This window comes from Ruditapes philippinarum, unplaced genomic scaffold (assembly GCF_026571515.1).
Source record: "Ruditapes philippinarum isolate M1 unplaced genomic scaffold, ASM2657151v2 ctg3791_1_1_1_1, whole genome shotgun sequence".
In the NCBI taxonomy this organism is placed as follows: domain Eukaryota; kingdom Metazoa; phylum Mollusca; class Bivalvia; order Venerida; family Veneridae; genus Ruditapes; species Ruditapes philippinarum.
Window position 1 is genome coordinate 64,343 of NW_026866471.1, and position 122,834 is coordinate 187,176.

Sequence of the window (122,834 nt, forward strand, 5' to 3'; positions counted from 1 at the left end):
TCCTTCGGGATGGTGATGTTTGTGTCGGTAGTTTTCAATCCGGATCACGGCAGTAACCACATTGAATTTACCAGAGCACAGTTCAGCCACCGAATCGTTCCTGGGCAGGCTGTCAAGCAGTTTACCAGTTCTAGTTGCCCTCACTTTCGCAAGGAACTGAAACTTTAGTACATAGCAGAGCAGTGGTACAGTGCGAATAATCGTAGAAACTATTTCATGATCAATCACAACAAAAGTGACCTGCCCCGTCCGGGAATAAAACACGTGTTGCCCGATTCACAGTCCAACGCTCTACCTATTGAGCTAACCGGAAGACTTTGTCTTTCGGGATCATTGATTGCAAAACTTTTATAGTTGAGGATTGGATACTACTTAGTCGGTACTAAGAGACTTGAGATATGGTGTCTCATGAACAGACCCCATCAAACTGAGTTTGAATTATCAACTATGCCATGTTTAATTGCTCTCAAAGGATCTTCTCTTTTCCTGATTTTTACAATCATAATGTCAATGACATGTTAGTTTACTTATTTACTTTATATTGTTACTAGAGGGATTTTATGTTAAAGTCTCTCTCCTATTTCACAACCGGAAGCTATACGTTGCATTAAATAGCACTTACCGCACCTAGATGATATCCTTAACATGAATAATCAAATTTGATCAAGTGAAAAATCTTAAATATATCTAAGTGAACGTAAACAAGGCTATCGCTATCATAAATTACGTTAAAAATATTTTACAAAGTCCTGTCGTCGTAATTCAGATATATATAAAATTTAATTGTACTAAGTCTTCAAAAAACCTTTTACGTCTAGGTATAAGCAGGCCTGATTTATGTGGAAATGACAGCTTATCTGTGGCATGCAGGCTTCATAACCTCTGATCCCCTTTCAAAGTTCCATGTTATTTAGTTCCGCTCATTGTTTTCTTGTTTAGGGCACACACATTCTTGTACTTTGGGACCATACGCTGTTTTTTATGGAATGACACTTACGTGTTCCATGATAATCACATTATAACCGCGTCTGCGGTTGTTTCTAAATCCAAAAGTTCACCGTAACCATGATTAAATGTTGAATTCTGCTTAATTCGGTGCTAGGGGGCGTGTACTGTAGTTTGCACTTGACAGTGCCGTTCGTGAACAGGCTCAATCAAACCGAGCCTGCAACATTTTCGTTTTTGACGTTTTGTGCGTTCTTAATTGTTTTAATTTCGTCTTCTGTCTTGGTAAGTGATGTTCTTAATTGTTGCTCTGCCTTCCTTTAAGGCATCGAGTACTTTGGTTATGGTAATTAGGTTGTACCTTAATTGTACACATTTACACGATCATGTATGTATTTTATTTATTTCGTCTAATGTAACCATAACAATTGTTAGAATTTTACTTGGCGGGGTTTTATTTTATTTACACTGTTTCGTCATATAGGAACATACCGGTAGTGGTAATTGCAAGTTACCTACCATCCACACCCTCTAGCACCGGCTTAAGCAGAATTCTCAATTTTACATAAACTGGTACACTTTTAAAAGAAGTGAAGACATGTCCACAGATGTATTCATACGAAAGTGATCATGGTATCTTCAATGTAAAATGTTCGTGCAATTTCACGACATACATCATATTGTCCACAAGAAATAGAGAACAATGGGCGAAACTAAATAAAATGGATTTATATAACGGGATCATAGGTCAAAATATAATCTTTAAAAGCAGGTAACATATCCAAAGGCTTATTATACACTATTTATCCAAAGGGTTATTATACATTATTTAAAGCAGCACACCTCCAGATTCATCCTAATTTTCATGAAAATTTTAAAAATGTATTTAAAGGTAAAATATTGTGAAATGGACAAAGAAAGTACTTGACGAATTAAAATCGGCACTTAAATTCCATATGCATAAATAGCCCCTATTGCGTTAGTAACGCAGTAGAAGTATAGTGATAAATACTATAAAATACAAAATAAATTGCACATAAGATATAAATTATCACTTGAATCTTTAATTTGTTTACTTTTCTCAAAGTTTTATCATGGTTTTTCCAAGTTTAATTTTCTTGAAATATTTTGGGTCATCTGGAGGCATGCAGCTTTAAAAAGAAATACTAGAACCACACAACTCGAAAAAGGTCAAATAGAAAAGATTAAAATAGCACAAACACAATTATAATGCCAAGAACGATTTTCATATAAACATTATGTTTTATCCGACTACTATGCATGTTCATGAAACTGAAGGTCAACAGAGTAATGATCTATGTAGATAAAATATCAAACATTTTTAAATTGACTATTTTGTCAATTTGAGAAACTTTAAAAAAATAAATTACATTTCATTTGACATAAAAAGGTGTGTAACATATAAATAAATGAGCAGAGGTTGTTTTGCATACATTGTACTTTTCAATTCCTTAGGTGAACTTACAACAAAATCATGCTTATTAAATTGGTAACACATTTTTGAACAGATTTTTAGATCTGACAGGATACCTGTAATAGTATCACACTTTGAAAATCACTTTATGTTTATTAACTTACGTAAATATTGTCATTCAATATAATCAGTAAAATCGAGGGGTCAGAGTTTCTTTAGATTTTTATTCATAGTGGGTGGGGTACGATTTGAACAATAATTCATTAAATAACCAGAAGAAACTTGTCATATTCCTGGTTTATTATGTTAATCAGTTACATGGACTGCACTAAAGAAGCTATAATTTGACAGAAACACAAAATTTGGGGAAATAATTGATGTAGAACAAATAAGTACCAGTTACAACCTTACACTGAAAAACTATTTTAATGTACCGCCTCTCATTTTATATGTCTTACTGCATAATTACAAAGAAGATTTCTTAAGATATGATATGAATGCATTAAAGCATTACTCTCATGAATACATTACAATAGTGGAATAACACAATAAGTAATAAATATTTCTCTGTTTAAGCTAAGACAAGAGTATCATAGCAAAAACCCATATGTTTAGCATTATTTTGCTAAATTACGTATAAAACAAGCAATTATCATAGTATTGCAAGCAATCCATAAGTCCCCTACCGGTAAGAGCCCAAGCAACATTCTGAAGGGCCATTGGCCATTCACATATGTTCCTATTTTAAGTAAATTTGTTGGAAAAATTCTTTAAAAGTGATCACAGGAAACAGTTTTTATGTACAGACAGACGGACTGAAGGACACTCTAAAGTTATTTTTCAAACATCCCTGTTATCAAAATATAACATTTTTAAAATCCTATCATGATTGAAGAAGTTGGAGTAAAAATTACCAATTTCTCTAAAAAAAAGGTCCAAGTTCAAAAGGGGCATTATTCTGGAAATAGTCTTGCTGGAGTATTGAACACTCACAAATGTTGAGTGATAATAAGAAACATTTATATGAAGTTTGAAGTAGATACATTCAGAAAAAGAAGTTATTAAAAAAAAAACAATGTTTTTTTTCATGAAAATTTTAAGTTCAAGGGAGGTAATTCTGATAAATTTTGTGCTAGAGTTGTAAACCTTGTCACATATGATGTGGTTGATGACAAGCAACTTATATTTAAAGTTTGAAGAAAATACCTTAAGAAATAAAGAACTTATAGTGAAAAAACTTAAAAACTAGAATCAGAAATCTTGAAATTCAGTCTATTTGTTGCCATAGCAACCAGAATTTTCAACATAGAAAGATAAGAAAAGGATGTGCATAATTGCCATACTGCCATCTATCCATATATCAAGTTTCATAAAAATATTTTCAGTACTTTTTGCGATATCGCGGGATCCAGGTTATGTGTAAAATTTGCCATATTTTCAGTCTATTTGTTGCCATAGCAACCAGAATTTTCAACATAGGAAGAAAAGAAAAAGACGTGCATAATCTCCATACTGCCATCTATCCATATATCAAGTTTCATAAAAATATTTTCAGTACTTTTTGCGTTATCGCGGGATCCAGGTTATGTGTAAAATTTGCCATATTTTCAGTCTATTTGTTGCCATAGCAACCAGAATTTTCAACATAGGAAGAAAAGAAAAAGACGTGCATAATCTCCATACTGCCATCTATCCATATATCAAGTTTCATTAAAATATTTTCAGTACTTTTTGCGTTATCACGGGATCCAGTTTTGTGGACGGACGGACTGACGGACGGACAGACGGACGGACGGACAGACGGACGGAGGGTAAACCTAAAGTCCCCTCCGGTAAACCGGTAGGGGACTAAAAAGCAAAAAGCAATCTGTTTTCTCAAATAAAATTAAATCTCTTCGTATAAAACGCTTTAAATGATATCTTCCTTTCAAAAATTTCACTTGAAATACAAAAGCGGAAACAAATATGAGCAAATATTAATATTCTAGATTATTTAGGGATTTGGCGGCCATCTTTGACGCCATCTTGGATTTTTAAGCTACGCATCGGACTTGGACCAAATGAATATTCATTCCGGAAACTACAGACCAAGACGAACAATTTGGTATATAAAACTTGCTGTTGGCTGACATAGACCACTTCGGTGTCATTTTACCCTATGAATTTGCAGCACTAAAAGGGCCTTCGAATTGCAACTAGCTCAGCTTAACAAGTTCAGACAGTTTATTTAAAGAAAAAAGGTTGGGTTTCATTGTCCGACAAGAGACACATGCAAAAAAGTAATTTTGGTATATAAATAAAGCCGTGGGGTATTATCGAAATTTTAATCTGAAATCTTTCCTTGAAGCAGACAATTCAGATTACGGTAATATGACACGCCTGCTTGAAATACATGTATATGCTAATTCTAATAACTTCAAATATTTAACTTCTGAAAATTTATACGACCATCCCTCGTACACTCATACTCCTACCGTAAACACCAGTCTGCTTTTGAAAATTTACTGAAATAAAATTCTAAACCGCCTCAAGTTCCTGTTTTTTTTAACTGGTGAAAACTTTTCACATGTCCATCGTACAAGAATACGTAAGGCTAATAAATGAAGTGACAAAGTCTAGATTTATTTCATAATCACCACAGAGCTTTATAGCTGTTAGTCTCTGATAACCACTTATGTGATAAAAAGTTGACGATTTTTTTATCAACAAATCCAACAATTATTCAATACCAGTCCATATTATCCAATAAGTGTGAAAAAACAACAACAGGATATCTTTTTGGGGCATGTTCAATAACAAAATGAACACTTATATTATATCAGATGAAATTCAATTTAACCCAATTTGAAATTAATATATGTACAGACCATAACCAGACAGCATTTTGTGCAGTTGTCGCCAGCAGATTAAAGGTTATACATGTACAGAAAGATAAGTTGAGCCACTCCCAGTCAGTTAAAAAAGGAACTAGCAAGTACTGATGTTTCATGAATGACCATGTTGTGATTCCTCCTCCCCAAATATACCTCGCTCCATTCCATGATCTTGGCTGAGAGGCAGACCGTTACACCAGACAAAAGCTCCTCTTACTCTTTTATATTTAAACAAAATACATGTACAACCAGAGCAATCTATACTGCTTCAGCAGATAACTGTTGTCAGTCATTAAAATACAAAAGCTACTTCTAGTCTAATGAGACGGGCAAGAATCGGTTTATTTAACCTTTATACAGCAGCACAAAGTGATGCTACATACCAAATAGTTTAGCTCTTGAGTACTGAAGTTTCCAAGAACAAGATTTTTAAAATATGTTTGCTTCTAATGCTATACTAACTAAATCACTCCCAAGGTGAGACATTTTTGGTTGCAGGGGCATGATTTATATAATTTTTGTGGAGGTCCATAAGGCAATTCTACATGCAAAATATCACTTTGTGCTCAGGTGAGCTAAATAATAACAAAATATGTGGTCACATATGAACTTCAATAATTTATTTTATTGTATTATACAAAACTGTTAATTAAAGAATATTATTAAATAGCAGGTATTCAAAATATATCTGAAGTAGCACATCTAAAACATATAAAAAAAGTCAATAAATAGCAAATTTAATTATTTACCAAAACATATTGCAAGATATTTCATCAGTGTTTGTTTGTGGGTTAAAGTTCTACTGAGCCATATGTATCATTGTTAATTATTAGAACTCAAAGATACTTTATAACAGTATTCAATAGCTAACAGTGGAAATGTGAACGGGAAATTTCCAGTCACACAATGCATTATTTAAATGGTATGACAACTTTCAAGTTTCAGTGCTTGAGGATGACCTCAACATTATAAGAACTGACTGACCAATTTTGATCCTTAATTTAGGATGACCTCAACATTATAGGAACTGACTGACCAATTTTGATCCTTAATTTATCTTTTACTGTTTGACTGTATTTATCTTACTTGTATTTAATTTACTTCAGTTAGTTTCTTGTTAATCTTTCAATATAAAACAATCATATTACAGGAAGTAATTCATGTATATATAGTTTTCCATGATAAAACATAATGACAAATTCAGTAGAATTATTGTAAGACAAACTGAAACTGGTCATATAACAAGATATGAGAGAAAATACTTCATGAACTAAATGTCAAGACCATGTCATCCAAACCTATCAAAAAGATGCTACAGTATTATTACATTTTATTTAACCTATTTTGTCACTAAAGTAACATACAACAAATCAGACATTCTTTCTTTTTCCTGATTTTTTTTACTTGCACACTAATTTGAGTCATAATTTAAACACTTCAGAACAAAAAATGTTGTTAACATAAAACTCTTTCATGGTATAATTTATCAATATAACAGCACTTTAGAACTTTGAAATGTTCTCCTTGATTACAGCAAATAAACATTAGGACAAGGTACAGATGGATGATATTTCTCTAGTGTATTTGGAAATGTTTAGTCTTTATCCTTATCTTCCTTCAGCGTAACTGTTCTGTTAAACACAATCTGAAAATAGCAACAATTGCCAATCTATAAATTATAACATAAAACTTGCAAATTTAATAATGTCTACCTATAAATAATAAAATAAAACTTGCAAATTTTATTTGTGCATGTTGAATATATTTGTAATCTTACTCCCATAATTTTATTAATTGTTAAAGCGTATTATAGTTAATCAATTAAAACAAGAGTGTCATAATGGCCCTGGATCACTCACCTGAGATACGTTGCTAGAAAAGGTTAAAACATTTATTTTTCAAGTTTTGAGGTATCTTTTTTAACAATCTGCACTATATTTAAAATATTTGTAGATTTCTACTACAAAATGCTTCATGACAAATATCTAAACTCTTGGCATTGTAATTTTTATATAAGACGATTAAATTGTATGTGTTTTACTATGTAAGCCTAAATCAACTAAATGAACCACTGGGCAAGAAACAAATGTTGGACTTATATACCTTTTTAGAGGACAACAAGGTGATTATATATGCCAAATATCTAATCTCTCAGCTTTGTACTTTCAGAGAAGAAGATTTTCAAGACATTTTTACTATATAAGTCCTTCAAAAGTATGTGACCCCCCCAGGGTGGAGTCATTTATGACCACATGGCTACATCTTGGCACCTGCAGCATGATTTAAATAACTTTTGAAGAGGATGTTATATGCCAAACATCTAAATTATGGGCATTGTACTTTCAGAGAAGATCTTTAAAGATTTCATTTATAATTACTATTCTTAGTTCCTGTGACCTACTAATGAATCAGACTGGAACCATTTTTATTACTTTTGTAGAGGACCATCTAAGTTTCATTCTCTTGAAACTTAGGAGATGTGTGTAACGACATACAAACTAACACAATGCCATCACAAAAGCTCACCTCTCAGCACTTTGTGCTCTGAGCACTCTGTGCTCATGTGACCTAAAAATATGTTGTTGTATTTTTTTGACATTCAATATGACTTGTTCTAGAGATCTGGTTCTTGTACTCTCTTTTTGAAAAAAAGACACCTACCTTACTTGGTGTTGTGTCAGAATCTACACTAAAGAAACCAATTCTTTCAAACTGGAACTTGTCCAGGAACTTTGCACCTTTCACTGAACTATCTACGTAAGCATTTGGTATAACCTGCAGAGAGTCCTGCAAAAATAACACAATTTTAAGATAACATAAATGATAACAATTCACAGGTAAGTTTTTTCCCCCATAAAATCTATCAATATGTCCTTACCAAATGTATGTTGATAGAATTCGCACTAGTCCCATAAAACAGTGCAAGCATGTCTAATTTTCATTTTCTTTTTTATTTATTCATATTTACAAGAAAATATCTAGGTACAAACTCTGTACACATAGATAATATTAATCCTTGAAGTTTGAATAGTTAAAATGCAAAGGAAATATTCAGAAACTTACTCTGTTGACATCATTTAAAAACCCACCAGGAACTTCACTTGGGTCTTCTGGACTTTTATGGAAAAACCTGAACGAAAGAATACAATATAATCAAAATGGGCACAGTCATAACAAGGTATAGATAATTATGACAACAGCAAGTATAGACTGTTGACACATTTCATTAATGTATGTGCACTTGCACTAAGGAAACTCATAGGTAAACTGCAATAAGGAAACTCATAGGTAAACTGCAGTAAGAAAACTCATAGGTAAACTGCACTAAGGAAACTCATAGGTAAACTGCAGTAAGGAAACTCATAGGTAAACTGCACTAAAACTCATAGGTAAACTGCAGTAAGAAAACTCATAGGTAAACTGCAGTAAGAAAACTCATAGGTAAACTGCAGTAAGAAAACTCATAGGTAAACTGCAGTAAGAAAACTCATAGGTAAACTGCAGTAAGGAAACTCATAGGTAAACTGCAGTAAGGAAACTCATAGGTAAACTGCACTAAAACTCATAGGTAAACTGCAGTAAGAAAACTCATAGGTAAACTGCAATAAGGAAACTCATAGGTAAACTGCAGTAAGGAAACTCATAGGTAAACTGCACTAAAACTCATAGAAAAACTGCACTAAGAAACTCATAGGTAAACTGCAATAAGGAAACTCATAGGTAAACTGCAGTAAGAAAACTCATAGGTAAACTGCACTAAGGAAACTCATAGGTAAACTGCAGTAAGGAAACTCATAGGTAAACTGCACTAAAACTCATAGGTAAACTGCAGTAAGAAAACTCATAGGTAAACTGCAATAAGGAAACTCATAGGTAAACTGCAGTAAGGAAACTCATAGGTAAACTGCACTAAAACTCATAGAAAAACTGCACTAAGAAACTCATAGGTAAACTGCAATAAGGAAACTCATAGGTAAACTGCAGTAAGAAAACTCATAGGTAAACTGCACTAAGGAAACTCATAGGTAAACTGCAGTAAGGAAACTCATAGGTAAACTGCACTAAAACTCATAGGTAAACTGCAGTAAGAAAACTCATAGGTAAACTGCAATAAGGAAACTCATAGGTAAACTGCAGTAAGGAAACTCATAGGTAAACTGCACTAAAACTCATAGAAAAACTGCACTAAGAAACTCATAGGTAAACTGCAATAAGGAAACTCATAGGTAAACTGCACTAAAACTCATAGAAAAACTGCACTAAGAAACTCATAGGGAAACTGTATTAAGAAAACTCATGGGAAACCTGCAAAAGGCAGCAAACTCTATAGACTATAACTGAGATTCCTTCCTATGGTTAAATGATTGATTTAATCACCTTACATAACATGTAGACATCATTTTATGTTTATTACGAATAACTCCCATTTTTTTGTTTTGATATGCTTTAATAGAAGCAGAATTTCCTCTAATGGTAATTTATCTACATGTCTATTAATTATGTTCAGTCATTTAAAATTATTCACGAGTAAACCATTTGAAACCATTTTACTTGACCAATTTAAACTTAGCTATACTAAATACTTGTAATTAAACAAATAAAATGTATATATCCTTATTTAATATTCCTTTAGAAAATAATTAAGCAGAAAATTTTGTATTATCTTTGAAACACTTACAATCTATCATAGAGTCGGACTTCACAAACTTGTGGATTACAAACCCATTGTATAAAACCTTTTGGTTTCTTCTCGGAAGACTTTAAACATTTTACCAGCACCTCTGATATATTGCCACTGTTATCCTGTAACAATGATAGGTAGAAATTGTTTTCTTAAATATTGCATAAAAGTTAAACATAAAACTGATAGCAGCTAGTAGCATCATTCAGATATCTCAATAGCTAGTGTTGAACTGTAAATCAGGCGATTTGGGTTCGATCCCAGACATTGCAGGTCACTTTCGTTGTAACTGATCATTAAATCCTTTCTATATTCAATGGCACTGCACCTCTGCTCTGGCATGTAAAGAATTATCAGTTCCTTGCGAAAGTGAAGGCAACTAGTACTGGTAAACTGCTAGACAGCCTGCCTAGGAGTAGGAATGATGCGCTGGTCAATTCAATGAAGCTTACTGCCATGATCCAAAGAGAAAACTACCAACAAAACCACCTATAGCAGCTGGTGTATATATTGTAACTCTGAACTCCTTCTGTTTTATTATCTTTTCAGTTATAAATGATAGAATGATATAAGTTAGTGGTTCCTCTGAATAGGATTCAAAACATCCTGTCATGTTCAGATGAAATCTGATCAGGGACAAAGTGATCCCTATACAGAATACACAATAAGATATAAAACAATAAACATCAATTAATACTTACTTTCTAATTAATACCTTATACCTGTATCAATCATTTTGAAATTTGAGCCACGCCATGACAAAACCAACATGGTGGGTTTGCGACCAGCATGGATCCAGACCAGCCTGCGCATCCGGGCAGTCTGATCAGGATCCATGCTGTTTGTTATCAGTTTCTCTACTTGTAATAGGGTTAGTAAGCAAACAGCATGGATCCTGATCAGACTGCACGGTTTCGCAGGCTGGTCTGGATCCATGCTGGTCACAAACCCATTATGTTGGTTTTGTCATGACGCGGCTCAATTATTAATTTCTGTTAAAGCATATGAAATATTGAGTAACATACTTTATTAATAATATCATCTTAAAGATTGAAAACAGACAAACCTTTTTCAGAGATTCCACTTCTATTACATATCCTGAATGTCTTAAACCTACTGGCTGATCTACAGCAAAACGTTTATAGTTCTTATCTGTTTTCTGTAACAAATATATGATATATTTAGTATATAGCTTTACTTCTTAAAACATAAAAAATTAAAATTCTTACACATATTAAGTGAAGCTCTTAAAATAGCAAAATCGCCAAAGGGTGCTCCGAATTATATAAGAAATCAATTTTGAGAGTGGAAAGCAATGCAATACTTTTAACTTAAGATCAATTTGCACAATTACAATGATGATTTTGGAAAATCAGGGTGAGGGAATGATCTGAAAATTTTCACACAAATTATTTGTCCAGACCTATATCAAATAGTACATAAATCTCTGAAAAATATTTCCTATCTCATTATGTCAAAAAAACTTGGTGGAGTCCCTTTAACTAACTGTCACATAACTATTTCCAGCTTTATTTGTGGAAGAAGACCTAAGTGTCACACATTGCATCATTTTAACAAGGCATCTGAGAGGAAATCACTAACTCAGCTAGATAGCTAGCTGACATGAAAGAATCCTAGCAGGAGCATCACAGGCCTCTGATAATTATCCTATAATTATACCATAATTAAATTCTATATGTCTTTTAATAAGATAGGTTATAAATACATACATATGACACGTAAGACATCTATGTATACTTACTTCTCTAAAGTCAGATCTTTCTATATATAACGTTTTAGCAAATGGTATTTTATGTGAACCTTTTGATTCATCGGCAGGAAAATCTGGCACAGTTATCTCCCCTGAGTGATCAGCTGGGAAGTTGGTAATGGTCACTTTAAGAGGATCTAATACTGCCATACATCTGAGAGGAAATAGACAATAGAGAGGATATATATATATATGGCTACATGTAATGCTTTCGTCAACAATTTTTCTTTTATTTTGACATGGTTTTGAAACAGCATGCCTCCAGATTCATGCTAATTTTCATCAACATTTTGAAAATGTATTTAATAGTTAGATATTGTGAAGTGAACAAAGAAAGTAATTTACACATTGCACATGGCACTTAAATAAAAGTAAATTACCAAAATATTGTCAAAATATGTAAAAATAGCTCTTACTGCCTAAGTCATGCAGTAAGTATGGTGATAAATACTGCAAAATCAGTCATTAATTGCACATAACATTAAAATTATTATCAAATCATTAATCTTTTTACTTTCCATAAAATCTCAGTTAAATTTTATCAAGTTTTATTTTCTTTAACTATTTTGGCTCATCTGGAGGCATGCAGCTTTAAGGCACATAGGTAATTACAGTCATTGGATTATATGGTGATCTTCAAGCTCAATATGTGAAGATAGTCTACAAGTACTCCTTAGTGTACTATAACAAGAACAAGTTGGTTTTCATGTAGAATTACAAACTTGTTGTAAACCTTTCTCACAAATCTAATGCCTAAAACTAACCTTATGAAGATCATTTAAGTAAAAACTAGAAATGTGTCCATAGGACACAGATGCCCCCACACGCCACTGTTCTGTCAATCTTATGACTCTAGGTCAAATATTTTTTGGACTACATGTGCCACAAGTTGAAAACTAAAAATCAACAAAGGGCCATAATTCTGTAAAATTTGGTCGCAGCGAAAATTCCTTCCTTTACTACCATCTTCACCTTAAAGTTGTTCATCCCTGGAAGTTTAAGCAAAATCTGCCATGTGGTTTAAGAGGAGTTGCGTTCACAAAATTTCTACATAGTATATAGTGAAAAAATCAACAAAGGGCCTTAATTCTGTTAAATTTGGTCGCAGCAAAAATTCCTTCCTTTACTACCATCTACACATTAAGGTTGTTCATCCCTGTAAGTTTAAGCAAAATCTGCCATGCGGTTTAAGAGAAGTTGCGTTCACAAAATTTCTACATAGTATATAGTGAAAAAATCAACTAAGGGCCATAATTCTGTTAAATTTGGTCGCAGCAAAAATTCCTTCCTTTACTACCATCTACACATTAAGGTTGTTCATCCCTGTAGGTTTAAGGGAAATCTGCCATGCGGTTTAAGAGGAGTTGCGTTCACAAAATTTCTACATAGTATCTAGTGAAAAAATCAACAAAGGGCCATAATTCTGTTAAATTTGATCACAGCGAAAATTCCTTCCTTTACTACCATCTACACATTAAGGTTGTTTATCCCTGTAAGTTTAAGCAAAATCTGCCATCCGGTTTAAGAGGAGTTGCGTTCACAAAATTTCTACATAGTATCTAGTGAAAAAATCAACAAAGGGCCATAATTCTGTTAAATTTGATCACAGCGAAAATTCCTTCCTTTACTACCATCTACACATTAAGGTTGTTTATCCCTGTAAGTTTAAGCAAAATCTGCCATCCGGTTTAAGAGGAGTTGCGTTCACAAGATTTCGGGACGTACGGACGGACGGACTGACGGACGGACAAGTGCAACGCTATATGCTCCCACATTGTGGGGGCATAAAAATATTTTTTTAACAGTCATTCTTATTATGATATTTATTTATGTATTATACAGAGTATAATAAAATACACGCATGTAAAAAATATCAGCAGTATAACTGGTATTTCATTTTCTATTTGTTTCAGCTATTTTTCTGCACAACTGTTCACCTTCACAGTGCTCAATATATTTTACATATATATATATTCCATCATATATATTTGAGTCAGAAAAAAACAACAACATATTATATCAGATAATACAGTGATCAGGGTATATTTAAACCAGAAAAACACACACGTTTTCTCTGGAATTATGTTATGAAACACAATTGAGTCATCACAAATGATACTGATTTTATCTCACAACAGTTTCATTTCTAAAATTCTGAATAAAATTACATACAAACCTTGGCGCCTTAATGTTGAGCACATCTCTTACACAAGCTTCCAGCATGATGGGATCTATTACCGTCTGAGCCATGGTCACGCCAACCTTGGCACAGAACAGATTTATCGCCTCTGGAGGAAATCCTCTCCTTCTTAATGCTGTTAGAGTGAACAGTCTAGGGTCATCCCAATCACTACAATTTATATGAAGCAAAATATCAAATAATGTTTTAGTTGTTATACAGGATCAGACTTTGTATTGTACAAGAGGACACCTAAATAGTATTGTACAAGAGGACACCTAAATAGTATTGTACAAGAGGACACCTAAATAGTATTGTACAAGAGAACACTTTAATAGTACTGTACAAGAGGACACTTTAATGTAAAAGAGAACACCCAAACAGTATTCAATAGCCAAGGTTCTATGGTACCAATAATATCAAAAGGAACATTTATGTACTTCGCCATCTTAGACCATAATACATATGTCAGGATTATGACCATATACCTAATTGTCTTCATTAGGTTAACCTTATGTAAAACATCTGCCTGACAAAACAAAAATGTTTGTGTGCAATGTCATATTGAAACTTTACATGCCACAAAGTGTGAAAAATGTGCAGCATGACCTGGACCAAGATTTGAAACTCTGATTTTGTCCTGTTGATGAAAATATACTCTAGATAGTGTGTTTTGCTGCTTTATTTTACATAATGACATATAATGATCACATAATTGACAGAAAACATTATATCTTACCGTACACATCCCTCTGTGATAAGCTTGCCAATTTTTCGTTTTGATACTACCGTATAGTTGAGATTTAACCTGCCATATTCCCACTGTACAGGACAATATAGACCTAATACATTACATAGCCAGTAGTATGAGGAGCGTCTGAAAGGAGAAATAATGACATCATGTTTTCATAAATCAGTAAATCACAAGAAAACACGTGAAAGAAGCTTACATAATAAATTCTTGTATAAATTTGTTAAGGGGAAGTATTTATATATTATTTAAATCCCAGCAATTATTTTTTTATTCCTTTTAAACTCTTTTATCTATTTACAAATCTTTTATCCTATTACAACTCTTTTATATCTGTACAGTCTTAATTGTTTTCTTTTTTTCAAATATGTTGTTCACCATAGCTGCAAAGAAAATGTTAAGTCTTTCCAAAAAGCCATTAAAGATATTTCAGCATACAAACATGAATTTAATGAGTTTACAATCTCAACAGTATTACAAGGTCAAGGTTTAATATCAAAGATTATCTTTCTTTTTTAACTAAAATTTTTGCTTACCTGGACTGAAATTCTTTGGTACACAAGGAGTGTGATATGTTTTCTATAGAATCACATAAACAATGTGTGAAGTCATATGTCGGATATATGCACCTGCAAATATGTACACATATATCTAAATGAAAGAAATGGTACATAGGTCATATTAAAATTATAATACATGGTAGCAAGTAAACGTTACCTTCAGTCAATTTTCTGAATTTGGTTGGTTCCAATTAAATATATTAAGATGATTAAGTAACTCTTTTTAAGTAATAAACCTGTCTTTATTCTAAGAGTAAGACCTTAGTGAGTTTCCTTTTATTGCATCAGTTTGAAGTATGCACTTCAATATAACCACTGACTCTGTATTTGCCACCTGGAAATCACATCAAAATTTATTACTCCTAATTGGACATATAACTAAAATTATCACACTCTACAAAAGGGCTTTCCTATCTTTTATTATTATCTTTCTTTAAATTTATTTATCATCAATTTCATAGAATTCAAGATCACAACATCTAACTTTGCCAGCTTGTGTAACAAATTATCACAGATCGCAATGAACTGTAGTCTAACCTTGCTTTATGCTTGCAATGAAAACCAGCTATAGTGTTAGATAATACACAGGTTAAACAGGAATCATTACTGGATCAACAATACAATCTCTCATTGCCATCAGGTCTATTTACCACAGAGAACATAATTGAGCCGCGTCATGACAAAACCAACATAGTGCGTTTGCGACCAGCATGGATCCAGACCGGCCTGCGCATCAGCGCAGTCTGATCAGGATCCTTGCTGTTCGCTATCAGTTTCTCTACTTGTAATAAGGGTTGCTAAGCAAGCATGGATCCTGATCAAACTACGCGAATGCGCAGGCTGGTCTGGATCCATGCTGATAGCAAACGCACTATGTTGGTTTTGACATGACGCGGCTCATATCTATTCCAAGAATTGTTTCATTCATTATATAATAAATTATATATCTCAGTTTAAACAAGACAACATACCATTTGTCACCTGTCCTATGATGAGGGGCAAACTTGATTCTGTATGCAACTGGGTCTTTTTTCCCTTCCTCTAGGGTTGTTTTCATTCTTAAAGTTGCATCTCCTTCTTGAATCTTTCCATTCTTCATGTCCTATTGGTTCATATAACATACAGAGATGGTATATGAAAATATGTAGTTAACATGCACTAATGCTTTTCAATTTTAAAGGAATTCCACTGAGATGCACATGCCAAAATACATGAATTTCTTACATAGATCTGCTTGGGCACATAAAGCAGGAAGATATGTAAATGATAATTAAAAAATATACTCAAAAAAGGTTTAAAATTATCATTTGTGCTATTTCAGCCCTATTTGAGTGAAAAGAGTGTTTTGGATCATTTTTTCACATAAAGAATAATTATTCTGGAAAAACAGCCTGAGCTAATGAGATGAAATTTTGCACCCATGTTATTGGTTTAGACCTACATCAAACTGAACGTTAAATCTCGAAAAATTATTTCCAGTTCCATCATGTCAAAAACCTCAATGGAGTCCCTCAAATAGCTCTGACAAATAGCTACAGATTTACTTTTTTACCTTATTTGTGGCACAAAAACATAGAAAATGAAACATGAAGAAGATATGACCATAAAAAATGCATTTAATTTAATAACAAAGTAAAATGTGAAGTGACAAAAAGATGTATGTACGGAGAATATAATTCTTTATTCATTTACAAAAATCACTTACCTCAAATAACTGAAGAGATTCCTCCATTGGCCGGTCCCTCCATGGTGAATCCGGGGGATTGAACCCTTTAATATCCTCTGATCTCATGTGACACACATAGGCATGTCCACGCATGATCAGCCTCACAGCATACTCATAAAGCTTGTCAAAATTGTCAGAGGCATGAGTTACCTTCCATGGTTTGTAACCTGGTATAAAGTCAAATCACTTCACATGTAATTATTAAAAATTGAGCTGTCAGACGGACAGGGTGCTTAACTATTCTCATTGCTTGATAGTAAAAACTGTAGGAATTTTTAAGTTAATGAAGTGTTATAATTCTGTTAGAATCAATTTAAGAGCTATATGCCTTACACAGTGATCTATTTTGCTCCCAAATAAGTATGTGAGGTTTTAACCCATTCCCATTCAGGAGTTTTGAGAGATTTCCGACTTGCATGCAAAAACCTAAGTGTAAAAGGGACGATGACACTGATGTGAGGGTGAGTACAATTGCTCTCCGTTGAGCTCCAATACATAACACATTCATATATAATCTGTCTTTTCCAGCAAGACATTAAATCCAACAATAAAACATTCAAATGTTACATTTAATAAATATTAATCTAAAACATTATCAACATTTCTTAACTATTACATAAAACATCATACTTTCAACACTAACTTGCATGCTGCTTTATTTTGTATACTGGATTGCCCTGCTTTGAATCTGTTGCTGTCCGCTTAAAGTAAATAATTTTGAAAACAAAATCCTACAATTGGTCAACAAACAGTACAGACCCTGACTGTATGTATGTGCAAGCTAGCCTGGCACTATACTGGTGGCATGGACAAAGTGTTTATGTCACTAGCATACATATTGTATTTATCTTACAAATAAATTATAGCTTACCAAGCCATTCAACCATCTCTCTTATTGCTGTGAAGAATTTTTCCTCCTCTTTTTCAGGATTGGTATCATCATATCTGAGATAACATTTACCTCCATTTGCCTGACAAAATAAATACAATATCTGAAACTCCCACGCGTAATTCATAAATGCTTAATTTCTACCAAACTTAAAATAACTACCATGCTTCTGGAACATCTTAAATGTACTTTATTCATTCCTGGAAAATTATACTTTGTTCGTTCTTGGAAAATCATACTTTATCAATTCCTGAAAAATTACCTATCATATAATATCATCATTCTGACTACTCTTGGACAGACAGACATAATCTTGAACAAGTTTAAAATTTTTTTACTCAACCATTTCAGGATTGAGGACTTATCAAACCTCATGCTCACTGGCATTGCACTAGGTGTCCATTTTAACAGATTTTGAAACCAAACTGTAAGTATGCAATTTTTAAACAATATCTTTTCATTGGTGGAGTATAATCTCATGCATATAATTTTCATTAAAATGCTGGTACTTTGTGAAGATAATATGTAACTTATAATTACCCTAGCATATCCGAAGTTAAAGTTTATAGCTTTAGCATGACCAATATGTAAAATACCATTTGGTTCTGGAGGAAATCTGGAGTACACCTGAAATAGATAAAGTTATGTCAATTTATCCAATTATTTTATGTAATGTATATTTTAATGTTTTATATGAGTACCAGTATAGTCATATGTACATGTATGTTTGTATAAATGGTTTATCCTGAATCTCTTAAGCACTTTTCTTTCCTTTTACTTTAAAACTATTGTTACACTCTCACATCACTTGGACTATGTCTATCTGATGTTCATTAAGCATTACAAGTGAAAGTAGGTGTAGTTGAAATAGAATAAATTGCAATTGACAAATAGCTAAAACTTTTAATAATTTTTATATGAAAAAAAATATCAGAGGAATTGACAGACAAATAATTATGATCCCCTATTAATGTGGAGAAAGACTGGGGTGTGACATAATAAATCTAAATAATGGTGTGCTCTAAAAATTTAGTATTTAACTTAACACATAACCTCTTTCCATCTAAATGCTAAGATCAATCAGCTCTTTGACACACAAAAACAACAAGCATTGTATAGTGAAATTACATACCTTACCACCAGTTGCTTTTAAATGTTCCTTCATCAACTCCATAGTTTGGTCTGTGATAACATAACCAGCAGTCTTGTAATTTTCACCTAAATAAATTGTAAATCTTGCAAACTTGAACAAATAATAAATATGTCATAAACACCTTCACAATCATAAACATCTTCACATTCATAAAATCAACTGTCATAAACACCTTCACTACCAATATCACCTTCACATTTAATAACACATTCATTAACACCTTCGCAGTCATAAACACCTTCAGTCATGAACTTACACTTTTACATTCATGAACAGTTTCAGTCATAAAAACCTTCAGTCATAAACTTACACTTTGAAATTCATAAACAGTTTCACAGTCATAAACACATTCAATCACAAACTTACACATTTACATTCATAAACACCTGTTATAAACAGTTGAAGTATTATGAGAAAGAAAGTATAATTCTATCATTAATGTATATTACCTGGTTTGTGAAATTTCAGAGCTTCACCCATGACCTCTGTAAAACTTTTCACTTCTCCATCCTGGCCTAGAACTGTAAAATAATATTATAAAACTCCTGTAAAATTTTATTAAACACAAAAAAGAATCCTTTCAATACAAAACAGGGTATAATGGGAAAGACAAATACAATATCAATGATTTAAGATTTACCTATATTTTTTTTTCTTAAAACTGATAGAAATCATCACAAATCGTTAATGTTGTTTTCTAAATAATTCCAATATGTTCGTTCTAATTAAAACAAGCAATTATCATAGTATTGCAGGCAATCCATAAGTCCACTACCAGTTAGAACCAGCAACATTCTGAAGGGACATTGGCCATTCACTAATGTTTCAATTTTTCTCTATTTTAAGTAAATTTGTTGGATAAGTTCTTTAAAAGTGATCACAGAAAACAGTTTTTTTTGAAAAGACAGGCTGACAGACTGAAGGACACTCTAAAGTTAATATTTGAAACATCTCTGTTACCAAAATATAACATTTTTAAAAGCAAAATTCTTAAAGAGGAGATAAGTCTTGAAATAAAGATGCAATTTCATAAAAAATTTCAGCTCTTTTTTACTAATCACAAATATTGTTATATTTGCCATGTTTTAAGCCTATTTGTTGCCATGGCAACCAATTTTTTTCAAAATAGGTAGAAAAGATAAACCATGCATAATCGCCAGACTGCCATCTACCCATATGTCAAGTTTCATAAAAATATTTCCAGTACTTTTTGAGTTATCACTGGATTCAGTTTATATGTAAAATTTGCCATATTTTCAACATAGGAAGAAAAGAAAAAAACGTGCATAATCTCCAGACTGCCATCTACCCATATTTCAAGTTTCATAAAAATATTTCCAGTACTTTTTGCATTATCACTGGATCCAGTTTTGTTGACGGACGGACTGACAGACAGATGGACGGACGTTCTCACAGGACAGTAATTATGTGGTCACTCTATTTATTGTTCACTCTATTGTTCTTTTTAGCCACACAAAAGAAAAAAGCCACATAAAAGCATTACAGAATGAATGACATCAAAGAGAAAGAACAGTTACCTATTGTCCCTCTAGCCACATAATTACTCTCCTGTAAGTGCGTCAGACGGACAAGGGTAAACCTAAAGTCCCCTTCGGTAAACCGGTAGGGGACTAGTAACATGTTATTTCAATGCATACACTTAACTTAGCAATTTGAATGCTGTATTTTATAAATTACCAGTTACAGAAGGCAATTTTTACTATTTCAATCATTTCTCACAAAGTATATATTTTTATGTTGAAAGGCTAATGTGTATTTTTTAAGCTTATGGTAAACTTACAATTATCAACAGAAGGTGACTCTTTGATCTGTTCCTTCTTCTTTATATTCTCCTTATCCTTGGGAGGTTTGCCAGCCTAAAATAGGGAATAATTTAATTCCCTTATGAACCATTTTTATACAACAAGTAGTAACATTTTATATCAACATTTTATTACAAGCTCCTTGAGAAAGAAAGCATTTTAAATTTTAATATAATTGTAAAATAATGAACAATATGTACATGTATGACAGAGAAATATAGAAATAGAAGGTCATGAATCTTTTTTCAGAGATATACATGTATTTATAACTTCCTGTCATTTTCTTTTACTTTATTTTTATGTTTTGTAGGCATACATGGGTATACTAAAGAATGCCCAATATTTCTGGACTTCAATATAAAATTGTAAGAGAAATTTAAACGTAAGTCATACCTTTTGTTTCACTGGTTTCTCCAAATCCTCTGCAGTTTTTGGGCCAAGTAAGTCCAACACCTGATATATAAATGCATTATTTGAGCTGCGCCATGACAAAACAAACATAATGGGTTTGCGACCGGCATGGATCCAGATCAGCCTGCGCGTCCGCGCAGTCTGATTATGGTCCATGCTCTTCGCTTACAAACCCTTTTACAAGTGGAGAAACTGATAACGAACAGCATGGATCGCGGATGCACAGGTTAGTCTGGATCCATGCTGGTCACAAACGCACAATGTTGGTTTTGTCATGGCATGGCTCAAATTTCAAATTTAAAAGTGTTAGAATCAAATGACACTACCCAAGCTTGTATAACAGGAGAGGGCAAAATTTGAACACAGGGGCACAATTAATGTCAACATTCATAGTAACACACAAGACAATGCAATATTTTAACTTTTATTAAGGACCAGGTAAGAATCAATCTAAAATATAGTTTGTGTGACATTGTTTATAGAAATAGAGGATCACAAAAAAACAGAAATAAGCATTAAGTGATCATCAAGCTCACATGCAAATAAAATACACCAGACAATACAATACATACTCATATGTTGCAAAGTTACTACAAGTCATTGCTGAAATCACTCCTTTACTAATTTAACAAAAAATAACAAACAACCATTTGTCATGAAGGTATCAAAATTTCAACCGAACTTTATAATTTATATTTTTATATAGGAATTAATCTTACTGATCCTTGTGTTTTTTAATTATCAGTGTAAAATTATCATGAATAGTATGAATATTTTACCTGCATGTCAACTTCATGTTTGATGGCCTTCCCATCAGCCCATTTCAACTTGCTCCGAGCTTCACCTGTTATACAGAATATACTGTCTTTAACTCTACATCATCAATTATTATGGATATTGTATTAACCATTTCATGAAAATGTTTTATTAAGTGATAATGCATAGCTATCATTTCTCTAGGAATTAGATGATAAAATAATAATATTATTTTTAGCTATAATTTTAACCTCTAGATATTTCAGGAAATATGTCACCGCATCATCTTCAAACCTGCAAGTGATGTAGAATTTTACCATGTGAGGAATCTATACAGCAAGTTTGAGAAATATAGTTATATTTAGATTCCCTTTAGTCCCTGAAATAATACACAGACCTGCATTCCTGGTCTGTCTTCCTTTACTTACGCAAGGCCAAAAACTAGCCGTATGACTTGATACTCATTGACTTTGTGAGATAACTGTTAGTATAGTTACTTTAGATACAAGATAATTACCCATTATAACGCCCATGTTATATTTGTATCTCTGAGCTTGTAGCCCGGCCTTGTGTTTCCCTATCACATCCTCTACAGCAGCTTCCACCTGATCTGGTGTTATAACCACACCTACACCACATTCCTGCTCAAACGCTGACCAATCAATGGGCTCCAATGGAAAATGTTTGAAGTAATCAAAAGCAGCTGAAAAAAAATTTCTTAAGATGTACAAATAACTGTCCTGCTTCAAAATGATTTGAGCCGCGTCATGACAAAACCAACATTGTGCGTTTGCCAACAGCATGGATCCAGACCAGCATGCGCATCCACACAATCTGATCAGGATCCATGCTGTTTGCCTACAAACCTTATTACAAGTAGAGAAACTGAAAGCCAACAGCATGGATCCTGATCAGACTGCGCGAATGCTCAGGCTGGTCTGGAGCCATGCTGGTCGCAAACGCACTATGTTAGTTTTGTCATGACGCGGCTCATTTGTTGTTTTATCAGCAGTTGAATACTAAATAATTTGTAATAAACATGTCCATACATTTTCATGAGAAAACTGATATAAACTTAATGCACTTACAGAGCATAGGGATGATGAAGAACATAATCTGTTTCAGATATTTAATAAGAATGATAACAAAAAGTTTATTGAGTATTTTTTTTACCAATAACCTACTACAGCAGACACACGCATACATCCTGTCAGTTATGCTAAACATTAAACTAACATTACAGTTTATATTACACAATGTGCTTCATGTAAAAGCTATCAACAGACCTACCATTTAACTGGTTTTCGGAAGTTATCTTTTTTGTTGCAATATAGTCAACAATTTGTCTCTGGTATTTACGTGTTTTCAATTTGGTTGCTACATGATAGAGTAGTTTACCAACATCTTTATCTGTCTTCAAGTCCTCAGATACATTGCCAACCTGAAACAAAATAACGATAGACCTATGATAAACAAAACAAAATTGTAGCATATTAATTTTTGTTATTTTATCGGTGGTTTTGTATTTGGTATCTTATAGTAAGCTTAGAGTTTTTTATTACTTTTTTTCAGGGTTGTAGCAGGGGTCCAGGGGTAGAGTCGGGTGGCCAAGCACTGATACTGTCACATTAGTCATATAAATATAACGCCTTCTTTAGATATATTTGCTTCTGGGCAAAGCAATGTCATATTGAAATTGCTCAAAAACACATAGCATGTTCCGCAAGAAAATCTGGCAGAATGAAAAAACAAATAAGACAGCATATATATATTTATTAACTTTGACCTTATAATTTATGAACAAAAGTAAAAAATAAATATCTTTTTAACAAAATAAGTAAACTGTCACATCCTAAAAATCATGATTAAATCCCCTTATTTAATTAAATTCCTTATACAGCAGATAAACAAATGGCTGTTAAACAGTGCGCTAATTGATTGGCTTATTTAAATGCAAGCGTTTAAATGAGTCAAATGTTTCAAACAAAACATTTTCTTAACCAGTATGGCCAACTTCAACGTTTTACGGGTAAGTCATAGGCCAGGATCATAAAGCGGGCTCAGGCTTTGGCTTGCCCGGCTATAGACTACATGTGTATATTTAGAAGGAAATCAAATAAAAACAATTAAAGAATATATAGAATTCTATACCTATCAATGAAATTTTCAGTGTCAGTTCTAGTTGGGCACAGCGATTTTCGATGAAATTCAATGATAACATGCAGGGTATTCCAATAACGAAACAATTACAACTTATCGGATTAAGAACAGTGTTCAATCTAGAGTGCGCCACTGTGCCAATGACCCCCTGAAAGGACTGCCGGCACAAAACAAATTCAACTGTGGGCCCGACGAGTCGGACGAATGCATTGAGACCATCCGGGATGCCATTGTGCAGAACAGGAAAAGACTCGGGCCAAGGACTAAACCCTGTGGGACGCTGGATTCTACAGATACTGTATCTGAGGTTACCCCTTCCAAGACTACAGATTGGGATCGGTTGCTTAGGAAAGCCTGAATTCACAGGTTGGTCTTGCCTCTGATGATGTAGTGCTCCAGTGGGAAAAGAGGCTGAGGCATATCTTGTAGAGGGCCTTGGCGAAGTCCATGATAAGAACATCAGTCTGTTTGCCATTTTCCATGTTATATCATTTGTGAATTCAAGAAGTTGTATTTTACAGGATCTGCCCTTCCTGAAGCTGTGTTGGAGAGGATAAAGAATCTTGTGTTTTTCGGCATGGTTCATGATGTGGCTGGTGACAATGTGCTCTAGAAGCTTGCAGCAGATGCAGGTGAGGGAGATAGGGCAATCATTTCTGGTTTGTATCTGCTACCTTTCTTGTAGCCTTGGGAGACATTGGCTTTCCAGTCATTAGGGATGGTGCTACATGTATTTTCTAGTGATAGAGTGAAGATGGTGGTGACTATGGGAGCGATGTCAGTTGCCAATTCTTTCAGGATGCAAGGGCTTATGGTGCCGGGTCCTCCAGCTTTATGCGGGTTCAGTGCGAGAAGGAGTTTGGTGATTCCATGAGTGGTTATGGATATCTCAGGGGCTACAGTATGGGTTGACTGTGGATTGACGTAGTGTCCCTTCTTGAAGTCATGAGCAATGACAGTGAGACAGTGATATTGTCGGTGAAAACAGATTGAAACTGCCGGTTTAGTACTTTCGCTTTTGACTTTGGATAGGAGTGGAGTTGTCCATGTTCTTTTAGCCCAGTGATTGTTTGTCTTTCTTCTTGTGTTTAATTTTTTGTTAATGAATGAGCATGATATTAAACGAAAGTTTGAGAAACTTTGAATAAAGCTTGAAAGGTAAGACAATAGACATGTTTTGATTTTTTTAAGATATTAAGCGTTTATGTTCAATGACTATTACACGTTGGGCTTGACCGACACAAACTACGTGTATAACATGCACATAACGTCTGATCTATCCCAGAGTCATTAGTTTCGACACACTTAAGAATTAACTAGGGCTGGGAACGAATAAGGAATTTGATGTTTGAATATTTGTTTTCCATATTGGAATATTTGTTTTTTATAACATTTGTTCCAATATTTTTCTTTGACGTATACATATCCGAAATTGATTGCGTCAAATACTATACTACTTTAATATGCTCATATGCTTGTAATAATCGACGATTAAAAATACCTTTATTACTACGTCAAAGTTTTTTTTATTTTATATATTGTAAATTGACATATATGTTTACAATTTGAAATAAATTCATAATTTGATTTCCTTTTGTTCAGTTAATCCTATTTGTCTTATTAACGGACAATCTCCTACGCAGTGATCTCCCCTTATCAGTGCACAGAGATCTGTAAAGGGAGGTAATCACTGTGAGTAGTTTAAGTAACGGGATGTAACTCACGTGACTTGATTGACAGTAATATGAATCATCGTAGCATCTTAGCCCAAATAATTATATTGAAACTTAACTTGTAATAAATATTTTTTTATTTATTTATAACTTTAAATAAGGTTTAAAATATTCTTAAAATAAGTTTAGCTATAACGCCGTAAATATCACACGGAGTGTAAATATCTACGGAATAAATATATTCTGACGTTTATAGACACTTCCCATGCTTTTAAAACGGCCGATTAATGTGTGCCGATTTATTCTTCTTCACAAAATTTAAGACAATTATTGATTAATCGGAAAAATTATAACACAGAAAACAATAATAAGATAATTAAAATCGGAAAAAAATACATTCTAAACTATTAAAAAGGTAAATTGCAAACTGTGAAATGGGTGCCCTTTTGATCAACTAGACCCAAAAGTTTTCACAGTTAATTGGCGATAATCGCTGACATGCATCATACAAACATGTGAGCACCGGGTCAAGTAAAGGTCAATGGTTTAATTTACGATCTAATTGAAATTTGAAAGTAATACAAAAAATACACTTTTTTTTCCAATATTCGTATTCGTTTTTCAATGTTTGAATATTCGGTAGTGTTTCGAATATTCGAATATAATTCCCGGCCCTAGAATTAATGCATCATTTTTGAAATAATAGAGGAACTTATAAACTTTTTATTTAAATGGCATTTATATAAAATTCAATACTTTTTACCTAGTTTTGCATGTGTACTGGCTTATAAACAATAATTTTTATCATTTTGACAAGGCTTTTTTTTTTTTTTTTTTAATGCGTTTATTTAAGGTCGCCGCCGGAAACCCATATGGGCGACCGTACACTCAAGTCGGGCCATCCAAAAGTGTCCCGCTGAGATTTTTTCGTTGATTTTTTTCCAGCTTTATTGGTGGAGGAAGACCCCAGGTGCCCCTCCGGGCATTATTTCAGGCACAAGCGGGCACCTGGGTAGAACCACCGACCTTCTGTAAGCCAGCTGGATGGCTTCCTCACATGAAAGAATTCGACCCGAGTGAGGATCGAACCTACAGCGGTGAGGGACCTGTGATCTCAAGTCAGCGACCTTAACCACTCGGCCACGGAGGCCCCTTGTTGACAAGGCTGCATAGAGGCAGCCATATTTGTTTACCCTCATATGAAATGATGCCTTTTGATTGGCTGGTTATTTCAAGATCATTTCACTGTATTGGCGAGTGTACAGTCATTCTATGTTTTTGAGGTGCACACAATAAATGAATTGGATAAAACTAAAGCATATAAAATACATTTCAACATATAACTATTCTTTATTTTTATGTCAAAAGGATATCAAATATCAAAAATATTTTTGCACATCAAAAACAAAATACTTAGTGCCTGTCAAAACAATGAGGACAAAAAAATATATCACCCCTCTTGACAACTCTAACACTAGTGCAGTACATAAGATGCACCCAGTGTCCACACTTGCTACACTCTATCCACTTAACAAATGCAAGGGATAAATATTTGTGTACTTCATCTGGAGTTAACTTGTTACATACACAGTTATGTACTCAGAATCACTGTCCTCATGTCTGATTAATGTTGGCTTGCTAGACTTGGTTACACCATAGGTACTAGGCTTTGGCTCTGATGAAGCTGAAACTGTCGTCTTAGTTTTGTTGTTGTCATGCTGCTGGATGGCACAAATATTAAATGCTGTCTTCTGTGATGGGCTTTCCACTAACAACTGTACAGCGGCGTTTTTTGGTGGGTGGTTTCTTGGCACTAACTAAAGCCTCCTTAGATGCAAAGAACTCTGTAGAACATTTGGGAACTGACTGTGAAACTTCTAGAACAGCTGTTGTGGGTATCTCTTCTTGCTGAAGTGGTTCAGATGGCTTGAAATTTGAAGCATCTACAATATTAGGATTGAAGGGATAAATGCCCGCTTTCTTGAAAGATGATCGTAAGTTTTCTGGAGACAGTGCTTTCAAGTATGCAGAACTACCAAGTGCACAGATGTTGTATCTTGATATGCTCTGTCCACAGTTGTCCCCCATGAACTTATGGCTCACCTTGTTGTAAATGCGTTCGAAGGGACCAAAGCAACCAATGTCCAATGGTTGTAAGACATGGCTTGTATGTGCAGGAAGTATGAATAAAATGAGATTCTTAGACTTTGCCCAGTTGATCAAACTAATATTAATGTGTGATATATGTCCATCATACAGAATTAAAATTGGATTGTCTGTGGAGCATTCAGGTAGATACTTGAGCAAGTGATCTGAAAGGTACTTCCGAAACACAACACTGTTGCTCAAGCCAGATTTTGTGACATCACCATTAGCTCCTGGACAACCACCCTGAAGAAGTTCCTGCCTCATGCGTGATCCAGGAAATACAAAAAATGGCGGTACACTATTCCCAAGGGCATTTCCACAACCGATCATTGTCACAGTTTGCATTGATTCTGATGTTACAGCTACTGGTTTCAATGCCACTCCAGTCACTACTGCAGGAGGATTATGAGATGTTGACAGACCTTTCTCGTCAACATTGTAGATTCTCTCAGGTTTATCTGTCAAGTTGTACTTAACAAGAATGGATCTTAACTCTTTGTAGTAACTAGAGACACATTCTACAGTGGTTGCCTTTGCCCTCTGATTCTGTAAGCCACAAGGTTTTATAATCTTAAGCTCCGGCCACCGTGACATAAAGTTGGTGTACCAATGAAAAGACAATGGATGATCACGGTCCCTTTTGTTCAGACAAGCTGCATATTCAGAGGCCATGTCTACCACTTCAGAACGACTGTATCCATATCCACACAAGGCCAAGAATTTCAAGTGTTCTACAAAATTAACCTCTTCATCTTGGGTGAACATGGGAGATGGTCCTGATTTTGTGGCTTCTGGGTTCACCCGACCACTAAGCTTGTGCCTTAGAGATGCCTCTGGAAGGTTAAATTCCCTGGCCGTTGTCTTAATTGGTGCCCCAGTCTCTTTAATCTTTTGTATTGCCATGGTCATAGATGTTGGTGAATAACACCTGTATTTGGTCTTGGTACTCTAGAAAAGAAAGAAAAATAATAAGTCACACATTCACATACTGTTTCTCAAAATAATTAAATAACTTTATAAATCATCAATTAGTGCCAATCAAAATTCAAGTAACCTGCAGAAATGATATAAGGTGTACACCTTACACAACAGTGAAAAAATAGTATGCTATACAAAATTTTGGTCACATGACAGTCACCTGATCTTGCAAATTCGACGAGCCAATCAGATGACAAACCTTTGAATTTTCCCACAGTTGCATTTACAAAATTCAGGCTTCCATAAACTTCGAAAAAATATGCATTAGTGAAAACGCATAAAATGCATGTGTTATAAAAATTATGTGTTATATAAACTTGAAAAAGGAAAATAATTCTCACAAAAAATGATAGTAACCAAATATTTTTCTTTCTGTTTAGGTCATATTATGCTCAAAAAACAAAGTTTAAATTAAATGTAATGTCTTTATTATGATTCTTTATGATCTTTATAAGCCTGATCAGGCATTTTTACCCACAGACACTTGGAGCTTAAAACGTCCAATATGTACAAATACGCTCTGCTTTTCAGTTTGGGAACCAACATATAATCGGATGGCTTCGACCATAGCCGACTGGTTCCCATCTTCAAAGCGCAGCGCATTTTGCACACGGCAAAGCTGGGGCCATGTTTGAATTTATCAAAAGATTTTGAAAATGGAGTAAAACGGTGATAATATTGATGTTTATTTCCGCTGTTGCGTTGTTTATATTACCGTTGAAGTTTAAGATTGACCATCATCTTGAAGAATTATATCTTCTGTGTCGATGTACCAAAGGATTTGTCGATGTATAGTGGAACCCCATTGTATCGTGCTATTCATTGTATCGATCTATTTACAAATCTTTAGATTTTTTGCAAAATACGTCACCTACTGATTGTTAACATTTACAACAGTGTCACGAAAATCTTTCGCATTTATTTTTGTGCAGTAAAATGATCAAAAACATGTTTCCAGTACCGTAAGACGTTGTAGATAATAAATAGACTTATAAATAATGTGTTCTTATTAAAAGTACATTTGCTGTCTGTTAAAAGTTCCTAAATTTATGCTGACATTTTAAAACAGACATCTTTGATTCTAATTGACTGAAATATCTAACATAAAGATGGTTAAGGCTTCCCAAACTTTGGCTAACTGAGTGATTCTCACAATGCATCGATATAATGGCGTGACCTAATTAATCAACCAGTTTGACATGTCTGTAAATATCCGTATATTCCAAAGCTAAAAACTATATATCAGTGATGTTTGCCATGTAAAAATTATGGCAAAAGGATCAAAATAAATGATACAAAATAAATATTTAGGGACATTTGAATTTTTTAAATGCAGTTGTGATTTATGGGTTAATAGATCGATACAACGGGGTTCCAGGCTACCAAAGGATTATGTGAAAATATTGGAAATGGAATAAAATACATGGTGATATTGACGGTAGGTGTGAGAATGTTTTGCGGCGAACATTTCTATCTTGTGTATTCTTATAGACATTGAAATATGAATTTTTTTATAAAACGGCTTATATTAAATTTTTTTATATATATATGATCAGTACATGTGCTGGGATTGACAAATATATATTTTATTTGGATTTTAAAGACGTTTTAAGCTCCAAACCCAAAGTGTCTGTGTTTTTACCAGCCTGCAAAAGTAATAAAATCTTACCTTACAATCTCTTACTTTCAACATTATTTAAATGAGCGTAGTAAAATGCTACTTGCAGTTCAGTGAGAAGTATGATGTCAGCGGAATGTCGCTTATAGCATTACGATAACAAAACCAAAATGGCGTCGAAATAGATGAGCGTCAAAACATATCATCGGACGATATATAATTTGGACTTCTGCCACCTGTGCCTAGTAATCGACAGCTACGGGCTTCAAATCCCGACCAATGCCTGAGGGTTTTCAGTTTTACAACATAATCAACGAACAAATGGTCAATATGACGATTCCTAGTTCTCGCTGTCATAATACACACGTGTTGCATCATTTGATGTTTCAGTCCCAAAAAAATATGACATTTCATAAACAAATCGATATTTTAAAAATAATTATACCTGTTCTATAGCACTCTTTAAATTTTGAGTTACTAATTCATTTTTTAAAGTTTCTTTCGCTTTCTGTTCGCTCAAACCGGTTCCAACGAAAAGTGAAACGACTGAGTCAGCCATCTTGATTGGAAGACAACCTAATTTCCAATATCCGGAATCAAAAACGACACCGTGCTTTATACCGTACAAAGCAATATGATGCAATTATTTGAAATAGCATATTCTCACATGATTTCTCTTTTGAACATTATAGGGGCATAATTTGCCATCATTTAATCACTTAATTCTACCTGATAATAATGTGGTTAACGCGGTAACATATGTAGTTCGTTAATTTTAACAATTTCAATGTATGACCCACCCACCCACCTTTTCACGTGCACTATAAGGAACTGTAAAATTGGCCAAATGGGTCGGTTATTTGCGTTAAAGGACACCTGTATGCAGAATTCAAACAAAATTTACCGTGCTCACACCGTATTACCGGCGCCAGTGATGCCGATGACAGAAAACTTAATTAACTGATTATTACAGGTAGGTATATGATTAACCTGATTGGCATATATATACTTATATATGTATAACTCAAATAAGCTATGAACTTACTGTCCATTGACTACAGCAGTGTCTTACAAATTCTATCAGATATTCTTGGACTCGTTTCTACACTGTTAAATGGGTTAAGTGACAGCTTCGGAAAAATCCGTTTAATAAAATATCTCAACAAAGGGATTTCGCGTTACACAAATGAAGTGTAAATAACGCATTTGATTGGCATTTTTAATTGACGTCGCATGCATTCGAAGACAAAACTCACCCAAAACAAAGCACTATAACAGTAGGTTTACTTAGTGTTTACTTAAAAGAGCATGTTCAATGAAATATCATATGAATTTATTGCTTTAATTAATGAAAATCTTTGCCATATTTACATAAATGGAAGATAAAAAGTAATTCGAGTTCAATAAATTTCAGTATTTTAGCAGACATCAACAGACTTTGAAAGAAACTTGATATTTTCTGACAAGAATACATGCACATGCGTAAAGAAGCAAATACAATGTATGTCTCTATTTCGTATCATATCATATGGAATTCGGTGTGTTGCCCGCAGTTATCATTAAAAGAAATTTACGTTACTATAATTAACGTTTCAAAATATCAATAAATGTATTAAAACTGTTTATAGTAAACAAATCTGTTTTTTATGAGTAAAATCTTTATATATATACTTATGCCTTCATTATCTTCAATGTTTATAAATTGTATATGGGAGGTCAATAGTTTTTCTTGATGTTGCCTTAAATTGATATTAATATCTTCTTTCAATGACATGCACTGATAAGTGAAAAGATAAACAACACTTTAACAGCGAAATCTGATTTAAAATCTAAAGTTTGAAGGGTTGAAGTTTTTAACTGGTGATAAACAATCCGCATTTAATACTGTATTTATTTAACACAGGAATGATATTTTCAATGACAGAAAAACAAGGTTTATAGAAAGGCACTAATTTCGTTACTGGTGTTGAAGTATATCACCTATCAGGGATCGGCGTCATTTGTAAATCGACTACTGGTACCGGAGATCAATTTCATTATTTAACATGTCTGCACGAATTGAGTGTTATGTATAAAATATATGTATTTCTTACGTGAATACGGTATAATCACCCCTAGAATATGTTGCTTGTATATTTTTTTTATTTGCCTTTTGACATTTTTTCTGTGATATGCAAGCCGCAAAATTAAAAAAAAACATTGTCTATATTTTCTTCCACTTCCATTGTTTTCTCATATAGTGCGCACATATTCATAAAAACTTTATTTGGTGATCATTAAGCTTGTTCATGGACGATACTGGATGTGCAAGATACCGTCCACTGTAGCAGAATTCAACATTACACATAAAACTTCTGTCAAGTTCGATAGATTTGATTCACTGAATTTTAAATCTCACGATACTGTCAAAACACTCTAATCTGCTCATGTACCGGTTCCAACTCAAATGTGAGGATATGCATGTTCTGTAAAAGACTCTCGAATCACATGAACTTTGCTGTGATTAAAGCTTCCGAGGGATCACACTTTATCCAGTTTTTAAGCTACATGGTTTTTGAGTCCGTTATAAAAGACCCCCTTATCACAGGAACACATCTACTAGCTTAGCTACATAATTTTTCAATAGAATAGCATCTTATCCTTAAATAAGCTTTAATATTACGGTAAATTTAAGCAAACCTGCTGACTTACAACTTTATAATTAATGACCAATCAGCAGTGCTTTCGAGCAAAAGCTGTAAAACTACATTGCTTCATCTTAGAATGTTACGAGGAGTGTACGAATATTAATGTACAGAACGTTGTATTGTTCAATATTGTGTGAGAAAAAATCAACAAAGAAAATGAAGGCTATCGAGTAGATAGACATATTAATTAGCTTTACATACTGCATTCAATTTAAAGCCGTGTTTATAGCTCGCTATATATTGTCTATACTCGTAAACTGTGATACGAATTATATAAAAATAATAATTACATAAAAATTATATTAAAAATCGTTACCTACTTGGCATAGGGTGTAAAGCCAAAATGAAACGTCGTTTTCATCAACTATTCCTAATGAGTTGAAATGTTGGTTAATTTCGACTAAAGATGCACCACATCATGCCCGCCGGCCTAAAACAGCAACATTTGTCAATATGCATGGTTGCTAATGTGAAAGAAATAGTTAAAACCGATGCAAGAAACACCACTAGACAAATAGCTAGTATCGCTTGCATCTCATTAGGATCAGCGTGATTTGAAGATGAGAAAGAATGTGCTATACAGATAAGCAGAAAAAGGCTCGTGTGCAATACGCCTTGTTTTTTTTGTTTTTTTTTTTTGTTTTTTTTTTTTTTGTTTTTTTTTTTTTTGCAAATTACAATGCACTGTCTTTTGGAAATGCCGTCACTGGTGACGAAGAATTGGCCAAAAGAAAAACACCAAAAAAAATTAAGATTTCGGCTTCAAAGTCTGGTAAAAGACCATGTATTGCAAAAAGGACCATCAGTACACAGAAGGTAATGTATGCCATTTTCTTTACAAGTGATGGTCCGCCATTCAGATTGCTATTCCTTGATTTTACAAGACAAAAGTTCTTCGAAAACTAAACAAATACTTTCAAAAACGATGACCCGCAAACGGTAAGGCCAATGTCAGATTACTGCATGACATTTTAAGCGTCATCGCACAAGGCGTCTATAGTGCAAAATATGATAAACAAGATCGCGTTCAATGAACGCAACCACACACGACTCAGCAACAAGAACCAGTGGCAAGGAGCCCGGGAGGACCCCAAACAAAAAATGGACAGCGCGAGACAGAGCACGGACAGGCTAAACACTAAAATGATACATAATAACTGATAAGAAAATCAAAGAAAAACAAATAAATGATTTAATAATAGGCCCACAAAGTGAAATGGAATAGGGGAATTAAGGGGATAGGAGATTCGGGGAAGGGGGCGGGGGGGAAATAAAACCAGGGACAAAGGGGAAATTCTCACCATAGACGAGAAAACAATAAGGGACACAAACAAAATATACTATCTGAAGCAGAAAAAGTTGTGCTACTGCATCCTCCGTATTCGCCTGACCGCGCCCCTTGTGACTCCTTCAAAATTACCTTTCAGGCCGAAAATTTCTTCAGCACAAATACTTAGAGTCTGCAATATTCCAGTCCTTCATCGTATACCTAAAAGACTATGACAATGCCAGGATTGGACAAGGGGACTGGAACTTTGTATATTAAATTTTGTTGCAGGTGATTACCTTGATGGAACAAAAACAGTCAGTGAAACCTATGAAGAACTAAATTGTACGTGCTTAAATGCATTCATATTTGAATGTAAAATTTTAGAATGTTATAATGGCGGCATGGCCGATTGGTTAACGCGTCGGACTAGACTAAGTATTCTATGTTTTCCGCGTGGGTTCAACCTCAAGTCGTAGTTTCCTTGAGCAAGAAACTTTACTCTTTGCTTAGTACTGGTTGGTTCGAGGAACGGAACTTGAATAAACTTATTTCTTCCAACACAAATGAACTAAAACAAATTCGTATAAACTAATTCTTAGAATGAAACCTTACCATGGCTTTCGAAAAAGACAACGTAATGCCCTCAGCAACCGTAATATCCATATTATTTTGTGGACAAAATCACGGATTTATATTACATAAATATAAATCCGTGACAAAATATAATTTAGATAACTCAAACTTGGAAAAAATTTATGAAGTTTTTAAGAAAAGTAATAAAATATAAAGATTTAAGTAATAATTTATATGTTGTGTGCGATTATTATAAGGACTGATTTTTCAATATTTATCACCATATTTCTATTTTTGCATGTTTTTTTTTACATCTTTTCCGTAATTTACTTGAATTATAAGTGCCGTTTGCAATGTTTAATTACTTTTTTGTTCACTTCACAATATTTTAGTTTTAAATACATTTTCAAAATTTTCATGAAAATGAGCATGCATATACGTTGCTTTAACCTAACTGGGTGCATTATGATTATGACTACAAAATGTAATTCTGGTAGGCACTTTGCCAAAGGGAACTCCAAAACCAACGCCCCGTCCGTACTTTGCCCTTGTGATTTGGTGTCTTGTTGGTCTCCTTTAATTGCTGATTGTCCTGTTGTGCTGGGTTTTATTGGGGGGGGGGGGGGGGGGTATTACATGTTCATTAAATCAAATTATACAAGTTTAAATAACAAAAATTATCAAAGGCATCTAATAAGTTCTTCAATTATTATAATTACAAAAAAAGGTAATCTTTTAATCTAACGTTCGATATCAAAATGTAACAAGTTAATATTTTTGTCAAAATAAAGGGAGGTAATAATGTGTTTATGTTTGTCTATAACTATAAATAGAAGAGAAAGCAGATCAAAGCAACAGCATGGATGAAAACAGGTAGAAATTGCTTGTTCGGGAATCAATCAATTTTTCAGACGTTGCATTGTTTTATTACATGGTACAAATTATAGAATAATGTTGTTATTGGTACGAATTATTGAAGGACGAAAAAGTGCAACCGCATCCGGTCAATTTAATTGAAGAAGTATATAATTTTTCAACAATGGGTGGTTCTCAGAGCACTCGCCAAATTGTTATAGATAACCAACCAAATGCTGTTGTTGTAAGAACATTGAATCTTATTGTAAACCATAGAAAATTAAGTCGAAACTGCTTTAATTCAAGGTCGTGTTATAAAATGATGGGTGGGGTAAAATTTATGGAAACATGCACGCGACTAAAATCGTAGGTGTTCGGCGCGTTGATTGGTCACTACCCCGGCAACCCCCCCTCCCACCTCACCCACTCTACAGCCCTCCTACCTCTCAAAACCATGTAAAATATAGTATTTTTCATTTGAAACATGTTTTCATATTTGGTTTATGCTTTTTATTCAATTACCTTCATTTCCCACAAAAAATAAAAAATTGATACATATATATTTAGTAAAGGTATGCAACTCGCCGCTCATTTTTCAGCACTCATCTTAATATGAACTCCATAACTTCAACATTTTTTCACCAATTTTCAATATCTTGGTACCAAATGGCAGGGAATTGATTACTCTTAAAGGAAATAAAGCTGTCATTACGATCAATTCAAGTTATCCAAAGATGTGTAATCTCAAATTCACCGCAAGTGTAACTCGACAGTGATCTGACCGCTGGGTTTTCTTCAAAATTACCCGACTAAACGGCAGTTTATTCGAAATGAATGAATATTTCATTGTATTGTGCATATAAATATGATCAAATTATATTATTATTTGTAATAACTGTTCAATCAAAACATCTTATAAAACTATAACAAACCTTTTTTCCTATATGTTAAATTCCAAATTATAATGCAAGTAATAGTTCTACAGAGTGCTCTCCTCTTAATTTATTGTACGGAGAATTTTCATTGGTCTAAGGTTTTCACACGACCAATGAAAATACTCCATACGAATGCTTCCGTTTATACATGTGTACTTTCATTTTGGATTGGAGAATTTGGCATATCGGAAAAAAGGTTTGTTATAGTTTTATAAGATGTTTTGATTGAACAGTTATTACAAATAATAATATAATTTGATCATATTTATATGCGCAATACAATGAAATATTCATTCATTTCGAATAAACTGCCGTTTAGTCGGGTAATTTTGAAGAAAACCCAGCGGTCAGATCACTGTCGAGTTACACTTGCGGTGACTTTGAGATTACACATCTTCTGATAACTTGAAATGATCGTAATGACAGCTTTATTTCCTTTAAGAGTAATCAATTCCCTGCCATTTGGTACCAAGATATTGAAAATTGGTGAAAAAATGTTGAAGTTATGGAGTTCATATTAAGATGAGTGCTGAAAATTGAGCGGCGAGTTGCATACCTTTACTAAATATATATGTATCAATTTTTTATTTTTTGTAGGAAATGAAGGTTATTGAATTAAAAGCATAAACCAAATATTAAAACATGTTTCAAATGAAAAATACTGTATTTTACATGGTTTTGAGAGGTAGGAGGGCTGTAGAGTGGGGGTGAGGGGTGGGGTGCGGGGGTAGTGACCAATCATCGCGCCGAACACCTATGACTAAAATTAATTAATTTTCGTTAAAGTAAAATACATTTTGCATGAAACATTTTCATTTAGTTTTTGTCGAAAGTGACACATTTAATTTTTAGCCACGATCTGTTACAATTATATAGATCTATATATTCATTTCTATTATACGGGAACCAGACATAATTTTCGTTCCACAGACACTTCACTCCTCAAATTTTGAACCATATTCGGTATTTAGTCATACCCAATTTTGAAGACACTTCACCCCTCAAGACATTTACCACAAAGACACTTCACCCCCCAAAATCAACCAATTTTTTTCATAAGGTTATTAATTCAACAAAAATAAAGTTCATTGAACGCCACCTTTCCTTGCTGATCTTGTTTATCATATTTTATATGTTTATTCTAATATTGTTTAGTAACTTTTCATTAATTTTTGCAGTTAACATGTTTGCATGAACTGTCTGTAAATCTTCTATGACATAATTATGTATCAGCTAGTTGGTAGTCCAAATTGGGCAAGCCTTACTTGCCAAGAAGCAAAAATACTTCAAAGTGATGTTGTATTTATAGGACTTGCATTTCTATGCTGAATCAAACAGTGGATCAGATTAAAAATGGAAGTATTAGGATACTTTTTAGCTAGACTATACAAAGTATCTACACACCCTGCTGTCCACATAATGATTTCTGGTTTAATTAAGTCTTTTTTACAGTAAAATATCTTTAAGTATATTTCTTTGTCTTAATTACTTAAATGATGTACTTCAAACCAAATTGATTTCCTTATTTGAATTTCATACCTTCATATCTTACAACATGTACAAAGTATTTATACCTGGAGGTCTGCCTGGAAAGCCCTATATGACTTTTACAGTTTTGGTGCCACAAATCAATATTTGGTTGGACTATGTACATAAAAAATGTATCTTTTGTGGTCCACTTATTTTTAATTGAATTAGTAGTCTCTTTGGTCGATGTTTCTTGTGCTTAATGCCACCCCATCCTTCAGTAGTTCTGTTGCGCTTTTCATATTAAACATTTATCTTAGCCAGTTTATTTATAGACCAATGTCATTCATATTTGGTGGGTAGATACTATGGATAGAAATACTCTTACTTTTGGTGAAGGTTTGGGTCAAAGTCACCAGTGCTGAATAAATTTTAACACTTTTGCTCATACAGTTTTTATTTCTAAGAGTTTTTGTTTATCATTGTTTTGTTGTGTTTTTTTTAGATTTCTGAAGATGTTGAAAGAAGATTGCTTGGTCAACCAGAAAGGAACACTTCAGGAGGTATTATCTATGAGGAATATAAAATCTAACAGGGATGAAATTTTTACTTTTAGCACTTGAAACAAATGTTACTTTATCTAGCATCATCTTATAAATTATGCAAGCTATTTAAATGAAACTCAACAATGCTTTTGATGTCAAAGCTTTATGCCTCCAGATGAACCAACATATTTTAAGGAAATCAAATTTGAGAAAAATGTACAAATATAAGAAAATTAAAAATACTCCATTTTAATTTACATGTTATGTGTGAATAATGTCTGATTTAAAGTGATTTTGCAGAATTGGTCACCATATTTCTACTGCATAACTAACTCAGTTAGGGCTATTTTTGCGTATTCTGACATGGTTAAGTTAATTTTCTTGAATTGTATGTGCCATTAAATGTAATATTTATACATGTATTATTTTTTTGTTCACTTCATAATACATTTCTTTTAAATACATTTTTAAAATTTTCATAAAAAATTAGTATGAATCTAGACACAGGTGCTCGTCCAGTCTTGGTGCCCATTAAAAAAAATGAAGTTTTTAAAAAAAAAAATTTGAAAAAAAATTTTGAAAAAAAAAAAAACATCAAAATTACTAGATTCTATTTTGGGTTGAGTGTAAGAAAAAAAAAATTTGAAAAAAAAAATTTTTTTCCTATATACCATTACTACGAAAAGGTCACCTAGTCGCCGTAACGCTACGGAGCTTTACTAGGACACACTGTGGAACAATCACAATGTCGAGTTCTGTAGCAAAACAAGCTATTTTGCTACTCTTTACACATCATGCATTTAGAAAATTGTTTACATTCTTCATCTACCTTACATACAATCTTAAATAATTTACATTTTAACTCCGACACTCCAATTTGTTAAAATCTTGCAAAATTCCGTTGATGGTCGGCCATTTTGTCAAAACCGAAAGTACAAAACATACATCGTACTGTTTCGCTCTCCTGGTTTCCTACGACTACGTGCGAGGAACAGTAGACAACGGTAACCATCAATTTATTGGTTACTGTTGTCTATTGTTCAGCGAACGTAGTCATAGGGGACCAGAACAGCGAAACAGTACGGTGTATGTTTTGTACTTTCGATTTCGACAAAATGGCCGACAATCACTGTTGTTTTGCAAAATTTTAACAAATTGGAGTGTCCGAGTTAAAATGTAAGTTATTCAAGATTGTATGTAAGGTACAATAATAATGTTAACAATTTTCTAAATGCACAATGTGTAAAGAGTAGCAAAATAGCTTTTATTGTTACAGAACTTGACATTGTGGTTGTTCCACAGTGTGTCCTAGTAAAGCTCCGTAGCGTTACGGCGACTAGGTGACCTTTTCGTAGTAAAAGTAAATAGGAAAAAAAATATTTTTTTTCAAATTTTTTTTTTCTTACACTCAACCCAAAATAGTAATTTTGATGGTTTTTTTTTTTTCAAATTTTTTTTTTTCAAATTTTTTTTTTTAAAACTTCATTTTTTTATATGGGCACCAAGACTGGACGAGCACCTGTGAATCTAGAGGCATGCTTGAAAAATGAAGCATGCTGTGTTCTGGACAGAAAGACAGCTCTTGTTTCAACTTCCTCAAGTTTTTGTGTGTAGAGTATGCAGATGATAATTCAAGTTTAATAACCTAAAGAGCTATTACATTTATAGCTTGTAATGGTATAAACCTGAAATAATTGCTTTTCAAGGTGCAGTTCAACATAAAGGGTATTTTTCTGAAAGCTATATTTTTAGAGTGCTGTCCCTTTTTAACTAAGAATTTATGTCACAATTTCACAATTACTTATTTAGTAGAATGATTTCAAAACTGTCAAAGGTATAATTAGAAAATAGATATACTTGTCTATCATAACAAGGTACAGCTAAAAGACAAGGGACATTATTCTGAAAGCTATGTTTTTTGAGTTTGCCCCTTCTTAACTTATAATATTATTTTTGTATTTTGTATTCCAGAAAGCCAAGAACTGACTCAAGAACAAATTGATGCCATCAAACACCAAATAGAAAAAGAATACAGGCAAAGAATAACAAAGGCTGTAAGAACTTTACTTTCAGCTTACATTGTACATTGTACATTTATCTATTTATTAAAAAACAAAACAAACAAGAAAAAAACCACTTGAAATTAGGGTGGTGCTCTTGGGTACCTTCATACATATATTTCTGGAAGTTTTCTTAGAAATAAAAGGACACTGACTGCCACATCTTTCCTTTAAAGACAAATATCTGTCAAAGTTAAGTCATTGATCAAAAGCAATAACATTTAGGTCAGTCTGCCATGTTTGTAGGCGGTGCTACTTATGCAAATTAACACATGTTCAGATTGTGATATCTGTGGGTATGCCATTCCAGTGGGGAGTATCATATATAATTTACATTTATTTTCATTTATAAATAAAATTATCTTTTATTTTTTTTAAGTTAAGTACGGAGTAAATGTTAATGACTTGTATTATATATCAAGTTAAAATAGATTATTTTGAGATCACTTGAAAACATTTAATGGGAAGAAAGTAAATTGTCCAAACAGAGCAACTGGGAACAGTTCTGTTTCTCTTTGCTACTTTTAGTTCTAAATATTTAAAACTGTGAGATAAAATATTTAAATTTTTCAGATATAATATTTCGAAGTTATATTTGTAAGAATTTACAGTAGTATGTAATTGAATGATAAGGCTGAATTGAACATATTGAAAATTTTGAAGTGTATATTAAAAAAAAAAAGATATTTTTATCCATTTGAAGGAAAAAATGCTTAATTAAAGAAAACTTGATTTATCAGTCAATGTTCACTGTAGTAAAAAGTCATAAACTAGCAATGAAAGTTCAGTCAGTTATGCTGATGTTGAAACAAGTCTTTTTTTTCTTCGCTTCAGAGTTCAGAAACACACAGGATAAAAGCAGCAGAGTTTGAACGTGCTATACGAGAGGTAGAAGCGAAATTTATGTAAGTATTCTTAGTAGGAGAACATGTTAATGGTTTCTGGGGGGGGGGGGGGCATGTCTGTGGCTAACTGGTAAAGATCCTTGACTTCAACCCTTTTTCCTCTTACCATTGTGATTCACTATTCAAATCCCGACAGGGACTCACTTTGGATTCTTTGATGTGAGGAAGGTAGTTTATGGAACGTTGATGGTTCTACTGAGTTGCCCGTTTCAAATGGGCCTGAAAAAATATACAGAAAGGCACTTGGTCTTCCTCCACCAGTCAAGGTGCAAAATTGCCATATGATCTTAACATTTTGTAACCCCCAAAAATATAATGTTAATGGTTTGAAAATCAGTATATGTTCAATGATAAGCTGTCTGTTGTTTGTAACTGTGTATGCTAATGAAGGTTAAGTGCTGAGACTCTACAAGGTTCTGTGTTTCTACTTGTGTGTATGCTGTGCCTGTAATAAAACATGTAAGGGCACCTAAGGTCTTTTTCAACCAAAAGCAAGAAAGTTGCAATATATGAATTTACAGTGTCTGATCTGATGGGGGGGAGAGGTGACCTAGTGGTTGAGGTGTCTGCCTCTCAACCCAGGGATTGTAGGTACATACAAGCCCTACTCTGTTCACAACCATGTATCTTCATATTAGACCAGTACTAGCTGATTCTGCTGAATGGAAAGCGATTAATATAAGTTGCAAGAACTTGTTTTGCAATTAAGCTTAAAATTTTATAAATAAAAACCAATAATCTGATGAATAAACAATGATCATAGAATTTCATCTGTCTGTTAGTATTTTATGTAATTTAATTTGAAAGTGTTGATACATATTTCTCTTACATCGCAACTATCTTTATATCATGAAAAACAAAATAAAACAACTTTGTCACTTACTGAAGCCATTTAAATTTGCTTTTCCTTAGAATTTTATGAAATCTGTTAATACAAGCTAGAACTAATTTATTTAACATGGCTTCAATTTGTCACAATTTGTGAACTTTTAATCTTAATATGTGACATAGTGACATTTTCATTTGTTTGGTGAAAAGCTACGAAGAAAAGATATTGTAATGTACATATAGGGACATGTGGCCTTATATAAGGACATGTGGCCATAAAAGAGTGCATTGATTGATAACAGCAGATTTGAATTTAAAATGAACTCGTGAACTTTCCCGGCAGTCTAACATCTGTTTATCTGACCACGTATCATACAGGTTAAATGAGATAGAATCTTGTCATATTGTTTTATTATCTCTATTAAAAAAAATCTTTACCATACACAGACTGTGACACTGTTAATGTTGCTTTCATTGTTTTACATATCAATTTTACATGTACTTTACTTGATGCAGTCATTTAAATACATGAGTCAGCACATTAAATTATTTTATATTATTTCTGTAGTAAAAAAAATAACGAAAAAAAGACTGGCGTGTTGCTATAAATTTTTATTTTTGTGACCACTTGAATATTATGAAGAACCATTTGAATTATATTAATTATGTTATTTTGAAGAATGTATATTTCTACATCTACATGTATATAATAATGTAAGTGGGATCAGTTTAAAGATGTTATTAATATGTTATCATAGGTGTAAAATTTATGAATTCTGAGGTAGATTATGTAAATTGCAATTTGCTTTCTATTTAAATTTGTACTTTCCACTTGGCAAGGCTGAGTCAAATTGACTTATTGATTTCTGTACAACAACTTCCATGACCTTTGACTGTGAGCTTTTTCTCCTACATACAGTTGATTTGACTTGCATGTGGGCCAACAGAATGCTGATGTTTCTATCCAGAATGAAGTTCAAGTCATAAAGAACTATTTTAATAGCTAGGCAACTGCCCTTTAATCTAATTTTTATATTCTCATTTAGAGTTAAGCACCAGAAAATGATAAACAGTTATCTTTATACATGTATATTAAATTTGCAGCATGTGCATGCTTAATATGTCAAGTTTAATGTACTTTGTCCAAATGACAAGGACTGTCCAATGTTTTCTTGTTTTTTTGTTTGGACATCTTTGTGTCAGATATTAAATGGCGTAGAAAGCCTTTAGATACAAATATTTTGATGGCATTTTGATGATTCCTGTTTGCCTATGTTATTTTAGATTCACGGGATAGATCTATAAGTTTACTTTTAAAGCTACATTTCTCCAGATAAAATATAAAAAACAAATCAATTTTAAGAAAAATAATGTGACAAATTTGAAAAAATGTAATAATATTTATGTTATGTATTGAATGTTTTTGGGGGTTTTTTGTGTGTGTGTGTTTTTTTTTTGTAAGAAATGCCTGAATTGATCACAATATTTCTACCACATCCTGTAACTAATAGAGTAATAGCTTGTTTTCTGTGCACATTTTTGACACATACATGAGTTCTTTTGTTATAACGGGTACCTTAAACAATCTCAATAATCTTCAACAATAGTTATAGTTTTTTGAAGACTTCCTAAATTTACAAGTAAATCAAGAGGAGAGAACACATGTCAAATATGAGGGTGGTTTGTAACTGGTTTGTTCAAGGATCTTCCTAAATTTTAATGAAAATACACAAAAATATGGAGGCATGCTGCTTTAGAAATAATGATAATAATCTATTTGATTGTAACAACACCTAATTCCCATGATAAGCCAACAGAATGTCATTTATGTTAGAAATAGAATTTTGAATAGACTGGTTTAAATGTTCTATGATATTTTTTTTGTTATTTCAGAAAACAAAGTGGTGGACCAGTCTGCCAGGATCTTCAACAGGAAGTGTATGAATGCTATCAAAATAACATGAAACAACCACTTAATTGTTCTAGACAAGTTAAAGCATTTACAGAGGCAGTACAAAAAGCTAGAGAGGTAATTCCTTTTGTAACATTTATCTCTTTAGGTTAATTCAAAACTCATTCTAAATATAGTATGAAATCTGATGAAAATCAGTATACCAGTTTGCAAAATTAATGTGTATATTATTTATTCATGTATAAACAGTTAAACTTTGGTAGTACTACCATTGCTTTAAAGTGCTCAACTTTTAAGTTGCATAGAAGTGAGTGTGATTGTCCTCAAAACTCCAAAAAGAACATAAGAAAAAATGAATTCCAAGCAGCATCTGTTCAATAAATGACTTTTTCCGATATTATTTATGTAATATCTTTTTGTGTTGTTGGTTATGCTATCAAAAAGGTATTTATTTTCAAAAATAAAAAAAATAAAAATTCCTAAATATTTCCAAAAAGAAAAATATGACCAATTCAACAAAATGATGCACTTGTTAAGAATTGTCTAGACATATTTTTCTTTTGTCCAAATATTTGAACTAATGTAGAACAAATTTGCAGATGTTTTACAAGTTCCAATGATCGAAGGTGGACTGTATGTAAAATGAATAATAAGGGATAACATAGTTAAGAAATTTGCTGAATAAAATAAAATAACAAGTTTTCACAGTGGAATGAGTAATATGCCAGTATAGATATTTAATAAGAATAAGATGAAGATGGAATTGAAAAGATACTGAACATAAAATAAAACTACTAGTGAAGATAAAGTTACACAGGATGTGATACTGATTTTATCTTACTGATAAATTTCAGTATAAGATATTTTATATAAATGTACAGATGTAGTGGTTTACATGCAGTGTGTGATATTGATTATATCTTACTGATGAAATACAACATCTCATTAATCTGCATAAGGTAAAGAGATATAAAATAGATATATGATGTAACAGCATAGGTGTACCAATGCAGTATGTATGTCTGTCACTTCAAACAAATTCGTTCAGCTGCTGTATTTATTTGAGAAATTAATTTTATCTTTGTAATACAATCTATGCTAATATGTTTCTGTATTTCTCATTTACAGAATGCCATTATGACAAAGCAGACGTGACACTGAGACATCCATCATTAACGTGTGTGTGCAGACATTTTATAAAATACTTGATTGTAACTTGATACTTCTCAACTTGTGCATTATTTGTTATATTAAAATTACATGAAACAACCCCAACTGTTTTCCTCTTTCTGTAAATGTTATTGACATAATATCTTTGAGATGATAAAAGTTGTTTTTATGTATCATGGCTTGAAGAAATGAAGCTGTTCATTGTGAAAGTGTTGAGCTTACCGGATTATTTTCCTGCTTGTTTATTCCTGTTAGCTCCCCTTTGACACAAAGTTCTCAGCAGATATGAGCTTTTGTGAAATCATAACCATTGTGTAGATTTTTATCAAACAGGAATGATCCCGAGATGATCCTCAACAAAAATAAAACAAAAACATTAATTTCTCAAAGCATGTAAATTAAAACTCGAATCTTGAATCTGTTTAATTTTTCTTAAAATATTAGCTCATTTTTCTCAAATTTGATTTTCTATAAATATTTTGACTTCTCTTGAAGAAAAAACAAACAAGAATGACCTATCTTATCTTTTACATGTAATTAAATTGGCATTGGTCAGTTTTCTAATGATTCTGTATATGAATTATGATTAAAGACGAAGTACATTTTAAATTTCACTATTTATGTGGAATATGACATTGTGATTGGTTTAGACAAACATACAATGACATATGTAAAGCTTATCAAATACCATAAATCATTATAAATGATAGCTTGTTTTGCTACATGTATCTGTCATGTCCTATGTATGAAATAATTAACGAGTAATACCTTGCAGGTATTATTTGACTTTATTTCTAGCAAAATTACTATTGTTGAACAGCAGAGATGTGAAGATATTGATATAAGAGACATGAAAATAATGACATTTTGCTATAGTGATGTCAGTTTGGTATTGTAAGTTTAGATAATTGGCTAATTTCACTTATCAAGAAAAAGCTGTGAACAACAAATGAGTAATAAGATGTGAAAAATACTATTTGATGACTCTCAGTTTTGTTGTTCCATACAAACAATAATAAGACCAATTGTAACAATTCATTAATAACCAGTGCATCCATAGCGCCAACAGATTTAAGTTACTGACAGTATCTTTAACTATCTAACTTCAACTTTACCTTTAAATGACATAAACTCGAAAACAAATATGTATTCAAATCAAATTAAGATGACGCTGCAAGATTTTAATTGACAGGGATTTTTTTGGCTAATTTTATAGCCGTATTGGGTCATATTCCCAATTGAAAATAGTATATATTTTCCAAATCCACAGGAAAATATTCCCAAATAAATGTTACTAAATAAAAATATTGAATAAAATTTCTAAAATCTTTGAAAATAAGGGCTCCTTCACTGTAATAGTGCTTAAATGTTTGAAGATGCCATCCTAGACAGTAATTGTTTGCATCCATTTAAAATTAATCACTGTTAAATTTCAGTCATTGCATTTTTTCCCCAATTTTTAACAAAACACCGCAGAAATTCCCAATTCCATGGGTATGGGTCATGCTCCCAAAATCCTTAAAAAAATCCCTGATAGATGATACAAATCACCAAACGGAATGCAAAATAAATTTAATGTTATTTACCTGACATGTTTTTTGTCAGCTTTTTGCCCCTCTCCCCTCTTTTTGAAGCCTCAAACGGTGAAAAAATGCCCTATTTATACCCTGAAAAGCTTTTTACTCGATATCAATCCATATAGAAGTTGAAGCACTTTGAAATTCGTTTTGATGGAAAAAAACAATGCAAAAATAGTGATTTTTGGCAATTTTGAGACGTCCCCCCATTGCCATGGTAACAGGAAATTTAAGATTGGGCATGCTGTTACAGAGGCTATGGTCCAGTCAACATTTGTGCCAAGTTTCATCAGTATTGAAGCATTTTTCGTAGTTTCATAGCAGTTTGAACTAAAAATGTAACAGGAGGCTTTTCAATGAAAACGGCCATTTTTTACAATATGCTCATGCAGTAAAAGGTTAATAATATAAATGGAAGAATGGCAATTATACCTGTTGGAGTTACATGTATATGATAGGCTAAAAATAGAATACAAAGGCCCGTTACCATATTTGTATACTACTTAAACATGGGTACGGAATGCCGGTGCTTGGAAAGGCATCTGAAGTTTTCCTCCACCAGTAAAGCTGGAAAGTAGACATAATTATGACCTCTCTGTGTTGGTGTGATGTGATGTAAAACCCAACCAAAAAAACCAAACTTGGTGACATGCATTCAGTTGGTACTACAGATGCATTGAATTTTGAAGAAAGAAAAAAATATTCAAGTGACAGATCCAAACAGAGTAAAAAATGTTATTTTTTACTTTTTTAAACTTTTTCATTGTATAATAATTAGTGATGTGTATTTGATTTTCTTTCAACTGAACATAATCATATTTGACTAACTAAGCTTCATGTTATAAGGACTGACTAGTTTTTGGTACGGAACTTGGCACTTTTACAAGTGTTGCAGGAAGGGGTATGTGCAAAATGTTTGTATCTCATTTTTGAATTGCATTTCCGGAACATTTACGTAAAAGGAATAATTATTATAAAATGACCGTTACCTATGGAGAACTTTATTATTTAATGACAGAGATAGAGATGTCACAAGAAAACAAATAACGACATTTTACAATATATGATTTTATTGAGCTTCAAATATGTGATGACATGACATTTATTTATACTACTGAAAATAAGTAAGGTTTAAATTAGTAAAGGTATTTCCAAAGAGCCCTAAAATAATATTCTTAATGAATAAAAACAAACGTATTCTTAACATTAATATTGATTTAACTGAATCAATTTGCATAGTGATTCTCTATTAATATTGGTATCAATAAATCAATAAAATATTACACAATTATCAAATAATTAATTTTCATTAAAAAAGAATTCTTTTTGCAAGTGATATCATAGTTCATAGTACAAATACAGAATTTATTAACTATTAAGATGTACTATCCAGAGTTGTAAAATTTTAAGATTCCCTCATAATATAATACAAAAAAAAGAAAGAAACAACAGTAATGTAACAACTTAACAAGATAAGCTCTAGTACAGAAGTAAGAACACCTGACACCATACAGTTACAAGGTCTGTACTCCTGGTTTTTTATGCTTTATCAATAATGTTCATGATGCTAAACATAACTCATTTATTCTCGTATGATACGTCTGCTTACGTAAACCAAAATCCGATTGAGCCAGAATGTTTTATAGATTAAGTCTTTGCTTGTAGAAAAAGGTTAAACATTTCTAAATGAGACAGAAACAAAATGACTTTTATTTATTTAAAAGCAAAATATAACACTACTGCATGAGTTAAAATCAATTATGTCTTGTATTTTATGCACAGAGTTGAAATCAGAGATGGCATGAAAAATCAAACTGTCACTGTGGAATGCTGGGACGTCAATAACTACATCCTGTTAATATCAAATGAAGAAATTCTAAATTTGTCTAATGCTTTAACCCTCTGAATTTGCATGCTTTGAATTTTGAATGGTCCATTCAAAGAATCAGGGATTTTAGTGTCAAAATGCAGAAAAAAATGAGCTACCAACAGTTAAACAGCTGATAAGACTGCACGGCAGCGCAGGCTGGCCTGGCTCTTTACAGGTGGAAAAGGCTTATCACCCAGTTTCAACAGGTTATAGATTAAGTCAAGAAAAAATTTGAATTTTATAATTCAAAATATATTCATGTTACTAAGGACAGTGCATTGTTTGTGAGTAATGTGTCAATGTAATAATGTTTTAAGCTTGTCAATCAAATGTAAGATTTGGAAGTTTTGTCTTTGGTATTTTTCTTGTTTTCTCGAATTTCTCCAGGGCCTTATGGTCATAAAGTCCTAATTTCATACCAGCCTTTATCTTATGTTCATTAATCATATGTACAGGGAAAGGAAATTCTATGCTTTTAGCCTGTGCAGATTTATTATTTCCACCACTGAAAGCAGAATCCAAACTAAGTTGCCTCTTGGTCAGGTTGAAATGTTGGTATATACTCTGCTTGTTTGAGTTTTCTGCACTTTCCGATTTGGTTCTATGCTTTTTATGTGATATTTGGTTTGAAGGGTAGTACTGCTTCGAGTACTTTAAAGAAGGATTTCTAAGACCTTGAGTTCTTGATGTTTTTAGAATGTTTGTATTTAGTTCAGATGTTGTTTTAGAGTCATCAATTTCGTTTTCTTCTTTCTCTGACACTTCTTCTTCAACTGGCATGCCTTTAATTTCTTTTACACCATTACCTGAAGTGTCATTCCCTTGTTTAATTCTGTCTGAAAATTCACCATCAATTTTAAATCCATTTTTGGTTGCACCAGTATCATTGTCAATTTCTTCAGATACTGTAGTTTCTACACACCCTATTTCTTTATGTCCATTACCTACACAAATTTCTTCAGTTTTCTTCATTTCTACTTCTTGCGGATCACTGATGTTGTTTTCTTGTTTTTGTTCAATGGTTTCACACATCTCACTACCATTTTTATTGTCAAATGTTTGTTCTTCACCATGAATATCTTCCTTAACATCTATAGTATCTGTTTCATCTTTGAAGCAAACTTTTTTATTCTTCTTATTGGATTTTTTACTAGTATCTTCATGATATGCAGTGCTTTCATTTCCATCTTCACTAGTGCTTGGTTTGTCTGAATGCAAGTTATCATCAGAGTTGTTACATCTCTTGGAGCGTTTTGGATGATGCTTTTCTTTAGTTTTCTTCTTGAGATTTTGGACAAAGAAACATTTGGTATCTCCAAACACCTGGCAAGAAAAATATGTAAAAGATTTCTATTATTTCTTCTGTCCTCAGGAGGCAATTAAGTAAAATAAAGTTATACCATTGGTTCTTATAGGACTGATTTTAGCACTACTGAATTTCAGATTTTGTATATTCAACAAGTTATATTCAATTGCTGTTGTTTAAAGTTTTACAGCTGTCAGCTATGTCAGCTACCAATATGAGCCGCGTCAAGACAAAACCAACGCAATGCGTTTGCGATCAGCATGGATCCAGACCAGCCTGCGCACCCACGCAGTCTGATCAGGATCCATGCTGTTCGCTTACAAACCCTATTACAAGTAGAGAAACTGATAGCGAACAGCATGGATCCTGATCAGACTGCGCGGATGCCCAGACTGGTCTGGATCCATGCTGGTCGCAAACGCACTATGTTGGTTTTGTCATGACGCGGCTCATATCTTGTTTAGATATGGCAGCTTCCTTAGACAACACTGAGCTGACATGAATATTCTTATATTGGTCATTCTTTTAAATTCAACACTTATAATTTAGGTGAGCTTACTCTTTCTTGATAGTATTTGCATAACCTACATCTAAAATCATTTTTTTTAAATATAGAGTAATTTACAAAAAAGAAAACAAGGCTTACAGTTGGAGATATAGGGTCAGTAAGATCTTGGTTGCTTTTCTCAGTTTCTAAGGGAACAGAAAGGGTAAGCATGGCAACTGAGCCCTCCATATTGTTAGCCTCCTCTTCCAGTAATCCTGGCCCTCCGGGACTGACTGGACTATCTTTGTCAACATCAGACTCGGCCCGAGCTGGTTTAATGCCTGTCATGTATAAATGTATCTGTATGTAACACATGTTACATTGTCATGTCACACTATAATCATTTACTTGTTCATGCTTAAACTAATACGATATTTTATGCAATAAATTATCATATTGTAATTAGCAGTATATTGAACCAGCCTGTAGATTCTCTTCTTACCTTAGCTTAGGGCAAAAATAGAACAATTCTGTATATAGCTGCAATTTAATAAGAATTTAATAAAGCTTAGTGTATATGTTATGCATTTAAAATGAAAATAGATTAACAAGAGTTGAATGCGTTAGAGTGCATCAGATATCTGAAAATTCTTGCCATTTAGTGGGCAGCCTTTTTACTATTTCCAAAGGCAAACACAAATTTTAAAGGAGAAAGCTTTTCGAAGAAAACATTATTTTTTGTACAGAAGTTAATTAAGATTTCATATTTGACTTTAACAGTAAAAGTTATTTACAGATCAAGGTCAGTGTAACGTTATAATTCTTCTTTTTTTTGTATGAATCCATATGTCCATTATTAACAATGTTAAGGCAATTTAACAAAATTCAAAACTTTGACAATCTGGTTCACTATAAGGTCAAACTCAAATTAGAATAATTTAACATGCTCATTATGCCATAAGTGTTGTTTTGCCAAAGTATGAATCAAATCAATAAATGCATGAGACAGATATCACAATTTTTGCAATATCTAATACATGCAAGTTGTCTTTTGTGGTCAGTCAACAGTCATGGTCAACTCTAAATTATCTTAACATGTAGGTTTTATTATACAAATTTTGTTGTATTTTTGTTCATAGATGAATTAATCCATGCATGAATAACAGTTATCACAATTTAAGCTAAATAAATTTGACCTTCCATGTCAAGGTCATTTCTGAGTCAATGTTTGTCTGGATTATTTAAAGGTCTTGTATTATTTAAAGGTCTTGTATTCTTGTCAAGGAATTGTTGTGTCCAAGTATGAAGACAATCAATTCATAAATAAAAATTTATATAGCCAGTCAAAGCAAAAATCAAGCACATTTTAAAAATTTAACCTTTAAGCTCAAGGTCATTTATGTGTCAATGTCAAGTTCAAAGGGTTGTTATGTCCAAGTATGAAAAAGTATGAACAAGTGGTCACATAAACCAGTCTCATTACATAATATTACAAATTCTTCACCAATTAAAATAATCATAATTTCCATTTAAAACAGTTAAAGAAAGAATTACTTTTCATACTAACCTGATATGACAACACATGCATGATGTTGTTTTCGGCGTAGTTTGGCATACTGTTTTTCCAGGGCAACAATATCAGTACTCATATTGGTGTATTATTTTGTGTTATCTGAAATAGTATAAACATATTTCTATAGTAAAACTGAGAAACATCCCAGAACTAGTTTGGAATAGCTAGACTAACTCCGGAATGAAGAACATCTGGGTTTTTCCCTGAGCTAATCCGTAGGTACAAACAATATTTTACAGTTACAGCTTCAAAAATAAGCGAAACATGTTGACTGTACATCTATTGCGACGGGTAGTGCACCGTGAAGCTATTATAATGATAAAAGTTTGTTTGTAGAAAAACCCACATTTGTCGAGGTCCTGATAACGTCTATTGAATGTCATTATAAAAAACTACAGTCTCCTGCTAGTGATAATGTCACCTTACTTCATTTTGTGCCATATTTAGCATTTTGTAATATGGCTTCATTTAATTAGCACTTTTATAATATTGCTTGAATCTGGTTGTACAATGAGTTAAAAATCTTGACATCTTTTAACTTTTGATTTCTTTCACATCTAATTTGATGTATTACTATATTTGTAACTTTTTAATTTATAATTTACAGCGTTGAAAATGAATCGCTTGAAAATCAACATTTTTGTGACATACAAAAATTAGGTCCCATGGAAACAACATTTCTGTGACATACTAAAAATTAGGTCCCATGTGAACAACATTTTTGTGACATACTGAAAAATCAGGTCCCATGTAAACAACATTTTTGTGACATACTGAAAAATCAGGTCCCATGTAAACAACATTTCTGTGACATACTGAAAAATCAGGTCCCATGGAAACAACATTTCTGTGACATACTAAAAATCAGGTCCCATGTAAACAACATTTTTGTGACATACTGAAAAATCAGGTCCCATGTAAACAACATTTCTGTGACATACTAAAAATCAGGTCCCATGTAAACAACATTTTTGTGACATACTGAAAAATCAGGTCCCATGGAAACAACATTTCTGTGACATACTAAAAATCAGGTCCCATGTAAACAACATTTTTGTGACATACTGAAAAATCAGGTCCCATGTAAAACAACATTTTTGTGACATTGAAAAATCAGGTTCCATGGAAACAACATTTCTGTGACATATTGATAGTTAGGTCACATGAAAACAACATTTTGTTGACATGTTGAAAATAATGTCATATAAAATAAATCTGTAAACATATTTCTGAAATAACAAAAATCAGAAATTAATTGAAGATCTATCTTTCATCCATTTGGCTGAAAATGGGTATTAATGAAATTGTTACCTAATCTATTGATTTTTTGACATTTTCATTTTTTGTTTATAAAATTCAAAATATATCATCATCATGTAGCAAATAAGTAGAAATATAAAGGTTTATAACTCAAGCAGCAACAAACTGTTTCCAATTTTCTTTTAATATGTTTTTGTTACTTTATACTTAATTGATTACAGCATATATGGCTGACGTAAGAATAATAAAGCAAGTCTGTTTTTTTTTAAAATCATGAAGCTATACACACTATTGTCTCTATTGTAAATAAAAGATTTCTCAAATGCAGCGTAACACACAGCTGTGCACAAGGAAAACTTAGAGAAAACAAAAATCACTATTGTAGACCGACTGCACTTTCCATATGAAAGATCAAAGAAAACGAGTAATAAACAAGTTAAAGATATCCCATATAAAGCTTGTTATTTGTATGCTATATTTCAGCAATGATTAGTTCAGGCTTATTTTAACAATTAATTTAACCACCAGAGAATGATTCATATGAGAGACTATATAATATATATAGAGGATATTTGTTTAGTTCAGTGTAAGATCGGAATATATTTCACTGAGTGAGCCCCAAAAGGTTTATTTCACGAGTGGCGCAGCCACAAGTGAAATATAAACTTTTGGTGTTCATGAGGTGAAATATATTTCGATCTTGCACTAAACTAAACAAATTTTCTTTTTATTACATGCAAAGAAACGTTTAAAAAGACGTTTTAACCTAATGCTAAATTAAAAGCGCATCAAATAATAATAATACGACGTGAGGTCTGATTTACGACGTCACATCATTTAGTTGGTTTCCAGAACTGTGCATGCTGGTATTTCACTGAAACAACGAAAGGGGCTTAAATTCAAAACAGTGAAATTATCAAAGTGGTAATATCACTGTTTCAAACAGTGAAAATATCAGTTTCATATTTCACAGATATATTTCTATAAACCACCGAAAAGCATGTAATAAAAGTCTTTACCGCAGAGTGGAAAAATCTCCTCATACAAAAGTAATTATTCTACATGCTTAATCAAAAGTTATGATTAATTGGCATTCTGTAACGTTAGTTAGGGTTTTAGCAAAAACAATATTCTTGTACTTTTAACATATTTGTTTTGCCATTGTATGTGTTGCACCATAGACAAAACTAGGTTCCATGGCAACACCTGTCACAGATTGCCTTACATTTTTGAAAAAAGCTTTACTTTGGTTGACATAACCCCTTGAATGGAATATTGCTACATTCTGAAGTGTAGCATGAGATATTGAACCTCATGATGTTAGAAAAGTAAAGATACTACATTTTTCATGTTTGTTGGTGTGTAATAAATACATCCAGATTACACTACAATGACATTTTACTGTAAATAGTATCGTCAAGCACTGGTGTAAATGATTGTACTCTGACTTTTCCTTGTGACAGTAATTTCTAACAACATCCCTTAATTTCACTAGAGCACAAAGTTTAGTGCTGCTTAAACTGACAACACCAGACTAAACAAATTGCCAGAGTTAATTTATAATTGATATACAAAGTTCATTTTTCAAAGTTAATTGTTCTATTTTCTTTTATTTCATTTGAGCATGAACTGACTACATATGCAATGTGAAATAGTTCTAAAACCTATACCCCTTTGTTATGGTCCCAAATACATATGTGAAGTATCAACGAATACCAGGATTTGATGTAGCACATAAAACTTTGAGAAGTGACACAAAAGGCCGTAATTCAGTCAAATCCATATAAGAGTTAACAATCTTTGATAGGGACCTCCAATAATTATAACGCTATCAAAAACATTTGTTTTTAATCTTTTGAGGTTGATGAAAAATAAAGTTGTAAAATAAGTTGCATGCAAAATTTATACCATTTTATATGTTTTATGTTAAAACTGTTGATGACACATATGGATTAGTAAGATAGCCCCAATTAATTCAATATTCTTCAAATATTTAAGCTAAGATATAGGAATACCAAATTTGAAAATATAGCAAGAATGTGGTTGGAATACAGGGATACTGGTGACAGGCATGCCATTGGCTGCTTATAGCACTACAATGCTTAATGTAAATTGTAAAAGTCTCGATTTATTATTTTAATTTTTGCCCGGTCCAAATATGTTGGTGAGAAATAAACTTGAAAGAACATCAAACTAGATAATTTGTTATGTATTATATGATAAATTATAACAAACCCTTTTTCTAAGTGGAGAAATTACACTGACAGTTTGATCAGAATGTAACATTGATATGATACCTAACCATACCACTTTTAGAATACAAGTTATATTTCCATGCATGGTTGATTACACCCGTCCAATATGTTGTGAGAATAAACTTAAAAACTATTAACTAGTCATTGTTATGATTATTGATAATTATCAAACCTTCTTTTCGAAGTGAGAAATTACAAACAATTTGATAGAATGTAACCATTATTGAACTAACATGACCATTTAGATAACATTTAGTTCCAGTGGTTGATTACTTCATGCAAAATCAGACTAATTGCACAATTAATAATTAACTACCAGTTATCAGGCAAGACTGTTGAATAAATTAAAATATTGATATTTTACAAGTTACAGAAATTTTGATATATATACAGACTTATTGTATTTGTAAATAAACTGACATTTGCACAAGAATTACACATAAGTAAATAATTAAATTATTATATTATGCATCCAATGCCAGGTTTATGGAATCTTTAACCTTTTCCCTCATATAGATGTGTTTTGACGGCTTTTTTGCCCCCCCCCCCCTTTTTTTTGAGGCCTCAAACAGTGAAAAATTGCCCTATTTAGGCCCCAAACACTGTTTTATCGTTTGAGAAATGTTGTTAAAAAAAGTGACCACTTTTTCGGCGCAGCCCCCCATCAAAATGGTATATCAGGGGGTTGTCAGAAGGGGGATGTGCCCCCTTCTATTTGGGGGGTTTGAAGGGGGGTGCCCCTCATCGCCAAGAAAATTTTGGACATGTGACAGGCTAAAAATGGCCTCAGGTCAATCTTAGGGTAACTAGTAACCGACGCTGAAAAGCCTTTTACTCTATCTCAATTCATTGAGAAGTTGCATCACTTTGAAATCAGTTTTGATGGAAAAAAAAAACAATGCAAAATAGTGATTTTTGGCAATTTTGAGACGTCCCCCCATTGCCATGGTAACCAGAAATTTTATGATTGAGCATGTTGTTACAGAGGCTATGGTCTAGTTAACATTGTGACAAGTTTTATCAGTATTGAAGCATTTTCCATAGTTTCCTTGTAACAGAAGGCTTTTCAATGAAAACCGCCATTTTTCACAATACGCTTGAAGCAATCTATGACTAGCTGTATATACAATGAGAATAAATCTCAAGTTGAAGGGACTCCAACATCATACCCATCTACCCCCCCCCCAAAAAAAAAAAAAAAAAAGCAAAACAAAAACAACCACCAACAACCAAAAAGGGTAACTGTAATTGTTACAGATGCCATCCATTCATTAAGATTTTTATATAGCTTAAATCTTTAATGTGGCTATAAGTATATGATGCCAGGGGATAACAATACAGTAGCAGTTTAGGTACATTACATGGAAAACATTTTTTATTGTGATAATAATTATGATATTATAATGTACAATATTGTTTTAGCATTGAAGCATGTGACTTGGCTCAAAATTTTCAACCAGTAAAGTATAAAACAAATCCCTACCTTATATGGTACATTTGTATATATACAGTGTGTATAATTATGTACATGCTTATACTAACACTGCCAGTTGTAATCACACCAATGGTAGGAAACAAAATATCCAGCAAAAAAATAATTATATTGCAACTAGCTCATTTGTCTAGAGGTTGTTGTATTGTTTCTTCATTTTGTTTCTATTGCTATTGTTTCTCTATTTCTGTAGAATCTCTTGTCACAATACAGTGTACATAGAGCCAGCAGTATTGTTCAGACATTTACTTGTGTATTATTAATGAACATTGTGACAGCTGATGATTCTAATCAAACAAGTCGGGTAATTCTTGTTTCCTGGCTATAGCTTGAATAAGGCAGCATTAAGCATACATTTTGCTCTAACCTTATACAATGTACCGGTATGTAACTTTATTTAAGTTTTATGTTCAATAAAGTTTTAAGTTTTCAATATGGGTCTTTCACTTTAACAATTATTATAAGAAACTCACTCAGGTTAAACCAGTTAAAACAGAATGATTTTGTCCCTCAGGTTTCAGCAAGCAATACAATTTTTTTTTTCTGTCAAAAAAGGGAAAAGAGAAGAGAAGTTTTGATTTTAAATGCTTCAACCAGTATTATCCAATTTACACAGTGAAAATATGCCCTTATATCAGTAGCTATTACCCATTTTTTCTTGTACAAGGTTATTTAGTGAAACATTTTTGAGTCTTGCTTCAATTTGACCGTCAAGGTAATTAATGAGTGAAGGTCAAGGTCTGTCTACTTAACTTGAAGGTCTATCCTTAAAGATAGTTTTGTTTCAAGTTTGAAGACAATCTATCTAAAATTAACAAAGTAATAGCCACTAATAGCAAAAATCAAGCAAAATTTAGACATTTGACCTTGAAAGATAAGGTCATTTATGCATGAAGGTCAAGTTAAGTCTGGTCTACAGTATTCTTAAAGGGTTATTGTGGCCAAGTATGAAGACAATACAGCAAATACTTTAAAAGTTATGATCAAGATTAAAGTTTGCAATGGGATGGCTGCCATGACTGTAACAAAATGTCTATTATTTTCGAGAAAGAGTCGAGCTGAAAATGTTTCACCACAAGAGTGATTATCTGCCCATTTGAATGCACTGTTTGAAATATGCTTGTTTTAGAAAAAGGTGAGTATTTGGATATTATATCTTCAATTTAATAAAAATATCTTCAATATAAGAAAGGGAGTTTGACATGTATTGAATGGCGTTCCCTTCTAGCCATTAGTTCTCAATGTCAGCATTTTGTATGAAAATTAATTTTCAGTACGTAACCATTTTGAAACTCCAGACGCATTGTAATTAATGACACACGTCACAGCAGACTTTATGATTGTTTTGCAGTGTAAACATGCAATATTATATTACAATAACTCACTAAAACTAAATATATATTTTATTATTTCCAGTATAGGTCATTAAAATGTTTTCTTTATCTGTAACAAGATATCAAATCAATGTTTAATGTTTCCTTTCTTAAAATATTAAGTTAAGAATCATTTTGCTTATTGAAACATCAAGCAGATGCTAATTATGATACATTTTTATATCTCTTTTTTTAATACTTATATACAAAATAAGTCAGATATTTTTTTGTAACTTTCTGTTATTGTAAATTTCTAATAAGATTGCCCTTTTCTTTCTTGTAAGTGGTTCACAAAAAATAAAGAAAAATACTGCCTTAATTTAATTTGTCTTCTCTTTCTAATAAAATATGCTCAAAATGGTGAAAAGAGAGACATCTTTGCACTGTAATCAGTTTTCTCTGAGGAAATAAAAAAATTGATTATGGTGAGAACTGTCAGAAAATTGTGCGCTGACATTTTTTTATTTCATTTTGTTGTGGAGAAATATGTTTACAATATAAAAAAAGAAAACAAAGTAAACAATAATTTCATTTTTTTAAAGCCACATTATGCCTCAGAAAGATATCATAAATTTTTCAATCATAAGAAATAGCAAACATGTGTTTTAAAACATTTGAATATATTAATTTTAGAGATTATTAGATGCTTATCACCTAGAGGAAGTATCTCGGAATTTGACATTTTTTGTCGTCAAAATAACAAAATTTAAACAAAGCAGGTATTCGACTTTCAGACAAAATTTTAATACTAAATCACATTAACTGTGCTAAATGCCAAAGAGCAAAAAATAAAACCCACTAAAAATGGTTCTGGTAATATAGCCAAAAAGTAACATTTTGGATACTATTACTGGATGTAACAAAAGCATTTCTAGTTTAAAAATGTAACATATATAAGTATGACATAAAGCAGTCTTAAATCTCAAGCAACAGATTGGTCAAGAAAAATATCAAGCAACTGATTGGTCAAGAAAAATGTCAATCATTTCTAATTGGTCAAGAAAATTCTCAACCATTTCTGACTGGTCAAGAATAATCTCAAGCTTTTCTGGTTGGTTAACTCAAGTTTGAAATTGACAAATGTCTAGACTGATTTTTCAGTATTTGTATTATAATTTTCGATTTATATTTGATAAACCCAAGTACAGTGACATTTTTACTTGATTTTTTATTTGACTTGGGATTAGGTCACTGGTGTTACAACAGTTGTAAACAGTTGACACACACGTACATTGTATTGTGAATCAATGTATAAAATAAATTAATCATCCATTCATTCCTTACATTAATAACTTTTTCCAACCAATTTTCCATCAGAAAGAGTATATATTTTAGTCTGAGTTGAAGCATAATTATGTACATGTATGCTGATGACGATACCCAGTAAGTCGTGGTTCTGACAAACATGTGAACTTTTTTCGATAATCAAGTGGGAGATTTTTCTTCAAAAAGAGGGAGATTTTAGAATTTGCAATAAACATAGATCAAAAAGAGGGAGATTTCTTTAATTTGTGAAAATACCCCTTATTTTAAGAAAAATCTTTGAAAATATGGCTGGAGAAAGTGGGAGTCATCCGCTAAAAGTGGGAGAGTTCACATGTATGTTCTGAGTCAATTATATCATCATTTAGATAGACTAGTTTTATCAAATTTGTATACCATATAAAAAGATTAAGGGAAAATAAATAAATAAAAACAAAATTTATAAAAAAAAAATCAAAACAGGTCAATGTCATATAATTTAGCGTAAAATTTCATATAGTGTTATTTGTTGTCATGGATAGAAATCTCTGGCTATTGACAAGATTGTAATAATGTCTGGAGAGGCTGAACGTCTTTCTGAATATTTCTCCCAATCATCTCTTTAATATCTCTGTATATCCTTGTAAAGTAAATGTCTAACGTGACTACAAGATAATTTGTTATTTCCAGACGGTAATATTAAATATGTACTTTTTTCATTTAGCATTCAAAATTACAAATTTTAATGTAAACAAAATTGTCTTTACTTAAGTGAGTAATAGAAATTGATTGATTTAAATTCCTTGTTTTAATGTAATGAACACTTATTGTAGATATATTGAAAAACAAATAACTTTAATTTCTTACACATCTGAGTGCATACAAAATGATATGTGAAATACTTGATGATTCAGTCAATACAAGAATAATTTTTCAGTTTGATTGTAATTTCTGCATTAATCTTACAAAACCTTTAAAAATTCTGCGAGCTGTAAATGTTTTAATAATTCAGAATCTGATAAATCTTTTTTATTCATTATGGATTCAGTGGTTACCTGGAGCCCCGAGAATTATTTTAAGAACAATCATATTAGGGGAAGGTCAAAGTGACTTTAAAACTCAGAACGTCATGTTTCCCTAATTCAGTAAATGTCCAACAGATGTCACAAACCTCATAAAATTCAATGTTTTTGGTTCCATGTATCAAAAATAAAACTTCAAAATGACCCTGACAAATGAACAAGTTTCAGATCATCATTAGAAAATTCAATTAGATTTCTAGTCTCGCAACTTCATGAATTATAAAATACAATGTAGAAAAATCTATATATAAATCATAATACACAGTTTTTGCCCATTGTTTTAAAAAAATAATAATTGAGCCGTGTCACGACAAAACCAACATAGTGGGTTTGCAACCAGCATGGATCCAGACCAGCCTGCGCATCCGCGCAGTCTGATCAGGATCCATGCTGTTTGTTTACCAACTCTATTACAAGTAGAGAAACTGATAGCGAACAGCATGGATCCTGATCAGACTGCACGGACGTGCAGGCTGGTCTGGATCCATGCTGGTCGCAAACGCACTATGTTGGTTTTGTCATGACGCGGCTCATATATAATTATGTCTTTTTCTATCAAACATGATTTTCAAAAATATTAGTAATGAAGTATTAATTTTATGTGTGATTTTATATAAATTTTATTTTTGGCATAAAAGCTTTATCGAATTCTTGCATAATTCTGTACCAGTTCATTAAACAGAAATAAATTTCCATAAATTCTATTTGCTTTATTATTGTATAATTTTCATTATTAGTTAAATTTTTTTAATATACATTTTAATTGTTACCAGCATTTGTTACATATATGTTAATATACATATCTCATTTTTCTTTTTAATTATAAAAATCACAAAATTATAGAAATAAATTGATACCTTTAGTAACTATATGTTATTATCTCATCGTGTAATTAAACCCTCCACGTTTAAAACGAGTCACGGTACACTATTGGACATCTATCCTTCTCTCCTACAATATTTGGAAACATGCGATACAGCTTCTGGAATAATGTGACAACAAAATATCTGACTAGAGAATATCTGACGACTAAACTATCGCATGACAAATATTTAATACTCGGCTATTAACCATGATATTATTAGAATGACAGGAGATAATATTGCCATTGAAACAGTAACATATGCTGCGAGCATAATTCAACAAGCTGCATTGTTTTTCAGGTGAGCGAAAGATTTCGTTTGTTTCCCCTAAAGATATATATATTCGAAAAAGCTTTAGAATCAATAATGTCTACAGCAGAGCTTGATATCTGCGGCAGATCATTTAAGCTTTTGTTAATATTGATATTACTGTGGCTTTTTGCCGCATATTACTCTGTGTGAAATTGTGTCAATTGTGGCTGCTGTTATGTGGTTTGCTCATTAAGTCAAACCCTGGTCCTTGTTTTATTTTCTTCTCATACAAATTCTGTTTATATTTCTATTCTCTTTATACATAACTATATAATCATGTTAAAATCTCCGTCTATTTTTGCATTTGTTTTATGATGAACTTGAAGTCACTAATTTTTTTCGCAACATACATTGAATCAGCTATAATAATTATAATTTATATTCATAGCTTTAACATATGAAGTGGAAAAAATCAAGTAAGTTTCTTCTCATAAACCAAATACAATGATTTATTGTTATAAAACACTTACTTTGTTAAATGATACTATTTATTACTTCCAAATAATTAACTTCTACTATCAAAAGTTCAAGAGTTTAAAGATATTTCACAGTTTATTCAAGATATTGTCATATTAAAGCATTGACAGGTATTGATGAAATTGCACTGTACATTTTATAATGACCTGTTGTGACAAGTTTTGGTCAAATTTAGCAGAAATATAGGATACCTTTAGCATTATTCTGCTCAATTTATAGGATACCTTTACTGTTATTCTGCTCAATTTATAGGATACCTTTACTGTTACTCTGCTCAATTTGTAGGATACCTTTACTGTTATTCTGCTCAATTTATAGGATACTTTTAATGTTACTCTGCTCAATTTGTAGGATACCTTTAGCATTACTCTGCTCAATTTATAGGATACCTTTACTGTTACTCTGCTCAATTTGTAGGATACCTTTACTGTTATTCTGCTCAATTTATAGGATACCTTTACTGTATCTCTGCTCAATTTGTAGGATACCTTTACTGTTACTCTGCTCAATTTGTAGGATACCTTTACTCTTACTCTGCTCAATTTGTAGGATACCTTAAGCATTACTCTGCTCAATTTGTAGGATATCTTTACCATTACTCTGCTCAATTTGTAGGATGCCTTAACCCTTACTCTGCTCAATTTGTAGGATATCTTTATTATTACTCTGCTCAATCTGTAGGATGCCTTTACCTTACTATGCTCAATTTGTAGGATGCCTTTACCTTTACTCTGCTCAATTTGTAAGATATCTTTACCATTACTCTGCTCAATCTGTAGGGTATCTTTACCATTACTCTGCTCAATTTGTAGGATATTTGTACCCTGACTCAATTTGTAGGATGCCTTTACCTTACTCTGCTCAATCTGTAGGATGCTTTTACCTTACTCTGCTCAATTTGTAGGATGCCTTAACCCTTACTCTGCTCAATTTGTAGGATATCCTTACAATTACTCTGCTCAATTTGTAGGATACCTTTACCCTTACTATGCTCAATTTGTAGGATATTTTTACCCTTACTCAATTTGTAGGATAACTTTACCAATACTCTGCTCAATCTGTAGGATATCTTTACCATTACTTTGCTCAATTTGTAGGATGCCTTAACCCTTACTCTGCTCAATTTGTAGGATATCTTTACCATTACTCTGCTCAATCTGTAGGATATCTTTACTGTTACTCTGCTCAATTTGTAGGATATCTTAAACATTACTCTGCTCAATTTGTAGGATACCTGTACCGTTACTCTGCTCAATTTGTAGAATATCTGTACCCTTTCTCTGCTCGATTTGTAGGATATCTTTACCTTTACTCCTCTCAATTTGTAGGATACCTTTACTCTGCTCAATTTGTAGGATACCTTAAACATTACTCAGCTCAATTTGTAACTCCTTTACACATTATAAAGTATTAAAATGTAAGTCTATGAGACCAAATTGTGTAATCTTTTTTTTTCAAATCATGATTCTTTTTTTAAGAGTACACCCCGATTTACACTTTAAAGGCCATAATAACAACTTCCCAATTCATTCCTTCGACAAAAAGAAATCTATGTCCTGACAGGCAAATAGCCTTAAGTTATAATAATCTCTTGATTTCAGGTGATCTGAAGGCATAGTTATTATAATTATGAAGCATATAGGCACAGATGGCTGCTACTATATGAAGAATAGTGGAGCTGATCTCAACAAAGTTCATTTACTTAATACAAATAGATTGGATAAAAAATGGGAAAGATTTGGTCTTTATTACCAAGCTTCTGATAACACTGTTAGCATTATAGTAATAAAGCTAAAATGCTACATGACAATTTCTGATGGCATTTTTATTGCGCAAAATAAATAGCTATAAATAATATGCTCAGAATAGACTAGGAAAAAAACAAAGTCACTAGCTGTAATTGCCTTACATTGCCTACCTCATTAACTTGGCTTAGGATTGAGTGTGTGTTTTTTATAGGCATATAAAATCAAGTCTTTCAAGAATATAAGGCAAAACAGCAACTTTACCCTTGGCGTTTAAAAATTATACCCATGCAACTGATTCAGACCAAGCCGAGTCGGCTCAGCTGTGCCATCAGTGATCTTGGTCTGCACTGTTTTCTATTTATTCAGTAAAAAAGATATTTTGAAATTTTCCATAATTTTTTGTGGGGGGATTGAAAGATGAACAAATCTGTTTAAGATATTTAGCAGTGGTAAGGGTAATAGTGCTCCACAGAACAAATATTAACTTTATCATTTAGGGATATAATAACAAATATGGATTATGAACAATATCTTAATCCTGGGTGTAATATATATATGTTGTCACTGCTGCAACAACACCTACACACTGACTGTTACATTCGGATTCATAGATTATATCACCACATATAAACTGCCACACCGGTCTCCTTAATAAATCAATCAAAACATCAAGATTTTTATCTTTTAATTAAAGTTCTCAAAAATCATCAAAACTTAACCAATATTAACAGATCCTGTAATCCCTATAAAAAAATTCATATCAGAAAAAGAGAAACATTTTTAATTACATATAAAGGAAAAAAACATATATAACAGGCTGTACAGAATGTACATGGAATAAATACATGAACAAAAGTAATCAGATCTATGAATAGTTCAATATATAAATATTGAATAATTGTATACATTTTCAACATAAAATGGAATGGTGAACCATTTTAAAACATAAACAATTTTCAATCAATATAAAATAGCAAACCATTTTAAAGCATTATGTAAGTTTGTAAAACTTTTTATGTCAATATGGAATGGTAAACAATTTTTTTGTAAATTTAAATATCAATAAGGAATGGTAAACTTTCACTGGAATGCAAGATGATAAGCTCTCTCTTAACAATATTGAAAGTTTTAAGTAAGATAATATAAAGGTAAACATTTTTAAAGCAAAGTAAAACTATTACTATATGATGGTATCAAATTTTTTTTTAAGCAAATATGAAATGGCAAATTATTCTGGAATTGTAATTAACATTGCTAGATACCATTTTCAATAAATATAAATGATAAACAATATTTTAAAGCTAGTTTGGAGGGAAAAAATGTGTTTTAAACCCCTGACAATGGTGAAAAATGCTTATACCCAGTACTTGTTTAAATAGGTGAAGAAAAATATCAGGAAATGTCTTGACTGTATTAGAACTAAAATACATTAGAACTAATACATTACTGGTACACAAATATCTAAGATAATTTTATCAAACATGTTTATTGTAACAATCAGATACAATATTTTTATACTCGTTAAATATATCCTAAAAAGCTATTACTAACAGTATCTCAGTGAAACATGTATGCTAACTTAGAAAAAAACAACAACAACAAACAATGCTCTATTTCATTATCAATTAATGGAACAATATTGATTTTCACTACAGGAAATTAACAGAACTAATTGATATTTATAGGCCCTAAATGCTCATTGTATTTGTACAAAAGAGAAAATTCTTCCAAATTTATCAAATTTTATTTTCACACACACAAAAAAGATTTCAAGAATTTCTGGTGATAATTATTTTCTCATGTAATCTTTAATAATATTCCAAAAATCTCTCTGGACCATATTTATGAATGTCTTAATTTAATTTATTTTGTAAAAGAAGTTTTAGTGAACTATAATTAGAACACTACCTCTGTTAATTTATTATTTTTTTTACGAGATTTCCCTGGACAAGAGTTTTGGTCACAATAATACTACCCAGTTTTCATTGGGGCATTCCAGCTTCACATATGGAGTAAGACCTTCCACCATGTCAGGCAAAATAAAGAATAGTGGCATGGCCTAGTGGTTAACACATCAGACTAGTAAAGACTAGTAAGGATTGCCCAGCTATGTAGGTTAAGCCCTGTAAATTTTTTCAGTACTGTTTTTATAAAACCATGATAAACATTAACATAAGACAGCCACGGGGAATCAGGTCATATGAAAAGTCAGTTAAAAATGAGACTACAGATCATAATAACAAATCAAATGAGAATTACATAGTTCCTGTCAGACATTAAGAGGACATGCCTCATGAAAAATGTGGAAATTGAGATTTTTATGCAGTAAAGTAGATAATGAGAGTCATTACTCCTCAAAGTCATCTTCCCTTAAAAGCAATGACACTTTTTATCTTCAACTGCTGGAACAGGAAGGGTTTATTTTAAGCATTTGTCATCAATATTACAGTCAGGCCAGCCTACATAAGTTACACATGCAGTCACATGGTTCTATAAAGTAAGTAGTACAATTTTTGTGTACTTAAATCCCTTAAATGGAATATTCCAAATTCAAAGCTTGACAAACCCATTATACAAATTCAGCAGGTGGTAAGTTAAATTAAATACAATGTAGAATCAATAACATTAGTTGGGTTTTTTTTTTTTAGTTTCCATCCGGTTTACTTTGTGTTTTTATATAGATGTAGTTTAACAAATTATGCATACATACTTGCTGCATAATTTAAGTACTTTATACGGGAAAGAAATTTTATTACAAATTTAAACTAAATATAGCTTTCAAGTATTTCAAATGCACTGGTGCACAATACTGCAATGTAGCTACAATGTAATTTCCTTTATAACATTATCATTATTTTCATAAAGTTTAAAAAAAATCATAAAATAAACCTTGAGGCATGCCTCATTTTGAGAAGACACATGAGTTTTCCATAAAAAGATGTAACTTTAATCAAAACAAATGAGCCGTGCCATGACAAAACCAACGTAATGCCTTTGCGACCAGCATGGATCCAGACCAGCTGTTTGCTTACAAACCCTTTTACAAGTAGAGAAACTGATAGGTAACATCATCGATCCTGATCAGACTGTGCGGATGCGCAGGCTGATCTGGATCCATGCTGGTCCCAAACCCATTATGTTGGTTTTGTCATGACGCGGCTCAAATAAACTTAGTTTTTACAAAATCTTATCTTCAACATTGAAAAAAATACATGCAATTTAAAAATTTCAATAACATAAATGAAAGCAATTAAAGAAAATATAACTTACAAATGTGTGGATTTCTCACAAGATGTTTTCAATGTAATCCTCAATATCATTCACAACAAAAAACCCTGCACAATTCATAAATTGCTCAACACAGAAATAGATACTATCACGCAACTGTGTGTGTCATGTGATAGTTGGTTTGTTGTTTTTTGTCAACAGTTGAATGACACTTTTTCCACTGAAACTTTTAACGAAAACGAAACAGTTTGGTATCAGAAAAATTTAATTTTGAATTGATATTTTTGTTGCCTTTAATTGTTCAACACATAACTTTTAGGGTGAAATTTCAAATGGAAATGAAATAAAACGATCTGGTATGAAATAGCATTTGTGACATTAAATATTACGGGAGCCCTGGGATCGTGTGCATCGAGCTAGAGAAGAGTATAAAGTCATATGGATCAATTTTTTACCTACTTTTCAACACAAGTTCAAATTTACTGGACTTATCATGTAATATCTACAGGAAAATAAACAGACCATTTCAGCAATATTTAGATTAATACATGACTAATGTATTGTAGTTGTTTCGAAACGAAGCTTTTACATATCTTGTGCAAATATTGAAAAAAAAAGACAACCGAACCAACTAGCTTGTTTAGCAGATAAAATGTAGAATAGAAGAATAAAAGATGTGAATAGAATGACCACTTGAGATTCAATTCTTTAAACAGGTGATTAAATGTTTCGGCCTCAATGACTAAACATGATATTGTGTTTATGTTCTTATTTATGAAATTTGAGAGTGGCCCTCTTTCCTACAATTGAGTGTGAAAACCTTCTGTAGGTACAATTGGAGTAAAATGAGAATTTGTGAAAAATGTCAGAAACCATAGTATTACAGCACTGTATGGCAATTACAGCTTATTTTGTAAATAGGTCTGAACTTTTGACCTTACAATTTCTCACCAGTTGCTCCACTTTAAATCTACAGAGTATATTTAATATATCTGTCAAAGTGATTTTGTAAGGCTAATCACCAGATGGTAGCTGTTTGCAATACTATATTTGGTTATAAATAAATAGACAAAATGCAGGTCAGATGTAACATGTATGTTCCTGAAACTGTCAACTTCTCCAGATGATTCATATTTTTATAACTTGATTATCAAATTATCAAACAATTTTAACTGTTAGCTTACGGAACATCAGAAATGGACTAGTCCAACCTATATTTTATATATTAGAGCAGTACATTATCAATGCTAGGGATATTACAATAAGATTTTGGGGGGGGAAAAAACTGGAAAAAGCTCTACAGATTTGGTTCCCATATTGTAATGAAGAGAAATGAAGAGAAAGTGTTAACCTTAAAAAGCATATATACTTAAATGATGTGCGGTTCTTCTAAAAAACTTGAACTTAAAATCAAAATTAAATGATTTAATAATCTAATTAAGAAATAATATATCCCAAACTGTGATTTTATTGCTCAATAACATCACTGTTTGGAGTTCCGATGCGGGGAATTATATCAAGAGGGCGTAGCCCGAGTGATATAATGATGCGCATCCGAACGACAAACAGTGATGTTATCAAGCAATAAAATCATCGATTTGGATATATTATTTCGATTCTAACACGACATCAACAAATAAATGCTGCCGTACATAATAATTAGCTAAATTGCGTCTGATTTGTTTCCGTACTTTAATAATTGTCAGCGCGTCACATTTTTAGTGGTTACGTCATGTGTATAATGATTACGTCACATGTCTAAATATAGAATGTCAAACAGTGATTTTATTGCATAATAACACACACTTTCGGTTCTTCTATGTTCAATAGGAAAAAAATTCAGGTCGTGTTAGAATATACTGTATATGCTACATGTAGTTCACCATCACATAACTTTTATACTTAGCCTGGTTTCAGTTTTTGTACAATTTAACATACACCACTAAACAGATAACATTGTAAAGTCTAGTTTGACTGCTCGTATCAGATTGAAAAATTTTCTTTATGTACAAAGAAAAGATCATTATTCATGCAGAATAAGTTCATTTTTCATGCTATGTGACCTATAAATACACAATTATATTAAATTTTAATTGTTTTGATATCATACAAATAATTATTGAAGATGAAATAAAATCATAACTGAACAGTTGACAAACTAAAAATATTGGGACATTATCATAAATAGCATCATGGATAAATACAATGTACATTAAAACAAGACAGACATTTAAATTTCCAAGTATCCAAACTTTTGTCATGAGAAAAAAAACGTGTGTTTAATATGACAATTTATATACCAGATGTCAAGTTTAATCTTGAGATAATGCAACACTATAAAATGAAAATCAGTGCAATTTATGCAAAAGTCAACTGCAACCCTGTTGTTCCTTTTCTTTTTTCAAAGATTCAGCATTACAAATCGTATAAGGCTAGAAAAGTGTAATATTACACTAGCACAATTGGGCTATGTCCTAAATCACAAAAAAAATTCAGTTTCTCATGAGATAAAACATATTGTTCACATACAGAATAATTCAATAACAACATTATATAATCCATAATCAATCAATGCCTTTAAATTTTTTTAGCAAAAACAACAAAAAATCAACAAAGTTCTTTAACAGTAATACAAATGTATTACATATAACAAAATCAAAATCTAGAAACAAAGAAAGAAACTGATATATATAGAATTGTAAATATTGAGATAACAACCAAAAATAATGGATTTCAGCAAATTTAATGAGCAGAATGGCTATTGCACTAAAAATTAAACAAAATAATAAAAAATAACAAAGAAATAAATAAAGAAAAAAACTCAGAGCAAAGAAAAACAACTAAACCTTCAACCTAAATCTTTATATATGGAAAATTAAATAACTAATTTATATGTAGAAAGTACATATGAGTAATTGTAAGTTCAGTGAAACATTGTTACAGTTAATGTATAAGTTAATGTACCAATGAGCTGTTGGTTGCCATGACAATACTGCCAGCTGTACTATCTTAAAACAAATTTATCCTAGACCATACTGTTGTAAAAATTACTGTCAAAGACAAGATGTCTTAAAATAAACTGTAAACAAATCTATAATTGGTCTATGAAGCAAAATGGCATATGTAAAAATTTCAGATGTCTAGAATGTTTCGAACTTCAATTATTGGTACAGTGACTTTTTGTGTTGATTATGGCAGACATTTGCTTATTATTGTAAAAGCATGGAGACAGCATACCAGAAGAACAAATTGATATGAGCAGATATTGTTCTAAATCAATGTTTCCTTTATAAGATATTTACATGAATAATTTTGGGGAAAAACAAAAGAAAGTAAATATAAATAACCTATATAACATAAATGCAACAATTTACTGTAAACAATCATCATGAGATTCTTGAATATGGCAAAATATTTCTAAATTACTTTGAGTTAATAAACCAAAAACACCAAAACCTGTCGTTATCCCATTCCCTACCCAAACAACGTTAACTATATTAACCAGTAAGTAATTTTCACATGCATATAAACATTGGGCTTTGTACACTATGGTTTCAAGATGTTTCATACTCGAACAATAAAAAAAAAGTTCTTGTATATCAACTTACATAGAATAGTGAAAATATAGTTAACTGTTACCACTTTTTATGAGCTTTTCCTGATTCTATATTCTACTTTTGGCTGGCAAGCAGTTTACATAACAATCAATTCACATCATCCTGAAGTTCTTCACATTAATACTTTATGTATTCAAATCATTCCAAAACACTTTGTTCTTTAACACAGTCTTACAACTTTACATCATTACTTTCCCCACAATGGCTGCCCCTTCAGATTTCTCTCATATTCTTGAAGAGTTGATGGCGTGTAAAGTCCAAGTTTAATACCAGTTCTTGCTCGATTTTGATTCATATGTTTGACTGGAAATGGATTAAATACTTTCTTAGGCATTTGTGTTTTCTTCACTTGAGAGTCTATCCCTTTGACTGATTCTGAGCTCAAATTTCTCTTGTTAATATAATACTGTTGGAAGGAGGCCTGACCAGATGAGGTGCTTGGACTGAACACTTCAGGAAATGTTTCAGTATCATCAACTGAATGAGACGAAGCTGTAGAAGTACAACTGTCTGATTTACCAGCAGTTCTATGTGGAGAATTAACATCCCCAGTGCATATTTGTGAAGATTTAGTTGATATACCAAGAGTCAGATCTGGCCCTTCATTGCCTAATTCTTTCTCACTTTTAATTCCAGTTTGAGTCAAAGAATGTTCATCATCTTGCTCTCTCATGCAATCACTGTCATATGACTTTACATCTTCTTTAGAATTTACAACTATGTCTGTTTCATGATGTATATTTACATCAGCACTACCCTTTTCAACACTGACATCTGCATAGTCCTCTCCAATGTTTCTATTATCTCCACTAGCACCAGTGTTACCTCTTTCTACACTTTCCAATGCTTTATTGTGTTCACTATCACCAAACCCTTCAACAGTTGATACTTCCTGTTTGTTACTATTAAAATTTACCCTTTCAGCAATGTCTGCACTACTTTTATCACATTTGCTATCATCCTTACTTTCAAGAGAGGCAACACTTATTCCACTTTCACATTCATCAATATCCTTTTCCCCTATGTGTTCTTTCACTTTACCCTTTAACACACCATCCAAGTCCTGTTCTTTGCTAGGCCAATCATTTAATTGAGCATCACATATTTCCTTAACCAGATTAGTCAAATCACTAATATGATTATCATAATTGTCTGACAGACTGGAATCTACAATGTCAGAACTATCTACTTCAATGGTTTTACCCTTTTTTACCAAACCTGATGAAACTTCAACACCTAAATTAGACTTTGTTTTAGTATCAGAAGAGTTTGAATGTTGTGGTGAACTTTCTGAAGAAGAACCTGAAAACAATGGTGAGCTCACTGAATATCCAAGCCCAGAATCGTTGTGTTGAAGAACTTTTTGAACACATCTGCCAGAATTTTTCTCTTCTCTTCCATCACCAGAACATTCAGCACCATTTATTTCATCACATTTAGACATATTGTTAACCACAGCTTTAAGCATATCTCCAGTACCATCTACAGAATTAGAGTTGTTTAGGTTTTCTGGTGTTTCTTTTACCACCTGTGACTGACTATGGCTCTTTGAAGCTTTTTGTTCAATAGTTTTATCTGCTTTAGCTTTTGGATTCCACTTTGGTCTTTCATTCATCAACTGAAATATCAAAAGAATTTTATTTTCTTTCATGTTAATGTATTTATCATACATGTTGGATCTTACATAACAATGACAGCTTTCATATTTTTCTTGATGCAGTTAGAGGAAGAAAAGGCAAATGGCATGTCTTAGCATGATTAAAGTAACATACATTTCTTTATTTCTGTAATTAAGCTTGAACCTTAATGGTCATATGGCTACTTTCCAGCTAAACTGGTGGAGGAAGACCACAGGTGCCCCTCTTTACATTATTTCAGACACAAGCAGATACCTAAGAAGAACCACTGACTTTCTATAAGCTAACAAGATAGTTTCCTCCAGGGGGATTCAAACCCATAGAGGTGAAGGGAAAGTGGTTTGAAGTAAACAACCTAAACTACCCAGCCACAGGGAATAAAATAATCACATCATAAAAGATAACGCAGTTCAAGGTATCCTGTTGGGCTGGAGAGGCCAAACATAATGTAAAGCAACGTGAATAAAGACAAATTAAGACCCATGAAGATTAAAATATAAAATTAACCAATATAAGTCATTATTAAAATAAAACTGGAAACAATATGTCCATAAATCTTATCCTTATATCGTTCATGACTTTATATGATTCATTATCAGACATGTATACAAATACATGACATGGTAAATCTATTTAAAAGCCATTAGAAGAATTGATCATGCACTGCATGAGAGGAGAAAGATGAAGATAAACATTTGTACAAGAGAAATAACACTAGCAATCTCCTACACATTTTTCTGATTGATTAATCCCACCTGTAGTAAGTATGTATGATTATGAATCATGGACAGACAGATGTTACATCATTATCAATATTATTATTGAATACATGAATAAGTACTATTACAGTGTACTGTGATTACCCCGCCCACTACATGCAGACATATTAATACGACTGTTCTTTAACTTGTAGGCTTTAAGATAAACAAAAGCATAAACAATTTATTTTAAAGATATATATCTATTATATTCTGATTGGTTTAAACAATATATCAGATAAAGTTGGCTATTTCCACTTTCCATTGCTCTACAAAGTACATGAGTTTGACTTACACTGATAAATTATTATTATCTATACATCTAACTTTATGTGGGCCTTTGAAGATAAAATATTCAATGTACACAAAATAGTTCACTTTTAAAATCTTATCTTAGCTTTTGAATTATTCTTTTTAATTTTAAATAAATTCTAGTTATACTATCTATAATGATTTTTTTAAAATAATTAAAGTACATTCATTGTACTGCTTTTGAAAACTTTCAACACAGAGACCCTGAACATTGCCAACATAAATTTCATTTACACCAGGGGCCATATAAATGTTTTTACCTGTCCATCTTTATTTTTACTCTTCTTGGCCAATTTATTCAATGCCTGAGGTTCGAACACAGGGTACATATTTGCTATCCTTGGTCCCTCGGCTATAAACCGGTTACGTCCCTTGATGTTTTGTTTGTTAAGGAATAGATGATTCATTGCTGTAGGTGTTTCTATCTTTGGTACCATTGGCTTTGATTTCATGGCCTGTTGTCTGGCTGTTGCAGCTGTAATAGTCAAATACTTAAAATATATTTTCCTCAATACATATATGATATTCAAGTTTTTTTTTCTATAAATACAGGATTTATTTTCATTTACTGCCATTCATGAAATATTTATTTTCATACCACAAAGATAAAAATTAATCCTGTATTAGATTCTATAGGAAAAACTTGAATTTTCTGTTTATTATATACTTTCTCTTTTTTTGAACTTACAATTCTTAAGACTTCTTCTTTAATTTTTGTGTATTGGCCGGATAAAGAAAAAAAATAGTCCTGCAAGACCCCAGTGGAAAAAAGGAAAATATTGTTCGCTGCAAAAACATGGAAAATGAAAATATGCTTTTATTTCAACAATAATTCTCAATATTTCATTTGTAAGTATATAATACAACTATGTACAATATTGTTGAAACAACATATTTCGCTTTTCAATAATGCATAAGGTGTAGAATTTCAGAATTGTTTGTTTACGTACTTATGTAAATAGGAAAAATAAATATATAATTTTTCATCCTCCAAGCTGTTGCCTTAAAAAAAAGGGTATGCATTAAGGTGTTTATGTTATTTGTTTGGCATGTTGTCTAACAAATATTCAATCTAAATATTGACAGATAGCTAAAACCAGAAGTTCAGGGTCAACTTTAAAGACAGATGTCTGAAAGGGTTATTCAATTAAACAAGATCTGTGAATTAAACAAGAGCTATGTATAAACCTGTGTTTGCTCCCATGACAGCCTGTCAACAAGAGATTATTAATGGGAGTGCGCTTAATGACCAAACAATGTCTTACATAATTGAGCCGCGTCATGACAAAACCAACATAGTGCGTTTTGCCACATGGATCCAGCCCAGCCTGCGCCCGCGATCTGATGGGGACCCCCATGCTTTCCTTACCAATCTTATTAAAGTAAGAAACTAAAGAACAGCATGGAAACTGAAACTCCGGGATGCGCAGGTGTCGGACCGGGGGTTGGTGCAAAACCCTTGGGTTTTGTCGTGACGCGGTTTATTATGCTTTTTAAAATGGTTAATGGTTTTGTTTTTGTAAAATAGAGTCCTAATATTTCGGGATAAAGGGGACACTTAAATATAAGCACATTAAATCCCAAATTTTGAAAATCTGCGAAATAAACAGATATATGGCATTAAATGCCAAAACTTAAATCAAAATAAAATATTATGTTCACATCGTTTATCTAGATTGTTAGCATATTGCAATAATGTTATATTAGATAAAATATACATTGCAGTTCAGACCAGATTATACGTCCCGAGGGTACCTGCCCTTTGGGTGGTAATGAGGCTTTCTAAATTACCGAACATGGGCAGGTACCCCTGACAGACTTTCCAATCTGGACTGCAAACTCATGTCACATATTTTTTCAGAAACTAATTTGACATGGAAATAAGTCATGTCATCTTTTACTTTTTTTTTCCAGTAATGTAAAAATTTTTTGCAACTTCTTTTAAAGGGTAAATGAGCTTTAAAAGCTTTTATTCATAAAAGCCCCCAAAATGACCTTTTTTGGAGCAATGACCAATCGGGCCCCCACCCCCCAAAAAAATTTCCATATTTGAAAAAAACCCACATAAAACCTGTCTAATATGCAAAAAAAGGTATGCTGCAAAAAATTTACAAGTAATAAAAATAGAGTTGGTTTCTGTTCTGACGCAGCTTTGTGTACGTTTTTAAAGTCATTTATATCGGTTGCTTTTTCTCTCCAGTACGGGAATGTTTTTGACGGAAACCGTGGGCTGCCCATCCCATATGCTCCGGGAACCCAGGAGCTTATCAGTAAAACTCCCTGTTACGGATCACTTTTCAAACCGGCAATTAAAAAATAAAAAAATTTAAAGTCTTTTAGCTTAAAAAATTTTCTTTTAAATAACACTAATCGGCACTAGATCATCAGCAAAATGTAAATTTTATATTCAGGGAAAGCTAGTTGTAAACAAGGTGGTTAGAAATCTAATTTTTTAAAATCAATAACATAAGGATGGTCAGAACTGATAAACATAACCTTTATATTCCCATATTAATCAACTAGAAATTGATGATTCAAAAATAACCAGCATCTTGTTGTAAAAATGTTAATGAGAACTGCTTAGAATATGATATACTAAGTTTGATATCCATTTCAACGAATGTTTGTCAACAATGAAACAGATGTGACAAAAACATACCCCTGTATTAAGAGGATCCATTAATCATGCTAGAAAGAAACTGGCATTTGTTATTTTTATTATCTAACATCACTATCATAATAAAATAGTTTTAACCAATCGGATGGATACTTTTGATCACATATATATCATGGCTGGCCTATCTCTAGCTAGACTTGTAGCATGACTGGCCTATCTCTAGCTACACTTGTAGCATGACAGGCCTATCTCTAGCTAGACTTGAAGCAGTGCTGTGCTATCTCTAGCTAGACTTGTAGCACTGCAGCCCTATCTCTAGCTAGACTTGTATCATGGCTGGCTTATCTCTAGCTAGACTTGTAACATGACTGGCCTATCTCTAGCTAGACTTGTAGCATGACAGGCCTATCTCTAGCTGGACTTGTAGCATGACTTGGCCTATCTCTAGGTAGACTTGTAGCATGACAGGCCTGTCTCTAGCTGGACTTGTAGCATGACTGGCCTAATCTCTAGCTAGACTTGACGCAGTGCTGTGCTATCTCTAGCTAGACTTGTAGCACTGCAGCCTTATCTCTAGCTAGACTTTTAGCACTGCAGCCCTATCTCTAGCTAGACTTGAAGCACTGCTGCCCTATCTCTAGCTGGACTTGTAGCATGACTTGCCTATCTCTAGCTAGACTTGAAGCAGTGCTGGCCTATCTCTAGCTGGACTTGTAACATGAATGGCCTATCTCTAGCTAGACTAGAAGCATGACAGGCCTTTCTCTAGCTAGACTTGTAGCATGACAGGCCTATCTCTAGCTAGACTTGTAGCACTGCTGCCCTATCTCTAGCTGGACTTGTAGCATGACTGGCCTATCTCTAGCTAGACTTGAAGCAGTGCTGGCCTATCTCTAGCTGGACTTGTAACATGACTGGCCTATCTCTAGCTAGACTAGAAGCATGACAGGCCTATCTCTAGCTAGACTTGTAGCATGACAGGCCTATCTCTAGCTGGACTTGTAACTTGACTGGCCTATCTCTAGCTAGACTTGTAACATGACTGGCCTATCTCTAGCTAGATTAGTAGCAGTGCTGGCCTATCTCTAGCTAGACTTCTAGCATGACTGGCCTATCTCTAACTAGACTAGAAGAATGACAGGCCTATCTCTAGCTACACTTGTAACATGACAGGCCTATCTCTAGCTAGACTTGTAGCATGATTGGCCTATCTCTAGCTAGACTAGAAGCATGACAGGCCTATCTCTAGCTAGACTTTTAGCATGATTGGCCTATCTCTAGCTAGACTAGTAGCATGACTGGCCTATCTCTAGCTAGACTTGTAACATAATTGGCCTATCTCTAGCTAGACTAGTAGCATGATTGGCCTATCTCTAGCTAGACTTGTAACATGACTGGCCTATCTCTAGCTAGACTTGTAACATGACTGGCCTATCTCTAGCTAGATTAGTAGCAGTGCTGGCCTATCTCTAGCTAGACTTGTAGCATGACAGGCCTATATCTAGCTAGACTTGTAGCATGACTGGCCTATCTCTAGCTAGACTAGTAACATGACTGGCCTATCTCTAGCTAGATTAGTAGCAGTGCTGGCCTATCTCTAGCTAGACTTGTAACATGACTGGCCTATCTCTAGCTGGACTTGTAGCATGACTGGCCTATCTCTAGCTAGACTTGTAGCATGACTGGCCTATCTCTAGCTAGACTTGTAGCAGTGCTGGCCTATCTCTAGCTAGACTTGTAGCATGACTGGCCTATCTCTAGCTAGACTTGTAGCATGGCTGGCCTATCTCTAGCTAGACTTGTAGTTCTGCTGGCCTATCTCTAGCCTTACTTGTAGCAGTGCTGTGCTATCTCTAGCTAGACTTGTAGCATGGCTGGCCTATCTCTAGGTAGACTTGTAGCAGTGCTGGCCTGACTGTAGCTTCATTTGTAGCATGGCTGCCCTATCTCTAGCTAGACTTGTAGCACTGCTGCCCTATCTCTAGCTAGACTTCTAGCACTGCTGGCCTATCTCTAGGTAGACTTGTAGGCAGTGCTGGCCTGACTGTAGCTAGACTTGTGGCATGACTGGAATGGCTCTTTGTAGGACTTGTCACATGGCTATTCCTGCAACTAACTAGATTTGTGACACCTCTGGCTTGGTTCTAGCTAGACTTGTGGCACAACTGTTCTGGCTATAGCTAGACTTGTGGCATGACTGGAATGGCTTTTTGTAGACTTGTCACATGGCTATTCTGCAACTAACTAGATTTGTGACACCTCTGGCCTGGTTCTAGCTAGACTTGTGGCACAACTGTTCTGACTATAGCTAGACTTGTGGCATGACTGGTATGACACTGCACAAATTTAGCAGTTGAAAATTTTAACAAAATCCATCACAGAAAGAGCCCTTAAATATGACTCTTACATTTAAGATCTTATCAATAAGTAGGATTTCATTTTAATAGTTAAAGTAGGAAAACCAAAACCAATTCCTTAACTCTTTTACAGGCTTTTAAATTAATTAACCAACAGAAAACTTATTCAACCACAACTAAAACCACAATATAATACATTAGTGAAATAAAATTTCAAACATTCTCACTATTTTCCCTCTACATTATTAAAGCTAATCTCTGTTTCTGTAATATGATGTCTAAAACACATACGGTCCCTACGGAATTGAGGCTTTTATAATTGCAGAAGTTCTCAGAATGAGAGAGACAAGCCCAAGGTTATCAATCCTTAAAATCATAACTTCATTATTAATTCATGCCTTCAAGGCTAAATATGTCTGATTCTTTCATACTTGCAAAATGAATCCTTGCAAAATATTATTTTTTCAAATACATCTTATTACAATGCTAAAAACTGATGGGTTTTTTTTCATATGTTTTGAAAATTCTATAAATAGCATTTTCGTAGCCTAAATGGTAAAAACATGTCTTTCATCCATAATAAAAGAGGGTACACAAATGTAGCCGAACCATTTATCATATGAGCCGCGTCATGACAAAACCAACATAGTGCGTTTGCGACCAGCATGGATCCAGACCAGCCTGATCAGGATCCATGCTGTTCACTACCAGTTTCTCTACTTGAAATAGAGTTTGTAAGCGAACAGCATGGATCCTGATTAGACTGCTCGAATGGGCAGGCTGGTCTGGATCCATGCTGGTCGCAAACGCACTATGTTGGTTTTGTCATGACGCGGCTCATATTCATAAACTGCATATGACACTTGAATACAACATTTAAACAAAATTAAATAAAACATCAAAGAATTTGCAATCTTTCAATTTCTTACTTCTAGGTGAATAGTGACAGGGTCAATGGAGAGGGGAGTTTTGTTTTGCCGCGGGGAAAAATGGGGAACATTTATAACCCGAGAAAACAATCTATTTTATGATAACTTGTTAACCATTATCATATTCAAACTACAAAGAAATGTCCTTATGTTTTTGATAAAATGAATCTTTATGAATATAAATTCCTTGAAGATATATCAGCAAAAGGGGGAAAATATATACTTTTTGGACAAGGGTTGAATTTGTTTGGACAAGGGTTGAATTTGAGCCCCAAATTGACCCTAAAGTTTGATCAGGCTCTCTACGGGGTGTAGCTCAAATTCTGTATTATGAATTCAAAATCTCTTTAAATGAACTGTTCCAAATTCAAAACAGGGTAAATTCCTTTTACAGCAGGTTAGGTGCTATGCTCATCTGTTCAAAAACATTATGGTAAATAAAGTAAAGATATTTTACACTCTTTATTTAAGATCATTGCTTGTTAAAGGAACAAATTAAGTTTTCCTTTTTCTTATCCCCAGTGTAAACATATAAGTTGAACAATATAGATTCATAACCTATCTTTTACATAGCCTAGATGACAATATAAATCCCAAGAAAGTGTGGCAAATGGTTTTTAAGCCATCAAGTCTTAGCACAGAAATACATATCATCTACATTCAGCAACCTATAAAGGCCCCTATTCAGTATATAAATATATAATATTTACCTTTAGCGTGTTTGACACTAGATGAAACGTTAGTTGGTATAAATCCTGTAAAACATGTGATATTCTCTAAATCTTCATCTTCAAGGTCGTCCTCATCGCTAGGCAACACAGTTCCCTCGGGCCATGAAGCCTTCTTTGAGGCAGGTGTGAAAGGTCGTATATTGTATGTATATTTTTCACGTAATTCTGTCAACTGCGGTAGTGGGAACGGGGCAATACAATAGATACTCTGAAAAAATTCAATTTAAATTAAAGAACATGCACATATTATACTGCCTTCTAACAAAACAAAGATATTTAATCTGCATTTAATTATAATATAAACGTTAAAATGGTAAACATATCATAATAATAGACTATAAATAACTATTGGGTCACTCTTTTTCATAATATATAACACCCATACATAGATGTTAATTTCTTAAAAGAATCAAGCTGTAATTGTGCATACAACATTCATCAGGAACAGCATAAATGAAGCTTGCTTCAAAACTTTAAATACAAATAAATCTAACTTTCTGTTATAATAAATATGACCTCATGTCCTAAACTACCAATATGGAAAAAATAAACAAAAACACAAGATGAGAAGATTTCAGCAATGTTGCACACTTCCCTCTCAAAGGCACAATAAAGGAAGTTTGACTATCCCCCTCCCCAACTCCCCTCTGAAAACAGAATGTGAGAAAAGAAAAGACAAGATAAAAATCAATTAAAGCATCACTATAGCAGTAACATACAAGAAGTATTACCTTGATCATAGAATCTGCATCGAGAATATTTCCTTCTAACATCTCCTGGGTGATGTCTCCCATCAGCGTGTAGAACTCGTCAGCAGTCGACACGGTGAGGATACGACTGCAATACGTCAAAAAAAATATGTTGACTTCTAACGTAATACAAGTAGAGTTAGGCTCATGCACTATTCACGATCCTTTCATTTCAAAATTCACGATCAATAAGAACTTAATGCATTAACATTCCCTATTTAGATACAAACAATAGAAACAAAGGTTTTCCAATGCAATGAATCTGTTTTGAAAATTTAAATTGCCAAATTCCACTTCCCCCAGTAACGGTTGTTATGCATAATGTGATAAATACAAGACTATTGATAAATCATAAGAGGTTGAAATGAAGTAAATAATTATCATTGTACTGTAAACTCACATTATTTTGTCATTAATATTTTTTTATGAAATATCATTGAGCGATACTTCTTACCCAATTTTACACACTAGCCAAATAATCTTGCTATAAACATTTGTTAAAATTATTTCAGTTTAAAAAACATACACTTTTGTCAATCAGTTATATAAAGGTTTAACATCTGCAAATTTTAATTTTTTCAACAAATGTTAGTCACTGTATTTCTTTTAAAGATAGAAGTATTTCAAAATCCATGGCTAAAATATTCTTAAACCAATATTTATCTATTTTTCTAAATAAGAGATTTGAGCCTTCATACATAATAAGGAATAAGTAAAATGCCATGAAGTATAATAGTTTAAAAAAATGTTTTTCACTTCATGGTGTATGGTAATTGACTGTTGTTATAAAAGATCAAATAATAAACAGGTAGACATTATTCTACTGAACAAATGAAAAGTAAACATGGATTTTACAATTAAAATGTTGAGAGGTTCACTAAATCAAGTTGTGGTATTGAAAATCAATGTCAAAGCTCAGTAAATTGAATATCACTTAATGAAGATGATAAAAGAGTGACATTATTTGAGATATTTGTCTATGTTTATTTAAAAATAAAAAACAAGAAGGTCAAGTGACCTTCAGTTATAATTCCGAAGGCATGAATTAAGTTTCAAGTGAATTAATACTTTCAGTGGTTTTGGAGATTGATATAGCATGCAAAACTTTTGTTAATAAATTTCTGTTTACAAAGGGCCATAAATCAATCATATTTTAAGTAAGAGAGGGCATTTGACAGTGGCTTTAACTTACTATCCTGAATTAATGTTTTAAGCTTTCAAGTGATCCCCTATCACAAACAAGAAGGCCATGATGGGCCTGGGTTGCTCACTTGAGAAACATTGCTAGAAATTGCCACAATTTTTCTTTTTCAAGGTTAAAGTCAGTATGGAGGCCACATTAAATTTTTTACCCAAGCTGCATGATTCTTTAAATATTTGAAGATGCCATACTAAGAAATGCTTAATGAAAAATATCTTAGCACTTGGCATAGTTATTTCACACAAGAAGACTTAATTAAATGTGTTTAAACTACCATATGTAAGTCTATATAAACTAACATACCCCCAGGCTGACCCAATGGGAATGATTTTAAATAGAGGACCACATGTGATGATGCTACATTCAAAATATCTCAGAGAAGAAGAATTTTATGATATTTTTACTACATGGGGCAATGTTATCTAAGTGACCCCCAAAGCTTAACCAATTTTGACCTCATGACTGTTACAAATTATGTAGAAGTCCAATGCTACATGCCAAATATCTAAGATCTGGGCATTGTAGTCTCTGAGAAGGTCGTTTTTTAAAGATTTCATTTTGTCAAGTTTTGATCTAAATACATCTAGTGGTTTAGAATGTGTTGGAAACTATAAGCTTATTGAAACACTCCCGAATCTGTTCCTGGAACCAACCAGTACAAAGCAATGAGTGTAAAGTTTCTTGCTAACAGAAACAACGGCTTGCCCCTGACAGGGTTTGAACCCATGCAGCTAACAATCCTTAGATTACTAGTCAGACACATTAACCACTCAGCCACACCGCCACTAATGGATGTCACACAACTTACAAAGAATTGGCACAAGACTGACCTCATGCCATCTTCTAAGCACTTTGCTTTCAGGTGAGCTATTAAAACATATTGTCTACACCAAACTTTCTCTAAGGTTTTCAACAACATTGTTTTGTTTTTTTATGTCTTGGTGAGAATTAATTTTCACAGAAAATCTCCCAGACTTCAGACTACTCACATAATTACCAGCAGAAATATAAAGGGTTCATTTTCACAAAGGGTTTAAAGTTGAACACTTCTATATACATGAATTTTTCTTTAAAAGTTCAAACTTGCAAAAAAAATATAAGTTTAAGAAAATTTAATGTAAAATACAATATGTCCACAATCCATGGGAAACTTTGCATATCATAATACAAAATATGGCTTAGTTTACTTTTTTTATTTACATATTAATACTCTAATTTAAGGGTGCATATTTTGTCACTTTAAAAATACATTATGTGGAGTACAAGTTCTTACACAAAATACTTTTAGTTTTACTGTCTAACGAAATGTGCTCCTTCTGTTTTCCATTATATTCTACAGTACCATCAATGCCAGTGAAAATATGATAAATGTTTAACTGGTCAGCTCACTATAAAGTTTTTAAAAATATGAAAACTCCACAAGTAATCAGAGCGTCAACAGTTGTCAAACTATAATATTTATAGTAATTTGCTAAGATTGCTAAAAAATAGACATGGGTCTAAGGACATGGTTGCCTCTAGAACACAGGCTATAAATTGACAAATATTATTGTTTTCTTTTCCTATGGTGTTCAAGCTTAGAGGTAATGCTATCATGTATCCATGAATTTGAAACATAGAGGATATTGAATGAGTGTAGGTTTAATACTAAATTTATTGAACGAGTTGAATAAAATCATATTATGCGAGCCTCTGGCGAGCATAATATTGTTTTATTCAACAAGTTCAATAAATCTAGTATTGAATCTACACAAAGATAATATTCTATTTATCACATATATATAAAACAAGAGGGCCATGATGGCCCTGAAGTCGCTCACCTGTATATAGGCCCCCGTAGCGGGGCCAGTTTAAACCCCAGGGCTTTTATTTGAACAAACTTGGTAGACACCCATTAGATAATGTTTCATGCTTAACATCTAAGGTCTAGCTGGTCAAGTTTTTAGTTAAAAACAATGACACACCTGGGTCAGGGCCAGTTTGGACCCAAGGGTTTTTATTTGAACAATCTTTGTAGACACCTACTAGAAAATGTTTCATGCTTAATATCTGAACCCTAGCTATTCAGATTTTTCGAAGAAGATTTTTAAGTTTTTGCTATAAGCATATAAGGAAAATCAATGACCCCGGGGGTGGGGCCAATTTTGACCCCAGGGCTTTTATTTGAACAAACTTTGTAGACACTTACTAAAAGATGTTTCATGCTTAATATCTAAACTCTAGCTATTTGGGTTTTTTCAAAGAATATTTTTAAGTCTTTGTTATACACATATAAGGAAAATCAATGTCCCCTGGGGTGGGGCCAATTTTGACCCCAGGGCTTTTATTTGAACAAACTTTGTAGACACTCACTAGAAGATGCTTTGTGCTTAATATCTAAACTCTAGCTATTTGAGTTTTTTCAAAGAATATTTTTTAAGTTTTTGTTATACACATATAAGGAAAAATAATGACCACCAGGGCGGGGCCAATTTTGACCCCAGGGCTTTTATTTGAACAAACTTGGTAGACACTCACTAGAAGATGTTTCATGCTTAGTATCTAAACTCTAGCTATTTGGTTTTTTTCAAAGAAGATTTTTTAAGTTTTTGCTATACACATATAAGGAAAATCAATGACCCCCGGGGCGGGGCCAATTTTGACCCAAGGGTTCTTATTTGAACAAACTTGGTAGACATCCATTAAAACATGTTTCATGCTAAATATCTTAGCTCTAGCTCTTTGGGTTCTTTAAAAGAAGATTTTTTAAGTTTTTACTATATGCATATAGGGAAAATCAATGACCCCCTGGGGCGGGGCCAATTTTGACCCCAGGGCTTTTATTTGAACAAACTTGGTAGACACCCATTAGAAGATGTTTCATGCTAAATTTCTTAGCTCTAGCTCTTTGGGTTCTTTAAAAGAAGATTTTTTAAGTTTTTACTATATGCATATAGGGAAAATCAATGACCCCCTGGGGCGGGGCCAATTTTGACCCCAGGGCTTTTATTTGAACAAACTTGGTAGACACTCACTAGAAGATGTTTCATGCCAAATATCTAAGCACTAGCTCTTAGGGTTTTTTAGAAGAAGATATTTAAAGTTTTTTCATTTGGTTGCCATGGCAACCAGAGTTCTGCATGGAATTAAATTCTTTGAACAATTTTCAAAGGTGACCACCAAAGGAACATTCCTGTGAAGTTTGGATAAAATTGGCTCAGTGGTTTATGAGGAGAGTAAAATTTAAAGTAAAAGTTTACGGACGCCGGACAGACGCCGGACGGACGCCGGACGAAAAGCGATCACAAAAGCTCACCCTGTCACTTTGTGACAGGTGAGCTAATAACATCCTATTTATCACATATATATCATAAAATAAGAACAGTAAACTGTTAACAAGACTCATTTTTATTTGACGCGCCTGTAGTGTAACGCTAACATTATTGTGCTTTAACGGTTGTTTATCGTGCAAATGACGTCACGTCAAAGTGTTAATAACACTAGTGTAATATCCTTTTTATTAAAAGGCTTTATTACACTCCTGCGCCCCAGTTTATGTTATAAAAATATGGATGTGGTGAGAACTGGAAACTGGCACCTAAAATTGTCATTTATGTGATATGTTTTTGAAGTAAGTTGCATGTAAAGAATGAACTTCAGAGTATTTAACTTCTGCTGTTACTCTGATCTTTGACATTATTGAAATGAACCATGCACACAAAACATCATTTACTCAATGTGCTTGTATCATAGTATGTACCGGTATGTTATAAATAGTGTAATCCAATCAAATACAACTGTATTTAGAAGTCAGTAAAAAACACAAAGTTCAATGCAATTCAACAAAATTGTCACGTCTTTTTTGTTTAGAAAGAAAGCTGCTTACCTAGAAAGTTTTCCCCAGATGACTAGAGCTGTCCTCAGTAAAATCTCTGAGCCATCAAGGAGGATCGAGTCCCAGACCCGTAAAACTGTAGATTTTGGCAAGCAGGTTGCGAACAATGTGAGGAACCATTGCATAGTGAACACATTAGTTAATGGTGGCTCATAACATCCTCCTGAAATACAAAAATCTACTCTTTATATATCATAATATGAGCCGCGCCATGACAAAACCAACATAATGCGTTTGCGACCAGCATGGACCATGCTGGTCGCAAACCCATTATGTTGGTTTTGTCGTGACGCGGCTCATATATTTTTGTAGAATGTTGATAAATAAAGAGACAAAACTCATCATTCACTTCTATTCTCAAGAACTTCTTATAAAATGAGTTGTGTCCCTTTGATTCAATACAATAAAAGAAGAAAAATTTTGTTCAGACTAAACATTAGAAGGGTCAAAAAGTCTTTTCTTATGATTGATATAAATCACTTTATATTTGTAAATCTAAATTTTTGCTAGGAGTTCATTCTTCACTTAATTTATTTGTGTAACTTTTGGTTCATCAAAAATATTGGATAGAGTTACCATTGTCAAGAAATCTGGAACTTCCACAGACTTTCCAACGATAGACCATAAAACTGTATTTTCATGCATGGAAGAAGGACAATAACTATCTTTTTTTGAATATTCACAGGATTCAACATTTTAATATATTTTATCTATTTCTTGCCAATTAGCAAACACATTTCTCAACACAAAAAATAAATGAAATAATATAAATCTCCTTTTTGAAATCTATTCATGTCTCAAATTTCATGAAACTGTTCTTTTGTTGCTATAGCAACCATATTTCACAAATTAGGAAGAAACTACAAGAACCACCACCAAGCAGGGACAATCTACTTTTTCTGAAGTCAAACATATTGGAGGAAGAATTTTGTAGTAGAGAATACCCCCAGAAATTCTACTGTCTTGAACAAAATATAATACAAATTTCACATTTGACCTTGAGGGTCAAGGTCATTCAAAGATCAAATCAGAATTAAACATCATGTGAGTTTTGTCGTAAGTGCTTTTTGTCTAAGAATGAATCAAATCTATAAATAAATAACATATAAATATATACATAAGTTATAACAGTTTTAGCCAATTTCAATAATTTCACCTTGATGACAAAGGTCAATTAAAGGTAAAGGTCATTTTAGAATAATACAACATGTCTGTTTTTGTGACAAAGTATAAATACAATCCATTCATAAAACAAAGTTAAAGATTAAGCAAAATTAAAAAATTTGACCCTCAAGGTCAAGATCATTTATGAGTGGAGGTCAAGTTCAATTTTATCAACTTGAAGGTCTTGTCTAAGTGTGAAGGCAATTCATTGAGAAATGAAACAAGAGGGCCATGATGGCCCTAGATCGCTCACCTGACCCATCAAACTCATCCAAACAATTACCTAGACAAGCATTCTGACCAAGTCTCATGACAGGTGAGTCAAAAATGTGACCACTACAGTGTTAACAAGGATTATCCACATTTGAGCAGTGTGACCTAGTTTTTCACCCAGGTGACCCATATTCAAACTTGACCTAGAAATCATCAAAACAAACTTTCAGACCAATTTCCAGGATACTTGGATCAAAACAGTAGCAACTAGAGTGTTAACAAGATTTTTCTATTTTTAGCTCCGGTGACCTAGTTTCACATGTGATTTGGAACTCATCCGAGCAATTACCTAGACAAGAATCCTGACCAAGTTTGATGATAATTGAGTCGAAAATGTGACCACTAGAATGTTAACAAGGTTTTTCCATATTTGGGCGGTGTGACCTAGTTTTTCATCCAAGATGACCCATGTTCAAACTTGACTTAGAAATCATCAAAACAAACTTTCAGACCACTTTACAGGATATTTAGATCACAATAGTAGCCACTAGAGTGTTAACAATATTTTTTTATTTTTAGCTCCTGTGACCTAGTTTTTCATCCGAGATGACCCATGTTTGATTTAATCCCAGCAATGACCTAGACAAGTTTCCTGACCAAGTTTGATGACAATTGAGTCAAAATTGTGACCACTAGAGTGTTAACAAGGTTTTTCTATTTTTAGCTCCTGTGACCTAGTTTTTCATCCGAGATGACCCATGTTCGAACTCATCCAAGCAAGTACCTAGACAAGCATCCTGATCAAGTTTGATGACACTTGTGTCAAAAATGTGACCGCTAGAGTATTAACAAGATTTTTTTATTTTTAGCTCCTTGGATCTAGTTTTTTTATCTGAGATGACCCATGTTCGAACTCATCCAAGCTATCACCTAGACAAGCATCCTGACCAAGTTTGATGATGATTGAGGCAAAAATGTGACCACTAGAGTGTTAATAAGGTTTTTTCTATTTTTAGCTCCGGTGACCTAGTTTTTCATCCAGGATGACCCATGTTTAAACTCATCCAAGCTATCACCTAGACAAGCATCTTGACCAAGTTTGATGATAATTGATGCAAAAATGTGACCGCTAGAGTGTTAACAAGGTTTTTCTATTTTTAGCTACGGTTACCTCCTTTTTCATCTGAGATTACCCATGTTCGAACTCATCCGAGCTATCACCTAGACAAGCATCCTGACCAAGTTTGATGATGAATAAGACAAAATTGTGACGGCTAGAGTGTTAACATGGTTTTTCTATTTTTAGCTCTTGTGACCTAGTTTTTTTTCCGAGATGACCCATGTTCAAACTCATCCGAGCTATCAACTAGATAAGCATCCTGACCAAGTTTGATGATAATTAAGGCAAAAATGTGACTGCTGGAGTGTTAACAAGATTTTTCTATTTTTAGCTCCCGTGACCTAGTTTTTCATCCGGGATGACCCATGTTCGAACTCATCAAAGCTATCACCTAGACAAGCATCCTGACCAAGTTTGATGATGATTGATGCAAAAATGTGACCTCTAGAGTGTTAACAAAGTTTTTCTATTTTTAGCTCCGGTGACCTACTTTTTCATCCGAGGTGAGCCATGTTCAAACTCATCCGAGCTATCACCTAGACAAACACCCTGACCAAGTTTGATGATGATTGAGGCAACATTGTGACCTCTAGAGTGTTAACAAGGTTTTTCTATTTTTAGCTCCGGTGACATACTTTTTCATCCGAGATGACCCATGTTCGAACTCACCCTAGCTATCAACTAGATAAGCATCCTGACCAAGTTTGATGATGATTGAGGCAAAAATGTGACCGCTGGAGTGTTAACAAGGTCTTTCTATTTTTAGCTCCGGTGACCTAGTTTTTCATCTGAGATGACCCATGTTCAAACTCATCCGAGATATCACCTAGACAAGCATCCTGACCAAGTTTGATGATGATTGAGGCAAAAATGTGACCGCTGGAGTGTTAACAAGGTTTTTCTATTTTGAGCTCCGGTGACCTAGTTTTTCATCCGAGATGACCCATGTTCAAACTCATCCGAGCTATCACCTAGACAAGCATCCTGACCAAGTTTGATGATGATTGATGCAAAAATGTGACCGCTAGAGTGTTAACAAGGTTTTTCTATTTTTAGCTCCGGTGACCTACTTTTTCATCTGAGATGACCTATGTTTGAACTCATCCGATCTATCACCTAGACAAACATCCTGACCAAGTTTGATGATGATTGAGGCAAAAATGCGACCGCTAGTCTCAGTGTTTACAACTAAATGTGAACGGACGACGGACAATCATCGATCCTAAAAGCTCACCCTGAGCTTGCTCAGGTGAGCTAAAAATTAACAAGAACGTGTTTGTTAAACACAAATGCCCCCCGCTCAGATTCTTGTCAGTAGCAATATTTCAAAAAATGTTTACCCATTCACTCAGTTATGGACAGAAACATTGCCAAAAAATTGTAAACACAAGCAATTATCATAGTATTGCAAGCAATCCATAAGTCCCCTACCGGTTAGAACCCCATCAGCATTCTGAAGGGCCACTGGCCATTCACTAATGTTTAAATTTTTCTCTATTTTAAGTAAATTTGTTGGAAAAGTTCTTTAAAAGTGATCACAGGAAAAAGTTTTTATGAACAGACAGACAGACGGACTGAAGGACACTCTAAAGTTAATATTTGAAACATCCCTGTTACCAAAATATAACATTTTAAAAAACAAAATTCTTAAAGAGGAGATAACTCTGGAATTAAAGATGCAATTTCATAAAAATTTTCAGCTCTTTTTGACTAATCACAAATATTGTTATATTTGCCATGTTTTAAGCCAATAAGGCAACCAATATTTTTTTTAAATAGGAAGAACAGATAAGACATGCATAATCTCAAGACTGCCATCTTAGTAACCCATATGTCAAGTTTCATAAAAATATTTCCAGTACTTTTGAGTTATCACTGGATTCAGTTTATGTGTAAAATTTGCCATATTTTCAGTCTATGTGTTGCCATAGCAACCAGAATTTTCAACATAGGAAGAAAAGAAAAAGACTTGTATAATCTCCAAACTGCCATCTACACATATTACAAGTTTCATAAAAATATTTCTATTACTTTTTGTGTTAACACTGGATCCAGTTTATGTGTAAAAATTGCCATATTTTCAGTCTATTTGTTGCCATAGCAACCAGAATTTTCAACATAGGAAGAAAAGAAAAAGTTGTGCATAATCTCCAGACTGCCATCTACCCATATTTCAAGTTTCATAAAAATATTTCCAGTACTTTTTGGGTTATCACTGGATCCAGTTTATGTGTAAAATTTGCCATATTTTCAGCCTATTTGTTGCCATAGCAACCAGAATTTTCAACATAGGAAGAAAAGAAAAAGACGTGCATAATCTCCATACTGCCATCTATCCATATATCAAGTTTCATAAAAATATTTTCAGTACTTTTCAAGTTATCGCGGGATCCAGATTTGTGGACGGACGGACAGACAGACGGACGGTAAACCTAAAGTCCCCTCCGGTAAACCGGTAGGGGACTAATAAGTTATATAGCCTGACAAAGTCATGGCATTTTGTAATTGCGAAAAATATAAGTTGCCAAGTCATTGCTCTGACTTGTGAAGTTGAAAAATATTCAACTTCATGCAAGTTATCTTCCTACGAAATATGACATACATCTGTCATTAAATAAAGGCTGTATAGGCAAAAGTGTAAAAATCTATTTTTAGCACTGGTGACCCTGACTCAACTGACCCCTAACTCCATCAAATTTTATGTTCCTATCAATTATAAACTAGAACTATCACTAAATGTGATTAATACCCCCGCAAGACTGCTTCGGAAATGAGGATGTTACTAGTAACAGAATACCTTGTAAAGAATTAAAACAGAGTTATGGTTGTGGGCAAATAAAGATAGTTGTGGTTCTTGTATGTTGCATTTCCTTTCAATGTGGTTGGCCATTGATGAAGTTTTATTGGATTACTCTGTAAGAAGTCCAGAAAGACAAGGAAAAGGAACAAAGGGCAATAACTCTATAAATACTGAAGATTGAGTTATGGCTATTGTACACTGCACTTCCTTTCATTGCGCTTGACCATTGTATGAAGTTGTATTGAATTCAAACTACTAGTTTTCAAGTTATGCACTGGACAAAAAAGAAACAAAAGCAATAACTGTAATCAGTCCAAATAGAGTTATTGTTCTTGTGCACTGCACTTCATCTCACTGCCCTTGATCATTGAATTCCAACCATTAATTTTCAAGTTATGCACTGGACAATAAAAAGTAACAAAGGGCAAAACTTTTAAATTAGTTAAAAAAGAGTTATGCTTTCTGTGCACTGCACTTCCTCTCAATATACTTCACCATAGTATGAAATAGTTTTGAATTCCAACTAGTAGTTTTCAAGTTATGCTCTGGACAAGAAAAAAGCAATGGAAAAGTAACAAAGGGCAATTACTCTATAATTACTCTGAACAGAGTTATAGTTCTTGTGCTTGACCATTGTATGAAGTTATTTTGAATTCCAACCAGTAGTTTTCAAGTTATGCTCTGGACAAGGAAAAGTAACAAAGGGCAGTAACTCTGTAATTAGTCAAAATGGAGTTATGGTTCTTGTGCACTGCACTTCCTCTTATTGTGCTTGACCATTGTATGTAGTTGTTTTAATTTCCAACCAGTATATTTTAAGTTATGCTCCAGACAAGGAAAAGTATCAAAGGGCAATAACTCTGTCATTAGTCAAGATGGAGTTATGGTTCTCATGCACTGCACTTCCTCTCAATGTGCTTGACCATTGTATGAAGTTATATTGAATTCCAACCAGTAGTCTTCAAGTTATGCTTCGGACAAAAAAAAGCAATCGAAAAGTAACAAAGGGCAATAACTCTGTAATTAGTCAAAATGGAGTTATGGTTCTTGTGCATGGCACTTCCCCTTATTGTGCTTAGCCATTGTATGAAGTTGTTTTGAAATCCAACCAGTAGTTTTTAAGTTATGCTCCGGACAAAGAAAAGTAACAAAGGGCAGTAACTCTGTAATTAGTCAAAATGGAGTTATGGTTCTTGTGCACTGCACTTCCTCTCTATGTGCTTGACCATTGTATGAAGTTATATTGAATTCCAACAATTAGTCTTCAAGTTTGAGTCCGGACAAAAGAAAGCAATGGAAAAATAACAAAGGGCAATAACTCTGTAATTACTTTAGATAGAGTTATGGTTCTTGTGCACTGCACTTCCCCTTATTGTGCTTGACAATTGTATGAAGTTGTTTCGAGTTTCAACCAGTAGTTTTCAAGTTATGCTCCGGACAAGGAAAAGTAACAAAGTGCAGTAACTCTGTAATTAGTCAAGATGGAGTTATGGTTCTTGTACACTGCACTTCCTCTCAATGTGTTTGACCATTGTATGAAGTTATATTGAATTCCAACTATTAGTCTTCAAGTTATAGTCCGGACAAAAGAAAGCAATGGAAAAATAACAAAGGGCAATAACTCTGTAATTACTTTAGATAGAGTTATGGTTATTGTGCACTGCACTTCCCCTTTTTGTGCTTGACAACTGTATGAAGTTGTTTCGAGTTTCAACCAGTAGTTTTCAAGTTATGCTCCGGACAAGGAAAAGTAACAAAGGGCAATAACTCTGTAATTAGTCAAGATGGAGTTATGGTTCTTGTGCACTGCACTTCCTCTCAATGTGCTTGACCATTGTATGAAGTTATATTGAATTCCAACCATTAGTCTTCAAGTTATGCTCCGGATAAGGAAAATGCAACGGACCGCTGGACCGACCGACCGACCGATCGACCAACCGACCGACCTTGGGGTGACTCCTATATACCCCCCCCAAACTTCGTTTTTGGGGGTATAATGACATCTGTCTATAGAATATGGTTAATACACCTGTAAAAATCTATTTTTAACATTGGTGACCTTGACATTGGTGACAATGACCCCTTACTTTACCCAAAGAAGGAGGACCTCCCTTGGCATGTTTGTATTAAACATGAAAGACATCAACCAAAAAATAAAGGCTGTATGAGCAACAAGAGCTGTCACAGGAGACAGCCAAGCTCGACTAATAAAATACTGGACGCAGTAAGGAGGACAAAACTATGAAAGAAAAATCAATTATGTATAATTATGTATTAAGTTATAGTAAAAAAATAACATTTGTTAAAATAAATTCCAAGATCAAGGGAAATAATTCTAGAAATAGTCACGCTAGAGTTATGAACCTTGTCACACAACATGTATGTAATGATAAGAAGTATATATTTGAAGTTTGAAGTAGATACCTAAAAAAGTAACAAAGTTATAATATTTCTTAAAGAAAATCCTAAGTTCAAAGAGAGATAAATCTGTAATAATTACTTCAAGAGTTATGAACATTGTCACATAAAATATAATTGATTATAAGGAATAAGTATTTGAAGTTTGAGGTAGACACCTTTAAAACTAAAAAAGTTATAGTAAAAAATAACATTTTTCTAGTAAAAAAATCTAAGTTGATGGGGAGATAATTCTTGCAATATTGGTGCTAGAGTTATGAACCTTGTCACATAAGATGTGGATGATGATAAGGTACATTTATTTGAAGTATGAAGTTGATCCCTTTAGAAATAAATTGATCCCTTTAGAAATAAATAAGTTCCAGTAAAAAATAATATTTTCAAGGGGAGATAAATCTGAAAATATTGGTGCTAAAGTTATGAACCTTGTCACATAAGATGGGGATGATGATAAGGTACATATATTTGAAGTATGAGGTTGATCCCTTAAGAAATAAAGAAGAAACAGTAAAAAATAGTATTTTTTAAGGAAAATTCTAAGTTCAAGGGGAGATAAATCTGAAAATATTGGTGCTAGAGTTATGAACCTTGTCATATAAGATGTGGTTGATGATAAGGAACATATATTTGATGTTTGAAGTTGATACCTTAAGAAATGACAAAGTTATAGTGAAAAATATTTTACTGCACTAAAACTTTAATCTGAAATCTGGACGCCGACGCCGGGGCGAGTAGGACAGCTCTCCATATACTTCGTATAGTCGAGCTAAAAATGTTTACATTATTTTCTAAACCAGTGACCTTGACCCTAGAGACCATTTACTCCACAAAAAATTAGAGGACCATTTAAGGTATCCACCTACCAAATATGCAAGATATCATTAAATAAATTAAGCAATTAAGAGAAATTTACGATAAATTCAACTTGCCGGAATAGCAGACAAGGCCCTATTTTCAAAGTGAAAAAAAGGGAAATAACTGGGAAATATGGATGACACAGTTATATAACTTGGCAATATCATGTAACTTTGTATTGATAAGTAACTGTGGAAATTATGAAGCCATTAGTATAGATAGAACTTAAGATATTTCCAACTTGCCGTTTTAGGTTAACCATTATTCATTTTCTAAGTGCTGAAAAGGGCAATAACTTGGTAAATATGGAAGCCATAGTTATGTAACTTGACCAGATCATGTACTTTGTATTGATTAGTAAGTGTGTAAACTAAGAAGCCATAGGTACAGGTAGAACTTAAGAAAAATCCAACTTGCCGTTCTAGGTTAACCTCGTACGGACAGACGGACGGATGGTTCAATTACTATATGCCCGAGGGCATAAAAAATTATGACCAATGATAAAGTTTCAGACAGCTGCAGCATCAACAACATCATCATAACTATAGCAACAGCTATTTTTCTCAGAAAAAGTCGACCTAAAAATTATAGGCAAAATCTGTTTTTTTACAAAAATCCTAGTTGAAACAAGAAATGTGTCCACTGGAAATGGATGTCTCCACATTCCACTATTCTAGCAGTTTACGGATAGACAGCTGGACAGACAAAGAAATGAGCCAATGTATCACAAAACCAACATAATGGGTTTGTGACAAGCATGGATCCAGACCAGCCTGCGCATCCGCACAGTCTGATCAGGATCCATGCTGTTCGTTTACCAACCCTATTACAAGTAGAGAAACTGATAGCGAACAGCATGGATCCTGATCAGACTGCGCGGATGCGCAGGCTGGTCTGGATCCATGCTGGTCGCAAAGGCACTATGTTGGTTTTGTCATGACGCGGCTCAAATTTTGTTTATGGTTATATTTATACCTGAGGTCTGATCTTGAGCATGCTGTAGGTAGTCGAGGTGTCGAGACAACTTTGGAAATATCTTCAACAAGTCTCGAAACACTGCCATGTCAACAGACAATGCTCGTAAATTGTTGGCAAAGTAACCTTGTGGAAGCACATGGTCTATTAAATATATCATCACCTGAAAGTAGAAAATATAATAATGATTGTCTGTCATCTCAATTTAAAGTAAGACACTCACACACTTGGCATTTTTACATGTAAACTGGTTTTGCAGCTTTTGTAAGACTTCTTCTGCTGAAAAAGAAACTATTTCAACAAAGTCTGATTACACAGTAAATGAAAAAAAACATCACGAATGACCAGTAAAATTGGTAAATTTTTAAATATTTTGATATAACAAATCTTATACTTACTTGATTTCTTTGATAGGAGTTGAATTTCAAACACTGCAAATTCAATTTTGCAAGTTAATTTCTCATTTTGCAAGTTCATTAAAAAGCACTTGCAAAAATTCTTACCCTGGGGAAGTTTTCATAATCACTGTAAGTATTTAATGTTCATTATCAAATCTAACAACATCCTGCCAATACATGTGCCTCAAAGAGTAAGAAAAAATCACCTACAATTTGCAACTTTCACACATAAAAATGTGAATAATTATTATGTCAGCTAAAATTTCCCTATGATACCAGTTTATTGTTAGGTCAGACTGCTGATCCTGATTAAATGGTGCAATGATGATGCTTGCATTATATAAATGATAGAATGACATAACAGAACTCTATAGCCATCCGGTTAGCTCAATAGGTAGAGAGTTGGACTGTGAATCTGGCGACCCGGGTTCCATTCCTGGACGGCGCAGGATCGATCATGAAATCCTTTCTACAGTCATTTGCACTGTACCTCTGCTTTGGTATGTACAGAAGTTTCAGTTCCTTGCAAAAGTGAGGACAACTAGTACTGGTAGACTGTTTGACAACCTGCCCATGAACAATGCATGGCTGAATTACTCTGGTAAATTCAATGTGGGTTACTGCTGTGATCCTGAGTGAAAACTACCAATACCACCACCATCAACAACAAAACTCAATCTGATGGATGCTCTAATATGGCATTTTGATCTTAATAAACCTGAGATACCGCTGTCAACAATAGACATTTCAAATTTTATATTTTTGTCCATAAATTATCATCTTTCTCTTTAAAGAAAAAGTCTTCTTTTGTTTTCAACAGGAAAATCATAATTCATTGAATTCATCTAAAATTCATTTGGCAGTTATCAATAATAACTTAGTTCAGAAAATAGTTTATTCTTTTTGCAGCCTACAGAAAATACGAAATTAAATATTCATCTTCTTCTTCAAGCAAGGGGACAGAACTGTGGCTCCACTGAATTTTCTTCTATTTGAATAACCTCCCTTCCCTTGATTTAGCATGATAATATGTAATTTATCATGAATACAATCTGCAAAACAAATTTCAGCTTATTCCTTTCCAAGTTATTGATCAGACAAGAATTGTATACATTGTTACTGTGACCTTGATCTTTTACCTTGACCTTTGACCAAATGTCTTCAAAATCAATATTAGTTATGAATCTAATGGCCATAGGAAATGCCCCTTTGAAGTTACACAAACTATGGCTAAAAAATTCTAAAGAAACTGATTAGAGAAAATCAAACACGTTACAGGTCATACTTATGTTTATGTATGAACTAGCCACCCCCATCACAGTATACTTGCCACTTTATAAGTGGAGGCATATAAAAATCAGATAAAGGAATATAACAAATGCACCGCATGCCATGTTAACACTTGTCTGTGAAATAACCACTTTTGACAAAAGTTCTATATTAAAAAGGGATATGACTCCAAAAATATAGCTTTCAGAATTATGCCACAACTGTCTCTGTGCATGATAAGCAAGTATTTTAAGTTTCATATTGATACCTTTAAAATTGTTTGAGTAATCGGCTACATTTAAATTTTTGCACAACAACTACGATGCTACAGCGATCATAATACCTTGTCTTTTTTTTACGGAACAAAGGAGCTCAAAATAAAAAAGTTTTAATCAAGAACTTAACAACATTACTCAGTATAAATAACATTCCCCTAATCTTACTGTTACAGGGAAAACATCTTATAAGGCAAATATATCTTTTCAGTATAAAGTTTTATTATACCCAATTATCATCAGAACAGCCTCATTTATAACTGTAATCTTCCGTAAATTGTCATCCATAATGACAGAAATAATTACAGGAGAGAAATCAGTGTCTGAATAAATATGCTCAAGGCTTGAAATTTCCTATATATCTGAGAAATAATGCAACTTTCCTCCAGTGAAAGTAATGCATTCTTCTTAAGGCATATGGTAAAAACAAAGATACATAAAATTAGTAACAGTAATTGATCCTAACTTTGAACACAATGAGACCTAAGATTATTTTACAATTCAAATCAAAGTATTTTCAAAACTCAAACTTTTGGGTGTCCATGGCTGAGGTCAAAGACTTCAAACCATGAGACCTTCAATGCTGTGGCTTCAAGTCCTACCAGAGCCTTGGATTCTTTCCTGTCAGGAAGCTATCCAGCTAGCTTACAGAACATTGGTGGCTCTACTCAGGTTCTACTCAGGTGCCCGCTTACACCTGAAATAATGCATAAAGGGGCACCTGAGGTCTTCCTGACCACCAGTCTAACTGGAAAGTTGCCATATGACTTGTATAGTGTTGGTGCAATGAAAAATCCAACCAAAAAAAACAACAAACAAAATTCTAATAACATATTCTAAGATCATGCAAAGTTCAAAATTCTATCCAGAAGTTTTCAATCAGCTATGTCAATATGTAACCTAAGTATATGCCTTTAACTATAAGCAAGAAGAAAGTGTAGATATTATAAATTATGCTTTTATTTTAAATCAGCAAATCCAGGATACTGACAGATGAACAAGACACGGAAACTTGCATAACAGAAATCCTTGTGGTTTGAGGAGTGTTTGCGAAAAAGATTTTATCCTAGAAATTATATTTCATAATAATGCCGCTCATTAATTTAATAAATATTTTGATTTCTTCAAGAAGAAAGTTCTACATTTAATGGAGAAGTACCTGAAGACCCTTTCCAATTAATTTTGTTTTTTAACTTTTTAAAGGATTTGTCTCAGAAAATCACATAATTAAAGTAAACATTTGCAGATTTGTGTTGATGTTTTTTTAACATTATTTCTCAAGTTTTTCAAAGGTGTGTATTATACTGTGTATAAAAAGTACTTTGAACACAGCATGTATTTTGCAACAAAAGAAAGAAGTACCATAATTTTCTCACTTAATAATGAAATATTATATGAATTCATCCTGTATTGTGAACTGTATAGTAGATTTTGTAACATACAGAATGGTCATTATATTGTGACAATGCAACACAATTATTCCTGACAGATCATGGAAATGTTAAACTTATCAGCATCTCAATGCAGTATCTCACCAATATAATATAAATTATTTATATGAAAATAATTTCCTTTATTTAGCTTGAGAAATAAATTGTTTCCTTCCGTTACATTGTAACGTTTCGCTTATTTTTATAAGTCAGGTTCCCGTTATAGTTAGCGCATAGAATAGGTATAATTTCATTTAGATGGGTTAACGCGTTTGCACGAAAATCCCGTGCAACATTCCCAGTACAACATTCTCAGTTAGCTAGCTATAGTCGGACACGACAACAACGTTGAGAGATTTAAAATTGACAGCTAAAATAGATTTAAGATATCAGCAATGCCACGAGTGTAGAGGCGTAAGGAGAGCTATGGGTCGTAGAGGAGCGCCGAGTCAGGGCAGAGTTGTGAATCAGGAGCGGCCTACAAATGATAGACCTGTTACAAGGGGGCGCAAACGAAATGCAGATGAAGCGAATGGCGCAGAAGCGGAACACGTGGAAGCACGTGGCTTGAGCAGACCAGAGTCGGAAGACGTCGGAATGGACAGCAGATTCTTGCAAGATAATGCTGTTAGTCAAGTTCAGGAATTTGGCGCCAGAAGCAGATTTAGACCCGTGCCCAGTACCGTCTTTTCTTTGGAATATCTTCGATCAAGAGCGGGGCAACTTCTTTCAAATGGGATCGCAACTAATACCTCCTTAACCTATCAAACAGCATACAGGTCGTTCGAAAAGTTTAGACACCTGTACAACTTAACGGTCAAATGGCCAATCCCAAATCAGCACGTAATATTATATACGACTTATTGCTTTGAAAAAGGAATGTCGCCCAAAACAATTACGACTTATATAGCGGGCCTGAATTATTTTCATAAACTAAGGGGCTATAATGACATTTCAAATGAATTTATCATCAGTAAACTTTTAGAGGGTTGCCATAGGAACCGCGTTACATTTGATTGCAGGGCTCCACTTACACTGCCTAACTTAGCTGTTATTTGTGAGAGCCTTCCACAAGTTTGCTTTAATAGTTATGAATCTAAATTGTTTACTTCTTTGTTTACATTGGCATACTTCGGCTTATTTAGGGTAAGCGAGCTAGTCGCTTCATATAAAGGTCAAGAAACTGGCCCACTCAGAAATTCGGACGTATCATTCATCAATTCAGATTATGTTATCATCTCTCTTAGAAATTTTAAAACAAATCAAAGAGGAAAGTTAATTACGTTAAAAATACCAAAGGAAACTGGTGCGATTTGCCCAGTGCGTGCATTATTGGACTATGTATTACATAAGCCTCAAAATCAAAAGTTTTTCTTTTGCCACCAGGACGGTGTGCCTGTAACAAAAACACAATTTTGCGCAGTTTTAAAAAAATGTGTTCAGGGGTGCCAACTATCGAATAGTTTCAAATCACATAGCTTTAGGATTGGCAGAGCTTCGGACTTAGCAGCTCAAGGCTATTCGGCAGAGGTGATAATGAAACTTGGTAGATGGACCTCTTCTTGTTATAAATTGTATATCCGGCCATAGTTTGTTTTCGGCCTACAAGTCAGTCTTAACATAATAGATGTTTTGTACATGCCTGGTTCCATATATCATTAATTTTAATATTTGTAGACGTCTGGGTGGTCGGTGACTCAATACCTTATTGGGCAGGAGTACGAGCCGTGACAACAGCAAAGCCCAACCTAAGAATACAGGGCAAGACTATAGCATGGTGGGGTGTAAGAGGTCTAAAATGGGCAGATTTTAGGCATTCAATACAAACACAAGTCCTACTTTCATCACCACCTTCGATCATCATCATACATTTAGGTGGTAATGATTTAACATCTATTTCTCTAATCAAACTAAAAAAGGTTATTGAATCAGACATTACTTACCTCCGTGATGCTTTTCCACAGACGACACTTATTTGGGTTGACATATTACCAAGGAGGGTCTGGAGAGGGGCTCTTACTTTGAAACCAATTGAATCAAAGCGGAAAAGGGTTAATCGTCAGGGCAGACAAATTGTTAAACTGTCGGGGAAAAGTGATACTATCTCCCCTGACATTGACACGGAAACAAATTTTTTCCGTGATGACGGGGTACATTAAAATGCCGTTGGCTTGGAGTTTTACCTTTTCCATTTAAAGGAATCAATTATTAAAAACATGTAATACTCGCTATAATTTGGGGGATAAATTAAAATTTATTGTGGCGTAAAATTATATCGATTGAGGGATGATCAGGCGTACAGTTCTTTGCATAGCAGTTGTTGAGGTTATTTTGGCACAGTAATTAGTACCTCTTTCGCACATTCACAAGTCTAACTGCGTGTTCATAGTTTTTCTTCTCTTCACGTTGGTAGTGGTTTCCATTACGTTACCGTGGGGAGCTGAGATCTATGATCATGTAGTTGGATAGACTCTAGAGGTAATGCGTTGGTGTGTAGCTATTTGCTGGCTTGAGTTGCTCAAAGCCATTGCGTTGCATTAGTTTTATTTAGCTTGGGTTTGCTTCAAATCTTTGCATTGCATTTTTGTGTTTATAAAGTTTTGGTATTGCAACTTGCTGATAACGCCTGATCACCTTCGATTGATATAACTTCTTGTGGTAGGAGCATCTAAGCCTTAACCTACCATAAGTGAGCGGCCAATACACGCCAGCCTTATATAAATACTTAATGATCAATTATTTGATATATCGTGTCATGTGAATTTTATATAAGCAGATGCGTCGTGAAATAAAAACTGAGAATGTTGTATGTTCTTTATTATTTTTTTGAATAGTCTTAAATAATATAAATTATTTATATGAAAATAATTTCCTTTATTTAGCTTGAGAAATAAATTGTTTCCTTCCGTTACATTGTAACGTTTCGCTTATTTTTATAAGTCAGGTTCCCGTTATAGTTAGCGCATAGAATAGGTATAATTTCATTAGATGGGTTAACGCGTTGCACGAAAATCCCGTGCAACATTCCCAGTACAACATTCTCAGTTAGCTAGCTATAGTCGACACGACAACAACGTTGAGAGATTTAAAATTGCCCGCCCGCCACACCCCATGAGGTTATTAATTATGCTGCCATATTATTTAATAAATACCTCAAATAAGAATTTGTACATATTTTACCATGTTAATGCTGGTTGTTTTGTTGCAAGATTTTTCGGCTTTAAGTTTCTATTGCAGGCCTTTTTGCTTGAAATATGATGGTTGTTCTGACTGGTGCTGTACCAAACTAAGAGTCTTCGCTTCAAGATGTCAAACAGCAAAATATTGACTGACAATTGGATCTCATTCGCGAAACTCTTCACAATATCAGAACTTGTGTATGTGTGCAGTTTTGTGCGCGTTTTTGTAATTCTGTCAGAAGCAGTTATATCATAACGTTATCCTGCAGAGCGAACTTTGGCTAGCACCAGTGATTGTAAATAAAATATAAACAGTTGTTATAGACAATATTTCTAGAATATGTGTTTAATTTCCGGAGCTTTTCAGTCTACGGTCTACGTCATATTTGTACAAAGAATTATGAACTTTGAGTACAAGTTGTTGATTGCATTATATATATTTCATCATTGTCGCTCAGTTTCCGTCATTCGGGGGTGATCAGTTAAATTAAGTTAAATAATAAGTATCAAATTCAAAGGGTAATGTTTTAATAATAGCTTAACCTTCATTGTGGTCGTGAGCACGGTCTTTATCTCTTTCTGTTGGTATTTTGATACGTTACCGGAAGGGGAAGAAGGCCGTGCTTGGGACTCTTATGTAATTACGTATACAATGCAAGGAGTTGTTATTGCCTGTACAGTACTGTATTGCTGTTTAAGTGTTTGCATTTGGTATAACCTTCTAAAACTGCTAATTAAGGTCGACTCGTGTCGCTTCGAGTCACTAAGTCTGGCCCTCATAGTACTTGGTAAGACTTAGATTGCGTTGCATTGCATAGCAGTTGTTGAGGTTATTTTGGCACATTAATTAGTACCTCTTTCGCACATTCACAAGTCTAACTGCGTGTTCATAGTTTTTCTTCTCTTCACGTTGGTAGTGGTTTCCATTACGTTACCGTGGGGAGCTGAGATCTATGATCATGTAGTTGGATAGACTCTAGAGGTAATGCGTTGGTGTGTAGCTATTTGCTGGCTTGAGTTGCTCAAAGCCATTGCGTTGCATTAGTTTTATTTAGCTTGGGTTTGCTTCAAATCTTTGCATTGCATTTTTGTGTTTATAAAGTTTTGGTATTGCAACTTGCTGATAACGCCTGATCACCTTCGATTGATATAACTTCTTGTGGTAGGAGCATCTAAGCCTTAACCTACCATAAGTGAGCGGCCAATACACGCCAGCCTTATATAAATACTTAATGATCAATTATTTGATATATCGTGTCATGTGAATTTTATATAAGCAGATGCGTCGTGAAATAAAAACTGAGAATGTTGTATGTTCTTTATTATTTTTTTGAATAGTCTTAAATAACATACTGCTTCAAAATCATTACTTGTATTCATAATATTATTTACAAACTGAACCTTACAACTTATTAAACTTTGTATTTGACTTCAATACATCAGAAATTACTAAAGAAATGGCAGTAATAAATATGCAACCATATTTACAAATTCTTGATTTTACTTGAATGAAATATTCTGAAGCATGCAAGCCTTTTAACCTTTTTGCCTGCCAGTGGCACCATGCGACCCAGATCAGACTGCATGGTTTAACACTGTTTACTACATAATCAGTCAGTTATAGTTTTTGAAATTTTCTCTAAAAATGTCCAGATTGAAAGATATATAGCATGGTAAGGGTCAAAGAATATAATTGAGCCGCGTCACGACAAAACCAACGTAATGTGTTTCCGACCAGCATGGATCCAGACCAGCCTGCGCCTCCGTGCAGTCTGATCAGGGTCCATGCTGTTCACTATCAGTTTCTCTCCTTGTTATAGGGTTTGTAAGCGAACAGCATGGATCCTGATCAGACTTTGCTGGTCGCAAACCCATTATGTTGGTTTTGTTGTGACGCAGCTCAATTATGTATTTTGAAAGTATTGAAATAATGCTCAACATTTAAAAAGCATCAATTTTGGAAACCTTACAGTCAGTAGATAGATCTTATAAAGTCATTAATTTTTCTTCTGTCTAATAATACTGAATTAAATTCTACATATCACACTTTCCTGACATTTGATCAATCAATACAGTATTCTCTTGGTGATTTTTTTTTTCAAAACTAATAGATAGTAATTACAAAACAAAATATCTAGAATTTTTTGGCACTCCTCATCAAATATGGTTGTCTACACGCAAAACATCCAGACTTTGTTGTCTGTCTTTATTCTCCCCAAGTGATTTTAGTAATTTAGTTACATGACACAAAATTATTTACAGTTTACTGTACCGGTAAGTAAATGTGAATGTTTAATTGTGCCAAGCATTGAATTTACCTCCAATATTCAAGAAACAAGGCATCACTCAAAAATTAGTCCTCATTTTGATCACTTGTAGTCCACTTGTCCACTTGTATAAAAGATTATTTTGAAAATCATTTTAATATTTGAGGGGGATATTAGCGTGGAAGTTCCCTTCAAATTTTAAGAATGAGAAAAAAGATTCAACTATATTCAACTGAAATTGAAAGAGAGTGATTTCACCCCTTGATATATTGTAGGACTAAAGTTTGTTTTATTGAAAACATTAAATGGTAGTTGTACGACTGATAGTGTTGATTATAGATTGAAATGTTGTTGCTGTATAAATTTATAATATTTAAATCATTAAGAATTTAAGTCAAATGTTAATCGCATTACATGACAGTCAGTTTGAAGTTTATTTTTTTCTAAATTCTCGAATCTTTTGAAGTTTTCATTCAAGAAACCAGTCTGAGGCCATTTGAGATTTGGATAGAATGAAATCAGCTTTCAGAATAAAACATTTATTTTTTCCTCCATTCTGAAGAAGTTATTGTTTATAAGATTGATTGTCTGCAAGATAAAGCAACATTGACAGAGCTGGGGATGAATGAATTCAATTTCCTTGAGTGGAAATTCTAAATTTTCTAAATTGAATTTTGTGCGTGGGATAGTTACATCTAAATGTTGCAAATGGTTTTTGCTTTTAAATGATATTTTTCTCTATCTTTATGCTAAATATTTGGTGTACTTTAGATAAACAGTTTGATTATATAGTTTAGAAGGCATTTCGTCCGACTTTGAACTTGCTGTTAAGTAGAAAGAATTTTGACAAATATTTCATGATGTACATGAAGTATTCTGATATAATATTTAATTGTGTAACAAGCATCCTGTAATGTTATCTTAGATTAACTTTTAGTACCAACAAAAGGTGACAACAATAATTTGGTCTAATTTAACTTTAATTTTTAACAAGTCAAAACCAAATTGTACATAATTCACTATTGAGATCCTTTACAGTAGAACTTTGAGGAGTTGATTTTCTCTTTTATATTTGAGACCTTATATTATCTATGAGTTGAAGTCCCTATCTGTTGAAGTTTTTACACAAGTCCTTTCAAATGATGACTTTTTCATCAAAATTAATGTAAAAGAAAAATGTACTGTTTCATTTTCTTTTTTAGGTAACAAATTAGTTAGTTTGGGCATTTAATAACTGTTAAAAATCTCATGAAGTTTAACACAAAGTACAGTATTTGTGTTGAAGAGATGGAACTCTTGTATAGTTTCAGTCCAAAAAAATTAACCCCCTGAGTGTATATGAGTAATTGTACTTTTGGCTGAAAGTTGGGAACATCAAACATGTTTTGTTTTCTGCCAGACAGTAATAAACGAAACATCAAATACTGTGCCATGTTATCTATCTATACAAGTAATTATGTCTTTTCTCTGTCAACTTTCATTTCTTTTCTCATCTACTTTATCAAATTGCCCAGCACTTTTACTGTTTTATGTGTAATATTGCAGTATATTGTCAATGGAATTCAGACAATTTTCTGCATCAATTTTCTCTCTAAAAATGCATCTGTATCAAGTGAAGCCGGCAAAAGTTGGCCAATTTGTGAAATTGGTCACACAAAGTAGTGTCTATGTAATTTTTTTGGACAGACTTATTGACTGGTAGTCTATCATTATGACAGACTTATTGACTGGTAGTCTATCATTATTGAATTATATGTCAGCAAAGGCTACATGGCTCAATGCCAATATTACAGTAGAAAATAGCCAATACAAAACAATATTTCACATTAAAATCTATCCCCTTTAAAGGAGACTCCATTAATTTTTTTTTTACCATGACAGGACTGAAAATAATTTTTCGGGATATTATGTTCAATTTGTTGTAGATCTCGACCAGTAACTTTGTGCAAACTTTCTGATGATTCGCACAATCCATTTTTGCCAGAATAATTACTGTAATTGTGAAAAAAGACCCAAAATTCAAAAGCGTAGCAAAGCTTTCCACTCAAATCGGCTATGAATTGCACAAACATACAATTTTCAATTTATTGCTTAATTGCTTTTTTGCATATCTTTCCATTTTAAGTGCCCCAGCTCCTCTATGTTAAGAATTTCAAATTTAATTTGGACCTCAGTGGAGTTCCTTTAAGAGAAGTTAAAAAAAATTCTTTAAATTAATATTGATTTTTTTCTCATGCTTTAAAAAAAAGATTTTAAAACGTGTCATCAACTTGTACTGTTTGTGAAAGTAAATACTTTCCATATAAATGAAAATATATTTTCTAATACTCTAAAATCTTATTGAGTTAAAATGTTTATGTAAAAGAAAGACATTATTGTATCTAGCGGTAAACCTTACATCTTACAAATAAAACCTAGTATTTTATTAAAATCGATAAAATAAGTAATGTTATTTACAGAAAAGTACCAGTACATGTTATTTATACTTAATGAGAATCAACGGTATACTAAATTTCATCAGTAAGATATAGTATCAATGTGGTAATATATTGTAAAGGATATTGAGCAATAGGTTGCAGTTTCATCTTTTATACCCCTATAATTTGGCTTTATGGTATAAAACCAGACAAATAAATAATTTAGATGTCAGCAAATCAATAATTTCAATTCATCTATAAAGTAACAAAAAAAAAAAAAAAATTATGGCAGTAAACCAGCAGAAACTCTTATAATAAACATGTTACATCTATTTTAAACAAACACCATTTTATCCGTTACCATGCTAAATATCTTAATTATTAACATAGACAAAATTATTCATAACTTTTATACAACATTTTGAGCGAATAGCGAACAGTATAGACCAAGGTCAGATTTAACACAGATGTGCTTATAAAGCTTGGTCTGCACTGGTCACACGGGTATATTCAGTTTCTGCAAGCAGGGTAAGATCAAGTTACCTTAAGAGCATCTGATTCCTTTCTATCCATGACCTCTAGAAGTAGAGCAGCTATCATGTTAAAGCCCTGACAATAACCGACCACCTTGTTCCACCTGGCATACGCCAACAATATCCTCTTAAGTAACGCCCTCTCCTCCTCGTTCTCTTCTCCACTAAAACCACTACAGCCTGTTCTATGTAGATCCTTTAATATGTAAGATTATATAACATTAATTATGTTTAATTAAAGGAACTCCACTGAGGTCAAAAGGCCTAAAAACATAAAATTTGAGAATCTTACAAATATCAAGTGAAGCACTTAAAATGGAAAACTTTCCAAAGGATAACAAAGAAATATATTCAGAATTTAATTGAAAAATCGATTTTTGTGCAAAATAAGCCGTATAAGAGTGAAAAGTGTTGTAATGTTTTGTTACTTTTGGGTCTTTTTTCATAATAAAAATGATTATTTTAAAAATACGGGGTGAGTGAATGACCTGATAATTTGCAAAAATATTTCCAGTCCTGTCATGTCAAAAATCTCAGTGGAGTCCCTTTAAGTTGAATCTGTGTAAAATGCCCAGTTTAATGAACTTGTAAACTAGGTTTGCAATATTATACAATACAAACGTCTACGACCAACATTGACCATGAATATAAAATCTTTTCAGTGGACAAAACATAAAAAAGTTCTTATTTCAGTGGACCCACAAATATCATACATGTTTTGACCAAAAAGATATCATTTCTTGAACATGCTATTTCTTTATAAGTTTTGCTGGTAAAAAAAACTTCTTACATATAAAAGTTTCTTAAGAATCTGATTTCTTATTTATTTGATAATTGGTGGATGGAGTACCTCAAAAAGACTCCTGGATTTACAGAATAAATATACATATGAAACTATGATCACTATATGAACACCTGTATAAATATTGGAACATTTAAACTTTGTAATTATTAATATATTAACATTTCATATCAATAATCATATAAATGACTTTTATCATACAAACTGTAAGTTATGAAAGTTGCATGCTCCAGATAGCCAAAATATTTCAACAAAATCAAACCTGAGAAAAATGTACTAAGATTTTAGGAAAAGTAAAAAGATTCAAGATTTAAGTAATCATTTATAGGTTATGTGAGATTAACAACTAATTTTTCACTATTTATAACCATATTTCTACTGTGTTACAAAACGCAGTAAAGGTTATTTTGAATTTTTTGACCACATTCTGGTAATTTAAGTGGGTTAAGAGTGCTCTTTGTAATGTCTTAATTGCTTTCTTTTGGTTCCTTCACAATATTTTACTTCTAAATATATTTTTAAAGATTTGATGAAATTTTACATGAATCTGGAGGCGTGCTGCTTTAAGGCATTGCTACCCCACTAATGTAATTACAAAGCAAAGTACATTACACCATTACTTTTTTTCTCAGGTTAACATTTAAATCTTCAAGTTTTTGAACCAACAATTTCAATTAAACTTTCAACGAGACCATCTCATAAACCTTATACTATGCAATTAACAAAACTGCTTCAAGACTCAAGTCAATCCTTACAGGAAATTTAGATGGCAAAAATCAGTAAAATCAATTACTAAATAGTTGGGGATTTTTTTTCTTCTACAACATAAAAACTGTCAGTGTTTGGTTAAACATTTTTTTACAATAAATATTAAAAATTTCACTAACATTTTCTTTTAATATTCTTGTTAAACTAATGAAAGATGGATGTACGTTTTATAACTTAAATGATGTAAAAGTAATAAAGTTTGCATTCAATTTTTCACAGTTACATAGATTCCAGTGAGTATGTAGACTGCTGCACAAATGCACTATTAGAATAGTATAACCATTCTTTATATGATTTTTTATTTTTACTTTATTTCAGAAAAAAAATAGTTTAATGAAGAAATGACATATTAATCAGTACATAAATGTATTTAATATTATAGTAAGCCTGGACATTTTAATAATTCAGTTCTTGCTGTAATATGTCAAGTCTCTATAAATAGATCTCAATTCTTACAATATTTACCTCCCCTGCAAGCCATATTAGGGGTCAATATTCTATATGATATCATTAACAAAATTTGAAGAAATTAAAATGAGCCAGGTCATCCAGTACATCCAAACAGTCAAACAAAATAATTTACAATGCTGGACTAATTTATACCATTTTTACTAATTTCATCCTTCCAAGTAAAAAGCAGGGAAAGTTTTGATGTTAAAATTTCTATTTACTGAAAATTGATGAAAAAAAACCCAGACTGTTTCCTAATAATGTTAAAAACAAAACTTAATACAATTGAGCCGCGTCATGACAAAACCAACATAGTGGGTTTGCCACCAGAATGGATCCAGACCAGCCTGTGCATCCGCGCAGTCTGATCAGGATCCATGCTGTTCGCTATCAGTTTCTCTACTTGTAATAGTTGGCAAGCGAACAGCATGGATCCTGATCAGACTGCGCGGATGCGCAGACTGGTCTGGATCCATGCTGGTCGCAAACGCATTATGTTGGTTCTGTCATGACGCAGCTCAATTAAAACTGCTTTCCATCAATTCTATGAACTAATCATATTTCAAAAAAAATATAAATTAACCTAATGCTCCAGAGAGGACCTGCAATTAAAACTGTTTTGAAAAAGAGGGAAAAAATTGGAAAAAGTAAAACAAAATTCAAGCTTAATAAGTTTTAAGGAATTTTATTCTCTGAAGAGAAAAATTCTTTCATCTTAAGTTTGAAATTAACAAAAGTACATGTAATAGTAAAAACCTCTTTATATAAAAAGCAACACTCAAACATAATCACTTAAATTCATACACTCTTTTTAAAGTTGTGCACTATGTTATTCATGTTTACAAAACCTTTTTGAACTTATCATATTTTCCTCTGTATTTGTATAGCAGTTGACATTTAATGTTCTAATAAAGGTAACATTAGTATCCTTCTGTCTATCATAAAGCAAATTATCAGTAAAAACATGGTGGTATCTTTATATAAAATGAAGTTTCATCAATTTATAAATGGATACCGCATTTGTGGCAAATATCTTAAGTCAAGGACTTTACTTTCAGCATCGAACACCTACACAAGCAACCACATGACATCGTGTGTTTTCATACCTCAGCATGATTTATTTCAATGATTCTATAACAATTCATTGATTTCTAACATTTCTCTTTCAAAACCTTTCATACTTTTTTGCTTTCATTGCTTTTTAAAGGAGACAATTTAAAACTGACCTAAACTGTTATTGGAAATAATTTTTTGTTTCATTTCATGTTCAGATTAATTTGTACTGAGAGACTTTTTGAATTTTACAGTTGGAATAAGAAAACATGCATTATTTCAGACACAATCAAGTTCATAGGTAGAGCCACTGACATTCTGTAAGCTTGTTCGGAAGCTTTTAAAAATATCAAGATAATTCATGACAATATGTTTAATGTGTTTCCAACCCAATCTGTCAACGGGCAAAAAGTTGAGACAACAGCCTTGACCGTGTGACCACAATTAATTTGTTGTTTTTTTTTCTCTAAGTTACAGCCACAATATCTAACAATATCTATATACCTGGTATATATTTTTACAACTGAAAGGAGACCTCAGGTGTTCATCTTCTTTAAAGCCATGAGGAGAACCACTAAACATTTTAATCAGCTTCAAGACAAATCTTCATAATATGAATGAATATGAATGAATTCATAGTTACTGTGGAAATTTCAAACCACAGCTGTCAGGGGCAAATGATTCAGGGTGAGCTACCTTAATCAACACCCATAAACTGAAAGCCACATTAACAATTTAGTTCATACTAATTCATTTTAGTTTGATTGTTTTGGAAGCTAAAAGCTTATTAAAACACTCTCGAACTTGTTCATGGAAAAACTGAGCAATGAGTGTAAAGTTTCTTGGACACAATGGCTTGCCTCTGATGGGGTTTGAACCGATGTGGCCAGCAATCCTTAGATTACTAGTCTATAAATTCATTCATATGCAGAAGATTTCTCTTGAAGCTGATTAAAAAGCTGATTAAAAAGCGTTAACCATTCGGCCACATTAACAATTTGTTTTCAAATATAATATAATGAACTGTCTCTCCAACTCTGCAAGGTAACCTTTATTCCCTTTTCTACCCGTTTTTCAATTCAAGAATAATTTGTTGTTTGCAATTAACCTGTTAAAAATGATAATGGCCTTTTTGAATATTATTATGTCTGTATTGTAAATATTATTGGAATCAATGGTACTATAAACAACCTTAACTGTCAGTGCTTATCAATTATTCAAAAACAAGTAATTTAGTTATTCCTACACATACCATTGTCTGGAGGTGATAGGAATCTATGTTTTTCTCAGAATAAAATATTAACACTTAATTATTTCAACATCTAAACTTTAAAGGCAAAGAATATTAATATTTATTGTATAAAATTATCTCCATGAAAGAGAAAATAATTAGAACTTTATATTTTTCATTGTGAAATGCTTAAAAATTAATCAATATATAGCAAGGCATTGCATGACTAAATCTAATAACTGGGAAAATGAGTTTGTTTAATGTCTAAATGCAATTGTTTTATTAAAATGATGGTTTTAATAGTTTTTGCTTTCCACATAATGAATGTAAAAACGCCTTTAATTCATTTAATCATTTCGGAATAAGTCATAAAAACTGCATCAAAAAACATTTTTAAAACTATAGCCTTTCTCTGCTTTAAGGGTACAATTTCATCATTAATTAAGAAACATTTAAAACAATTATTTTCCATAGCTTAATTAGCTAGCACAAACTCTAAATATGGGGTTTATTGTTTTCTACCAAGTTTAGCTTTGGTTGTTTGGCGTAATGTGGTTCAACTCTCTAAATCCCTGTGGTGATAACGACTGCCTATACCATCAGTTTAGAACCAAGTTGGAAAGCTCTTAATGAATGCGATCAGACTCTGTATAGCTAGATGCTTTATTCTGTACACCAAAATGCTTTATTTTATTATCTGGTATATAAATACCTTTGATTTATAGGCATAACACATATCAGTGTTTTTTGTCCCTGCTTTGGGAATGTTGCCGGTACCGGACAGATTGGGGAAAAAAATCCATTGATTTGACTCAAATTGGGAATTTTACATAAAATGCAAAATATTCATTGGGAATTTCTTTTATCCAGGGAAACATGAAAATTATGCATAATATACACTTTAAAACCATGTATTATTAACTTTAATGATTATTTTTGCTACTTGAGGTTGAAAAAAAAGAAGATAATCATTACAATTGTGCATAAATAATGTTTAGGTGTGAAACACTAAAAGTAATGTGGTTATACTTGGTTTTTATTGTATATCACTTATCAATGGCATTACTGTTTTTGTTTACCTTTAAAGTTGCTGATTTTTGAGGAAATTACATGTATCTGTGATATTTTGGGAATTTATCAGTCATGAATTAAGAAATTTGCTGTCTATTTTCTATTGGGAATTGTGCCGTTTTCCGGTATCAGTTATATAAGGGGGAAAAAAACACTGCATATTAAACATGGTAAAGGTAAGAGGAAATGGAAAATAGTTAAATAAACTAAGTTACAGATGATAAAAGTGATGTTTTGTAATTTCTGTTATCTTAAGCTGAATGGCAGTTACCTTAACAAATGGTAGATCAAGTTTGTTATCATTTATACATTGACAATAAGTAGACCAAAGTTGTTATCAGTTATACCTCAACAATCTATATAGCAAATTTGTTATCAATTTCACTTTACCAAGTTTATTATCAATTTCACTTTACCAAGTTTATTATCAATTTCACTTTACCAAGTTTATTATCAATCTCACTTTACCAAGTTTGTTATCAATTTCACTTTACCAGTTTGTTATCAATCTCACTTTACCAAGTTTGTTATCAATTACACTAACAATTTGTATAACAAATTACAACTATAACAATGGTAGAAAGATCCAGTGTATCATTCAGTTATACCTTGACAATTTGTAGACCAAGTTTGTTGTCATCTGGGTTACTTCTCTCATTGAAAGCAAACCTCACTGTCTTATCCCAGTCAATCTTCATGTCCTTTATATGTTGCTCTGCTAAACCCAACCATACCTGAAATCATACAATCTGGTTATAAGGTCATAATTCCATAAATGTTGTTTATTATATACTTATAAATGAAATATTGAGAAATATTGATGAAATAAAATGGATATTTTCACTTTCTGTATTTTCACTGTAAAAATTTATTTTTCACTGCAGTGAAACATATTTTCTGTATTTTCACTGGTGTCTTGCCGGACTACTTTCTTTAAATTCTGCCAGTACACAGAATTTAAGGGAAAGTGTTTCAAATTTTAATGTCAAAAAAGAGAAAAATGTATATAATAAACAGAAAATTCAAGTTTTTTCTATAAATACACAATTTATTTTCATCTTGTGGCATGAAAATTACCATATTTCACTTGTGGCTACCGCCACTCATGAAATATTTATTTTCATACCACTCGATGAAAATAAATCATGTATTTATAGAAAAAACTTGAATATCCTCTATATAGTTGTATAATTTAAATGAAGGGCTGCCTGACTTTGCTCAATTTCTTTTAATTAAAAATACTGCTGTAAAAAGTGACATGTAATTTCACATTCCAATTTCAACGACCTATTTTAAATGTAATATGTAATGTATTTTTCTGGTATTTGCACAAGATCATTTCAAATTTAAAAACTAACCTTTACATCACTTCCAAGTACCTATTTAAGTAAAAATTTAATGCTGAAGAAATAGAGGACATTTAGCCCTTAATATATTACTTACAAGATATGTATATTTAATAAGCAAATTTTGAATTCTTGATGAGAAAAAAATTATCTAAAGCACTTTTAGTTAATATTTCATCTGGTGCAATTTTACTTCTGTCATAGACAGAATAACAAAGAATGTCATATTTAAACAATGGTTTTCACTAGAGCCCCCAACAGGCCAGCCTTATCTTTGTTTCCTCTCACACAACCCATGCCTGTTTGGGTAAGGTTAAGCCAGGTAGGTAAAATATATTTTCTATCTAAAATATTTTTTTACTGAACATATAATTTATATGGATTTCATAAATTTTTCTTAAGAAATAGTGAATGCTAAGGAACTTTTCAAAGTTATTTGTAACATACATCCAAGTTTGTATAATTACAATGCAAAAACTTTTGAAATTCTCATTGACAGCCAATAAATTTTTGGGGTAGAAGTGATTTTGGTAAGTAGGTAGTGGAAGGGGAAACAAATAATATTCTAATTTAGGTCTCATCCCGATTTTACTATCAAACATACTATTTGTTTCTTTATTTAATACTATAATTAAATTCATTATCATTTGTCTGCCCACAAAGCCAAAGGAGATCATGGGATTTGTAATCCTGACAGGGGTCACTAGTTTGATCCTTGGGTGATGCAAAAATTCTCAGAGGCAATTGACCTCAGACATTTAATCATATTAGATATTTGTCTCTGGCCACTGATAAAGAAATCATGTGGGATTAGTAGTTGGTCATTTGTGGAAATATTGGTAATTACTGTTTAGTTATCTAGGACAGCCTGTTAGGTGGACCGACTATCTAAATGTGATTTAAAATGGTCAAATCTGCATTAAACCAGCCAAACAAACTACAAGTTCATTATCATAAATATAAACCTTTTTCCTGAATTCTGCAGGGATCCCTAGTGGTAACCTAGCAACAGCTTTCATGGCATCCTTCCACTGCTCGAAGGCACTGTCCCCACCTGATGGTTCCACAGAAAACCTCATTCTTGTATCAATACCTGAAGATAAATCAACAATAACAAATAAGACATAGCTGTAACATCATCAAAGAGAAAGAAATAAGCTTTATTTCTATGCTATCAAAATGTAATTAGCAAAATACAGAAATATGTTCTCATAAATATCATTTTATGGAAAGGCAAATCAAGAGAAAAGACTTAATAGATTTATTGATCTCTATATATATTTACTTGATAAGAGATCGAATATTTAAACCCAGCTATAACTTGCTACATAGAACCAAGCAAGCCTGCACAATCAAATAATTCTGGTTGCTTCATTTTTGCTCACATTAATAACAAAGGATCCAATTAGGTAATAGTTAACCCTATCCATACTCTATGATAACAAGGAAAATTTTCAAAGTGTGCAGCAAACAATGCACACTATGATGCTGATCTTGGATTGTACTGGTTACACAAGTTAAGAATTAATCAGTTCAAGGGAAAATAAGTAAGATAAACTGCAATTGATAAATCAATATAAAACTTTTTACAAATTCTGCAGCAGAGAGATTTTACACAAAATACAATTCTTTGATAATATAAAATCCAAAATATAAGTGTAAAATAGAAATTTCTTTTAAATTATGTTTAATACAGCTATTAATTCATGATATACCAGGAATTTGTATTAACAAGAACTGTCGGAGGACAGTAACGCTCGACTATTCGAAAATTTGTCACAAGGGTGTTTCATTGAGTAAAATAATGCTTACCTATATGAATACATAAAATTGTCCGAAAAGGTACAAACTCTTCAAGTTTCAATACATTCCCTTCAGTAGTTATGGAGAGACAAGCTTACATGCAAAAACTTTACCAAGAATTCATGAGTCGAAAAAGGGGCATAATTATGCAAAAAAAGCAAATCAGAGTTATGGGACTTGTGCCAATCATCTTAGATAATCACAGAGAACAAGTGTGTGAAGTTTCAATCAATTCCCTTCAGTAGTTATGGAGATACCAGCTTACATACAAAACTTAACCAAGAATTTCTAAGTCGAAAAAGGGGCATAATTATGAAAAAAAGCAAATCAGAGTTATGGGACTTGTGCCAATCATCTTAGATAATCACAGAGACCAAGTGTGTGAAGTTTTTCAATCCATTCCCTTCAGTAGTTTATGGAGATACCAGCTTACATGCAAAAACTTAACCAAGAATTTCTAAGTCGAAAAAGGGGCATAATTATGTAAAAAAGCAAATCAGAGTTATGGGACTTGTGGCAATTATCTTAAATAATCACAGAGAACAAGTGTGTGAAGTTTCAATCCATTCCCTTCAGTAGTTATGGAGATACCAGCTTACACGCAAAAAACTTAACCAAGAATTTCTAAGTCGAAAAAGGGGCATAATTATGTAAAAAAGCAAATCAGAGTTATGGGACTTGTGCCAATCATCTTAGATAATTACAGAGAACAAGTGTGTGAAGTTTCAATCAATTCCCTTCAGTAGTTATGGAGATAACAGCTTACATACAAAAACTTAACCAAGAATTTCTAAGTCGAAAAAGGGGCATAATTATAAAAAAAAGCAAATCAGAGTTATGGGACTTGTGCCAATCATCTTAGATAATCACAGAGAACAAGTGTGTGAAGTTTCAATCCATTCCCTTCAGTAGTTATGGAGATACCAGCTTACATACAAAAACTTAACCACAGGGACGCCGACGCCGACGCCGACGCCGACAAATGGGTGACTGCATTAGCTCGATTATTCTGCGAATAGTCGAGCTAAAAATGTGTATAAAGATCAACAAACAAATGAGAAATTTTGATTAGCTCACCATTTATATTGTTTATATTATAACTTTGCCCTTTGGTGGCAAACAAAGTACTGAAACATGCCCATCTAGCCTAGCAATAAAATATCTATTTGGAATGATTGATTCAATTCATACCAGACAGTAAGAAAACACTTCTTTATTCCCTCACAGCACATTTTCTTGAAAACAGCACTAACAAACATTTTCTTTTGAACATTTTACAATTTTCCCCATTTATTATTGAACTATGAAATGTAAAATTTCAAGTAATCAATAACCAAGTTTATTTGAGAGATGGCCCTATGCAAAAACATACCAATGCACATACCCAGTAATAAATACATGAGCATAATATTTTCTTGTATTAGGAGTGTATTTATTAGGGATGTCATCTGGAGCCGAAACGGTCATCTGGATATCCGAATCAAACATCCAGATACATCGTTGTTATATTCTTAGTTGGCTGATATGACGTAACCATATTTTCGCGACCTTTTTCAAAGTGTAATATTTCGTTTTACTTCTTTTTTAATTGAATGTTTCGTGTCAAAATTTTTTCGTTTTTGATTTTATTATTTCTATATAGAATATGACTGTTATCGATAAATTTACTGCATATGGTAGATTCTACTTATGTTTAAAATGAAATGAAATTCACCGCCGATTGTCTCAACTCCTAAATTAGTGCTACACAATAACACTCGCTCACATTTGTGAAAACAATATAACACCCGTAAAATATAAATATGTTTCTATTGTTCAATAACACGCATACAATTTACACACGATGACCTTTGACAGGTGTGTAGCCGGCCTTTCAAAAGAATCTGCCAATCTTTGATGTTTACCAGCATGTAGTCCTGGCTGTTTGATTCGAATCATCAAAGAAGTTGCCGAAACTTACACGAATTACACGCATTTTAAGTGTTCATAAGTAAAAAAAAACTGTGAAAAAAATGTTTTTAAAAAATGCACATGTTTGATTAACACTACAGTAAAGGAGAAAGTTATTTTGTCGGATAATTATCATATCAATTTGAATACAAGCTGTGATAATTAACATATTATTATTCGTAAGTGCATTTCTTGATCTGATTAATTTATTTCTACAGATTTTTCATTTTCTCAAAATAAGGAGTCGACGGGTCGGTAAGCCGAAATATATATTAAAAGCCATATTAAATATTTAAATTTGGACATGAGAAATGTAACATCATTGCCGATGACAATCGCGCGGGACTTAGAATCGTTGCCGATGACAATCGCATGGGACTTAGAATATTCATCTTAAATCCTACAAAACATAATTTGTTTGGTGTTTAATATATATTAACATGTGTAATTATTGATTTTTTGTGGTCCGCAGAGATTATGATGTGTATTGTCAAACTAAGGTACAATATACAATATGGTGTCAACACCATGTCTATGTCGATTATTTCAACACATGTTTTTTTATCACATTTTTTCAATATTCTAAAATATTTTTTGCGAACATTCGAATCCGAAAATCAGCTCCGGACACCGAATCGTGATCCGAACGTTCGGATATCCGGAATCCGAATGACATCCCTAGTATTTATAAAGGAATCTGGGCAAGAAATATTTGGTAATCCTTTTTTTTTTATTGACTTTCATCAGCCAAATTTGTTTTCTTTTATTTCTTTTTTACTGTTCCTTTCTGGGTGGTTGCCAGGCCAACAACTGACAACACTATGGCTAAATGTTTTACAGATACAATTAAGTGGTCCTTTGTGCTTTAATTTAAACACAAGCAAGCACTTTAAGACACCAATAATATCTTCTTAAATTTCTCTAAGGACTTAGGCATATCTAAAAATAACCTGCATCTATAACAATTTATGTGAAAATAATATATCTGGACTAAGCATCCCCTAGTAAATTTCAGATAATATTTCAGCATAATTATATACATTTTGTATTTCACATTGACTTGTCAGCTTGTGATGCTAGTATATAATCTATATTGTACTAATTTCTGTTTTCCCCCAAATAAATAAATATTGCGTCATTATAAATTCATTTGTTTATACAAGCTGACAACAATTTATACATGACCATTATAACCTCGACTTAAATTAATTATACTTGTATATATAAATGTATCCAAATGACTGGCTCACTATCTTATGCTTCAAAGCCATTACCTTCACATAAAAAACAAAACGGAATAGGCATAGTTATAGTAAAGGACATCCATTTTCAATTGTTTAGGTGTATGTGTGGACACTAATTACTTCTCCTGATTAAACCTCTTTCACCAGAGGCTCCAAAAATCAATGTTTGTGATGCTGTCAAGCTCTATCATCATTTCATGCCATACCTCACTGTCATGGAAAATGTTAATACTAAAATGAGCTTTTACTTTTGTGTGATTAAGCCAGAAGTTTAGCTTTCCCTCACACACAATCGCTAAATCAATCTTCCATCTTCATACAGTACATGATAATCAATATCCTGATACCAAGAGCATTAAACCCCTTTTAACAGTTATCAACAACGAATTTGGAATTTCTCTAGCATCAACTGGCACTGATCAATATCCCCAAAATTTTGTTTAAATCTAAATCAGCAAGCCTGAATCACTGCTGAACAAAATATAACATAATGATGATCACCACCACATCATCATCATTATCATCATCATCATTATTATCATCACATTATTGTCATCATCATCATCATCATAATCATCATCTTCACCTTTATTATCTACATCATCATCATTTGGATAAAGTTCACCATAACTATTATAGCAATTCTTCAAAATTAATAAGAACCATTCCACAACCATTCATTATGACTTAGCTTATGAACATAATTATTTTATTTAAGCTTGATTTAAAGAGATATGGATGCAAACTTGAACCACTTTACCAGTCTTGAACTATAACTATTGATGGTATCACAATGTACAAACATGTTGTAACACTGGTAGGTCTCAAACTTATGATCCCTGGCTTGAAAGGCAGATACTTTAACCAATATTAATAGGCCATCGCACCCTTTATTATAACTTGATGGCAAATCATGTGGGATGGCAGGTTAACAATCTATCTAATATTAGACCTGACACAGAATGACGAAATGAAGGCTTGGTTACTAAAAATAGATTTTCTTTAAGATTTATAAAATGTTATAGAATGTTATATCTATAGGGGGTTAATTTAAACCAAACAGTACCTATAGTGGGTCTAATAATTTCAGCTGCTTAAATTTGCTGAAATTTTCCTCAGAAACTTTTCTTGATGAAACACAAACTGGCATCCTTCCTAAAGGAGTCTACTTATAAATACCTGATAATAAACATTTATCTTAGAAAACCAAACCGTTTTATTCTTCTCCTACACCGTGAAGATCTATTTTAAATTCAAATTACAGACAGAAAGAAGTGAATGTGGGAGTCTATGGAACAAAATAACCTAACGCCCTCAATAATTCATTGTAATTCAATTCTGACTGCAATAATTCTCAAAGGAAAATTACGCCCCCTATTAATACAAGTGAAATTAAGTATCTGTAATGCATATTTTAATTTAAAATGATATTGTATCAGATTCTTTCCAAGAATTGCAGTATTGGTTTATAAATAATTCATTTCTTGGTATTATGTTATCATGAATTGATATACTGGTGTCTTAAAAGTCACTTGCAAATATGCGTATTAATCTAAATGAAGATCGTAATATTAATTCTTTGCCTACAAGATGGAATGATTTATGGGATAGCTTCTCAATTAATAAAACTAGGATCAGCAACATGTTTTAATATTTTGCTTCCAATCTCATATAATATGGTCAAATTTCAATTAAAAAAACAACAAAAACAAGCTATTTTTGGTAAACTTTAGAAACTGTCTGCAAAAATTGTAACCTATAATACTAGACAATGCTTTAATTTCTGTCAGTACACTAATGAAATATATGCTAGCAGAGCATGAGATGCAAAATCAAATTAAATGGATTCAATAACCTCAAGGTAATCTTAGAAAACAAAGGAGATAGCAAAAACATAAATAAACTATTTGAAGCAGAAAATAAAATTGTGTAGACAGATATTGCTACAATCATTACCATCCATTATCAACTTGTATCAAAAATAATTTTCTGTATCAAAGTTCTATATACCGTAAAATTCCTAATAAACGCCCCTCCCCTAATAAAGGCCCCCCCAGGCCTTTTGATAGGGAAAACAATCTACTCACCAGTGCTGAACTCGTAATTAAAGCCATAATTTTATTCAAATCATTCAGAATCCATAGTATTTTATAGTAAACACAAATATTTATAATATGGACTTTAAAACCTTTACATCTTTAATGTCATTACCAACACTTGCTAACACTAAATGTATTTACAATGATTTTTTTATTAAGGAAAAACTGTGTTGTAATAATAGCCCCCCTTTTGGAAAATGTTTAGCCCCCGGGGGCGTTTATTAGGAGTTTTATGGTATCTGCCTTTCTCTGAATATGTATAAAAGTTACTATAAGTATAAAATGTTAACAAAAGTATTATCTACCATAATTATGTTTCAGCAATTTGACCATTAATCTTCACAGTCATCAAAAATTAGTTCAGGCCAGTGTAAATTTTAAGAAAATTTAGTTAAATATATAGTAGAATAAATTCAAAACTGGAAAATCAGCCAATAAATTCAAAATCTTAAATAATTGAATGCTTCATGAAAGTGTATTCCTCTCACTTTTCAATTTTCCACTTTTTTAAATCAATCATTCATTAATGGCCAAAACTGTAACAATATGCAATCAGTTAAGTTAAAGGGAGATAAATTTGTTGTTTCCTTTTACCTAATTTTATCCCAGAATTTTCACAACAGCCATAAATTCAAACAAAATCCATGGCAGACTCAATATAAGCCTTGGATAGTGAACTCTAATTATGATCCAGCCAACACATGAAAACATTCTGTTATTAGTGCAAAACTTTAACCAGGAATTTTCAAAGTTCGCAAAGGGCCATTATAAATTTGGACAAAATCCATGTCAAAGTAAGCAAATATCTTTAGTGGTTGATGAGATATGATGTTATACAAGAAGTTAAAACTTTAACCATAGTTTACGCTGATGCAGAGTGCCAGGTGGGTACTGGCTAGCCCCATTTTTCTTCCAATAGTCTATCTTAAAAAACTATTCAGTACAATAAAATAAATATCATATCCGAATAATAAAACAAAATGCCTTAGTTGACTCGTCACTTAATGTCTCTTAAGCACATATCATTCTATCTCTGTCAT

At 32.8% G+C, this 122,834-nt stretch overlaps 5 protein-coding genes across 6 annotated transcripts; 1 reads left to right on the plus strand and 4 right to left on the minus strand.

Annotated features, from left to right (window-relative positions):
* Positions 1-5,851: 5,851 nt before the first annotated feature.
* Positions 5,852-31,125, minus strand: LOC132732592 (glutamine--tRNA ligase-like). Its single transcript, XM_060719069.1, has 22 exons — positions 30,976-31,125; positions 23,244-23,394; positions 22,471-22,656; positions 21,977-22,041; positions 21,180-21,239; positions 20,765-20,840; positions 19,413-19,484; positions 18,943-19,028; positions 18,351-18,437; positions 17,793-17,892; positions 16,901-17,088; positions 16,167-16,297; positions 15,172-15,264; positions 14,624-14,761; positions 13,882-14,055; positions 11,697-11,859; positions 11,001-11,093; positions 9,932-10,056; positions 8,317-8,383; positions 7,915-8,040; positions 6,265-6,898; positions 5,852-6,212 (listed from the first exon to the last, which is right to left on the minus strand). The coding sequence occupies exons 1-21, from the start codon at positions 31,087-31,089 to the stop codon at positions 6,848-6,850; spliced, it is 2,346 nt and encodes a 781-aa protein (XP_060575052.1). The 5' UTR covers positions 31,090-31,125; the 3' UTR covers positions 5,852-6,212; positions 6,265-6,847.
* On the minus strand, positions 26,957-30,799 carry LOC132732593 (uncharacterized). The gene is made up of 2 exons (XM_060719070.1): positions 30,582-30,799; positions 26,957-28,882 (listed from the first exon to the last, which is right to left on the minus strand). The coding sequence occupies exons 1-2, from the start codon at positions 30,603-30,605 to the stop codon at positions 27,524-27,526; spliced, it is 1,383 nt and encodes a 460-aa protein (XP_060575053.1). The 5' UTR covers positions 30,606-30,799; the 3' UTR covers positions 26,957-27,523.
* A 4,881-nt stretch (positions 31,126-36,006) lies between the features above and the next one.
* Positions 36,007-45,837, plus strand: LOC132732588 (MICOS complex subunit MIC19-like). Its single transcript, XM_060719066.1, has 6 exons — positions 36,007-36,159; positions 38,823-38,880; positions 40,834-40,916; positions 41,757-41,827; positions 44,549-44,684; positions 45,696-45,837. The coding sequence occupies exons 1-6, from the start codon at positions 36,100-36,102 to the stop codon at positions 45,720-45,722; spliced, it is 435 nt and encodes a 144-aa protein (XP_060575049.1). The 5' UTR covers positions 36,007-36,099; the 3' UTR covers positions 45,723-45,837.
* Positions 45,838-48,378: 2,541 nt separating this feature from the next.
* Positions 48,379-69,315, minus strand: LOC132732587 (suppressor of Mek1-like). Of its 2 annotated transcripts, XM_060719064.1 has the most exons (5): positions 67,925-69,315; positions 62,112-62,205; positions 52,545-52,649; positions 51,137-51,318; positions 48,379-50,507 (listed from the first exon to the last, which is right to left on the minus strand). In XM_060719064.1, exons 3-5 carry the CDS (start codon positions 52,624-52,626, stop codon positions 49,506-49,508), a joined length of 1,266 nt encoding a protein of 421 aa, XP_060575047.1. In that variant the 5' UTR covers positions 52,627-52,649; positions 62,112-62,205; positions 67,925-69,315; the 3' UTR covers positions 48,379-49,505. The 2 variants fall into 2 exon arrangements, with proteins under 2 accessions (XP_060575047.1, XP_060575048.1); XM_060719065.1 differs by lacking the exon at positions 62,112-62,205.
* A 426-nt stretch (positions 69,316-69,741) lies between these two features.
* Positions 69,742-115,791, minus strand: LOC132732590 (uncharacterized; the record flags this gene model as incomplete). The annotated part of the gene is given in 9 exon segments (XM_060719068.1): positions 69,742-73,117; positions 74,467-74,697; positions 80,809-81,048; positions 81,572-81,677; positions 86,656-86,827; positions 96,210-96,372; positions 107,988-108,173; positions 113,961-114,086; positions 115,664-115,791. Coding segments are annotated over 9 exon segments (2,783 nt in total), but the record flags the coding sequence as incomplete, so codon positions are not given.
* Positions 115,792-122,834: the final 7,043 nt, after the last annotated feature.

What these genes read in the sequence shown, in the direction of transcription:
- LOC132732593 (XM_060719070.1), bottom strand. Translation starts at nt 30,605, where the DNA reads ATGTTGAAAGTAAGAGATTGTAAG. An exon ending in TGAAAGTAAGAGATTGTAAG is followed by an intron (nt 28,883 to 30,581) that starts GTAAGATTTTAT and finishes TTTCTTTTCTAG; the next exon opens with AGTACCAAGACCAAATACAG.
- LOC132732592 (XM_060719069.1), bottom strand. Translation starts at nt 31,089, where the DNA reads ATGGCTGACTCAGTCGTTTCACTTTTCGTTGGAACCGGTTTGAGCGAA. An exon ending in ACCAAAGAATTTCAGTCCAG is followed by an intron (nt 14,762 to 15,171) that starts GTAAGCAAAAAT and finishes TTCTCCTTTCAG; the next exon opens with ACGCTCCTCATACTACTGGC. An exon ending in AAAGATCTGACTTTAGAGAA is followed by an intron (nt 11,094 to 11,696) that starts GTAAGTATACAT and finishes TATTTGTTACAG; the next exon opens with AAAACAGATAAGAACTATAA.
- LOC132732588 (XM_060719066.1), top strand. Translation starts at nt 36,100, where the DNA reads ATGGGTGGTTCTCAGAGCACTCGCCAAATTGTTATAGATAACCAACCA. An exon ending in GGCAAAGAATAACAAAGGCT is followed by an intron (nt 40,917 to 41,756) that starts GTAAGAACTTTA and finishes TCTTCGCTTCAG; the next exon opens with AGTTCAGAAACACACAGGAT. An exon ending in CAGTACAAAAAGCTAGAGAG is followed by an intron (nt 44,685 to 45,695) that starts GTAATTCCTTTT and finishes TCTCATTTACAG; the next exon opens with AATGCCATTATGACAAAGCA.
- LOC132732587 (XM_060719065.1), bottom strand. Translation starts at nt 52,626, where the DNA reads ATGAGTACTGATATTGTTGCCCTGGAAAAACAGTATGCCAAACTACGC. An exon ending in TGCATGTGTTGTCATATCAG is followed by an intron (nt 51,319 to 52,544) that starts GTTAGTATGAAA and finishes TATACATGACAG; the next exon opens with GCATTAAACCAGCTCGGGCC. An exon ending in CTGACCCTATATCTCCAACT is followed by an intron (nt 50,508 to 51,136) that starts GTAAGCCTTGTT and finishes TTTTCTTGCCAG; the next exon opens with GTGTTTGGAGATACCAAATG.